This window comes from Manacus candei, unplaced genomic scaffold (genome assembly GCF_025592945.1).
Source record: "Manacus candei isolate 608988 ecotype Guabito, Panama unplaced genomic scaffold, ASM2559294v1 h1tg000158l, whole genome shotgun sequence".
Taxonomy (NCBI): domain Eukaryota; kingdom Metazoa; phylum Chordata; class Aves; order Passeriformes; family Pipridae; genus Manacus; species Manacus candei.
In genome coordinates this window covers 205,779-316,193 of record NW_026138206.1, presented here as the reverse complement: position 1 = coordinate 316,193, position 110,415 = coordinate 205,779, and the positions used below count along the sequence as shown (strand labels likewise).

At 57.8% G+C, this 110,415-nt stretch overlaps 6 protein-coding genes and 1 long non-coding RNA gene across 7 annotated transcripts; 3 read left to right on the top strand and 4 right to left on the bottom strand.

Annotated features, from left to right (window-relative positions):
• Nucleotides 1-6,055: 6,055 nt before the first annotated feature.
• On the bottom strand, nt 6,056-8,534 carry FZD2 (frizzled class receptor 2). Its single transcript, XM_051772697.1, has one exon. The coding sequence runs from the start codon at nt 7,813-7,815 to the stop codon at nt 6,142-6,144; it is 1,674 nt and encodes a 557-aa protein (XP_051628657.1). The 5' UTR covers nt 7,816-8,534; the 3' UTR covers nt 6,056-6,141.
• Nucleotides 8,535-22,022: 13,488 nt separating this feature from the next.
• LOC127463375 (1-acyl-sn-glycerol-3-phosphate acyltransferase alpha-like) lies at nt 22,023-28,217 on the bottom strand. The gene is made up of 6 exons (XM_051772700.1): nt 27,940-28,217; nt 24,886-25,019; nt 23,519-23,694; nt 23,286-23,381; nt 22,920-22,992; nt 22,023-22,752 (listed from the first exon to the last, which is right to left on the bottom strand). The coding sequence occupies exons 1-6, from the start codon at nt 28,119-28,121 to the stop codon at nt 22,565-22,567; spliced, it is 849 nt and encodes a 282-aa protein (XP_051628660.1). The 5' UTR covers nt 28,122-28,217; the 3' UTR covers nt 22,023-22,564.
• A 2,114-nt stretch (nt 28,218-30,331) lies between these two features.
• On the bottom strand, nt 30,332-34,771 carry PRR29 (proline rich 29). Its single transcript, XM_051772705.1, has 6 exons — nt 34,699-34,771; nt 34,137-34,262; nt 32,043-32,152; nt 31,081-31,256; nt 30,892-30,962; nt 30,332-30,727 (listed from the first exon to the last, which is right to left on the bottom strand). Exons 2-6 carry the CDS (start codon nt 34,246-34,248, stop codon nt 30,678-30,680), a joined length of 519 nt encoding a protein of 172 aa, XP_051628665.1. The 5' UTR covers nt 34,249-34,262; nt 34,699-34,771; the 3' UTR covers nt 30,332-30,677.
• A 6,776-nt stretch (nt 34,772-41,547) lies between these two features.
• On the top strand, nt 41,548-52,418 carry LOC127463380 (vasoactive intestinal polypeptide receptor 1-like). Its single transcript, XM_051772707.1, has 13 exons — nt 41,548-41,622; nt 43,430-43,544; nt 46,657-46,764; nt 47,623-47,732; nt 48,044-48,141; nt 48,647-48,779; nt 49,422-49,575; nt 50,073-50,133; nt 50,402-50,468; nt 50,578-50,669; nt 50,887-51,016; nt 51,309-51,350; nt 51,607-52,418. Exons 1-13 carry the CDS (start codon nt 41,557-41,559, stop codon nt 51,697-51,699), a joined length of 1,269 nt encoding a protein of 422 aa, XP_051628667.1. The 5' UTR covers nt 41,548-41,556; the 3' UTR covers nt 51,700-52,418.
• On the bottom strand, nt 48,720-57,656 carry LOC127463382 (uncharacterized). The gene is made up of 3 exons (XR_007900820.1): nt 57,461-57,656; nt 57,181-57,354; nt 48,720-48,871 (listed from the first exon to the last, which is right to left on the bottom strand). It is a non-coding gene; the product is annotated as an uncharacterized LOC127463382 (long non-coding RNA).
• Nucleotides 57,657-58,493: 837 nt separating this feature from the next.
• On the top strand, nt 58,494-102,503 carry SCN4A (sodium voltage-gated channel alpha subunit 4). Its single transcript, XM_051772706.1, has 26 exons — nt 58,494-58,636; nt 68,042-68,340; nt 68,628-68,748; nt 69,691-69,778; nt 70,424-70,552; nt 70,645-70,736; nt 72,376-72,705; nt 73,833-73,896; nt 74,719-74,860; nt 75,609-75,821; nt 77,787-77,951; nt 78,184-78,307; nt 79,000-79,238; nt 81,147-81,320; nt 81,653-82,009; nt 85,243-85,677; nt 90,274-90,403; nt 90,716-90,870; nt 92,260-92,433; nt 93,139-93,261; nt 93,504-93,782; nt 95,022-95,075; nt 96,686-96,823; nt 97,783-97,887; nt 98,618-98,888; nt 99,337-102,503. Exons 1-26 carry the CDS (start codon nt 58,603-58,605, stop codon nt 100,527-100,529), a joined length of 5,628 nt encoding a protein of 1,875 aa, XP_051628666.1. The 5' UTR covers nt 58,494-58,602; the 3' UTR covers nt 100,530-102,503.
• A 2,161-nt stretch (nt 102,504-104,664) lies between these two features.
• Nucleotides 104,665-109,998, top strand: CD79B (CD79b molecule). Its single transcript, XM_051772701.1, has 6 exons — nt 104,665-105,046; nt 107,161-107,202; nt 108,126-108,434; nt 108,944-109,062; nt 109,335-109,376; nt 109,720-109,998. The coding sequence occupies exons 1-6, from the start codon at nt 104,980-104,982 to the stop codon at nt 109,816-109,818; spliced, it is 678 nt and encodes a 225-aa protein (XP_051628661.1). The 5' UTR covers nt 104,665-104,979; the 3' UTR covers nt 109,819-109,998.
• Nucleotides 109,999-110,415: the final 417 nt, after the last annotated feature.

Below are 110,415 nucleotides of genomic sequence, written 5' to 3'. Positions count from 1 at the left end.
CAGGGACAGCCCTACAAACTGTAACCCCTCCTGGCCAGTACGTCAGCAGGGACCAGAGTGAACCCAAGGGCCGGTGCTCCCCAGCAGGGACCACCCTGGGGCTGGGCTGGGGACCCCCAGGGGCCCACCCAGTGTGGGGAGAGGGGGGGAGGGAACCCCACAGGCCCTGAGGGGCACCCACGGGGTGTGCATACATGTGTGTGTGTGTGCCTGGGGTGTTCCTGGCATGTACCTGGCTCACTAGTGGGGTGTTCCTGGTGTGTGCCTTGTGTGTGTCTGGCATGTTCCTGGTGAGTTCCTGGAGTGTTCCTGGGCTGCTCCTGGGCTGTGCCTGGCGTGTCCCTGGTGTGTAGTGTTTGCTCACGTCTGTGGAACAGTCACACACACACGTGTGCATGCGATGGGACACGTGAGTGTGCACATACGTGTGCATGTGAGAGCTGTGTGTGCGTGGAGGCACCTCCATCCTGGGGAACCCCTTGCACGCATCCCCCTTCCCTTTGACACCCCCCTTTCACACCCCCCTCGAGCACAAACACACCCCCAAGCACACCCCTCCCCTTTGCCCCCCCCTTGGACACCCGCTGCCCTTCACACCTCCCGTGCACACCCCGCTCTCCTCCTCACCCCCCTCGCGCACACGCTCTCTCCCTGCACATCCCTCTCCGCCTCGCACGACCCCCTTGCCCCCCCCATTCCTCCTCTCGCCCCCCCACCCCCGCTCCCGCCCCATAATCGGCTCCAGCTGCACAAACATTCCCGCACCCGGAGCCGCCGCCGCCTCCGGAGCCGCCCCCGCCCCCCGCCCGGATCCTCCCCCCGAGCCCTCCGGGGCCCCCTGCCCGGACCCTCCCCCAGACCCTCCCCCCGGCCGGGGCAGCCGTGCCGGACCCGCGTGGCCGTGGGGCAGCCCCAGGCAGGGCAGGGAGGGGGCTGGAGGGGAACCACGTCCATCCCACCTGTGTCCTTCCGTCCATCCATCCATGTCCCTCCATCCATCCGTGTCCATCCATCCCATGTCTACTCATCCTGTCCATGTCCATCCATCCCGTGTCCATCCATCCCCTGTCCATCTATCCCACCCATGTCCATCCATCCCCTGTCCATCTATCCCACCCATGTCCATCCATCCCCTGTCCATCTATCCCACCCATGTCCACCCATCCAGTGTCCATCCATCCCATCTGTGTCCATCCATCCCATATCCACCCATCCTATCCATGTCCACTCATCCCACACCCCATGTCCATCCAGCACATCTATGTCCCTCCATCCTGTGTCCCTCCATCCTGTGTCCATCCATCCCCCCATCCGTGTCCATCCATCCCTTGCCTGTTCCCCCTATGCTCTCTGGAGGGCACTGGAGGATGGTGGGATCCCACACTCACCCATCCCACGTTCTCCAGGAGGTGCACCAGGATGGAGATTGGTCCCCATGCCCACCCTATATCCATCCATCATTATTTTCCAGGAGGGGTGCTGAGATGGAGATTCCCACACCCGTGTGTCCTGTATTTCCAATGGAGGACACCGGGAATGACACAGATCATCACACCCACTCATCCCAAGCTCTCCAGGAGAACACCAAGACGCAGAAGTGGCCCCACATTCCCCACTCCCCCACCCTTTGGGTGGAGCCGGGGTCCCACACGGCTCCGGGGGGCAGAGGGGTGGGGATGGATCCCACTCCCATCCCGCGGCACCAGGGTGGGATGGTGGGATGGGGACAGGATCCTCCACCTGCCTCGGGAGCCGCAGCCCCCTGAGGGACCCCCGAGCCGCCAGGGCCCCTCCCGCTTCCCGGCAGCTCCGGCTCCTTTAAGAGCAGCGCGGCCGGAGCCCAATTTAGCCGACGGCCGCCTGTCCCCGCTGGCGCCCGGCCAGGGCTCGGCCTCGGCCGCGGCCAGATCCCGCTCCAGCGCCCGCCCCGGGGCTGGGGGGGCCGGGGGCACCCGGGGGGCCCGCTGCCACCTTTGGGTGCTGGGCCCCGTGGCCTCCGGTCCCTGCTGGCTCCGTCGCCCTGGAGGTGAAGGCACACGGAGGCAGGAGCAGGTTGGGGACAGCCAGGGATGTCCCCACGAGGCCCGGGGACCTGTCATGCCAAATGATCATGGGGACACCACAACGAGATGTCCCTTGTCACCTCCCTGCTCCCCATCACCTCCCTCTGCCACCCCCCGTGACACTGCTGGGGACCGGGACAAGAGGGGACAGAGGAAGGGGAAGGGACAGGGGAGATGGACCCCATTGTCACCTGGGGCTGAGAATGGGACAGTCCAGGGACAGGGGAGCCTGGGTCCATGGGGACAGAGCTGAGTGGGGGACAGGGTGGGTCCCTGGGGACACGGGACGGGACAATCCCAGGAGACAGGGTCCCTGGGGCATGAAGGACAGGACAGACAAAGGGACAGGGTACCTGGGGGATGAGGGACAGGACAGGCCACAGATATGGGGACAGGAGAGCTCATGGCCAGGGCAGCCCATGGTCCAGATTATAGGAAAGCCAGTGGCAAGCAACAGGAGTGACTATGGACTGCGGGACAGGAGCACTGGAACAACCAGTGCCTGGCACACACCACGAGCCATCCTTCTCCCAGTAAGACCAGTTCCTTCTCTAGCACTCCCTTCCCTGCACTGGTTTCACCCCGGGGCTGCCTCTGTGCTGGGACCAGCACCCCGCGGCTGACCCGACTGTGGCTGCTCCTGGGGTCACCCCCGTCCCCGTCCGCACCAGCACGAGCCCCGCGGGCACTGGTGGCACTGGTGTGATGAGTTGCGGGTGCTCTGGGGCCGGCCGGGCGGCGTTTGCGCGTTAATTGACCCCCGCGGCTCTGGCAGCTGTGAAAACAGAGCGGGGCTCATTAGGGGACATCAAAGGACCCCCAGCACGGCCGGGCGGGGACACGGCCCCACCCGCCACCGGCGTTTGCTGCCTCTTCACTTGGATTAAAAAGGGAAGAGGAGGATGGGAATCACCAGGCTGGGAGGGCTGGGGACAGCCCTGAGCAGAGAGGAGGTCCCTGTCCCTTGTTCCCTGTCCCCTCTCCCCTCTCCTTGGGGTTAGTGGGACTGGGGGGACCCGTTCTCTGGGTGACCTGTCCCCAGGGTGACTTGGACAGGGGTTATCCATCCCCAGGATTGGTTGGGTTTGGGATGATCTCTCCCCAGGGGTGACTTGTTCCTGGGGTGACCCGTTCCTGGGGTGACCCATCCTTAGGGTCACCCATTCCCAGGGTGACCTGTCCCCAGGGTTAGTTGTCCCTGGGGTGACTCATTCCCAGAGGGATCCATCCTTGGGGTGACCTGTCCCTGGTGTTTGCCTGATCCAGGGTGCCCCATCCCTGGGGTGACAGACCAGGGGGTGGAGGGGACACGCACTGACTGCTGCCTGCAGACACCCTCCAGCACCTCCCTACTTGGGCTGCAAACAGCCCCGAGAGCCAAAAACCTCCAAAACCCCCTCAGAAATTCGGAAAAGGCCACATGGCACAGGATCCGGCCCAATTCCAACTCCAATTCCAGCTCCACTGCAGGATCCCGTGGGGCCCAGATGGGGGGACAGGGACCCCCAGTGGGTCCCAGCAGTGCCCATGGGGTACCCTGAGAGCCCTCAGCACCCCTGGGGCTCAGGAGCAATCCCAGATCCCAGCTCTGTTTTCCAAAGCTGGGACATCCAAGCCTTTTAAAAAAAACCCCTCCTCTCCCAGCTCCTGCATTCCTGGGTGGAGAGTTTACATTCCCCCCCGTCCCCCGTGATCCCGATCCGCGCTTCGCCTCCGGAAAACAAGGCGGCCTTGGGGGGGAGATGCTTTTTGGGGAGCAGGACCTTCCAGCTGGATAAGAGACCCCCACGGGCAACACCCTAAAGCCAAAGCACCCAGTGCCAGGCTGGATACAGCCCAGGACCCCCATGGCAAGGGGGACCCCCCTGAGGTGGCACCACGAGGGCAGGGATTGAGGGGTGCAGGGGGGTCCCCCACCCCCTTGGCTGAGGCTGGTCCTGCCCATGGCACCACCAGCACAAAGACAGCAAAAATCACCCCATTTTAATTCCCTTTCCAGAGGCTCCGAAGAAGGGGGGGAGGGGGAGGGTGACAGGGGTGGCTGGGGTGTCCTGGGGGTGCCAAGGGGGTGCTGACAGGGGTCCCCACCAGCCCAGCCCGACCCTTAAACTGCTTCTCCAAACCACAGAGGAGGGGGAAAAAAAGCCCTGGATAAGTTTCTCCCCCTCTTCTCTCCCCCTTCCAAGTCATCGCTGGAAAATTAAACCGGATCCAAAGAGTTTTTCCTTTCCAAAATGTGCTGGAGAGGCACTGCCTTAACCCCTTCGGCTCCTTCCTCGCCCACACCGCAGGACTGGGATGTTTCAGGGGGTTTTGGGATCGTCCCGGGGCTTTGCTGGGGGAAGGGGAATGGCACAATCCCCCCACGATCCCTCTTTGTGCTCCAGGGATCCCCAAACCCTCTGGAATGCTGGAGGTGAGAAGCACTGAGGCTCCCTGGGGCCGGTTTTGGGGCACCCCCGGGGCCAGTGCTTCCCGGCCAGGTCTCCCTCTCCATTTTGGGAAGAGTATTTTTTTTCATTCCAACTAAATCCAGCTGATTAAATCCATCCTTTCCCCCCCCAGCTCCCCGCCTGGAGCTTGTCCCTCTCCAGCCGAAAATCCCAATGTCCCCCCTCCAGCATCCCCCAAATCCCGACAAACCGAACCCGAGTTGGGACCTGCTTCCTCCGGAGCCTCGGGATTGGGGGCCCACCCCAGCCAAACCCCTAATCCCAGAGAAAATGTGAGCTATTTCCTCCAGGAGGGGGGCACAGGAGAGGCCCCCCCTCCCACTGCAAACCGAAAATTCCTTATTTTTTTGGGTTAAAAAGCTCTTTTTTCCCTTGCAAGGCGCTTTGTTCCAGCTGGAGGGAGGCGCTGGCTCATCCCCACGGGGCAGTGGAACTGGGGGGCCCCACAGCATCCATAGGGACCCCTCTCAGTCCCCCAATTTAATCCTTAGGGCTGTTTTGGGGGGAAAAAAACCCAACAAAACGAAGCCCTCAGGAATAATCTGGTGGTTTTTTTGACTCGTTTCTATTTGGGAAGGATTGTTCAAAAAGGAATTTGGGAGGAAAACTCATCGGCCAAGTTGGGGGGGGCCCAGGAGGAGCCCCCGGGGGGAGCAGCCCCGGCCCAGGGTCTCGTGGGAGTGAACAAAGGGGTGGGGAAAGAAAAATCCACTTTTTTGGGGAGTTTCGAAAGGAGAGCGAGAAAAATGGGCTTTTTATTGGGTTTTTTTGCCTTTTTTTCCCCCTTTTTTTTCCAGGGGCCGCTGGAGCAGCAGCCGGGGGGGAGCTGGGATGGAGTGGGAAGGGGGGAGCAGGGGGCTGAGGGTCCTCTCCAGGCTCGGCAGCATTTTTTCCCTTTTTCTCCTCTTTTTTCTCTTTTTTCCCACCTCTTTTAAATTTTTTCCCCAGTTCCTTTTTCTCCCTTTTTTTTCTCCTTTTTCTCCCTTTTTTTCCTCCTTTTTCTCCCTTTTCTCCTCTCCTTTTTTTCACTCATTTTCCTCTTTTCCCTCTCCTTTTTTATCTTCTTTTTTTCTTATATCTCCTTTCCTGTTTTTTCTCCCTTTTCTCCTTCTTTCCTCCCTTTTCTCCCCCTTTTCCTCCCTTTTCTCCCCCTTTTTCCTTTTTTCTCCCTTTACACCTTTTTCTCCCCCTTTTCCTGCCTATTTTTCCCTCATTTTCTTTTTATTTCCTTTCCTCCTTTTTTTCTCCCCTTTCTCCTCCCCTTTCTACTTTTTTATTCTCCTTTTTTCTCCTCTTTCTTCCCCTTTTTTCTTCCTGTCCTCCTCATTTACCTCTTTTTTCACCCCTTCCTTTTCCTCCCTTTCCTGCTTCCCCCCCCTTTTTCTCCTATTCCCCCTCCCTTTTCTCCTCTTTCCTCCCCTCCATTTCCAAATTTTAAATAGAAATATATATAATTAAATTTACAAATGCTATTTACAGGTTTAATTACAAAAAAAAAAAAAAAATCAAAGAGAAAGAGAGACACCCCTTAGACGTTAATAAATCTAAAAATAAAAAATATATAATAATCCCCCCCTCCAAAAAACCCCCAAATTTCAGGCCGGATGGCGGCGGGGCCGGGGGGGTCACACCGTGGTCTCGCCCTGCTTGCTGTTGGTGAGCCGGGTGTAGAACTTCCTCCAGGAGTGCAGGGTTTTCCCTGACCATATCCAGAACCCGGAGGTGATGCCCACGATCAGAGTCATGAGATACTTGATCATGTAGACGGTGAAGTCGGGGGTCATGCGGGGGGTGAAGTGCAGCGGGCAGGGGATGGCCAAGCTCTTGCAGTTCTGGCTGATCCAGCTGCGCTCCCAGTGCTCCCGGAACGCCTGCTCGTAGAAGTAGCAGGCGATGACGATGGTGGCCGGGACGGTGTAGAGGACGCTGAAGACCCCGATGCGAACCATGAGCCGCTCCAGCTTCTCCGTCTTGGTCCCGCCGTGTTTCATGATGGTGCGGATGCGGAAGAGGGACACGAAGCCGGCCAGGAGGAAGGAGGTGCCGATGAAGAGGTAGACGAAGAGCGGGGCCAGCACGAAGCCCCGCAGAGGGTCGATGTTGTTGAGGCCCACGAAGCAGACGCCGCTCAGCAGGTCCCCGTCGATCTGCCCCATGGCCAGGATGGTGATGGTCTTGACGGCCGGCACGGCCCAGGCGGCCAAGTGGAAGTACTGGGAGTTGGCCTCGATGGCCTCGTGGCCCCACTTCATGCCGGCGGCCAGGAACCAGGTCAGGGAGAGGATGACCCACCAGATCGAGCTGGCCATGCTGAAGAAGTAGAGCATCATGAAGAGGATGGTGCAGCCCTCCTTCTTGGTGCCCTGCACCACCGTGCGGTACCCGTCCTCCTGGAAGCGCTCGTTGCAGACCACCCTCTCCTCCAGCACGAAGCCGGCGATGTAGGCCACCGACACCATGGTGTAGCACCCCGAGAGGAAGATGATGGGCCGCTCGGGGTAGCGGAAGCGCTGCATGTCCACCAGGTAGGTGGTGACGGTGAAGAAGGTGGAGGCGCAGCACAGGACGGACCAGATGAGGATCCAGATGCGGGCGAAGCGGATCTCGTCCTCGTTGAAGAACATGTGGCCGTCGGGCCGGGCGGGCTCGCAGGGCGCCGCGCAGTCCTTCTCCCCCAGGAACTTGTAGTTGAGGTAGCTGGGCACCTTCAGCGCCCGCGGGCAGTGGAAGGGGTGGTCGAGGGTGGCGTAGCGGGGGGCACCGGGGGTGCCCTGGCCGGCCAGCGGCGTGGCACTGGTGAGCAGCGCCGGCGAGCCGCCGTCCTCCGAGTGGTTCTGCCCCACGCAGATCTGCTCGGCGCCGTGCCGGGGGAAGTTCTCGCAGCGCAGCCGCTCCGGCCACTGGAAGCCGAACTTGTTCATGAGGGCCTCGCAGCCCTGGCGCGCCCGCTCGCAGATGGAGCGGCACGGCGGGATGGCCTGCTCCAGCACCGTGCACACCGGGGCGTACATGGAGCACAGGAAGAACTTCAGCTCCAGGGAGCACTGCACCTTCACCAGAGGGTAGAACTGGTGGACCTCCAGCCCCGCGTCCTCCTGGTTGGTGTGGCCCAGCAGGTTGGGCATGATGGTCTGGTTGTAGGCGATGTCGGTGCAGAGCGGGATGGAGATGGGCTGGCAGAAGCCGTGGTCGGGGATGGAGATGCCCTTCTCGCCGTGCAGCTGGGCCCGGCCCGGCGCCGGCACGCTCAGCCCCGCCAGCAGCCAGGCCAGGGCGGGCAGCACGCCGGGGGGGGCCATGGTGGTGCCCCGAGTCCCTGCGCCCCGAATTACTGTGCCCGGTGCCCAGCCGGACGGACCGTCCTCCTGTCCGGGTGTGCTGTGCCCGGGGCTGCCTGGATGGTCCCGGTGATCAGCTCTGCCGTGCCTGGTGTGCCTGGACGGCTCCCGGTGACCCCGGTGCTTCCTGGATGGCTCCCGGCGATCAGCTCTGCCGTGCCCGGTGCCGCCCGGATGACTCCCGGTGTCCGAATCCGCCGCGTCCAGACGGCTCCCGGTGCTCAGCTCTGCCGTGCCCGCCGCTGGCTGGACGCTCCCGGTGACTGGATACTCTCAGCTCCCGCCGGGATGACTCCCGGTGACGGGACCCGCCGTGCCCGGTGCTGCCCGGACGGCTGCCGGTTCCCGCTGCCCGCCTGCCCCGGGTTCCCGGCGGGACGGCTCGCGGTGTTCCGATCTACCGCTGCGTCTGCTCGGACCTGGCGCTCCCGGTGCTCGTCCCAGACACTCCCGCTGTTCGTCCCAGCCGCTCCCGGTGCTCCGCGGCGCTGCTCCCGCTGCCCGGACCTGGCGCTCCCGGAGCCGCGGGCGAGCGGCGGGTCGGGGAGAGGGGATGGCGGGGGGTTGCCGGGCGGTCCCGGGGGGTTGCCGGGCGGTCCCGGGGGGGTCCCGGGGGGGTGCCCGGGGCGCGGGGAGCGGAGCGGCCGCACCGGACGCTCCCGCCGCCTTTGTGAGGGGCAGCGCCGCGTCCCCGCGGGGCGGGGCCAACCCCCCGAGCCCCGCCCCCTCGCGGCCCCGCCCCGCCACCTAAGCCAGTCACATTCAAACCTGGCGGTGGCCACGCCCGCCGCCGCCCCTGGCCACGCCCCCCTCCCGTCCCGGGGGTCACCGGGGCCCCCCCGGCCCGAAAAGTTTTTCCGAGTCGGGAGAAGTTCCCCCCCCGCGCCGGGGTGGGGTCGGGCCGGGGCCGCGGTGAGAGGGTGCTCCCGTGTCCCCTGACGCCGCCCGTGTGCGCTGTGCCTCTCGTGTCCCCTGCCCTCCGCCTTCCGTGACACCCCCCGTGTCTTCTGACACCCTTCCCCCCGTGGCCCCTGTGTCCCCCCACCCGTGTCCCTTTCGTATTCCCTGCCCCCCGAGTCTTCCGCACCCCACCGTGTCTTCTGCACTCCCCCTTGTCCGCTGTGCCTCTCCTGTCCCCAGCCTCCCTGTCCCCAGCCCCAGTGTGGCCTCTGCCCCTCCGTGTCCCTTACACCCCCCCCGCGTGTCCCCCGACACTCCCCGTGTCCCCTGTGCCCCCTCCAGTGCCCCCCGCCCCCGTGTCTTCTACACCCTGCATGTTCCCTGTTCCCCACCGTGTCCTCTGTCCCCCCCCCCGTGTCCCCTGTGCCTCTCCTGTCTCCTCTTCTCCCTGCCGTGTCCCTGGATGTGCCCCATGTCCTCTGCAACCCCCCATTGTCCCCTGCGTCCCCCCTGTGTACCCTGCCACCCCCCCCCCGGGGTTCTCTGCACCCCTCTGTGTCCCCTGTGCCCCCCTGATGTCCTCTGCACTTCCCATGTCCCCTGACTCCCTGCTCCATGTCTCCCCCCACCCATGCGGCTGCTCCCCCCCAGCCCAAGACCCACATCACCCTGACGTGTTCTGGGGGGTCCCCCACTGTCCTCTGGTCCCACTTTAGGGTGCAGTGGGGCAGGATTAGCCCCTTGTCCCCCTGAAGCCCCCCCAAAAGCAGGGGTACCTTGGCCCAAACACTCCCTGTCCCCTGGTGTCACCCAGGTGGTGCCATCACCCTGTGGGGTGCCCACGGCCACTCTGGGGTGCTGCACCCCCACAGGGCCACTGCACAGTCAGGGATGTCCCCAAATCAGCCATGGGGATGGGGGACATCCCCCACCCTGCCCCCCACCACCGGCCCCACAGCTCCCACCCCAACCAGGGCCATGCTGAAGGGAACATCTGTCCCCAAAAACAGGGCAGAGGGAGAGAGCCATGGGGCTGAGATGCACTGGAAGGAGCTGGGACACACTTGGGGGCACTGGGACACACTGGGTGGAACTGGGACACACTTGGGGGCCCTGGGACATGCCAGAGGGGGACAGGAATACACCAGGGGGAACCAGGACACACTGGGAGGATCCAGGACAGGCTGGGGGGATCTGGGACACACTGGGGGATCCAAGACATGCTGGGGTGATCCAAGACTCACTGAGAGGGACCAGGACACATCGGGGGGTCAAGCACACACTGGGGGGCACTGGGACACACTGAGGGGACTGAGACACACTGGGAGAGACTGGAACACAACGGAGACCCTCATCGGGGAAAGAAACTGAGGGCAATCACCCCAAATTTCGGCAGCAGGATGGGGGGCTGCCCTTCCCAAGGCAGGGGCAGTCGGGGGGGTTGTGGTGGACAGCCCCCCGCCCCCGTCCCGCTCCGTTCTGGGGGGGCTTCTGGCTGCCCCCTTCCCTCCCTCCCTCCGCGTCCTCCCTCCCTTTCTCTCCCTTTCCTGTAACTTAAGCTTTTGTTGTGAGCAGGAGACCCGGGCTGCCGTGAAAAGAGGGGGCCCCACCGCCTTTCAGAGCGTAATTGAAACCATTGCGGCTCCTGGCCGAGGGGGAAGGGCAGGGGGGGCTCCAAAATCAAAGCCGGGGGGGGCGCAGGGGAACGGACGGAACACACGATGCTCCCGGCCCCCCTCCCCGCCGGGACGTGCCGGGTGTCACCGCGGCGGGGGCGGGACACGGGGGGCTCCCCGCGCCCGGGGAGGGGTCGGGGCTGGCGGAGGGTCCGCGTGGCCCCGGCGAGGCCGGGATGGGTGGGTTTGGGGTGGGAGCCAGGGTCGGGGGTGACTCCGGGGTGCTGCCTTTGGGGTTCCCGGGAGGGTGCTGGGTGAGTGCCCGGGGGTCCCGGGCGGGGGGGGCTGCAGGGAAGGGCCTGGCACGGTGCCGGCGGCGGGGGCTGAGCCCGGAGCGCGGCCAGCACTGCCTCCTGGCCCCATCCCGCTCCCAGTCCTGCTCCCAGTCCCACTCCCAATCCCGCTCTTTTGCTGCTCCCCCGGCTGCTCCAGCCACAGCTCCCCCCGGCCCCGTGGGTGCAGAGTCCAGCTTGGGTGACCCCACCGTGTCCCCAGGCCCGCCAGGGATGGGGACAGAGGGGAGCAGGGGTGTCTGAGCAGCCACGTTGATTTCGCTTCCTAAAAGCTCCGGATTTTGGCTTCTTTTCACAGGGAAAGGGCCCTTCTCATGTCCCCTCCCACCCCCGTGTCCCCTGCCCCCACCACGTCCCCAGTGCCTCTTGTGTCCCTTCCCCAGGGGGGTGGCAGGGGCTGTCCCCATGCTCCCTGTCCCAGTGGGTGCTGGTGGCACAGGAGAGGGGGCCCCAGAACCCACGAATGGTCCCACCCAGAGCGGGTGCTGAGCTCTCCTGAGGAGGGGGAAACCCGGAGCAGACCCTCCAGCCAGCCCTGGAAGGACCCCCTGGGTGGGCTGAGGGTGTCAGGGAGGCAGCCAGAGGGCTCCTGCCTGCTCAGGGGTGTCCCCTCACAGGGACATTCAGGGTGGCTCAGGGAATCCTTTGAGTCCCACTTGTCCCTGTCACCAAGCTCCCAGACTCGTTCCTGAGCCCTGCCAGGGCTGTGTCGGGTGGCAGAGTCCTGCCTCCTCCCCAAAAGATTGCCTGGGGGTCTGGGGTTGATGTCCTGGCTGGGGGGAACCTGTGAGGACAAGGACCCACCCTGGCACCCAGCGGGAGGGGGTGGGTGCTGCCAGCAGGCCAGACTGGGCTGTACTGGGAGTATGGGGCCAAACCCAGCTCCCCCCCAGCTCCCCATCACAAGGGCACTTAGGGGGTCCTCCCTGCACCCAGCAGGGCCAGGGAGGGGGGACACAGCTGTGAACTCCCAGGTCCTGCCCTTGGACCCCCTGGAAGCGCCCTCAGCCCAGCCACAGGCTGCTGTCCCCTGTCTGAGCCTCCTCCCCAGGAACAGGCACCCGGGGGAACCCTGGGGTGGCACCATGGCTGGCACTGGCCCCGTGCACGGCCCCACGCGTGGGCTGGTGGCCAGCACCGATCCTGAGGGCAATATTTTGGGGGGACACTGGCAGCACCACCTTGCACCACGTGTCCCTTGGGGCGGCGCGGAGGAGGGCGAAGCAGGGAGGAGCTGTGCCAGGCGGTGCCAGGGGGGTGGGGACCCCGGGGGTCCCCCAGGAGCGCAGAGGAGGGGAAGGGCCCCCGGCCCTGCCCTCGGCTTTGTTTCACACTTAAGAGCCTCTAATTAAAACCAGGCACAAAGGCCCTGGCTGGCTGCGGGCTCGAGGTGCCAGCGGGGACGGTGGTCTGTCACCAAGGGAACAGGGAGGACACACAGGGTCCCTGGCACAGGTCCCCCTGCACCCCAGGGCGTGAGCAGGCACACGTGTGCACACACATGCACACACACACACGTGAACACACAGCACCCACAGAGGGGTGATGTGTGGGGACGTGGCAGCAGGGCTGGGGGGGTCGGGGGTGCTGAGGGGGTCACAGTGTTGGGGACTCTGTGTGTGTGACAGCTCTGCTGGCACCTGGAGGTGTGTGTGTGTGCACCCCTGTGCCCAGCTGAGCTGCACACACGCTGTGCTGTGGGTTAGGGAGGGCAGGAACCAGTGCTCAGGCCTGGTTTGTACTGGTCTAAACTGGTCTAATGGTCTGCAATGGCTCCACGAGGTGGGAGGGGTCTGTGATCAGCACTGGTCAGGTGGGATGGGGCTGCCAGCTGAGTCCTGGGGTACCCATGGGGTGGGCTGTGGGGTGAGCTGTGCCCTGGGTACCCGTGGGGTGAGTTGGGGGTACCCACTGCTACCACCAAGCTCCGGAGTAGCAGTGGGGTGAACTGAGCCCTGGGGTACCTGTGGGGTGGAGTGTGGGGTGTCCCCAGCCCCAGGGTACCAAGCCAAGCCCTCAGGTACCCCTGGGGCGGGCTGTGGGGCGAGTTGAGCCCTGGGGCACTCCCGGCGTGGGCCATGGGGTGCCTGAGCCCCGGGGCAGCCTGGCAGGGAGTGGACACAGTGTTAGCCAAGCCCTGGTGCCCAGAGGGTCCCGGGGGGACTGGTGGGCAACCCTAAAAGCAGCTGTGAGGAGCTGGGGGGACGAGCCCCACCACAAACGGGTCCAACTGACGGGATCCCCCGGGGGTGGCACGTCCCCGGTGCCACGCGGTCCCCCCAGCCCCGCTCCTGGTGCCGGCGGGGCACAGAGCCCACCGAGGTGGGCGCGGGGGAAACCGGCTTAAGCACACCTTGACCTTGCTGGCAGGGGAGGGATCCCCTCGGCTTGTCCGACACATCCCCCGCCAGCGCTGGCATTGAGAGCGCGCGAGCCGCGCGAGGAGGGGCCGGCTTGAAAAGGCAGCTTAGGCATCTCCTGCTGCGAGAGATGGATTAGGGGCTTCGGGGAGGCCGGGGGACGGCACAGCCACCGCCGGGATATTGTTTGAACCCTTCCAGGGATGGGGCAGCCACAGCTTCTCTGGGCAACCGGTGCCAGGGCCTCCCCACCCTCACAGGGGAGGGTTTCTTCTGTATATCCAACCTAAATTTCCCCCCTTTCAGTTTAAACCCATTCCCCCTTGTCCTGCCACTCCAGTTCCTGATGAAGAGTCCCCCTCTGGCCCCTTCAGTTCTTGGAAGGTGCTGTGGGGTCTCCACACAACCTTCTCCTTTCCGGGCTGAACAGCCCCAGCTCTCCCAGCCTGCCTCCATAGGGGAGGTGCTCCAGTCCCCTTATCCACTTCATGGCCTCCTCTGGGCTGGCTCCAACCATTCCCCGTCCTTCCCATGCTGGGGGCAGCAGAGCTGGATGCCCTGTGCCAGCAGAGCTGGATGCCCTGTGGCAGCAGAGCTGGATGCCCCGGGGGCAGCAGAGCTGGATTCCCTGTGGCAGCAGAGCTGGATGCGCTGGGGCAGCAGAGCTGGATTCCCTGTGCCAGCAGAGCTGGATGCCCTGGGGCAGCAGAGCTGGATGCACTGTGGCAGCAGAGCTGGATGCTCTGGGGCAGCAGAGCTGGATGCACTGTGGCAGCAGAGCTGGATGCCTTGTGGCCAGCAGAGCTGGATGCCCCGGGGGCAGCAGAGCTGGATGCCCTGTTCCCGGCGGGGTCCCCCGGGGTCGGCAGCCCCGGCCCCCTGCGGGAGCCCCCGGCGCGGGCGCAGCTGTCGCTGTCAGGGCCGGCAGGGCTCGGGTATTTTTAGAGCCACCCAGGGACCGTTTCTGCCCGTGCAGAGGGTGACGGGCGTGTGGGGGTGGGGGGGGGACACAGGTTTCCCTTTTTACTCTGATTTAGGGCTGGAAACGCCCCGTTTGTGCTGCCCAGAGCTGGCAGTGGATCATATGGGGGGTGGGGGACCCTATACTGGGGGGTGGGGGGTGGTCTGGCCATCTCGGCCCTGCCCCTGTGCTGGGTTGGGGTCTGTGATCCCAAGGTGATGACGGTGCTGCCTCGCAGGGGCAGCCCAGGCCCCAGGGACTGCTCCTGGTGTGGGGGGTGGCCCCTGTGGTGGCAATGGAGCAGGGACTGGGTGCCCCCCTGGCCATCCCTCCCACCCCAGGAACAGCTGTGCCCCTTGGTGGGGACCCTGCCAGCACCGGGCATGTGACAGGAGGTGACAGAGCTGCTATTTATACCTGCCCCTCTCAGGGCTGGGTGTGGGGACACCAGAGAGCCCATGCCACGGGCCCAGGGTGGCTCTCAGGGTCCCCTGGGTGTCCTGCCTGTCCCACAGCACCATCCAAACCCCCTGTAGGGTGGGGGGGCTCATCATGGCCTGGAGGCCCCTCCACGGTGTCACACAGCCATTCCAACTGCCCCAGCCCACTGGGGACAGAGCCACCCCTGTGCCTGGGGGGGGGCACAGGACTGTGCTTCATGTCCCCACGCCCAGTGAGGACACTGAGCTGTCCCTGTGCCTGACAGTGGCACGAAGTTGTGCCCAAAAAGGACACTGAGCTGTCCCTGTGCCCAGTGGGACACTGAGCTGTGCCCAGCCCAGTACTGGGGGGCAGAGGGGGACAGGTGTGTCCCCCAGCAGCCACAGGTCCTAGTGGACATGTCCCCAGCAGCCACAGGCCGTTGGCATGGGGAGATGCCAAGGGTGGGGGGGCATTCATTCCCAGCCTCCCTCCTGCTCCTCCAGCAGTGGGGCAGGGGGGCACAGACCCCCAGAAAGCTGCTTTACATGAGAAGGGGCCTCCCTGGCCCACAGAGAGAGGTGTGGACTGAAGGTGTCAGGGGACATCCCAGGGAGGCAGCCAGAGGGCTCCTGTCTGCTCAGGGGTGTCCCCTCACAGGGACATTCAGGGTGGCTCAGGGAATCCTTTGATCCCACTTGTCCCTGTTACCAGGCTCCCAGACTTGTTCCTGAGCCCTGCCAGGGCTGTGTCGGATGACAGAGTCCTGCCTCCTCCCCAAAAGATTGCCTGGGGGTCTGGGGTTGATGTCCTGGCTGGGGGGAACTTGTGAGGAAAAGGACCCCCCTGCCCACACATGCACTGGGGGTCTGGGGTGCCCCAGCCTGGGGACACTGTGCCCCTCAGGCAGAGAAGCCCCAGGACTGATCCCCGAGCTCCCTGCTCACCCCTCGTGGCACCCAGGGAAACTGAGGCAGGGCTGAGAGGCCTTGGGCACCACTGAGGGCACCCAGCCCCAGGGTCACCCCTCCCCTCCAGCTCAGCACCCCTGAGGTGCCAGGCCCCCCTCACCCAAAGCTGAGGCAGGTAGGGCTGGTGCCCCCACCCCGGGGTGATGATGAGCACCAGCTTCTGCTCCTGACAGACCTGGGGGGACGTGGAGAAGGGGCATAAGCCACCAGCACACTGGGGTCCTGCAGGGGAGCTGTCACCCTCCCTAAGGCTGGGGGGCACTCATTCCCTGCTCTGGGGCTCATCCCACCCAGCTCAACACGGCCCCACCTCCCTGTTGGGCCTGTCCTGGCTCAGCACCCCATGGTGGGTGGGGGTTCAGGGAGTGGGTGGGGGTCCCACTGCCTGCCTGTGGGGCAGGAGCTCCCTGTCACGGGCACAGCCTTAGTACTGGGCCCAGGGTGGGCCACCTGGCACCCAGGGTTGGGCTTGGCTGGAGGACACTCCTGTCCCTCTGACCCCAGAGCTGCTCCACATGGCGTGGTTGGGCTTCCTGGGCAGGGGTCTGGGGTCCAATCCTGCCCACCTGGAAGCTTTGGGAGGACAAGGAGTGGACAGTCCCTTGCAAATACACCTCTGGAAGGAGAAAGGCTGCTCCCCACCCTGCTTAAGCTTCACCTCCCTCCATGGGGCCAAGTGCCAGGGCAGTCCTGGTGCCCAGTGGGGACAGCAGCAGGGACAGAGCATGGCCTGTGGAGGAGAGGCAGAGCCCTGGCAGCTCTGGGCTGGCAGCAGCCCCTCACCCAGGCAGGTGGGAGCGCTGACCTGACACGGGACAAGATGGACACTGGGGTTTTTGTGGGGAGCAGAGTAAAGCACAGACAGGCACTGGATCAACAGAACCTTCTTAGGGTAATGAGGAGGAAATTCAAGGAGGTTTCTGCCCAGCAAAAGCTCTCACAGCCACCCTGTGGTGCAGAGGCCCCAGCCCTCAGCCACGAGGTCCCCAGCACTGTTTGAGAGAGAGACAGCATGAGAATCATAGATTATGAAGGGATTGGGATGGACATTAAAGCTCACCCAGTTCCACTCCCCTCCCACTAGACCAGGTCGCTCAAGGCCTTATCCAACCTGGCCTTGGACACTTCCAGGGATGGGGCAGCCACAACCTCCCTTTCCTGGGAGGTTTTCCCTTCCAGACGGGATTTCCTGGGGACGTTTCTGCAGGGCTGCTGAGGTGGGGCAGCGGGATGAGCACAGGATTTTGTCCCAGCAAGTGAGAGGCAGATGTTCCATGCAGAAGCTCTGGCTCAGTGCAGGAACAGACCGAGCCTGGAGCCACCCTGGGAACACAAACCACTGAGTGCTGCAGGACTGCTGTTCCACCCAGGAGAGCAGTTAAGAGGCTGCAGTCGAGGAAGTATGGAAAAGAAAAAAATAACAGCCCTTTATGAAAAGATATATGTGTATTGGCAGAACAAAAGAACACGAAAGCACCTCAACAGTAATCCCGTACCCAGAAGTCCCCTTCCAAAAGGAAACAGGTCAAAGCTTCCCGTCCTTTGGCGCAATTCTCATCCCGGTTGGCAGAGGGTGCTGTTGGATCAGCGGAGGAGCAGCCGCAGGGATACGCGGGGTCAGCACTTTGGGCAGCCCAGCGCCCCGCAGTCCAACAGCCCTGGCTGTGCTGTGTCTGCTCTCCCAGCCACGCTGCCCTCCCAGCCCGCACCTCCCAGGAGCCTCCCTCTGTCTCCCGCACTGACCCCCAGGAACATCGGGGGCAGCTGCAAGGCAAGGAGAGGATGGTTAGAGGAGAAATTCAAAGCTCTCCTTGGGGTCTCCCCAGGGTAGGGACATCAATGGAGCCACGCATGGAGTACAGGGACTTATTTGTGGGATGCTGTGAACTTCCCACCCTTCAATATGCCTTGGGATGGATTTTGAGCCTGTGGGCACTTCTGTCTGGGATGAACTGAGGGCACTGCCAGCATGGCACGGAGAGGTGACATCTCCTAGTGCCTGAGCAAGAGTCCAGCATCATCTTAATCTCTTAACCTCCTCCAATTCCAGAGACCCCAGTGATTGCTCAGAGGTGCCAGAAACTGAGCCCACCTGTAATACTGGTGTCTGATCTGATGGATATCAGCAGCACATTCCCTGCTTCCCACTCCCATCCCTACCTGCCTATCTCAAAGCTCGCCTGGGTCCGTTCCCGTGCCACACGTGCATTCCTGCTTTCTCTTTCCTTATCCTGCTGCAGCCTGAACAGCACAGGGCATCCCTGCCCCCAGGGAGGGCAGCTACCGGGCAGAGCAGGCTGGGGCAGGATTCCCAAGGGGAAAGGCACTGGCTGCCTCCCACAGCTCTCCCATGGCTGGCTGGGGCTGTAGGAGGGCAGTGCAGAAGAGCCCTGTCACCTCCTCCCACCCCAACCCTCCTCCCACCTGCTGATTGATGGGAATCAAGGCTTCATCCAAAGAGACAACTCGAAACTTCACTGGAAAAGGGAAACAGAGATGGAGGAGTGAGTTCATCCTCAGGGAGGATGGAGATCCCCCCCAAGCCCTGCAGTGCCCCTCAAGCAGCACTGCCAGGGTGTCCTGGCATTGCCCTCTGTCAGTGCTGGGCATTCCAGTGCATCCCAGGATGAGCCCTCCTATTCCCACGCAGTGTAGGAGCAAGGCTGGGCCTCCTGCAGCCCTCTCCCACCAGGTCCTTCAGCCCAGAGCAGGGTGGTGCATCTTACCCCCATCACCTCACTGGCCAGGCTTGTAGACAGGTTTATCTGTCTATATGAAGATCCCAGGGTCCAGTGTTTTCAGCTTCACCTCCTTCTTCTCAGACACCTTCAGGGAATCTCCTTGGATTGAGATGTGCAGGTCTAGGTTTTCCTCCTTCCCACTGATGGGTTCTGGAGCCTGCAGGGGGAAACATCAGGCTGCAGGTGAGGATGAGCCATGGCCAGGGTGCTCTGCTCACTCTGGGTGACCCTGAGCTCTCCTCACCCACAGGGACACCTTCCCTGAGCCAGGGGCTGGGAAAAAATGTCCCCCCAACACCCTGCTCTGGTCTGCAGGTCTCCTACCAGGGGATTATTTTAGCCACTGGATAACTGGGCTGAGCCTGGAGTAGTTCTGTCTGCATGAGGGATGAGACTCTGCCAAAAGATGGGGAAGTCACATCTGCTCCCTGGGTCACAGCCCCAGCTCAGGGCAGCTGGTGCAAACTGCTCTGCCTGGAGGCACCGAGGAGCCCAGGATATCCCCAGGACATCCCCTCCCTGCTCAGGGCTGTTTTGGGGTGACACTCACAGCGAAGGTGAAGTTCAGGTGCATCTGAGGCTGCTGGACCTCCCTCTTCAGCAGGTGATGGGGTGGGTTCTGTGCACTCCCAGCTGCTTGATGGTCACCTGGCCCCAGAGCATGGCTGGGCTGGGGTGGTACATCACAGCTGGGGCTGTGACCACACACCTCCTGGCAAGGAGAAGTGATGACAAGAGGGGTGTGGGGGTGAGACAGAACCCAGCACAGACCCCATGGAGACCTCAAAGAGCCCCTGGACACACAGGAACCTGTGCTGGGGTGCAGCACCACCTCCCCCAGCCTCCCCACGCTGCCCCTGGGCTCCCCTTGGCTTCCCAGCTCAAAGCAAAGGGCACCTGCAACAACCACCCCAGGGCCACCAGCCCAGCAGCCCCCAGTGCCACGTCCTTGATGCTCATGGGCAGGGACAGCCCAGCAGCCTGAGCGTCCCTACCCTGGCCAACGACCCCCAACAAGGGAGCAGCTCCCTCCAGGAATTCCCAAGGAGCTGAGGCTAAAGCCATGCCAGCAGGCACAGACAGACAGACAGCCACAGAGGGGGCTGCAGGTGCCCCAGCCATGAGGGGCGGGATGAGGGAGAGGATGGGCAGGGCTGGAGACCTCGTGTCTCCAGCTGAAGTGGATGTCTAGGATGGCCACAGCCTCCTCCTGCAGGGCTTGGATCGCTCTGGACCTGTGTCTGCCCCTCTGCAGGCCCTGAAATGGGATCTTTGCTTCCCATCCAGTGAGCAAACAAGGACTGGCAGAGGGATCCACAGGCACCTGCAGATACAGCTCAGGCCATGTTTACCCACAGCTTCCTGGGTTCAAGGCTCTGCTGGATTTTTGCAGTATTGGGAAAGGTTCCTACAACCTGCAGAGGTTCAAACCCCGGGGGCAGGACTCACCTGAACACTGCTGTGCTGGGAAATGGTGCCAGGGTGGAGTGGGAACAAATGGAACAAAAATAGGCAGCACATCATGATGACATTGTATTATATGAGTTTGTGTATTGTATTGTATGAGCTTGTGGTGATTCCTCAGAAAGGGCAAGTTTACAGGTGTTTCAAACTTAACCAAACAGTAGCTGTTTGGGCTGATCACACATCTGAGGCTGGATTTTTGCCCCGTTTCCTCTGGTTTCATCAAATCTGGGTAGAGGAACAGGACAGTGCTGTGTTGTGGTGCTGACTCTGGCTGCTCTCATTCCTCTTTGCACCACTCTTGGGAGCTGGACACCAGCCAGGGCAGAGGCTGAGCTCCCTCCTTCTGTCCTGGTGGGGATTCCAGAAAGTTGAGGCAGCTCCACAACAGCCACGTGGTGTTCAGAGCACATCCCCTGCTCTGCAGGGTTTCCTCCCTGCTTTGCAGTTCCCTTCCTTTTGGGGATGTGGGCAGAGGCAGTGCTGTGGGAATCATGGAATGGTTTGGGTTGGAAGGGACCTTAAAGCTCATCTTATTCCATCCCCTGCCTTGGGCAGGGGCACCTTCCATGAGACCAGGTTGCTCCAAGCCTTGTCCACCATGGCCTTGGACACTTCCAAGGATGGGGCAACCACAGCTTCTCTGGACAAAACGTGCCATCACCCCACAGGAAGCCATGGAGGGGGCTGACCTCTTTCCATGGGATCTTAGATGACCATGGCTGCTGTCCCCATGCCTGCCCTGCTCAGGTATGGCTGGATACAGCCCTGTGCCCACCCCCCTGCCCTTTGGAGCAGCCCCACACAGTGTTGGTGTCTGGAGGAGGCTGGACCTGCCACCCCCAAGGGCAGGAGTTGGGAGCACGGCCCCAGGTCCACCCTGACCCCTCCCCAGGATGTGGCCATGGGTCAGTGCCCTGACAGGCATCCCAGGGGTGGTTCAACGTGACCAGGAGCTCGTGGCTCCTCCAGCACTGCTGAGGCCACCACTGACCCAAATGCCACATCCACACAGCTTCCAAATCCCTCCAGGGATGGGGACTCCACCACTGCCCTTGGCAGCTGTGCCAGGGCTGGACAACCAAGCAGCAGGGCAGGGTCACTGCAGACCCCATGTCTGGAGGGCCAGGGGAAGCAAGGTGCTCCCAGAGTCCCTGTGCTGAAGTGTCTTTCTCTCCCCAAGCTTTCACCTTCCCCTGACAGTGGAAAAGCCAGCAAGGTCTCTGCCTGGGACCTGGCTGTCCAGCTTGGACAATGCTTTGCCCAGAGAAGCTGTGGCTGCCCCTGGATCCCTGGAAGTGTCCAGGGCCAAGTTGGACAGGGCTTGGAGCAACCTGGGCTGGTGGAAGGTGTCCCTGCCTGCGGCAGGGGATGGGACTGGATGGGCTTGGAGGTCCCTTCCAACCCCAACCTGTCTGTGTTCCTATTAATGCATAACCCCTAAACCCAACCTTTGCTGGGCTCAAGGTTCTGAGCAGCCAAACCACACCCAAGGTGGTGGGCATGTGGTGGGACCACCAAGTCAGTTCAGACCCGACAGACTGAGCTGCACACTGGGACCCCTGGCAGGAAGGAAGGGATTAAAGGGGTTTTCTAGGACATGGGATGCTTCATGTGCACACTGCCCTTGACCATCTCCCTGTGACAGTTCCTAGTCTGGTGAGTTGTTGCTCGTGGGAAGCCTCTCTCCTGCTGCTGATGTTTTGGTATCTGTCTGGGCAGACGAGTGCCACAGATTTGCAGGATTTCCTCCATAATGAGCCAGCTGCTCCCAAGAGCAGGAATGGTGCCAATCCACAGTGCTGTGCCCTCGCTTGCCCGTGGCTTGCAGGTTTTAGCTGAAGATGGGAGGTGAAGCCTTGCCCACCCTGCTCCCAGCACAGGGGACAGCCCCCTCCCTGCAGTTGTCCCAGCCCTGCTGCAACACTGGGGTGGCTGGGACAGGAGCTGCTCAGCTGGGAAGGAGCCAAATGATGTCCAAATCCCTGCCTGACTGCGAGGAACAGCCAGGGAAGTTGGCAGCTGGTGGATGGGCCTGGCTATGCCACGGTCTGGAAGCCATGGGGAGACATCTTGAAGCCTCCTGATCCAGGTGGGCACAATCCAGGATCCTCTGGGTATTTGGGGTTTTAATAGATGCTCTTCCTGTGCACTTACTAAGGCAGGGAGAGCTCTACCTCCGGGTCAGATCAGTATCCCTCTCCCCCTGCCCTGTGCTCCTCACACCATCCAGCACCACACCCTGGGGATACGCTGTGGTGTCCACAGGGATGCTCCATGTGCACGGATGCAGGCCCCCAGCACGGTCCTAAGGAGAAGGATTCCCCCTCCCCATGCTCCCCCCAGCTCCTCAGACACAGGCAGGACACGAGCACACCCAGCACCAGCTACAGCCTGTTTAATCTTGCAGCCTTGGCTCACAACTCAGCGTCGAGGATGCTCTTCCCACATGGCAACATCCCCTGGACCTCGTGTCCCCCCAGGCCACATGCTGCACTCTGGACTCCTCCCCAGAGCTGGCTGTATCCCAACAGCATTTTAGGAGCCTCTGGAAGAAGAACCCAGCACGCCCTTGGGGGAAGTCAGGGGTGGAAAATGGTGCTGTGACCCCCCAGCCCTGCCTGGAGCACCCCCCCCTGCCCAGGGTGCAGGCAGGAGCCATCCCAGGGGACAGACACAGCTCCAGGTGTGGGGGACACAGGGGATGCACAGCCATAACCAGGGGTTTCGGGGTCACCTCACTCTGTTTTGGGGAGCTGCCTGGTCCCTGTCCTGCACTGCTCTGCTCCCCTTGCACCAGGGCACCGTCCTGCCGGGGCGGTGGCAGGGCTGGTGGACACATCCTCAGGGGACAAGGGGACAGCATGGCCCAGCCTCTGGCTGTGCCACCTCCCTTGTGTCCCCGAGGGACTTGCTCCCTCTGCCTAATAAGTGGTCCCAGTTGGGTCCTCCTGGCCCTGGGGGCTGCCCGTGCCCCCGCCCTGGGGGTTCCCAGACATCTGAGCCAGGGCATCGGCCATGGCCCCGCGCACAGCCTCGGTCAGCTCGGGGACATCCTCGGGGCTCAGGCCCCGTGTTTCCACCTTGGGCAGGATTCGGATGGTGCACGTGCCTGAGGGAGAAGGGAAAGGCCAGGAATGCTGTTAAAGGAATCACCAGGAACCACCTTCACCATCAGCTGCCTCCCCACACCTCAGTGTCCCACAGAGAGACCCCCCCGTGCCTCCTCACCACTGCCAGCCCTGCCTTCTGGCACGGGAATTCTTGTCCATCACTTACCAGAGGTGAACCTCTTCTCCTTGGAGCTGAAGAAGTCCCAGTATGGGGAGATTACAATGGGGAAGATGGGAACCTGTAGGACACGGAGGGTCAGGGGTGCCTTTCATACAGACCCCCTCCCCAGGTGGGACTCCAGCTCCTGCGGTGCCCCAGGCCTCAGCAGGTCCCTGTCCCACCCTGGGTCCTGCACAGCAGTGTCTGTCCCAGGGGACCAAAAAGACTTCCATCCCACTGTCCCAGAGTGCCCCCCCACCCTACTCCATCCAGGGCGAGCAGAAGGGGTGGATCATGGAATCATTTAGGTTGGAAAAGACCTCCAAGACCATTGAGTCCAACCCTTGACTGAACATAAGGACATTCCCTCACCTGAGCCTGCACAGCCAGGTGGAAAGCCCCACGCTTGAAGGGCAGCATGGATTTGTTCTGGTTCCTGGTGCCTTCGGGGAAAACCCACACTCGGAGCTGCACAGGACAGGGAGAGACACGAGACTGGACCACAGCCAGGGCCCCTGGGACCTCCTACCTCAGTCCTCCACTCACCCCCTTTAACCCCAGGGGTGTTTCCCCCCCCAGGCCCCCCTCCTGCCAGCCCCCCTCACGTTTTCACGCCACATGGTCCGGGCTGTCTGGGAGATGACATCGATGGCAGCGTCTCGTCTGTGGCGGTCGATGAAGATGATGCCACTGAGCCAACAGGCCCAGCCCACAGTGCCCATGTACAGCAGCTCCTTCTTGGCAATGGGCACGCAGCGCTCAGGAATGACCTCTGCCATGCCTGGAGGAGGGATGGCAGAGCTCTTAAAACACCTCCCCAACCCCGGATTATCTGAGGCAGAAGAATCAGCTTGGAAAATCCTTCACTGCTTGGAAATTTAACTCCCAGGTTGGACAAAGCAGCTGAATACCAGGAACGTATTTTGCAGTGCAGCCACCCCATCCCTGAGGGGTTGTCCTAGTTAGGACAGCTGAGACCAGTTCACCATGATATGGGTGTAACCCAAAACTGTGTATTCTATAGCCTTCCATGCCATTTCCCAGAAACTGTTGTCAATAGAGCATTTACACCCTCTGCCCAGAGCAGCCTGACTCCTCAGGCTATAAACTGGGTGTTCAGAGGCCTGTGAGATAGGAAGATGCTCCTGTCCTCACACCATTTTATGGAATTCCTTGCTCTGAGGGAAGGACTGAGCATTCCTACCTGAACTGGACAATATATAAACTTGGAGTTTTGGAACCTTTTTTACCACTCGTGGGATCCAGAGGAAGACTACAGCTCACCACTCTCAACCAGACTGCAATCACCACTCTGGTGCACCAGACTGCACCAGCACTCTCACCAACAGGTTTTCCCCTCACCTTTTCCTTTGGACTCAGGGGCCCAAAGAACACCACTCTGTTCATGCCCCAGGGTGCTGGGTTTTATATATTTGGGGTTTGTGGGTTAAAACCAATTGTTTGTCTGTATAATTGTACTTATTGTGTTATTTTATTAAATTGTTATTCTGACTTATAATCTCTCTTTTGAGTTGAGTTCATTTCCCCTGCTGGTTTACCTTTAAACCAGCACAGGGGTGATTACTGCAGAGAGGAACCCTCCAGAGGGGACAAATTAGATCAGTGGACAGACAGATTATTTAGTCATTTACACCCTAATATAGCACCAGGTTGGATTTTTTTTAAAACTTGATTTAAAGGACTTTAAGTCGTGCCCAATGGCTTCCAGAACAACCCAGCCCCATGGCTGTGGCGACCTGGCATCATCTCCTGTTGTCCCAGTCCTCTCTCTGCAGCACACCCCATCCCACCAGCTCTTCTGGGCTAAGCCCACCACACTTCCCTGCACAAATCCTGGGATTTGTGACCTCACTGGGACCCCCCAAAGCGAGCCTGGACCCCCCCCTCCCCCCCAGCACCCCAAAGGCTGCCCATGCAGTGATGGGCACACCCCCCTCTCCCTTGCACGTACCCACGAGGTCGAGGGAAGCTTGGTGGTTGCAAACTATCACATAGGGCTCCTCGATGTTGAGGTGCTCTGTGCCCCTCACCTGCAGCTTGATGCCACAGAAGCGTTTGAGGGGCAGGATCGCGGCGCGCAGGAGCCTGCGGAGAGAGCCCGTGTGGGGAGGGGATCTGCACAGCCCCAGGGAGCAGCAGGGGCCAGCCTGGCCTTGGCCTGCTGCTCTGGTGGGTCTGTGTCCAGTCTCGGGGATGCTTTGCTTTTCCCAGCAAAATTTATAGCTTGTATAACTCATAACTAACCCTCTACCCACCCCCAAGGGGAGGCCTCGGTGTCTCACTGCAGAGTCTGCCCTGCAGTTGCTGAGGAAGGACAGGGACCAGCACAAGCTGGTGGGAGAGGAAAAACAGGCTTTGTGGTGTCCAGAGATGATGGGGAAGGAAAAAGAGAAGAGGAGGAGAGGAGGGAGAGGGAGGGAGGGAGAGGGGAAGAGGGGGAAGAAGGGGGAGGGAGAGGAGAGGGAGATGGGATGGAATGATCACATCCCAGTGAGGACAGCTGCCTCTGGCCAGGTGAGCTTGACCTGGAGGCTCCCCCAGGTGCCCAGCTGGATCTGTGTGTGGGCTGGAAGCCCAGAGCCCAGCACTGCACATACCCAAAGCCAGAGGAGCTGGACCACAACCAAGAGGTGCTGAGATGCAGATGGATGAGCACTGGAGAGGGACGTGCAGAGGGACAGTTTTGAGACAGACAGGTCCACAGAGATGTGGATGACTCCAGGGCAGCACTGCAGGACCAAGATTTGTGATGCAGGTGGAGTAGGAGAGGGCAGGGAAGGGAAAACCAGACCAGATACACTCCTTAGAGGAAATCACAAATAGCTTCACCGGACCTGCAGTGTCGGGAAGAGGTGGAGGTTTCATTTGTGTGGCACCACACAGTGATGTCACATCCAGAGAGGGCTGGGCAGGAAGGGTAAGATTGGGATGGCAGTGAAAGGTGATGCTCAGTATGAGAATAATGAGTGGAATGGAGGGAGGAGGGAGCAACAGGGATTACAGCACCACAATGGAGGTAAAAAGCTGGGCACTGTCCAATCCTCAGCACAAAGAGTACCTGGGCACTGTCCAATCCTCAGCACAAAGAGCACCTGTGCCAGGGTCCACATACCTGGCAGTGACTGCTCCCAGGGAGCCCACGGGGAACAGGGAAAGGGCTCAGCACCAGGTAGCGGGGAGAAGGCTGGGAGGAGAGGGTAGAGGCAGGCAGAGAGGGAGCAGGAGGCACGATGCTTAGAGGGTATGTGGAATCAGAAGACCACCCAGCCCTGCAGGCTCAGAAATCCCGGTGTCTGCAGAGAAGCAGTGCCCCAAAGCCAGGAGTAATGACAGGAATGCGCTCCCAGCCGGAGGCTTTGGGATTTGGAGGAGAGGGAGCTGGGCGTGCTGCTCCGGTGGAGTTTGGTGTTGGTGGGACAAGATAAGGCAGAGTGAGTCACCCCCAGTTGGTGTTGGTGGGACAAGATAAGGCAGAGTGAGTCACCCCCATGTCACTCGGGGATTCGCCCTGAGCCGGAAGCGTTGGCAGCGGGGCTGGAGCAGCCCTGGATGGGGGGTGTGTGTGTGTGTGTGTGTGTGTGTGTGTGTGTTTGTGTGTGTGTGTGTGTGCACAGCATTCCTGCACATTCCTTGGCCATATTGACCACCATAACTGGTCTACTCTGGCCTCCAACCGGGAGCTCTGCAGACACACCATCTACAACGGAGCTGTTTCCTTTGAGAGCGCACACAGGGTCGCTCTCGAGGAGAAAAGACAATGCAGAAGGAATCGTGCCTTGCAGAATTTACCACCTAAGGAGTCCTTCTGCTGTGCCTTTTGTAACCAGACGTGTCTATCTCATATTGGCCTCTTTAGCCACCAGCGTGCTTGTAACAAACATGGGTAGGGCCCTTCCCAAATCCTCGTTCACGAAGCCTGGCCTGATGATGATGATGATGATGATGATGATGTGTGCACAGCATTCCTGCACAGAAAGGACCAGGCAGAGGGGCTGCACGACACACTGATAACATCAGACTTTTGACCACACTCCTGCTGAGGGCCACAGTCCATCAGCACAGATCCGTGATGGCTCGAGCTCAGCGAATACCTCAAGCTCGGGTATTTTTCACTCTGACATAATTATATCTCTGCTGGTATGTTATCATGGCCAGGAATCCAGCAACGGGATTGCAACACCCTTAAAAGCAACCAGATCTTCCTCTCGTGTTGCACAGCGACGTTATCTCGGCTGCCACCACCCCCGAGCACAGTGACAGCGTGAGGACACAACTCATGGGGCACGGCTGTGTCACTCCTGGCAGCTGATGGCACCGAGACACCCCAAAACCACAGAACCATGGAATGGTTTGGGCTGGAAGGAGCCTTAAAAACCAGCCATTGCCACCCTCTGCCATGGGCAGGGACACCTTCCACCAGCCCAGGTTGCTCCAAGCCCCATCCAACCTGGCCTTGGACTCTTCCAGGGATCCAGGGGCAGCCACAGCTTCTCTGGGCAACCTGTGCCAGGGCCTCACCAGCCTTTGCCAAAGCATCATCCCTGAGGCTCCCACAGGGCAAGACCTGGCTGCAGTGCCAGGGAGACAGCGCTGGATGTGTGTTTGCACCCTGCTAACGATGGTACCTCCAGTCTTTGCCAACCCCCCCTGTCACCCACCCAACTGATGACCCCAGTGTTGCCATCAAAAATGATCTGATTTACTCTCCTTCTTGCCCCAGGGACCTCAAGTCCCAACCCAGCTGACCACCTCCATCGTGGTGTAACCCTCCCTGGGCATGGCCAGCACCTCTCCACCACCCCACAAGGTGCAGAGTCACCTTCACTGCTACATGGACACGACCACAGCCCTCGCCACAGCCCCAGGGCCCAACCACCAGCTGTGACACAGCTCCGGGTACAGCCAGGGCAGGAGAGAGTGTGTCCACCAAACCACAGGAGCTCCTCCACCTCAGCCAAGCCCAGCCATCTCCACACCATCTCCACACTCCCAAGGCCGTACTCACTTCATGTTCTCCACGGAGCGTCCCCGAAGAGCCGCGAAGGGGGACAGGATGGTGGCCATGGCCACGAGCCAGCAGTGGAAAAAGGCCACCTTGCAGAAGTAGTGGAAGGTGGTGTTGTACCTGTACAGCAGCAGCCCTGCCAAGGGCAGGAGCAGCAGCCCATGGAGCAGGACCACCTCCATGGTGCTGCCCCTGGCCAGAGGGTGCTGGGGAGCTCAGCCCTCGTCCCCGGGAGGAGGGCGAGTGGCGCCGGGGACGCCGAGGAGCGTGGCAGGTGACTCAGGTGTCTCGGTGTGTGGGTGTTTGGGGCTGGTCCAGGGGAAGGTACTGTGTGTATCTCACCCTGTGCACAGGCCTGGGGATGGACCAGCTCCCATGGGATGCAGGGCACCCCACCGAGGGTGGAGAGTGGAGTGAGTCAGCGCCGGGACCCTGAGTCAGCCCCGGTGTCACCCTGGGTAAGTGCCCTCCCGGGCTATCAAAAGCCATTGCGGTGACTCCAAACTGATGTGATCAGATCTGTCACCCACAAAAGGGTTCATGATCTGGGAATCTCTCCTGTCCAACCCTGGGAAAGGGGGTCTCAGCTGGTAGGGACAGCAAGAGCTGGTCCTGGTCCATGCCCATCACCCCAGCAAGGCCTGTCACAGTTACCTGCTGGCACCGTGGCTGATCCCCAAACCTCACCCTGCAGAGTATCAGATTATTGGAAGATACCTCCCCAACTGGGACAACATCAGGCACATGGTGCCAGTGCTTCCCACCTCTCTTCTTCCCCCAGTTTGGGAAGAGGAGCCCCTGGGCCTTTTCCCATCTGCCACCAATGGCCCGGCAATGCCTCGGAGGGCTGAGCTCTGCTGCCCCCTGCTCCCACCCCAGGCTGGAGGAGATGCCAGCCCTTGTCCAGAGGAGATGCCAGCCCTCGCCCCAGTTGGCAGCCAGGGGCTGCATTGCATTGGATGTGTTCACAGGTACAATTAGCACCACAGGGCTGTAATTAGCCTCTCCTTCTGCTCTCTTGCCCTCGCACTGGGCACACAGGATCCAGGCCAGCTCTGGGCTGCCCTGTGGAAACTCCAGTCTTGCTTTCAGAAATCAAGTGCTTGTCACTGCTCAGATAACTGTGGCCTGGTCTCAGCCACCAGCAGCACCTCCCAGCCTGGTGGGTCCATGGCCCAAACCACAGAACCATAAAATCACAGAACCACAGGATGGTTTGGGTCGGAAGGGACTTTAAAAGTCATCTCATTCCAACCTCCTGCCATGGACAGGGACATCTTCCACTAGACCAGGTTGCAACTGGAGAGTGCCCCAGTTTGACCAGTGACCCAGAGAGGGCTCAGGGGTTACATCCACCATGGGTGTTGCAATCCCCATTGCTTCACCCTCCCATTTCTCTCATTATTCTCATATTAAAGCTAAGATTGGGTCATATTTGAGCCCACCCTTCCTGTCCACCCCATTCCAGGTGACTCCTCACCTCCTTCTTCCCTTTTTGTCTCTATCTGGAAACCTCCCTGCACCAGCCTGGTTTCCCACCAAACTCACCTTTGCTTTTGGATGTCTCCCTCCCCTTCTGCTCTGCCCAGCCAGTCCTGCCACCTCCCAAAGGGTTCCCAGCTGGAGGAGTTGGGCTTTCATGCTGCAACCCAACCTGACCCTCCTGCTCCACATTTGGGGCTTCTTGTCCAGCTTCAGCAGGAGCCAGGCTGGGGAAGATCTGCCTGTCCCAGAGCACAGGGAGGATAAAGTCTCCCTTCCACCCCAGAGGAGAGGCAGGGCAATCCTTGTGCCCAGTGGGGGCACCAGGAGGGGATTTAAGGTGCAGCTGCTCTTCTGCATCCTCTGAGCTCCAGAGGACCCCAGCCCTGAGGTCTCCTGCCAGGAACTCTTCTCTTGGGGATGGTGTCAGAAGCAGGGCTGTCACCCCAAAGTGGGGTTGGGGAGGTAGCAGAGGCAAGGAACATCTTCCAGCACCCAAAACACATCTCTCCCCACTTCCTCCAGCTTCCTGGTGAGCAGAGGGGACACTGAACCCTGGGAAACTCCACGATCTCCCTTTTTCAGGCTCCCCCACCACGAGTGAGCTGCAGGGCAGATCCAACTCTCCCTGCACTCACAAAATATTCTGAGTTGGAATATGATCCACAAGGATCATCGAGTCCAACTTTTAACCCTGCACAGGACATTCCCAAGAGTCACACCAGGAACATCCCACTCTGCTTCCCATCTCCAACCCCCAGTGCCCCCCACACCACACCAGCACCCACACCAGGCACTGATTTATCCCCCCTGGGTACAAGAGGCTCTGCACCCCCCTCACCCTCCAGCCTCGAGGGAGCCCCACATTCAGGCACAAAGCCATCAGCCCATGTAATTACAGATGCTTAATTAGTGACAGCAGGGAGCTTTCTTAACAAAGCAAATTAATTACAGGCAATGTGCTGCATTGAGATCTGAAGGGACTAATGAAGACTGGGACCATCTGGGCTGGGAACATCTCCCCTCTCCCCACCCACCAGGACACAGCACAGCCCCTGCAGTCCTCATGGACGCAGAGATTGGGATCAGGATGTCACCTGGGGTTGGGTGACAGGCTTTGTGACACCCCCCGCCTCGAGGTGGCTCAGGGGGAGGAAACCACCCTGAACTGATGGGTATCCTGAAGCACCCATCCAGGATCTTCTGGGACCACAGGCTGGGATGTGCCAGAGGAACCACGCTGGGAAGGAGGGAGCTCACAGCCTCTCCTGGAGCTCACAGCCTCTCTCCAGCACGCTGTAGTACTCTGTGGGGAAAGGGAGGAGCTGGAGGATGTGCAAGGGATGTCCCGCCCTGGGATCGGGTGGATACGGGGAGCAGGGAGGGCTCAGCCTCGGTGGGGGCTGCCTGGCTGATCAAAGCCAGGGAAGATGTTCCTCGTTGAGGGACATGGGGAGAACGTGTCCTTACCTGATGCTGGTGGGATGTTGGGTCCCACTGTCCCCGTGGCACTGGGGGGTGGAGGAGGGGGCACTGCACTGCTGGAGGGGAGCAAGGACAAGTGAGTGTTGCACTGATGTTCCCCCTCGTGTCCCAGCTTGGGCTGGAAGTCCTGTTCCACCGGGGACCAGGTGGCATAAAGCCCCCCTCGTTACTCACCCCTCATCCTCAGCCAAGGAGCCCAGGAACCGCACAGCCCCCCGACCCCGACCCCGCCCCGGCTCCAGCCACGGCGGGACGGGAACAGGACCCGGGTGGGGGATGTAGTGATGGTGGAAAACCACAGCCTCCTCCTCCTCCTCCTCCTCCTCGGTCTGCAAAGGCATCGCCAGTGCCTGTGGGGAGGAACAAAAGGCAGGGCCGTGCCAGCCCCTCGTGCCCCTGGGCCCCTGCTCCCGCAGCACCAGCCAGGCAGTTCCCACGGAGCCAGCTTGGCTGCCCCCAGGGTCCAGCTGGGTGGGCTCGGCCCCCCACAAAGCCCCACGGTCAGCCAGCGTGGGGACCCGGCTGCTGGGGACGGGGGGGGTGGCAGCCCCACAGAAGGGACCTCAAAACGCTGCTGGAAGAGCCCTTTTGATCCAGCCACAGCAGGGTCCAGTCGGGGCCAGCCCTGCACTGGCGGGCACTGGGAGGGCAGGGAGGAGGTGGATGCCTAGAGGTGCCAGCTGGCAGCGAGCACAGCAGCTGCCCAGAGCCCAGCTCCCACCCCCGTCCAGAAAGAACCATTGTTTCCCCCCGAGGAGATGAAATGTTTAATGTGATTTTAGTTCGAGGCGAACTTCAAAATGACAGCCCTTGCAGAGCCATCCTTGCCTGCTGAGCACACAGGGAGGGTCCTGGCTCTTCCCAGCTGGGCTAAACCACCTCCCAGCAGCCTGGATGGGACCTGTGCTGGCAGAGCTGGGGGTCAAACCAGCACAGAGAGCTCCAAAACCACAGTGGGCTGCAGAGCCTGCGCTGAGCTGGGCTGAGACCACCCAGCCTCTGCACCCGGAGGAGTCCCATGCTGTGCCAGAGGGGGACATGGTCATTCTGTTCTCCTGAGCAGCCCTGGAAAGGTCCCTTTGCCCACCTCTTTGCTCCCTTGGTCCCTTTGCCCATCCAGCACCCCTGGCCCTTACCTGGGCAGTGGCTGGGCCAAAGCCGAAGGACGTCAGTGCCGACACAGCCAGGCTGTTCATCAGCACCTGGTGCATTTGGGAGTTTTGAATCATCATCAACTCGATTAAATCTGCCAGAATGTGGAGGGTTCTGCGTCAGAGAGGGATCAGAGCAAGGGCAGGAGAAGCACAGCCATGGGATGGGGCGGCACCGAGGCTCGTCCTCGTTCCCAAGCAGCGGGAGCGAAGCCAGACTTCCCCCGCCCCAATCTGGAAGGCCCATGCGGCATTTAAAAATTCTTTTGCTCAGATGAAGCTTTAAAATAGCCATATTTCAGCCTTTTCTTCTTTGCAAATGTGATTAAACATCTGGTCTGGCTCGCTGGAGGCTGATTAGTGGTGCTGGAGGCATCAGACTTTCCACCCGCTCGGAGGAGAACTGCTCCGGCTCTGGCAGCGTGCCATGGCTTGGCAAAGCCTCTGCCTTGGCACCAGCTGGCAGAGCTGGTGTCCTTGGGGTGGCAGGGCATGGGAGCACACCCAGGTCAGCTCTGCTTTGTGCCATGTCACACACAGGATGCTCAGAACCCCCCGGAGGAGGCAGGAGCTGGGGCGGGACCACGGGGATGATCCCCAGGGCCCCCATCTCCATTCCTGGGAGCTGGCTCTGGGAGAAGAGCAGGTTGGGGATGTTTGGTGCCTCCCCAGCCCCTGCCTGGCTCCACACCAGGATCTGGGACCCAGAGCAGCAGTGCATGTGCAGATCAGCATCCCAGTCCCCTTGGCTGAGTTTCCCCTTGGCTGAGGTCAGTCTGACTGCAGAGGACACACAGAGTCTGGGTCTGCATCCCCAACCCATTTGATGCAGGTGGGAAATTCCCCTGGAAAATACCTGTAAAGCTGCCAGAGGGGCTCCCCCTGAGATCCTGCTGGCTTTGTGCACGAGGCCTGCCCAGGGAAGCTGTGGCTGCCCCATCCCTGGAAGTCTGGACAGGGCTCAGAGCAACCTGATCTGGTGGAAGGTGTCTCTGCCCATGGCAGAGGGTTGGAACTGGATGAGCTTCAAGGTGCCTTCCAAACCAAACCATTCTGGAATTCCATGATTCCATGACCTGTGAGTCCCTGTTAGTTGGAGTCTGGGTAAAAAAAAGGGTTTGGGTATCCCTGTGCCCCATGTGCCAGATCCCCAAATGCTTCAGAACTGCAGGGATGGGCTCCCAGGACACCCATGAGGTGAGTGGCCCTTCAGCAAGGAGCATCCCAGCACAGCCTGGGAGGTGGCTGGAGCTGGAGCTGGGAGGAAGGAGTGGGCCAGCAGCCAGGCATTGAACTAGGGGGGAAGGACATGAAGTTCTGGCAGCTCTGAATGGATCCCACCCACGCCCAGGGCTCTGAGGGGCTGGGCTGGGTCTCTGTTTTCTTTCCACACCAATTTTCAGCATCATCTTTCCTCCATGGATTTTTAAGGACAATTCAACCTTCCTCCTCCCCACAACGCTGCACAGCTTTGTCCATGGCCTGTACTCAGAGCCCACAAGCCCCCCTGTTTCTGCTCCCCCAGCCCTGGGTGGCACAAGGTTGGGTGAAATCCCTACAGACAGTTGCACATCCTGCCTGCACATCCTGCCTGCACATCCCACGGGCTGCCACATGTCCCAGCTTGTTCCCATTTGGTCCCATCTCACATGGCCATGGAGCCCCTGTCACCCTGGCTGTCCCTGGTGATGCTACCCATGCCCTCATGAAATGGGGCTTTGGACAAAAGAAGCAGATGAATTAAAAACAAACGAACAACAAAACCCAAACAAAACCAAAACCAAAACCCCAAACCCCAAACAAACAAACAAACAAAACCCCAACCCCCAAAAATGTTCCCTGGGAGCACCCCTGGTGTGGCCAAAGCCAGCCCAGACTTCAAGTTTGGTAAAACCCCCCAAAAGCCCCTCCCATGGGGCCAAGCAGCCGTCCAAGGGTGGTGTGGCTGTTCCTGAGAGGCTACAGAGGGTGGGCACAGCCCCCCTGCCTGCCCTGAGCTGAGAAAAGGCTGGAAAAAGAGAAGAGGACGAAGCTAAGCTGGGTTTAGCGCTGACCTCTGCGACCTCTCCCATCACGCACCTCCCCGGACGGGCGGGGGTCCCGCGGGGGGTCCAGGACAGCCCCGGGCCCTGGAAGCTGCTGCAGGATCATCACGGGCTGCGGGGACACCGGCACGGCTCCCTGGGGACATCGCAGGGATCGGAGCTGGAAGGGAGGAGGGGGAGGAAAACCCCAGGAACGTCCGCTCCGGGTTTAACTGAGTGCCCTGTCAGTGGGGCAACCGGGGAGGAGACGGGACGGGCTGGTGGCAGGGAGCAGGGAGCAGGGAGGGGAGCTGCTCCCCGGGGGAAGGGGGTGGGAGCGTCGGAGGAGGGGGTCACTCCCTCTGACCCCCCGTCTTTCCAGGGGCGCAGCCCTGCAAACGTGGGTGAACGGCACCCCTGGAGAGCCCCCCCCTTTGGGGATGGCCTTCCCGGCTCTGAAGGGAGCAGGGAGGCGTTTTGTACCTAGCAGCTTTGCTGCCCCACAGCCCTCAGTGCCCCCCCAAAATCCCGACCCCAGCCCCTCTCTCCTCCCGCCTCATTCCATTTCCCACCCCTATCCCATAAATCCAGAGGCAGAACTGCTCTCGGGGGCTTACACTGTGTGGGATGAAGTGGGTCCCTGCTGGGGGGTCCCCCCGGGCCCCGTGAGGGTCTCCTGCTGCCCCCCTTTCCATGGCTCAGGCGATGGGGGCAGCGGACCCGCAGCAGGATCGTTGCCACGGCTGCCGGGGAGAAACAAACCCGGAGGCTTGGCCGGGCAAGGAGTGTCCCTGGGCTGGTTTTCCCCGCAGCGTATCCCCAGGAAAGGTCCTTTCCAGCGCTGACAAAAGCACCCGGAGGGGCCGGGAGGCACCTGCAGCGTGTCCCCGTGGGGCTGAGCCGTGTCCCTGACCTGGGGGAGCCCCGGGGTGGGAGAGCAAACCCGGCGAGGTGTTTCTGCAGGGAATGGTGGGAGAGGGGTCTGGCTGAGTCTGGGGCAGGTTTGGGTGTCAGAATTGGCTCTTCCAGGATGTGCAGTGCCTGCTGTCTGATGGAGACACCCCTGCCCGTCTGTCCCTGTTGGTGGAGGGAGAAGATCCTTCCAAGCCACGGGATGTCCCCTCATAGGTCCTCAGAAACATCCCCCCGTGCACAACCAAGGCACAGTGGCCCAGGATGTCCCTCAGCCTCAGTCTGGTCCCCAAGATGTCCATGGCACAGTTCCAGGTGCCCTGGCTCTGTCTCCCAACCTTCTGGACCACTTCCCCAGGGATGCAATGACCAACCAGCACATCCCCCCATGGAAATCCCAGCAAGGCTTGGCGTGAGCACAGACCAGAGGCACCAGAGCGTGGCTCCAGCCTGCTGCTCTCCCCTGCCACCAGTCCCTCCCAGGATGCTACCAGGGGGATTTGTGTCCAGCAGACCACAACCAGCTCAGGTTTTCCATTTATCTCCCCGTTGCAGAGAACTCTGCACATCCCAGCTCATCCCAGGGAAATGCTGGGGCTGGGAATGGGGAGTCTGGGGGAAATATTTAATCCCCAGCAAACCCTTTGCAGTGAAAAACCACGTTTCCTCCTCCAAGAGCCCAACTGATCCCAACCCCGCCGGCCTCAGGTATCTCTCCCCCACCTCCACCAGCTGCATTTCCGTGGCTGCCCCTCTGGGGGATTATTTCCATGGATATTGCATCCAAAATCTGCCCTGCACCAGTAGCACAGATCTGGGAACTTTTCCCAGGAACTCAGCCTGCAGCCAGCCCTGCTCAGCAAGCAGGGACAGATCTCTCCAAAAACTCTTGTTCTGCCCCAGAATGGCACCGAGACCCCCCAAGTGCCAGGGGAGGAGCTCTCCAAGGGCCTCAGCCCCCAACCATTGGCTCCAGTCGGGCGATTTTCTGCTTGATTAGATTTTTCTCTGTGTTCTTAATTTTTCCAAACCCCTCTGGATTGTTTTTCTGCCTTTTGTTCTAACTCCCAAATTCCAATTATTTGCACATTTAATTACTGTGCTGATTCCTCCTCGTTTCTGGCAGAGCCTGATGAGCAGAGCCCGGCTGTCAGTCCTGCTCTTATCTGGGGGAGGGATTCAAGCACCAGGATGAGGGGAGAGGGTCTAAGGAAACCTTGTGCCAGAGGGGGACGTGAGGGGTGGCAGGAGACCTGCTTGGAATGTCCTCAGCCCTCCCATGGCAGTCTGAGCCCCTCTGGAAGTGTTATGGTCTGGCCTCCTGCATGGGAGAGGAGAAGGGGAAGGAGAAGGAGAAGGAGAAGGAGAAGGAGAAGGAGAAGGAGAAGGAGAAGGAGAAGGAGAAGGAGAAGGAGAAGGAGAAGGAGAAGGAGAAGGAGAAGGAGAAGGAGAAGGAGAAGGGGAAGGGGAAGGGGAAGGAGGAGAGGGAAAGAGGGAAAGAGAGAAAGAAAGGAAGAGAGGGAGGAAGGAAGGAAGGAAGGAGAAAGAGAGTGGAAGAGAAAAAAGAGACAAAGAAAGACAGAGAGAAAAAGAGAGAGAAAGAAAGAAAGAAAGAAAAAGAGAGAGAAAGAGAGGAAGAAATGAAGAAAAAGAGAAAGACAGAGAGGAAGAAAGAAAGAGAAAAAGAGAAAGAAAGAGAGAAAGAGAGAAAAAGAGAAAGAAAGAGAGAAAGAAAGAGAGAAAGAAAGAGAAAGAGAGGGAAAGAGAGGAAGAAATGAAGAAAAAGAAAGACAGAGAGGAAGAAAGAAAGAGAAAAAGAGAAAGAAAGAGAGAAAGAGAAAAAGAGAAAGAAAGAAAGAAAGAAAGAGAAAGAAAGAGAAAGAAAGAAAAAGAAAGAAACAGAAAGAAAGAAAAGAAAGACAAAGAAAGAAAAGAAAGAAAAAAGAAAGAAAGAGGAAAAGAAAAAAGAAAGAAAAAGAAAGAAAAGAAGGAAGGATGAGCAGGAGGATCAACAGCCAGATGGGTGCTGAGTGCCATGACAGGCACTGGCCAGGAAAGCAGAGTCTGGGCACAGGGAAATGCAAATGTGAGGCCTGTGGGCTGGGGACAAAGGCAGCTGTGGCTGTGCTGTCCCCAGGACACTGCCCAGAGACACCTTTTATAGGCAGAAATGATCCTCCAGCTGGAGGTACCAGCTCTGCTCACCAAGGAGGGGGGGTGGGGACCCTCATGAGCCAACTCACCTACACTGGGGAGAGGTGACAGCCCAGGGTCAGTTTATATTCCCCACCTTGGAGTGCTTGGTGATGGCACATCAGCCATCCACATGTACATCCCAGGAAAGCAGGGCCCAGGAGGGATCAGAGGAGTTTACAGTTCTGGTGGGATGGACCCCCCTGTCCCCAGTAAGAGCCACCTTGCCAAACCCAACCCCCAGGATGAGACTTGTGCCAAGAGACACCCTGAGGGTGCTCAGCAGATGATTTTGTTGGCAGCCCTCCCTCTGGAAGCTCTCAAGCCCTTCTCTTCCTGTAACTCTGGGATTTCATGTTCTGGAAACCCTCACCTAAACCTCAGACCCAGAGCTGGGATCTCAGCCCTGTGCCCTGGTTAGGCAGAGCTCGAGTTCCATCACAAGCTTTGCTTTGGACCAGGAATTTTGCCTTTCAGGACCAAGGCAGTGGCCCTGAAACAAGGTCAGGCTCCTGGGGACCAGGAGGGACAGGGACCCTCTGCCAACCCCTTGGCCATGAACGTGGGTGCTGCACCAGGTGCCTGGAGCAGGGCCAGCGGGATCCAACCCCTCTGTGCTCTCTCTGCACGGATCTCTGCTTGCAGAGCGAGCAGGAGACACTGAGCATGGACAAACTTTGCCAAATTAGCCAAGCAGGGGCAGCCAGGGCACGAGGGCTCAGCAGGATGGTGATGCATGGAGTCAGGATGAGCTGTGCTCTGATACGGCCCGGCAGCAATGCCACCCTGAGCTGCCCTCAATAACACATCCCTTGTGCCATTTCCCGTCCCTGGAAACAAACTGGAGCCAGAGAGATTCCCAAAATGAGGAAACACCGGCAGGAGTCAGCAGCCTTGCCTAAGACTGGTGGAAGATGAAGTAAACACCGCTGAGGCAACACATCCCCCTGTAATCCCTGCTGGCTCCAGAGGGGGATCAGAAACCAGTCCAAAACCAGTTTGTCATTGCACACCAGGACAAGCCCAGGATGTGGAGTGGCAGTTTGGCAGCTGCTGTCCCCTGTGCTGTCCCCCATCACACTGTCACTCACAGCCACTTGGGGACACATCTCTGGAGATGCTCTGTGGGTCCAGGACTGTGAGTGAATTTAAGCTTCTCATTTTGAAAGGTAACTACAAAAAATACCACTTTCCTTTTCTAGGAGGTCTCATGCTGCTGGTGCTTTGAGACCCATCATCCAGTCACTGTGGTCTCCTCTTCATCCAAATCACCCCTCACAGACCCCTTCCTGCCACAGAGCCCAAAACCAGGGAAGAGGTTGTTGGTGCAGGGTGGGGACACCCCACTTTGCTGTAAGGTGGGATGGAGGCAACACAACACAATTAGTAATTTCCAGCCCTTGGTAAATGAGCATTTGGCACTTGCAAAAAAAGATTCTTGTCAGTGACTTCCTTTGCTTTGGAAACGGCTGAGTCACCCCTAATTCCTGACACACACCAGCAGTGATTCCAGTGCTGGAGGAGGATTAATGGGAGCACCCCTGGCTGAAGGGCAGCCTCTGGGGAGATTCCCTGGGGATTTGGCAGGGACACAGTTGCTGCTGTGTGCCACCCACGGCCCTCCATGGCTGTGCTGCCACACCAAAGCCACGTGCCCGAGGCAAATCCTCCCATCCCGTCCCCTCTGGCCTCTCACCACCATCCCCCTCACCATCATATGGGTGGATACAACCACCCTATATGGGACCACTGGGTGCTGGTCCACTTGGGGATCCCAGAGGGGGCTGCAGGGTCCTGGACTGGCCAGGATTTGCAATCAAGTGAGTTCATCCTTGTTTATTTTCCACTTGCTGCTGCAAAAGGGAACAATGGCCCTAAAACCGGCAGGGCTGGGCAGGTCACCCCGCCCCAGGAAGGAGGTCAAGCCATCATTGTCTTGTCCCAGCTCTTCCTCGCTGGAGGAAGGGCAGGAGCAGCTCAGGAAGGTGTGGGTGGTTGGGCATGACCTGAGGGATCCCCATGGCTCTCCACTGGACAAATGCTTCCTGGGGAAAGGGGACAGCAACGCACATCCCACAGAGAGGTTTTACCAACCTCCCCTGGCTTTTCCCAGCACAGGGACCAGACCTGCCACTCCAAACCCGGGGAAAAACCCTCCAGTCCATTTGCCACCAGGTGGCACCAAATTAAGGGGCCTTGTGGGGACACATTGGGCCACCCCAAACCAGACCCCATCCCCCGTCACTCTCTGCCCAAGCCCGTGGGGCGAAGCCAACTGGGGCACAGGGTTATTTGCAGCAGGGGCTTTGTTTAATTTGGTTCTCGGCACCCCTCCCACGTGTTCATATGCTCTGGAAAAGTAAATGGTTACCTTTGGGTGTTTACATTCTAGCGGAACCATTAGCTGTTAATGAGCCTGGCCGGGGCTGGCAGCCTTTTGTGTCAACATAACTGCGGGCTGAGAGCAGAGTGGGCCACTCCTGAGGATGGCAAACGAGGCCTTCGAAATGTTCTTTTATCTGCATTTTTTTTTAGGGTTCTTTAATTTGCATGGCAAACCCTGTCGAGGTCTTTGAATGGCAGAGCAGCAGCAGCGTTGGTTCATTGGCTTCGTGTCTCCCGATGGAGGGAGCAGTTATTGGGAGCTGCTGCCTCGTTAAGAAAGGGTAATGATGTTGCATTGCTAAAATTAGCAGCAGAAGTGGTTCTCCCTCCTCCCACCCCAGTACTAAGTGCAGTGAAGCCCCCCCAACCCTCTGCCCTTCAGCACTGAGGCCCAAGGGGCATTTTCAGTCCCTTCTTTCACCATCACCCACACCCGAGTTGTGTCAGTGAGGAGGATTTTTGGTGGTCTGGGGGTGCAAGGCTGGTTCTTTAATCCCAAGAGATTATCACAGTGTCTTCCCTGCACTCCTGCGTTTCCTCCTCCTTCCTTCACCTCTCCTGCCCTCTCTGCTTTGTCAGTAGAATCATTAAAATGGTGATGTTTGAGTCAAAATTCCCCTTGCTGGAGGAGTTGGGGCTTTCTAGCAGGGAGAATTACATATATATATTTACTTTTCCTATATGCAATATATAAATTATATATATTTATATATTTTATATAGACTTTTATATTTTTTTTTATATAAGGAGAAGAGCTCAGGTGATGGTTGGGGGCCATATCTGGCCCCAAGGGCAGATGGGAGGGATACAGGGAGGCAGCACTGGGTGTTCTGTGCTCAGGGAGGTGTGTGTCCATGCCAGGCTGTTCCTGTTCCTGGGATCCCCCAGCACCCCCTTGCTCTGTTCTGGTTTGGCACTGAGGTTCCAGAACCCATCATCCACCAAACCACCAAACTCACAAGCTCAGCCAAAAGTCTCCATTGGGGCAGAGTTCAGGTTATTTTGCAGAGGTGTGGGCGGCTGCTGGACACCCAGTGCCCACCCTGGGCCTTTCTGGGCCTTTCTGGGCAGGGGGGTTGTTTTGGGGAGGGATTTGGAGGTGCTCCAGGAGGAGAGGCAGGAACTGAGCGAGCAGGCAGGGTGGTGAAGGGGACAGGGATGGGCAGCACTGCCTGTCACTGGGGCCAGCAGAGCCTCCTGCCACCCTGGGGGAGGGCTTGAAGGAGCCCCACTGGCTCCATGCCATGGGCACAGATGTGTCCAGGCAGGCACACGTGTGTCAGGGCATGTGTTTGCACACGTGTGTGCACAGCCCCAGGTCACAACATCTCCTGTGGGGTCCCCACCTTCCTCCACTCCCAGGTGTGGAGCTGCCCGGGGTGCAGCGTGACCCTCGGGGTGCCCCCTGCACCCCGTCCCGGCTGCACCCCCACTTCCCACAGCCTTTAGCCAGCAGTTTTCCAGCCCTGCAGCATCCCAGGAGCAGGTGAGAGGGGTCCCTGTGCCCACTGTGCATCCCCCTGGGCCCAGCTGGGAGCAGGTAGGGCGGTGCTTGGGGGCACAGCAGTGGCCAGGCTGGGCAGTGCCAGGCTGGGGGGTCCCTCCCGAGCTGCTCCTCTGTCCAACCCTCTGCGTGGGGAGGGGGAGCGGAGGGTGGAGCCTCCATATTCCAGATGCAGGAGCTGTGACATCCAGGCTCGCAGAGGAACAGAGCCCGTCGGCATTTGGGGACAGCCAGAGCCGGGGGGACACGGGCACTGGGGCAGGGCACAGGGGTGTGACCAAGGACCTGCTGCGGGAAAGGGTCCTGGAGGGAGACAGGAGCAGGACAGGGCTGGGAAGGGGCAGCGAAGAGGGGGTGAGGGGAGGAAGGTGCTGGGTCACCCCGGGAGGTGCCGGGGTCCCCACCCTCGGGGACATGCGGGGGGAGCGGGGCTGTCCCCGGCCCCTCGGGCTCTGAGCCGGGACACCCGCTGGTTCCGGCCATGGGGGGCCCGTGGCAGCCGCCCCCGAGGCTGCTGCTCCTGCTGCTCGTCCTGCCGCTGCTCCAGGTGAGTGTCCCTGGGCACGGCGGGGCCGCGGGGGCACAGGGGGGGCGGCGGGCACGGTGGTCCCCCCCGGGACAGCCACCCCAGGGGCGGACAGCCCTGAGAACAGAGCGCTGCCCTCCTGGCCAGGGAGGCATCTTCCCATCCCATCCCCGTCCCTCCGAGCCGGGGTGACGCCCTGCGAGCTGCCGGCACCCCCCACCTCCGCGGGGCTTTCGCAGCAGCTCCTGAGGGGGGATGTGCTGACCCCGGTGATCCTGGGACCCCCCCCATGGCTGGGACAGCGCTCGGGGACCAGCCAGGCCGCGGCTCCTGCGGGATTCAGCTCCAGGGGCTGCCCCAGGGGGGATGCCTCAGGTTCAGACCCTCCATCCCCACGTGGGTTCGGGGGGGACTTTGCTCGTGTTGTCCTGCACCCCTCGAGGAGCCCCAAACCCCGAGGGCCCGGGGGAGCACCCACAGGGATGCTGGAAGGTGAAGGGGGTAGGGATCATCTGTGGGTGCTCCCAATCCAGGGGCAGAGCCGTGGGGATGTTGGCACCAAACCCCCATGGAACTGGGGGGACATGGGGGGGGTTGTGCTGCTGGAGGGATCCACGGTGAATAACTCCCCCCTAGACTTGTCAGATTGCTCCGGGGGCAAAGGAAAGGGAAAGGGAAATAGGGGGAAAGGAAAGGGGAAAGGGAATGGAAAAAGAAAGGGGGAAAAAAAGAAAATGAAACAGGAAAGAAAAGGGAGTAAAGGAGGAAGGTTAGGTTAGGTTGGGTTAGGTTAGGTTAGGTTAGATTAGGTTAGGTTAGGTTAGGTTAGATTAGGTTAGGTTAGGTTAGGTTAGATTAGGTTAGGTTAGGTTAGGGGAGGGGAGGGAAGGGAAGGGAAGGGAAGGGAAGGGAAGGAAAGAGAAGGGAAGGGGAGGGAAGGGAAAGACAACAGTGCTTAGGGATGGGCATGGATGCATGGGAATGGGCACAGATGTATGAGAATGGGCACAGATACTTGGGAATGAACATGGAAGCTTCATGGCCTGCTCTCAGTTCAGCCTCAATCTCCTGGCTCTCCAGCTGGAATCAAAAGAGGCAAATCCCAAAAGCAGAGATTCCCAGGCAATCCAATCCCTGGACAAAGAGCCACTACATCCCTTGCACTTTTGGGACCTGTAGGGTCAGGACATACCCCTTGATGTTTCCTCACTTCTTTTAGCAAACCAGCTTTAAGGAAACTGCCTGTTTTCCAGCATCTCCCAAAGAGCTGGAGAGCAGGAGAAGGGTGAACTCCGACAGCGGTTGCTGATGCTTCCAATTAAAACACACCAGCCTGAACATGAGCAAACCCTGGGGAAGGATTATCCATGCCCTAAGAGGTGGTTTTCATATATCTCTAATTACATGGTTTCCTTGCTGAGGTTTGGAATGTGCTGGGCAGTGAGGTCGGGCTCTCCATCCATAAACTCGGCTCCACATGGGCCTGGTGTTGTGGTGGAGACGTGCCCTGAGGCATCACAAACTCTCAGAGGGAATTAGAAATAATTGCAGTGGTTCTCTGTGGTGTTTGCAAAGCAAACAGCAGAAAGTGCAGGAAATGTCAGGCTCCAGAGCACAGTTCCATAGCTCGGCTCTCCTGGGGCAGCTGCTGCAGAAATAGGGAATTTTGTCTGGAACTTGCCTGTTAATGCCCAACTGCCCACTGATCCAGTGGGAAGTGTCCCTGCCCATGGCAATGGGGCGGAACTGGATGGTCTTTGAGGTCCCCTCCAACCCAGACCATTCTGTTATTCCGTGATTCTGCTGCCTGCCCTTTCCCTTTCCCAAGGTGCAAGGGACACATCCCGACTGTTCCGTCGTCCTCTATTTCCAAAAGCAAGAAGAGGAATGTCTGGAGATTATCAGGAGTGAGAGCCAAGCTCCAGGAACCCCTGGGCAGGAAGGTGAGTGTGAGCACCCACCACGCACCGGGATCATCTCCCTGGGGATTTGCTGAGGGGTCTCTGGAGGGTGATCCGTGGTAGAGGGTGGAAAATCAGGTATCTTCAGGGAAGTGGAAAGCAGCACCAAGGGAAAGGATAAGGAAAATTCCTTGAGAGCCCTAAAAATGCTGCTGCAGGGAGAGAAGGAGGCTGAGACTGCAGTCAGGGGGGCTGAGGGACACAAACAACTGCAGGGACTCCATCCTGACAGATTTATGGAATCATGGAATGGTTTGGGTTGGAAGGGATTTTAAAGAACATCCAGTCCCACCCCTGCCATGGGCAGGGACACCTTCCACCAGCTCAGGTTGCTCCAAGCCCCGTCCAACCTGGCCTTGGACACTTCCAGGGATCCAGGGGCAGCCACAGCTTCTCTGGGCACCCTGTGCCAGGGCCTCCCCACCCTCACAGGGAGGAATTTAGGGCATAATGGCTCTTCCAGAGTGGTCTGTGCCCCTGGTAGAGCCTCCTGTCCCATCCACCTTCTCTGCACTGATGCCAGGCCACCAGCACCAGTGTCACATCGTGCCTGTCACCACTTCACATCTTCTTGCCTTCCTAATTCAGTTAGTTTTCATGCAAAGCGTGTTCTAAGCAACTTAATTTTTACATAGCTGGGACTTTTAAACAAATTAACTGATTGCAAAACAGTTTTGAAGAGCTGCCTTTTTGCCCGTTTTTTAAAATTGCGTTTCAGTTTCTGTCCAATAGCAGCAAACCCAATTTTCTGGGCAAAAATTATCACCTGGAGAATCAGAAATGCGTCACTCAACGGGTTTCATCTAAAACCAGTGTAAAAATTAAGCTTCTCAATAAATGTGTGTAAAGGTGCATAATTGCTTAAGTAACTGCAGAGTTGCAGTCTATCATCCAGCTTAGCAGAGAAAAGCCAAGTTGATTGGAAAAGGTCCATTTTGCAGCCCATTTTGTGCCAGCCTGGGGGAAGGAATCTCACTGTAGGAAAATAACCAAGGAGCATGAATGCATAATTAAAATCAGGATTTAATCCCGTGTTTCCTGCTCGAGTGCCACCTCTGCTGCCCACCTGAGCTGGATTTATCCCTTCCCCCTTGCTCGTGCCAGTGGGGAGGGTCCTGTGGACTCTGTGACACAAAGTGAGGATGCTGGGAAAGGCTCAGATCCCCTGGATGTGGTGGGAGGTGCTCCAAGGTCTCCCCAGAGCCTTCTCTTCTCCAGGCTGAACACCCCCAGCTCTCCCAGCCTTTCCTCATAGGAGGGCTCTTCCATTTCTTGGATCACTTCCATGGCCTCCTCTGGACTGTAGGTGCTGTAAGTTCCAGAGGGGGCCAGGAAGATGCTCCAAGGGCTGGAGCCCCTCTGCTCTGGAGCCAGGCTGGGAGAGCTGGGGGGGGTCACCTGGAGAAGACTCCAGGGAGACCTGAGAGCCCCTTGCAGGGCCTAAAGGGGCTCCAGGAGAGCTGGAGAGGGACTTGGGACAAGGGATGGAGAGACAGGACACAGGGAATGGCTTCCCACTGCCAGAGGGCAGGAATAGATGGGATATTGGGAAGGAATCCTTCCCTGGGAGGGTGGGCAGGCCCTGGCACAGGTTGCCCAGAGAAGCTGTGGCTGCCCCATCCCTGGAAGTGTCCAAGGCCAGGTTGGATGGGGCTTGGAGCAACCTGGGCTGGTGGAAGGTGTCCCTGCCCATGGCAGGGGGTGGGACTGGATGTTCTTTAAAATCCCTTCCAACCCAAACCATTCCATAATTCCGTGTCCCCCAGAACTGAAGTGACCACTCTCAGTGACAGTCCCAGTGGCCCTGCTCAGTTCACTGGTCCTGCAGAGCAAAAATGAAGTCATACCTTGCCATAGGAGTGACAGCCCTGCAAACCCCTCCCAGACTGGGCAGATTCCCACAGCCTGCTCTGCTGAAATCAGGGGAATTTAATTAGACTTGTCTGAATCCACATTCCCTGGCTGGGAATAGACCTGGCTCCAGGTTAGTAATGTATATTTGCAAGGTTAATAATGGAGATGTACAAGGAGGAGAGCTGTCGTGGAATGTGATGTCTGTGTCTCATCCTGGGGTGCTGCAGCACTAATTCTTCAAGGCCCTGAGTCTGCTTGGCCATGCTTATTTCCAAGGCAATCCGGGAGTCGTTTGAAGAGGAATTTAGTGCTGGAGACAGAAGCAAAACATGTTTAAGCTGATCACTGTTAGCAAGTCTTGCAGGGCTTTCTCCTGTCGTCTGGAAAGACATCCCGAGCTGAGCCTCCATGGCTGCTGGGTGCAGAAATACAGCATAAACCTGCATTATTTTATAACCCACAGGCAGTTCCCAGCCCATCCCACACCCTCATCCCCAGGATCTCCCCGCAGGAACTCCGGTCTGATGGGGTCCCAGGAAATGCCGGGTCCCGTCTCTCCGCGGGGCTAAAAGGAGATCTCAGCGCTGGGGAGGGGGGGTTTGTTCCCAGGACTGGAGCCAGAATGCTCCTGATTCCTGAGGGGGAACGGGGTGGCCCGGAGATCGGGTGACGGCTCCGCTCTCACCTTACACCCGCGGGGCTGTGTCTGCTGCGGGCTGTGCCGGGGGCTCCGTGTGTCCCCTGGGCTGTGCCGGGGGCTCCGTGTGTCCCCTGGGCTGTGCCGGGGGCTGTGTGTGTCCCCTGGGCTGTGCCGGGGGCTCCGTGTGTCCCCTGGACTGTGCTGTGAGGGCTGTGTGTGTCCCCTGGGCTGTGCTGGGGGCTCCGTGTGTCCCCTGGGCTGTGCCGGGGGCTGTGTGTGTCCCCTGGGTTGTGCTGTGAGGGCTCCGTGTGTCCCCTGGGCTGTGCCGGGGGCCAGAGGATTTCCATGTGTCCCCTGCGCTGTGCCAGGGACTGGGGGGGCTCCGTGTGTCCCCTGGGCTGCGCTGGGGGTTGTGTGTGTCCCCTGGGCTGCGCTGGGGGCTCCGTGTGTTCCCTGGGCTGTGCTGAGGGGCTCCGTGTGTCCCCTGGGCTGTGCCGGGGGCTCCGTGTGTCCCCTGGGCTGTGCTGGGGGTCGGGGGGCTCTGTGTGTCCCCCCGGCACGTCCCTTCTCCCCGGCACTGACCGTCCCATCCCTCCCCAGGCTGCCGGACCGAGTGGGATGGGCTGAGCTGCTGGTCGGCCGTGCCCGTCGGCCAGTCCCGAGCCATCGCCTGCCCCGACATCCTCCACGTCTTCAAGAAGTCCAAAGGTGCAGTGAATCCCCCCCGGACCGCTCATCCTATGGGATCGGGGGCTGAGCTGCACCCACCCACCCTGCCAGGGGCTTTTGTGACACCCCAGCCCTTCCCCTGCCATCTCACAGCTCCTGCCTCTCCGAAATATGTCCTTGGTATATCCTGCAGTCCAAGCAGGGGATGGGCAAAAGCAGAAATTCAGGTTGTTGCCACGCCAGGAAAGTCCTCAGATCCTTTCATCACTCAGTGCCCTGTGGGTAGAGCACTTGGGGACCTCATCCTCCAGCTGGGTGACAGCAGGACAGTCCCTTTGCTGCTCAGTGCCCTCCTTTCCCACACAGCAGCCAAACGCTCCTGACCTGCTCGGGATCACTCCAAGCCACATGGATGAAAAACGCAGTGTGGGATTGTGATGATTTCAAGGCCAGGTGTTCTCCCAGGGTGGGAATTGCTGCCAGGGGAGCTGCTGCCTCCATCCCCCTTGGAGACAGCAGGGTGTGAAGGAGAGCACTCAATCAGTCCCCCCAGCAGCTGAGCACTGGGCATAATTGGATAGGCAATGGAGAGTTGGTAAACGCATGCTTAGGGCTGGAACAGCTCAGGAGAGGTTTGATGAAGCCCTCACAGGATGAATAAGCACTTTTTTAGCCTAAACTCCCTCCCTCTGTGGGGATTCATGCCTGCTTTCACACCCTGCCCTAAGTTGCCCTCCAGGAGGGCAGCGATGTGAGCTGGGAGGGATGGGGCAGCCAGGCCACTCTGGCACCACACTGCTGTCCCTGCTGGGCTGCTGTCCCAGGCAGGATGTTTTGGGGGTGCTGAGGCAGAGGTGATACCTGTGGCTCTCATGAGGTCCCTTCTTGTTGCTGCAGTGCTGATCCAGAGGAACTGCACCGAGCTGGGATGGAGCTCCCCCAGCCCTCCCTACCACAGCACCTGCGAGCTGGAGGCCCTTGGCAGCAACAATGACACTGAGGCCAAGGCAAGGGGGTCCCCTGGGGGCTGTGGGGCACCCACTGCAGCATCACCCTGCCCACATCACCCTGCCCACATCACCCTGCCCACATCACCCTGCCCACATCACCCACCCCACATCGCCCTCCCCACACTGACCCACACTGTTGGGCAAAGAAACATGAAGATCCTCCCAGTATTGTCTCATTTGGCCTCATCCTTGTTGCTGGGGTGCCTGGAGGAACCTGGTCTGGGTCATCACCCTGTCACCTCCCTGCCATCACAGACCAGCACCTCCCAGTCCATGCTGCCTCACTCCACTGGTGCTTTCCTTTCCAGAAAGGCTATTTTGTCACCATGAAGGTGCTTTACACCTGTGGCTACTCCACGTCCCTGGCGGCCCTGTTCTTGGCCATCGGCATCTTCTCCTGCTTCAGGTAGGGCTCAGTCCTGGCTGCTCCTGGGCTGCAGCTGGAGCAACACAGGGTAAATCCTCAGCAGGGGATGCTGCCCTCGGCCTCTGCCCTCCCTGAGCAGCCAAGCTCCATCCCTGCCAGCAGGGACAATAGGGCAGCATGAGAGGAACAGCAGCACTGTCCTTCCCTGTCCTTCCCTGCTGACACACAGGCTTGAAACCCTCGGGTTGCCCTTTCAAGCTTTGCCTTTGCAGACCTCGCTGTGCTGCAGATTTGTGCCTTCTGGAGATGGTTGAGGATGTTCCCCAGCACACCTTGTCCCTGGGCAGCAGCTTCAAGCACAGCACAACACTGTTCTTCCTGATTTCAGAGCAGGGAAAACTCCAGGGCTCTGTACTTGACCATCACAAACACGTGGTCCCTGGGCTGGGCTCCAGCCAGGGAAGGGGATATTAGAGGAGAAGTTCCTCTGCCCCTTGGCTGTCTCTGCTGCTCCCTGGGTGCAGAACAGCTCTTCCTCCCATAGGAAGCTGCACTGCACGAGGAACTCCATCCACATCCACTTCTTCACCTCCTTTGTGCTGCGGGGGACTGCTGTGTTCATCAAGGACAGTGTCCTCTTCTCGGACGAGTCCATCGACCACTGCACCATGTCAACAGTAAGACACTGAGTCCCAGCCTGGGCAAGTTGCAGGGAGGGCAACGTGAGGTCATCTGGAAGAGTCTGAGTGGGTTTGGAATGGATTTAGCACTGCAAAGAGGAGAGAGAGAGAGAGAGAGAGAGGCTGTGAGCCGGGGGAGGACAGTCTGCCTTGGGAGGACTTCAGGAGGTTCACAACAACATTTCTGCATTGGCCTCGTGCAGGGATCATGGTCTGCCTTCAAAGCTCTCCCTGGTCTCAGGCAGTGCCCCAGCAGGGCTGAAGCTCAGCACAACCTCAGCAGCACCAGGTACATGCAAACACACCTGGCACTGCTGGATGCACAGATTTGGGGTTCTCAGTCAAAACAGAACCCCCTGTGTGCAGGTACCACCCTGTGGGCACCACGGACACAACCACAGACGTGGGTTTCTAAAGGTCCTCCAAAACCAGCCCGTGCTCACCTGCCCATGTTGCACAGGCAGAGCAGAACCTGCCCCGGGTGATGGGTGGGATTGGTGCAGAATCCCTGGAGCTGCACTGAAAGGCCATCACAGGTGTCCTTGAGGGATGGACAGGGAGGATGACCATCCTCTGTGCCCCCCAGGACAGGGTCTGGTGCCATCCAGCACTGAGCCTGCCCCCTCCTCATCCTGGCAGGTGAACTGCAAAGCAGCCATCGCCTTCTTCCAGTACTCGGTCCTGGCCAACTTCTACTGGCTGCTGGTGGAGGGCCTGTACCTGCAGACCCTGCTGCTGCTCACCTTCACCTCCGACAGGAGGTACATCTGCTGGTACATCCTCATCGGCTGGGGTGAGTGTGGGGCTGTCAATCCTGCAGGGCCCCACTGACGGGCCAGGGGCAGGAACCACCTCCAGGGGCTGCCTGCTCTGACCCCCCCAGCCATGGCTGCTCTCAGCACACCCCCCTCGCCCCCAAATCTCTCTGCATGGCCTTGTGCTTGCTGGGGCACCTGCCAGCTCCTGGAGCTGGCTGAGAAGCGTGACCTGACCCAGGACAGGTCCTCCCTTCTTCCCACGTCCACCTGGAGTTGGAAACACCGATCCCAGGTGCCCAGGTTGGATGTGAGAGCACATGTGGGAGCAGGAGGGTGGCCAGGAGGTGACACACAGACAGAAGCATCACCATCAGTGGGCACCATATCCATTTAAACCTGGAGAAGGTGGAAAGGTTGTCACCTTCCTGCCATATCCAGGGGCTCAGACCTGACCTAGACACGTGGGTTTGGGGACAAGGGAGGGAGGGGTGGTACAGGAGACTCCACATCCCTGCCTGTCCTGTCCTTGCAGGTGTCCCCATGGTGACAGTGGCTGTGTGGGTGGTCACCAGGCTGCAGTATGACAACCACGGGTAGGAGCAGACACCCCTCTTCCTTCTCCAGGCCAACTCAGCCACGTGTCCCCCATCCAAGTCCTGGGGGATGAACCTCTTGCATGGGAGGCTCAGGAGGGGAGAACTGGGCCAGGGCTTTATTTTAATGCTGTTCCTGTTTTCTAGTGGATTCCGTGGCAAGAGGTGCTGTGCAAAGGGGGCATGGGGCTGGTCAGAGGGGTGGCAGGGTGACACCTGGGCTACAAGGGCCCAAGTGGGTGGCAGAGCCACTTCTCCTCTCCTGTAGGTGCTGGGATGATTACACCAGCCTGTACTGGTGGGTGATCAAGGCTCCCATCCTCCTGGCCATATTTGTGAGTGTGTCCTCTGAGAATCCCAGCCCCAGAGCTGGGGGGTCCCGTATGGAGGGGGGGAGCTGAGCAGGGGGCCGTGCAGAGCCTGAGATGTGGCTTCCCATGGCAGGTGAACTTCCTCATCTTCCTCAATGTCACCAGGATGTTGGCACAGAAGATCCGGTCCCCAGACATCAGCAAAAACTACAAGCAGCAGTACATGTAAGGGCTACAAAGGGGGGCTTTCCTCACCCTGGTTTCTGGGGGTCCCAGGGCACCAGGGACCCCTCCCTGGAGGAGCACAGAGGAGGGACATCTGGGAGGCTCCAAGACCTGCCTCTCACGGAGAACCTGCTTGGGGTTAAAGCCAAGCCCTTGGGGAGGTCTCACGGGGCAGCAGGACCACCCAGGCTGCCCCTCATGCCACCACTCTCTGCAGGAGGCTGACCAAGTCCACGCTGCTGCTCATCCCTCTCTTCGGGGTGCACTACGTGGTGTTCGCTCTCTTCCCCGAGCACGTCGGCGTCGGTGCCCGGCTGTACTTCGAGCTGGTCCTCGGCTCCTACCAGGTGCAGGCTGGGGCAGATGGGGAGGCAAAGGCCCCCTGTACCCATCCCATCCCAAGATCACACCCCGGGAGCCCCTGGGATGTGCTGCTGGGGCTTCACACTTGAGAGAGGGCTGTGCCCTGGGCACCCCTCAAATGCCAGAGCTGTGTCCTGGTGAACAACTTGCACCGATCCCCTGCTGCCCGTGGGATGGGGTGAGAGCTGTGGGAGGATGGAAGTGCAGGCAGCAGATGAGCACAGAGGGGTCCAACCCCTTTCCTCGGGTGAAACTTGCTCTTCCTGTCCTTCCCAGGGCTTCCTGGTGGCTCTGCTGTACTGTTTCCTGAACGGGGAGGTGAGTGTGTCCCCCAGCACCCATCCCTGGGCTCCACAGCTGGCTGGGCACACAGAGGGTGCACAGAGACCCTCAAGGGTGCACCAAAGCCAGGCCTGTGTGCACACATGGGCATGATGGGGGGCCCCACCCTCCTGCACCCCAAATCCTGTAGAGCCCTTGGAGCAGCTCCTGCCCCTCTGCTGGGTGCTGGTGGCTGTCCCTGGGTGCTGGTGGCTGTCCCTGGGTGCCAGTGCCACCCCTGGTGTTGGTTCAGGTCCAGGCTGAGATCAAGAGGAACTGGGGCAAGTGGCAGTTGTCCATGGAGAGCAACGTCTTCAACCTGGTGACCCAGGACTTCACAGCGTGACGAGGACGGCGGCTGGGGGGAAACACCCCCTCGGGGGGGGGTGGTGGGAGTGGTGCAGCTCCGTGGCTACAGTCCCAGAAAGGCCAAAAAAAGGAAAGATTTTGGATGTTCTGGGTCTGGTATCCTCAGAGGGTGGTGTGAATGGCTGTAGGAAAGGCTCTGCCTGCTCAGGGGCTGGTGGCACTTTATGGCTCCGTGTGACAGTGACCCACTCAAAGCTCTCTTTGGGGTTTGGTCAGAATTTTAGGTAAAGCAAAGAAAACTTCTCCGCTCTTCTGCCCCAAGACCAGGCAGGAAGCAGAATTATCATTTCACGAAGGGCAGCTGGTGTTTTTCATTTGCACTGGAATGAAAAAAAAGTGGTCCTGACACTGAAGGCATTTTTTGATGGCTGTTCCCTCTCTTCCTTGGTGTACAAAACCATTTCCCTTATGGGAAGATGCCTAAACACAACCAGGAGCCTTTCTGAGGGTGGGAGAAGCAAATAGAGAGGCAAAACCCCCTACAAGAGTCCCCCAGTGGCCTCTTGACTCAGTTCCTCCCTGATTTCCACAATGTTCCCCTTTCTCCCATGCCTGTTGATTCAACGGGGGGATAAATTCCACCACTCCCTGGGCCTTTGCACTGAGGAATGGGACAGTTTGCAATCAGCAGGACTCACTGGCTTCACCAGGGACTCATTTTCCAGGGATAGCAAGTTTTGTGCCAATAAAATTTGTTCTGAGGTCCAGCACTGCTTTTCAGAGGGTTTATTTGCTCTCCAAACCCAGCCTTGGTGCTGGGGGTGCTGGAGGGTGGAAACCCTGCCCATAATGTAATGCCTGGTAATCCCTCATGGGGTGGGAATATCTGCCTTTTCCCTGCCTGCTGAAACAGCCAGGCTTTGGGCATGGCCATGGAGAGGGGACGGAGGAGGAAGGTGAGGAAGAGCACAAGGTGGTGGGTGCATCATGAGCTGTCCCGGAGTTTGTGGGGTGCCCTGGCCCCTCTGGGTCAGAGATGCCACCACCACACCATGGCCTGGCCCTGTTCCCCACCATGAACATCCTTCATCCTCCCAGACTGAGCTCCTGCCTTGGCAAACTTTGTCTCCAGGAGCAAGAGAGGCCCCAAATGCCCTTTCCCAAACCTGCTGGCCTCTCCCAGCCACATCGAGCTCCTGAGCCACCCGATCTCAGCAGAGCTTCTCACACTGCCTAGGTTGTCATTTCTCCATGTTGCCACATGTCCTTCCTTAAATAAAACCCACTTGCTGGCCCCTTTCCAGACTGCAGGATCTCCAGAGATCCCGTTTGGTCTCTCAAAGAGGCCTTGAGAGGGAAGCAGAGCTCCAGACCTGATTTGAGGTGAGATGGAAGATGTTCCACTAAACACCCCCCCTGAGCCAACAGCATGCTCTGCATCACCAGCCAGGAAACCTCCAGAGGAGCACAGCAGCTGTCAAATGAATGCCTGTCTGCAGCCAGGAAGGGACCACAAGTGAACAGACATCCCTGACCATCATTAGGAAGACAATGTTTCAGCAGGGATGAGGCAGCAGCAGCAGTGGATTGTGCCAGGGCTGGGGCTGCTCAGTGGGAACGTCCCAGTTGCCACAAAGCTTTGAAGAACACTGGGTTTGCACCTATTGACAGCTGCAAATGGGTTTTCTGGGTGATAAACCTGAAACTCCAACTGACCCGCTGGGGTTTGCTGGGCTTTGACCCCCCTGGTCTCCATGGAGCAGGACAGGAGCCCATGGTGAGTATGGCAGGGATGTGCCACCTCTGTGGGGACTGGACATCAAGCTTGGCCTGCAGGAAAGGTTTTCCAAAGCATTTGCTCTGTCACTGGTGTGGACCTTGCCCTGCAGCCACATAAGATCATAGAATCAGAGAATTATGGAATGGGTTGGGTTGGAAGGGACCTTAAAGGGACCATCTCATTCCACCCCCTGCCATGGGCAGGGACACCTTCCACCAGCCCAGGTTGCTCCAAGCCCTGTCCAACCTGGCCTTGGACACTTGCAGGGATCCAGGGGCAGCCACAGCTTCTCTGGGCAACCTGTGCCAGGGCCTCCCCACCCTCCCAGAGAAGATTTCTTCCCAAAGATCCCAACGATTTTAGAGGTCTTGACCAACCTAAACCATTCTGAACCTGTATTTGGGCAGACTGTGCCCGGGTAGAACGGGAGCAGGTTTTCCCCGTCCCTCCTCCAGCAGGGTCGGGGGTGTCACAGCCCGGCATCCCCATCCCCCAGCCTGTCCCGGAGGTGCTTTGTGTCCCCCTCAGGGCTGGAGGGGTGCCCGGGGAGGGGGGTGTTTTTCCTGGAGCCGGAGGGTGGCACTGCGGCCCCTGCACAGGCACCGACACCGGATCAGGGTGTCAGCGCTGGAGCGCGGTGTCCCCGCACGGGCACGGGCACGGGCACGGGCACAGCCGGGGGGGACCCGGCCCATCCCGGGGTGCCAACGCCCGGTGGCTCCAGCCTGCTGGAAGAACCCAGGGATTAAGGTAAGACAGCACACTGCTCTGGGGGAATGTGCATCCCAAGGCTTTGGAAAGAGCTGGGACCCCCCAGGATCGCTCCTGACAGCCCTGGTCAGGAGAGGGGATGGGAACAGGGCTGAGGGCTGGGAGCGCTGTGCCTCTGCCTGATGCTTCGTTCCCTGCCTGCACCCCCTGCTCCTCCCGGGACTGCCAGGCCACCCTGGCTGGGTGCAGAGGGTGCCCTGTGCTCCCATCCCCTCTTTCATCCCCACTCTGGGATGTTCCCAGCTCTGCAGCTTGGGGAATTCACCCTCCCCGTGCCCCGGCTCGCTGGGGCAGCTCGTTTCCTCCCTTTCTGTGCAGGCAGCTCCAACTCTGCCCAGCTCCTGCCTGCACAGACACCAGCAGAGGCTGGTCCCACAGAGTCCCGGGGATGCTGCCAGTCCCACGGTTCTGGCAGTGAAGGAGAGCTGGGGAGGGACTTGGGACAAGGCCCTGGAATGACAGGACAAGGGGGAATGGCTTCCTACTGACAGAGGGCAGGGTTAGATGGGATATAGGGAAGGAATCCTTCCCTGGGAGGGTGGGCAGGCCCTGGCACAGGTTGCCCAGAGAAGCTGTTGCTGCCCCTGGATCCCTGGAAGTGTCCAAGGCCAGGTTGGATGGGGCTTGGAGCAACCTGGGCTGGTGGAAGGTGTCCCTGCCCATGGCAAGGGAGTGGAATGAGATGGTCTTTAAGGTCTCTTCCAACCCAGGATTCTGGGATTCCATGATGCATCCAGCATCACAAGCCCAGGTACCTCAAACACTCCAGGGTCCATCAGGCTGGACCAAGCATTGCCCTTATCCCACCCTGTCACACCAAGAACCCATTTTTCCCACCCAAATTCATGTTGTGAGTACCTCTGGGTACCCCAAGCTCCCATTCCTGTGCAGGGGGACAGGAGCAGTGCCCTTGTGCCCCCTCAGTTCTGGGCTGAGCACCCTGCAGTGCCCCCAGAAGGGCAGGAGCCACATCCCAGAGTTTCCACACTCATGTGCCTCATTCCAGATTTCCCTGGGCTCTAGGCAAAGTAAAAACAGGCATGTGTAGCTATCACAGGCTTCCCAGTGGTGACAAGGCTGGGCTTGGGGCAGCTGCAGCTGCTGGAACCCCCCAGACTTCCTCTGAATTTCCTGCTGCAACCAACGGAGCAAGTGGAAAGTCCCCACAGTCACAGTAGGGACGTTCCCTGTCCCTTCTCTCCTCACCAGCCAAAACCACTGACCCCTGGATGTACAGGGGGTGTTCTTTTCTCATGGATAGGGGCTGATGCTTTGCTGCTGAGCTCCCAACAGGCTCCTGGTGCAATCTCTGCCTTGCAGCAATCCCCTGGGAGCTGACATGGGGCTCTTCACTCTCTCCTTCCCTTGCCTTTATCCACTCTGAGCCTGGCTGAGGCTCCAAGTCAGCAAGAAGAGCCCTGGGGTTGGTTTTTAGCTGAAGAAATCAAAGTTACACCTCCCAAAGCACACCTTTGGCATCTCCTGTGCAGAGCTAATTCTGCACCACCTCTCTCCCATAAGCCAACCCCAGGCTCCTGCACTGCCTCATTCACAGTCTGCAATAGAAAAGGAAAATTATTTTGAGAAGCAGAATTGAGCTAAAACTTCACTTCCCAGCACCCTGGGTGCTCAGGTCTGCAGTCTTGGCCCTGGTTTTATGGATTGTGTAGGATGCTGGTGATGACAAAGAGCCCCAGGGTGAGGGGCTGGAGGCAGGGAAGGGGATTGCTGTGGGAAATCACCAGGGAGGGATGCCAGGCTAGGGAGGAGAGGTGCTGCAGCTCCACTAAAGCCCACACCAACACTGGAAAGTCCCTATGGAGTGTTTTGGGACAGCAGAAGGGACAGAGACAGTGGTGTTGGAGAGATGATGAGCCCCTTTTGACCAGGCTGAGCGCTGGGGTGGTTGGTCCACCCTCAACACAGCCCTGAGCACCCCAAAAGGGGTGAGCCCTGCAAGCTGGGTCCCCCTCTGTGCTCTCCTCCTAACCCTGGGTGCCTACCAAGCACCCTGTGTACCCCCAGAACTGCTTGGGCATGTCAGGAGCACCCAAAAGCATCAGGAAGGGCATGAGGGGAGACAACCCCATGGCAAACCCCTATTTCTGTGTCACCCTGGTTCTGGTTCAGATCCCCGGGGGTCCCCATGGGCAGGATGAGCAGGGAGGGCACAGAGTGAGGTGTGTTGGTGTCCCAGCAGGGTGAGCCCGTGTGGCTCTGGCCATGCCGGCCACGGGATGCTCCCGGTGTGCAAAGGAACACGGTGCTGGTGCAAGAGGGTGGGTGTGGGGGGATGGAGAAAAAACTGCCGGCCACCCCTGGTGTGTAAGGAGGAGCCCCAGTCAGCGCTGGGTGCTGCACAATGGGAACACCGTTCCCAAAGAGCCACGGGCTTGGAGACAACACTGGCAGCGGGGTTGGCACCGACTGTCCCCCACCCCCCGCCCTCGCAGTTGTCCCGCTGCTCTGTCCAGTTGCCTGTCACTGCTGGGAGAGACCGGCGGGGAGGTGCTGGCCAGGGTCGCCTCCACCTCCCCTCCAGCCCCCCCACGTCCCATGTGGTGCCGAAGCCAGCCCAGAGCCACCTCCACCTCTGGGACACCGCGTTCCCGGCCGGGAGCATGGCCAGGGCAGGGGGGTCCCCTCGGGCAGGACCCCCCGAGCTGCGGGGGATGCGGCTGCGGGGGCTGCGGGCCCCGGGACCGGCGCGGGGGGGGGACACACGAACGCCACAGCTGAGACGGGCCGAGGCTACCTGAAGGACCCCGCATGTCCTCAGGTTTCACTCATGACCATCTGACAGCAGCGGCAGCTGCTCTGCCAACAGGCACTCGCGGAGCCAAAGCCTCCTCCAGGAGTCGAAGGGAGAAGGAAATTCTGGCCCCAAAAAGTCTCTTCCTTGGGATTTCGCTCTCTCTCCACCCGACAGTAAGTACTGGGTTAGGCCCTGGGCTGCTGCCCAGTCACCTGGGCAGGGTCTACGGGGTCTTGGATGTCCCCAGGTTTGCCATTCTCGCTGTGCCTGCAGTGTACAAGCAATGCCTGGGGTGTGCAGTCTTGGTGCTGGAGGTGGATGGGAGCAGGACACCCCCCAGAGTCACTGGGGTGGTATTTAGGGCTGTAGGCACCTGCTGGACCCCCCTGCATGGAAAACAACCCGTGAGAGGGGAGAAAGTCCCCTGAAAGGTGCAGGCAGGGCACGGGGAGGAGTGTGCCAGCAGCCAGGGGACCCTCAGTGGCCACTGACCTGTGCTGGGACGAGAGGGGACGGTCAGGGACGTGACGGGCGACTGGTTTCTGAGCCACCTTCCCACCCGAGCAAGGGAGCTACAGGCAGGGCTTAAAAGTCGCAAGTCTCCTTTCTCCTGGCTTCTCCTCCTGGAGGTCTAAATATAAACCCCGGCTTGGCCAAGCCAAGGTTGCAGGAAAGGTCTGCGGGTGCTTCTCAGTGTCTCCTTCTGGGAAGGCACCTGTCCCTGCAGAGCCACTGTCCCCCGTGGGGCAGCAGGGAGGGACCCCCGTGGGAGAAGGGGAGGAGATGGGACCCCTCTGCCGTGCTGGAATGGCAGTGGTGGGATGGCACAGGGGTGGGAGGCCTTTCACACGCGGGGGTCGCGGGGGCACAGGCACAGCCCAAAGCTTCGGGGTGCTGGGGAGGCAGGATGAGCCCAGTGTGGGGTTCAGGGCTCACATCCTCCTGCCATGGGAAGCAGAAAAACAGGCAGTGCCAGGGTGGGAGTCAGCTCATTTTTGGGTGCTGTATTCCCCCATGTGCCTTTGGCTGTGCCAGTTTCCAGCACTCGCTGCACGGGCGGGACCCACCGTGCACCTTGTGACGTTCTGGGGTTTATCCAGGGGCAATCACCCCCCTGGCCCCCATCCCTGACTGCTTCCTCACTCCCCACAGCCGGGGCTCAGCTGCAGAGTGAAGTTTGCAGACAAGCAGGAGCATTTCCTCCCCTGCCCACACTGCTGCTGATGGAGTTGTCAGGGATCAGCCTGGGAATGTGGCAGGCAAAGGATTGAACTTCAGGGAGGCAACAACTCCATAAAGCCCTGGGAACAGCAGGAAATCCCAGTCGGTCCGTCACACAGGAGACATCCTGAGTGGGTTGATGCCGTGAGGGCCGGAACTGCCTCCTCCAGCCCTTGCCAGGAAAATGCCTGATTGAAAATGGTTTTGGGGCCAAAAGAGTGTATTTCCAGGAACTGGTTAAATAGCACAAAGTCCTGCCTTGACTCTATAGTGCTAATATTTGAACAGAATGTTCTGTTTTCTGGTGTGGGCAGAAGGTCAGGACAGAAGGGCTCTGTGGAGCTTTTTGGTCAGCTCCAGCTTCATTTGGAGATTTGCTGGATTTGGGGTAGGAGAGCAAGCAGCAGCGGGTCATGAAGAGAAATCCATCATCGTTTCTGTTTCCAGGTTAGACTAATGAGGTCGTTTCTGTGCAGGGGAGGAAGGGGGAGAAAGTGGTGGATGCTTTGGGGAATTATGAGGGCAAAGATCCCAGCTGTAGCTGTGGAGATAGTGGGAAGGGTGCCCAGGCTCTGTGCCTGTCCAGCTGCCTCCTTCCTTGGTTACTCACGCAGCCCTTGGAATATCTCATCTTTGGGTCTTCATTCTCCATCTCCATGTGGATTTGAATGGCATCCCTTGGGAGCTGGAGGGCAAGAGTGGTGGTGTGGGGGTCAGCACCATGAGGGCTGTGACAGCTGCAGGTGCCCCGTGCTGGTCTTGATTTTCAGGGTGTCTGGTCCAAGGTATTGGGGTACAGAGGCTGCAATGGGAAAACAGGCATCCTTCAGCCCTGGGATGCTGCAGGGATATTGCAAATGCCACTGGAGCAGCAGGTCTGGGACCTGCTCCCAGTGCTGTGTTGGTGATCCCTGTGGGAGCCAGTGTCAATTCTGGCATCCCTTGGAGGTGCTGCGTCCCTACCCCCCCGTGCTCCCCGAGTGTGGGGGACCCCGGGGGGATAGCAGGTCATTCCAGCCCCACGCCATCCTCCCTTCCACCACGCTGTCCCCTCGCTGCCTTCGCGGCACAGCTCAGATCTTTTCCAAGCCTGACTCGAGAGCTGCCGGCAGGGAGGAGCAGGAGCTCGGGATGACACCCGAGTGCCGGCAGTGGGCAGTGGGCAAGCGCAGGGTCCCCTCTTTAACCCTTCCCCGCCTGCTCGAGCCTCCACCTCTGCCAACCCCCTCCCCAAAGATAAACCCAAATCGCCCTCCACCCCGGTGTCCCCTTGGCAGCGATCCCCTCCCGGGGGTCACAGGGATAGCGGGATGGCGGGAGGGGGGGATGGGGTGGCATCCCCCGCTCCGGGCAGGAGGGGGTTAGTGCGTTGCTGTAGGGTGTTGCAACCTCCTATTTCCATCTGCGGCCGGGGAGAGTATCCCAGGACTTCACAGCTCCCGGTCTGTGTGTGCCACTCCCGCCCCCAGCACAGCAGGTACCCTGGGGTGGGCTGTGGGCACACGGGCATCGAGTGCCACAGTCCCCGGCAACTCCAGGGCAGCAAAACTCAGGGAACTGTATGAAATTAATCTCCACGTGGCTTATGATGATGGTGGCACCTGCAGGGCTCGGGAGTTTCTCTGCAGGGCTCACAGTTTCGGGGGGGACAGTGGTTTATGTCCCAGGGGCACTGGTGCCCCCTCTGCACGTTGAGCATTAAGGATTTGACTCCCTGTCAAATCCTCCAGGGACAGGACAGGCTCAGCTGTGTCTTTCCAAGGAGCTGGGGCCAGGGAGCAGCACCTTGTTTGGCAGGTGCAGAGCAGTCGTGGTGGTGGGGACCCCGTGGAAGGTGCTGCTGCAATGGGCTGTGACACTCAGGGTTGTGCATCGTGTCCTTCTCCTCCCTGTAAATCCCCCAGCGCTGGCACAGCCCTCAGCTCACTGGTGTCCTTGTCCCAAGATGGAGTGGGTTGGCTGCTGCCAGGAAAGGGGCTGGAGAGTGCTAGGAGGTCTTCTCTTGGTTTGCTCAAGACAGGCAGCCTCCAGCAGGCAGAAAACAGCAGAGCAGCATCACTCCCTTAGCAAGGGAACTCATTCACCGTGTGCTTAAAAGCACAGTCATGGAATAACTGGGGTTGGAAGAGACCTTAAAGATCATCTTATTTCACTCCCCTGCCATGGGCAGGGACACCTTCCACTAGCCCAGGTTGCTCCAAGCCCCTTCCAACCTGGCCTTGGACACTTCCAGGGATCCAGGGGCAGCCACAGCTTCTCTGGGCAACCTGTGCCAGGGCCTCCCCACCCTCACAGGGAACAATTCCTTCCCAATATCCCATCTAAACCTACTCTCTGTCAGTGGGAAGCCATTCCCCCTTGCCCTGGCACTCCAGATCTGTGTCTAAAGTCCCTCTCCACCTCTTGAATTTGGCCCGGGCAGCCACACCATGGGTGTGTGACCTGTGGTAGCACAGGTCTGGTCTGGACCCCCCCGAGGGACTGTGGTGGCACGTGGGGAGCAGGAACCTGCTGCAGCATCTCAGTGCCCCTGTTCTGGCTGGGGAAAGGCACCTCCTGTTGTTGGGCTCGCTCTGGAATTCTTTTCCAAAGGCTTTCAGGCCATCCCTTCCGCTGGGGGCTAAGGGGGGGTTGCAGCAGCACAGCTTCACCCGGCGCCTCGGGATGACGGATGCTGTTGGGAGCATCCCACAGTCCTGCTGGCACACTTGGCTTCAGGCACAGGAACAAACCACACCCAGAGGAGGGTAAAAAGCCACGGTGGTGACAGGAGGCAGCACAGGGGACGTGTCACTGACGGCAGCCAGAGGTGCCTGAGCCACCCAGCCCACGGGGCTGCCCCGCCGAGCGCTTTACAACCCCAGGAAGTCAGAGGATAATGCTGAAAAATGAAAAACTAGGGTTTTTTTCTCATTCTCTAGCTCTTCTGAGCCAACTACTATTTGATAACAGAGTGGGAAAAGGCTTGGGGCGACTCCTGATTTCCTCATTTGTGTTGTTTTCTCCTTGTGAAAACTGAGCCCCCTCTGCTTTTACAGCCAAGCAGCCTAAAAATACAGTGAATTTCTAGAACTGCCACAGTGGTGGAGACCCAGCATCCCACAGCAGTGTTGTAGGAGCCATTTGTTTGCAGAAGAAAATTTTGGAGACTTCACTTATCTTTCCAGATGGTGTTTGTAACGTAGTCACAGCAAGGCACTAAGGGATGACAATTTATCCGGGGATGGTAAACATCAGACTCTTAAATGGCTCATTATCGTGTTACAGAAAGGGGTGTAAACTTGTTTATAAAATGGCTCGTTTTGTCTGGCACAACTGAGGGTGTTTATCTGAGTTACTGATCGAAATACATATAATCCTGAAAACAGTAATGTGGCTCCAGGCCCTGCTCAGCAGCCAGTAAATCCCCCACCTGCAGGACTTAGCATGAACCTCTCCACCCCCAGTGCTATTTGTGGACAGAAAAAAAAAACATTTTACATTAGATTTTTTCAGTTTCCCCACATTTCCCCCCCCCCAAACTTATGGAAATTACATTAGGAAATAAACAAATAAACACACCAGAGGACTTTTTCAAGCCATGACATCCCCTAGGACCACGCTGGAAGGTTTTTTTTTTCTTCAGCCATCAGACCTTATAGCCAAGTTTTTGTCACCCTGTACATTTGTGCTGTCCTGACCATACCAAGTGTCTGTGCCCTTGGCTGGGTTTCAAACAAATGCATGTTGTCCTGGCAGTGGCCTCCTAGTCCATGGGATTTGGGGTTTTTCAAACCTGTTTAATGTGTGTAGGGGTGGAGAGGGGACCCACTAAGGAGGGTTCATGGGTTGGGAGAGCAAGACCCAAGGCATGGCTCAGGGGTCTTGGAATCAAGGAATGGTTTGGGTTGAAAGGGACCTTAAAGACCATACCCTGCCATGGGCAGGGACACCTTCCACCAGCCCAGGTTGCTCCAAGCCCCTCCAACCTGGCCTTGGACACTTCCAGGGATGCAGGGGCAGCCACAGCTTCTCTGGGCAACCTGTGCCAGGGCCTCCCCACCCTCACAGGGAAGGATTCCTTCCCAATATCTCATCTGACCCTGCCCTCTGGCAGTGGGAAGCCATTCCCTGTGTCCTGTCCCTCCATCCCTTGTCCCCAGTCCCTCTCCAGCTCTCCTGGAGCCCCTTTAGGCCCTGCAAGGGGCTCTCAGGTCTCCCTGAAGCCTTCTCTTCTCCAGGTGACCCCCCCCAGCTCTCCCAGCCTGGCTCCAGAGCAGAGGGGCTCCAGCCCTTGGAGCATCTCTGGGGCCTCCCCTGGACTCTCTCCAGCAGCTCCACGTCCCTCTTACATTGGAGGCCCCAGAGTTGGATGCAGAATCCCCCCTCACCTGCTGCCCACACTGTTGGGGTTCAGCCCAGGACACAAGTGGCTTTTTGGGCTGCAAGTCTCCTCCTGGGCCGGTGGGGATGTGCAGCAGGGAGTGTTTGTGGCAGCCCTTGACACATGTCACCCATGGCTGAGCTGTGACTCATCCCCAGACCTCTCAGGGCCAGCTGGTCCCTGTTGCACTGTCCTGCCCCTTCCCAGGGTGTCCCCATGGGGATAAATAAACAGGATGCAGAGGGTTGGGTTATCCCATGTGCTTCAGCCTCTGGGTGCTGGGGGGGTGGCAGTGGTGCCTCCCAGCAGGGTATGGGCTGCAGGTAGCAAAGGAGGGGGTGCTGCAGGATTGGGCTTTGCTTGTGCTGGGATGGGTTTGGACTGTGTGTGGGTCTGGTTTCCTGAGCTGCTGGGTGCTGGCTCATCTCCCCTGGTGCTAACACAACTGCAAGAGTGTGGGCCAGCCCTGGGCTCACTTGGCACCATCTGTCCCCTGCTCATTTCCTTTGTCACACGAGCCCCTTGTTCCTCACTAATCCCTGCTCCAGGGCCCCCGTGCCGGGCACTGGGAGCACTTGGCTGAGCATCACCTGGCTCTGCTGGTTCTTGCTGAGTGAAGCTGATTTACACTTGCTGGTGGCCATTCTGATTGTCTTCTCACTTGGATTTATGTCCCTTTGGTCTCTCTGGTGTTTTTACAGTGTGACCTGTTATGTGGCTGAATCTTGCAGGGCAGGTTTAGGGGTAAACTTAACTTATAGCTCCTTGAGCTGTGTTTGAATGCTGCAGATGGTCAGGGGGTCCCACTGCTGCCTCCCAAGTCCTGGGTATCCGTAGGGCTGAGATCTCTCAGGGGCAACTTGTCTTCACTTGAAACACCCCCAGTTGTACCTGTCCTTGTTAACCCAGCCCTGAGTATGGTGGGGAAACAACTGCATCCCTCTGGACTGATTCCCCAGGAGACTCCAGGTTTGCAGATGCTCTCCCAGAGCAGAGGGAGGGGCAGAGCCCCAGGGCCAGGGTGACCCCAGCCACTCTTTGTCCCCCACCACCACGTGTCTGTATGCAACAGCCAAGAACATCCTTCCCCCTCTTCCTCAGCCCACGGGAGGTTATTTTCTGTGCAGGGATGAAGTGCCAGCTCTGGGTGAGGTGACTGTCCCAGCTGTCTTAGACAGGACCCTGCCACCCTCCCATCTGGGCTGGTTAAACAGAACCAGCACCTCTGGTACCTCCCAAACCACCCCTGTTATTTTGGAGGCTGATTCATTTACGTGTTGCCTCAGAGCACCAAAAATATCAGAGGAAACTGATTTTTTTTCCAAAAAATTCGTGCCCAGGGCAGCTCCTGTCTCTGGGCCTGAACTGCTTTTACCTATTGGAGAGGCAAAGAGTTTGATCTGGGTTATTTTTAGCAGCTGCTACAAATGTGCCAGGATGTGCCAGGCTGGGGCTGCTCACCCCATCCCCATGGCCAGGGGGGCTGGTCCCAGGGTGAGACACTTCTCGTGGGGTGGTGGGACCAGGCTGTCTGTGTCCCACCCCCTCGGTGTGGGAACTGGGGGAGACAGAGGGGCTGGGCTGAGCCCCTCACACAGCCTGTGTTTGGCTCTTGGCTCCTCTTTCTGGGAGCAACAATCGACCAGAGATGCTGGTGGCTGCAGGGCTGTGGTGTGTGGGAGCTGGGCATGGGCTTAAGTCCTGTGTTTGATCCCTGGAGTCACCCCACTATCTCTGTGTGGACACAAAGGGGTCAGAGCAGGACCAGGTGCTGCAAAAGACTCCGAAAAGCCAGGAAGCATTTTCATACTCAGGGCAACATCCCCTTTGAGGCCTCCCAGTATAGCCTTGTGGGATGGTGCCCACCCCCAGCACCTCCCTCCATGGCCCTGCTGGCACCTTCCCTTCCTTTCTGCTCCCCTTCCCAGATCCACAGCGCTGGCTCTGCCTCCTTTCTCGCCCCCTGTTCTCCCTCCTCTCCATCACCCGAGGACAGAGCTTTCCCCGTCTCGCTGACCCCTCCGCAGCCACGCCTGTCTCTGCTCCATCAGCCCCCGGCACGGCACGATGGCTTCGTCCCGGCGAGAGAAGAGCAGACAGGGGCAGGAGCAAAGCCGGGGCTGCTCCCTCCAGCTCCCCTCCTGCTCCCTCTCCCGCCGGGACAGGAATGAGCAGAGTCATGGGGCTGCAGAAACCTGAGCCCGGCGCTGATCGCTGGTGGCAGCTGGAGGCAGAGCCGGGCACGGCGAGGGGTTGGAGGCTCCGGGAAAAGCGTGGACCAGGCAGCACCCCCTGCACTGAAGGGCTGGACAGCAGCGTTGCTGCTGGAGGGGCTGGAGCCCCACTACACATCCCGTAGCACAGGCTTGTCCTAACAGCTCTGCAAAACCCTGTTCCCAGGGAAACAAGCTCCTGTGAGTCCTCAGAGCTGCCAGAAGGTGAGGTGGGAAGGACCCCCACGGGTGCTGTGGGTCCTGCTTGAGCGTGTCTGAGTGATGCTGCAGGGAGTCAGACTCAGTGATCCCGATGGGTCCCTTCCAGCTGGAGGTGTTCTGTGACCCCACACACCAGTGCATCCCTGCTGGGACTTGGGCTGACAGAGCCAGACACAGCTCCAGTTTCTGGCTTGAGCTTTGAGGCCACTGGTATCGAGGAGCAAATTTCTAGAGCTGCTCAAGTAGAGCATGAAATGGGTGTAAATCCAGAATAATTCCATGAGGAGCAGCAGTGGTGGCACCTGCTGCCCCACTGCCCAAGCACCATCCCAGCCCCTCACAGAGACACGTGGGGGCAAAAATTCTCTTCTTGCTGGCTTTGATGAGGTCTCACCTTTGGGTCCAGCAGGAGTAGGGGGAGATGGGCTGTGCCCTTCTATAGTGGCTGCTCTGGGCTCTGATTTGCATCAGTTTGGGCCACAAGCTGGGTTGGAGCTGGACTCTGCTTTGCAGTGATGTGACTCAGTCCATGCTATTAAAAAAACCTTGTACAGCAATGGCAAAAGCCTCCCTAGAACAGAACCACAGAATCCTTCGGGTTGGAAACCCCCTCTGAGATCATCCAGTCCAACCATTCCCCAGCACTGCCAAGGCCACCACTAACCCATGTCCCCAGGTGTCACATCTACATATACATCCCCCAGGGATGGGGACTCCACCACTGCCCTGGGCAGCTCTGCCAGGACTGGACAACCCTTTCTTGTAGAGAAATTTTCCCAATATCCAATCTAAACTTCCCCTGGCACAACTTGAGGCTACTTTCTCTCCTCCTGTCCCTTGTTCCCTGGGAGCAGAGCCCAACCCCCCCCCCCCCCTGGCTTTCCCCTCCTGTCAGGGAGTTGCAGAGAGTGAGAAAGTCCCTCCTGAGCCTCCTTTTCTCCAGACTGAGCCCCCCCAGCTCCCCTGTGCTCCAGACCACAGATTTAAATACAAAAATTGATGCTCTGTCCACTTGATTTTGTTTTTAAAAGTTGCCCTTTCTGAAAGGCCGCAGGTTGCTGCCATCCCTGCAGCAACTGCTTTTTGAATGAGCACCAAAGCCATGGTGCCAAAATTCAATTCAGCAGAGACAGCAAGGGACTGTGGTGGTTTCTAAAATGCAGTTACACTGCTCTTCTCAAAACCAAGACCTCCCTGTGTCATTGCTTTATCCTCTGGCTTTACCATCACCACAGGAACGTCACGATATCATTACACACCCAGAGTCTTTCTTCCCATCAGGGCTGTAAATGTCCAGTTCTCCCCAGCCACAAAGGGTTGAGGGTTTGCAGCTCTCAGCACGGCAGAGCTGGGCTCTGAGGAGTATTGATCCTAAAGCTTTTCAGGGTCAGGTGCTTGGCAGCATCACAGAAAGTTTTGGTTTGCCAGAGGGATGCTTGTTTTGGGGAGGGTGAGGCACAGAGGTCCAGTGATCCCAGTACCCCTACAAAGCAAGACTGAGCATTAAGGAATATTGGGCTCATCTCCAGCACAAGCTGGGGGTTATGGGTCAATATCAAGGCAAATCAAGGCAAACCAAGGTACAGGGGCTCAAAGCAAGAACCTTCCTGGTGCTGAGGAACTCTGTGTACCTCTCTCAGGGCATGGCAGACGCATCCTCTGGGTGCAGCCACCCCTCCCGTCCCCTCCCCTCCCCTCCCCTCCCCTCCCCTCCCCTCCCCTCCCCTCCCCTCCCCTCCCCTCCCCTCCCCTCCCCTCCCCTCCCCTCCCCTCTTTCCCCTTTCCAACCATTTTTGTTGTTCTGCTGCAGAGGAGCCATCCTTAGCTGTCCTGAACCACCCAGCCTGTTCCTGTCTGGGGATTCCTCCCGATCCCTGTAACATTAGAAAGTGCCATTATTGCTTTGCTTTTTGGCTCAAGGTAAGACTGTAACCCCTTCCTATCGGGAGCAGAGCCACCCAGCACTGCAGGTTCCTTGTGTTCCCCGTGGCTGGGTGCTGTGACATGGCCATGACCCTGCAGGACTCAGATCCTCTGGCTGAGGAACCTCTTCCTTTGGGCACCACACATCTCTCACTTGAGCAGGAGGGAAGCTGTTGCTGCCCTGCCAAGGGGAGGCAGCTGGAGCAGTGCCACTGCTGCCCAAGGTGTTTTGTTTTGTTGAACAGCCGTGCTCTAGGTTGTGAAATCTCATGTCTAACACATCCAGCTGGTGCCAGGGACACCAACTGCTCAGCTCATATGGTGCTCGGCTTCACAGGGCCTTCTGATCAGAGGTGGAATGGGATCTGGGAGGAGAAAAGCTCACTTGGTGCTCTAACCAACCCTAACCTCGCCCCAGCGGGTGAGGGAGGGGATTGTCCCACTCTGCTCTGCACTGGGGTGGCCTCCCCTGCAATACTGTGGCAGTTTTGGGCACTTTGTGTGTTCAGCTGGAGGAGACTGAGGGAAGACCTCACTACAGTTCCAGCTTCCTCAGGAGGGGCAGGCCCTGAGCTCTGCCCTGGGGGGATCAGGGATGGGACCCAGGGAATGGCCTGGAGCTGTGTCAGGGCAGGGTTAGGTTGGGTATTAGAAAGAGATTCTTCCCCCAGAGGGTGGTGGGCACTGCCCAGGCTCCCCAGGGCAGTGGGCACAGCCCCAAGGCTGCCAGAGCTCCAGGAGGGTTTGGATGATCCTCTGGGGCACAGGGGGTGACTCTTGGGGCTGGGCCTGTGCAGGGCTAAGGGTTGGACTCAATGATCCTTGTGGGTCCCTTCCAACTCAGCACATTCTGTGATCCTGAGGAGAAACACATGGGATGCTCTATCCATGAGTGATCCACACATAATAACCCTTCACGCCAGCCCAACATTCCTGTGACAAACCCACTCGGAAAAACCCCACCGAGATCCTCCATCACCTGGGCAGAAACACCCCCAAACCCATTCACAAAAACCCCACTGAGATCCTGCCACCCCCTGGGCACAAACCCCCCAAACCCACTCGCAAAAACCCCACCGAGATCCTGCCGCCCCCTGGGCACAAACCCCCCAAACCCCGCTGTCCCCCCAGGCTGGGCGCGGCCGGCCCGGAAGCAGAATGCGAGGATGGCCAGCCTGCCCTTCATCCCGGGCCCCGAGAACCTGCGCCCCTTCACCCCGGCCTCGCTGGCCGCCATCGAGCAGCGCATGGCCGAGGCCGAGGCGCTCCGGATAAAGAGGCAGCATGTGGAGATGCCCGAGGAAGAGGAGGTCAAGCCCAGCAGCGACCTGGAAGCCGGCAAGAACCTGCCCCTCATCTACGGCGACCCCCCCCCGGAGCTCATCGGGACCCCGCTGGAGGACCTGGACCCTTTCTACAAGGACAAGAAGGTGAGGGGCAAAGCTCAGCCCATGGGTGGGCTTGGTGTTAGGTGTAAGTCCCAAGGAAAAGACCAAAGCAGGGACCTTCTCTCCCTTTTACCATGCCCCAGGGTCTCCTCCTGATGATCCACAACCCCAGACTGTGGTTGCTCCTCCCTGTTCCTTGGGAAAGCCCCAAGCCTTTGGAGTTGCAAACACGCGTAGAGGTCTCTCGTCTAACAGCAGCTCTTGGTCTGTGGGTGTGTCAGGGGTGTGCAGAAGGGTTAACCCATCTCCTTCCCCTCTTTTCTCCACAGACATTCATAGTCCTCAACAAAGGGAAGTCCATCTTCCGCTTCTCAGCCACCCCTGCCCTCTACATGCTGGGGCCCTTCCACCCCATCCGCAGAGGAGCCATCAAAGTGCTCGTCCATTCATATCCTTATCTCTGGGATGCTGCTCTGCTGCTCAAACCCTGGTGCTCAGAGTGCAAACAGACCTGGGAGAGGGCTGAGAGAAGGGTTTCATGATGGTGTGGTGAGGAAACCTCTTGGGCTGCCCCCCAACGTGGCCAGGACCCACTGACCAGCCAACCAGTCCTTTAGGAGTGGGGGCTTGAAGGCTTTGGGCACCTTGGTGGCACCAAGAGCTCTGCCTTGGTTGGAGAAGGGAGGAATCTGTTTGGTTGAAGAAGGGAAGAAATCCAAGTGGTGGAGCTTCCTAGGAAGAGATTGAAGGTGTTTGAGGCCTGGAGAGACTCAGAAAGGAAGGGAAATGTTTATGGGTCAGGGGATCCTGTCCCACCTGGGAAGTGGGTGAGTTGGGGAGCTCAAAGGATTATTTGGGAGAGGGAAGGGAGAGGAACTGGGACACTGCAGTGCAGGGGAGGAGACAACTTGGGCAGTGCTGGGGCTTTTGGTGTGAGACAAGCAGAGATGGAAAGGCAGGAAAGGACCCCAAGAGCAGGAGGGGCGCTAGGGTGGGTGGGAAGTGATCCCAGCAGAGCTCTGGTGGCAGCAGGGGTTGGTGGCCAGGAGTGGGGTAGAAAAAGAGGAGGTGTTTGTGGCAGAGGGGTCAGAGAGGCAGGGAAAGCTGTATCCTGGGGTGATGGAGAGCAAGGAGCACAGGGGGCAAGAAGGGAGGCAGAGCCAGCACCAGGGAGCCAGGAAGGGGAGCAGAAAGGAAGGGAAGAGGCCAGGATCACACATGGGAGCAGAGGGTCCAAGGGAAAAGTGTGGGCACAGGAGGAGCAGGTCAGGGGGAGGGAGCAGGTCAGGTGGGAGCCAGGACAGGAGGAGCAGGGATGCTTGGCTTCATAACCGTAGGAAGGGGATGACTCAGGCAACAGCCACAGCATTTCTCCTTGACCAGGTTTTAAATTATTCAGCATGTTCATCATGATCACCATTTTAACCAACTGCGTGTTTATGACCATGAACAACCCCCCGCCGTGGTCCAAGAATGTGGAGTAAGTCCCTGTGACCTCCCCCGGCCATGGGGGCCACCCCAGCTTGACAGGACCAAGGCTGAGAGAGGGGTGTTGAGTTCCAGGCACCCTTCAGAGCAGGAGGGGTGTCACTGGAAAATGCTGGTGACCCTCTTGGTCTCAGGAGGAACCTATGCCAGGCATTGCAAAGAGTGTTTCAGAGCTACACAAAACAAGGTGGGGGTCCCATGACAGGAGTCCACTGTAGAGCAGATTGGGTTGGGTTGGGTCATCGGTGACATTCTGGAGAGGGTGAGCAGATCCACCTGTCCAAGGGTCATGGACAACCTGTCCCAGGTGAGAGGGGGATATCCAGCATTTCCTGCTGTGGTTCTGCACAGTCAGGTCTCAGTGGGGCTTTACAGAGAGCATGGTCGTGTTGGGACATCAGCAGGGATCAGAGGTGTTGCAGAATAGTCCCCAGAGGGATGGGTACCTCAAGATGTCCCAACTTACCTTATGAGGTGAGGTGAAAAGCTCACCCAGTGCTGAAGCACCCCAGAAACTCAGCAGCCCCCCAAACTCCACTCCCCAGGGTGGTCCCATTGTCAGGGGTGGACAAAACCTCATCCTGAGCTGGCCCTTGGACCTTGGGGAGCATCCCCCAAGTCACTGCTCCCGTTCCAGATACGCCTTCACTGGGATATACACCTTTGAGTCCCTCATCAAGATCCTGTCGAGAGGTTTCTGCATCGACGACTTCACATTCCTGCGCGACCCCTGGAACTGGCTGGACTTCATGGTCATCTCCATGGCGTGAGTTTGGTGGGACGGGGGATGACAGGAGGTGTGCACACTGCTGAGTGCCTGGCAGAGACCCTGAAGCCCTTTCCTCTCCTGTCCTGCAGCTACATCACTGAGTTTGTGGACCTGGGGAACATCTCTGCTCTCAGGACCTTCCGCGTCCTCCGCGCCTTGAAAACCATCACCGTCATACCAGGTGGGACTTAACGAAGGGCTCTCCCCTCTGTGTCCTCCCCTGAGCTCAGGTGTTCCCACCTTTCACAGCAATTCCTTGTTCTTTTGACAGCTCTAAGAGAAAACAGAGGAAATAAGGTATTCCATGCTCACAATTTTCCACAAAATTCAGCTTTTGGGTTGTTTGGCAGGAAAAGCCCCTGATGAGCCAGACATCATTTTTAGGGCTCCCTGGAGATGCCTTAAGGGGGTTTGTGCTCACAGTGGGTTTATGGGCTCAATAAACCAAATAGCTCAATTCTTGGAGCCACGAACTCAGTTTTGTCCCCACTGCTGAGCTTGCTTGGATTGAGATATTTAATGGCTATTGGTGCAAGAGCCACGTGGTGAGTGTTTAATATCACCCCAACCTCCTGCCTGTGGTGTGAGGAGACGTTACCAATTATCTCTGATGGCTGTTCCCCAAATCTGATACCACCCTGCTTTGGTACCAGCTGATGCAACCAGTGATCCCACAGAAGGGATCACTCAGACCCCTTGAAGAAGCACGAGACTGAAGTGGAACTGATAATCCCTTGTGGTGAATAAATTCTCGTGTCCCTGCAGCCTCCAGATCTTTAGGGTTCACGTTTGAACATTTTTTGCCTTCATCAAACAGGCTAAAAATTGTGTTTAGCAAAATGTAAACTGCTGCTTTTTTAGGGAATGACATCCCCCAGAGGCCCTGCAGAAATAGCAGTTGCAAAAATAAGCTGGTTTGAGAATGGCTGACCTTGGCCATTCCCCAGCCAGACAAACACTTGGAGAACAGGGTTTTACCTCAATAGTTTGGGGAGCAAGGAGCAGGCGTGATGAGAGGGCTGAAAATCATGTCTTTGGAGAACTGCCTCCACATGAGAAAGCTCTGTGCCCAGAGATGCTTTTAGGATCAATGTTGGGATGTCCCAGCATCACCCATCACCCGTGCAGACCTTGGGTGATGGGAACACCATCCTCCCTGGTAAAAGCCCACCAAGGATCCGTGGATGAGCCTCCTCTGTGGAGGAAGCAGCGATGCTGGGAGGGGGAGATGAGTTAATCCAGATGCTTAATGCACATGTCACTCTGTCACCTTCACTTGGACACACTGGGGATTCTCCAGCTTGAAGGATCAGGATGGAGGGTCTGGCTGGGTTTCTGACCACCCAAGGGACAGCAGCACATGTGCTGTTGGACCACAGAGGCTTTCCTGGAGCTGAGGGAGGTGCTCAGCATCATGCAGCTGGGCCAGCAAGAGCTTTTCCATGTGCCACTGTAGTGGTTTGGGCCAAAAAAGGCCAGATTGTGACATTTGGGGGAACAGAAAGTCCAAAGGCATTGACAGGCTGGGGTGAGCTTTGGCTCATGATGTCTCAAGGTTGGGATGGGGGAGCCTTGGCCAGCACCAGTCCAAGGGGGAGAGTTTTGGGGGAAGGGTTTTTACTGCTCAGCATTGTGTGGGGACAGAGGGACAGCTGGGATGTGACACGGGACACAGAGCTGGGGGTCTGAGCCCGTGGGAGGGGAACTTGGTGACGCCACATATCCCCACCAGACCCGGCAGCTTTCGGGAACGCCACAGCACGTTCCCCCAGGATTAGCAAAGGAGCAATTAGCTCAGTGGTGACACAACTTCTCCTCAGGGCTGAAGACGATCGTTGGGGCTCTGATCCAGTCGGTGAAGAAGCTCTCAGATGTCATGATCCTCACGGTTTTCTGCCTGAGCGTGTTCGCCCTGATCGGCCTCCAGCTCTTCATGGGCAACCTGCGCCAGAAGTGCGTGCGGTGGCCCCCTCCCAACATCACCTTCCTGGGGGACTTGGAGCTGGACAATGACACGTTGGTCAACTCAACATTTTACGACTTCGTGGATGACTTTGCCGGCAACTTCACCGGCAACTTCACCGGCAACTTCACCGGCAACTTCACCAGCAACAGCACCTTTGATTTCGAGGCCTACATCAGTGATGAAGGTAAGTAAATGCTCATGCAGCCCCTTCTCTCCACACCCATCACCCTGGTGGGCTCCTCTGTTTCCCTGCTCCTCCTGTGCCAGAACAAGATGGTTTGCTCACTTGGATGTTCCTGCCAGGGTGCTTTGCAAGGAGATGTGGCTGGTGGGTGAAACAGGTTGTGCACACACACAGGAGGCGCAGATGGGATCAAATCCACCTTGACAGGGAAAATGTGGTCCTCCTGGACAAGCTAAACTCCTCCAGAAATGTTTCACCACTGGAAAAACCAGTGTCTCCATCTCTCACTTGCTCGTGAGGGCACAATCTCCCACTGGAGTGGTCAAAGCAGGGAGACCAAACCCTGCAGGAGCAGATGGGGCTTCGGGTGGAAACAGAGAGGGAAGGATGCAGGAATGACATTTCTCACCCACTTTCACAGCTGCATCATAGCTGGGTCCTTCCCCAGGTCCACAGTGAGCATTGCAACACCACGACAGCCACAGGAGGGGAAGGAGGGAGAGGTGGGACCAGCACAGGTCCTCAGGCAGTCATCCAAAACTGCTACTTTCCTATCCCTTCTTTGAAAATTTGGTCCCAAAGTGTGGGATTTTGTTTGTTCTTTGGTTTTGAGTTTTTGGGTCTGCACTGGAGTTGTAGGGAGGAGCTTTAAGGAGCCCTGGTCTGTGAGCAGGGTGAGCTTCTCCACTGGGCAGGGGATGGGAGCAACAGGAGGAAGGCAAAAGCCATGGAGCAGTAGCAGTTTCACAAGGTTTTTCTGGGACTCCTGCAGTCCCCCATGCTCACTGTTCCTGGGGAATGTCCTGCTTTTCCCAGCAAAACAGGCCAGCCCTGATCCTTTGACCACATGTTAACCCACTTTCCCAGGAGCCCTGACCCTGGCCAGCTCCAAAGCTGTTCATGGGCTTGGGAGTCCTCTGATTAAACACTGCCATGAACTAGCACCAACACAAAGAGTCAAGTCAGAAGAAATACCCCAATGTCCAATGCTGGGATTCAGTGACATTCCCTGGGACTCAAGGAACTTCCCTGACAGCAAGTTGCTACCAAGAATTTGAAAATCAATAAAATTTATTTATGTATTTATTTATTTATTGTTATGTCTCGCTCTTTCCCCAACTCCAAAGCCAATTTCTACTTCCTGGAGGGAGCCCTCGACGCCCTGCTCTGCGGGAACAGCAGCGATGCCGGGTGAGTGCAGTCCCTGCTGGGGGCTGAGGGCCCCTCTGGACCCCTGGGAGGGGATGAGGGAGGTGGTGCAGCCAGTTTGGGATGGGACGGGTCTGGGAATGTTGCTCTGCAGGCAAGCAGTCTGGGAATCCCAATGGATCAGCCTGGGAGGGATATCAGTCTGGGCATCCCAATGGATCAGCCTGGGAGGGATATCAGTCTGGGCATCCCAATGGTATCAGCTTGAGGGGGGATATCAGTCTGGGCATCCCAATGGATCAGCTTGAGGGGGGATATCTGTTTGAGCATCCCAGTGGTATCAGCTTGAGCAGATATGGACCCAGGCATCCTGACTGTATCAGCTTGGAGGGGGTACCAGTCCAAGCATCCCAACTGCATCAGCTTGGGCGGGTATGGGTTGGAACATCCTGCTGGTATCAGTTTGGGGGAGTGTCAGTCTGGCCATCCTGACTGTATCAGCTTGGGGGGGGGTTGGTCCAGGTACCCTGGTGGTGTCAGCTCTGGGGAAGGTGGTATCAGTCCAGGCATCCAACTGTATCACATTTGGGGGGTATCACTCCGGGCATCCCAACTGTATCAGCTGGGGGGTTGTTGATGGGAGCACACTGATGGTATCAGCTTGAGGTGGTATCTCTCAGGGCATCCTGACTCTATCAGCTGTGGGGAAGGTGATATCAGTCCAGGCATCCAAACTGTATCAGCCTGGTGGGAAGGGTCCCCCCAGTGCATTTCCATGTCTCCAGGGCTGGAGGGTTTGGCTGTGGGTGCCAGAAGGGGCAGTTTGGGGGCTCACACCAGCTGCCCCCGTGGCTCCTTTGGCAGGAAGTGCCCCGAAGGGTACGAGTGCATGAAGGCAGGGAGGAACCCCAACTATGGCTACACCAGCTACGACACCTTCAGCTGGGCCTTCCTGGCCCTCTTCCGCCTCATGACACAGGACTACTGGGAGAACCTCTTCCAGCTGGTAGGCACCACATTTCTGTCCTTGTGCAAGAGCTCCTCTTGTTTCAGTGCTGCCCCTGGTCTGAGAAAAGTCATTGACTGGAAATTTGTGGGTCCTTGTCTTGTGGTTTATGGATCCGGAGGTGGTGCCTGGTCCCATCCCGTTCCCTGACCTGAGAGTGCAGTTTATTTTCCAGGGCAAAGCCCGGATGTGCTGCAGTGGTGCTGTCAGCTCTGTCATGGAAATCAGGGATTTATAAGGGTATTTATTGCAGCTCTGGCTTGAGCTGAGGGAGAGGGTAAGGAGGACAAGACATGTCACTTGTCCCCTGATTGAGTCACCCTCTAGGGAGACACCACAAAACCTGGTCCAGAGGTTGTTCAGGCTGTTCTATGTCCTCTGGAAAGGATTATACCCAGATCCAGAGTGAGAAAAGGACCACTTTGTCCCAAGGGTGAGACCTGAGAAGCTGGGGGCTGAGGGACATCAGCCCCTCCCAGCACAGCGAGTCACTGATGAAATACTGTCCCACCTCCACACGTGCTCACAGCCCTGGGAACAAGAGGGCTGTGCTGAGACTTATGGCTGCTTCCCACAATTCCTAACCCAGTGCTGCAGGGAGGTCCACTGGGCAATGACCAGCCCTTGGGGAAGCTGGGAGCAAAGTATTTTCCTCCTCCCACAAATGGGAGGGTGTCCCAGTGCAGGACATTTCCTTGGAATCATCGCCAAAGCGATGCCGTGACAGCCCTGCCTCCTCTTCCCACAGACACTGCGTGCAGCGGGGAAAACCTACATGATCTTCTTCGTGGTGGTCATATTTCTTGGCTCCTTCTACCTCATCAACCTCATCCTGGCAGTGGTGGCCATGGCTTACGCTGAACAGAACGATGCCACGCTGCTGGAGGAGCAGCAGAAGGAGGAGGAATTCCAGCAGCTCATGGAGCAGCTGAAGAAGCAACAAGAGGAGCAAGAAAAGATGGTTGGTGGGAAGTGTGGAGGCTGAAATCTCAGGAATGGGGGAGAAAAGGGAGCGTGGTGGTGCATCCATTTATGTAAAATCCAAGCATGAGGCCCATTTGGTTCATAGGAAGGGAAGATAATCACTGAGTAACTATTCTGAGGCTCACAGATGAATCAAAAAGTTGAGATACAATCCTGTGGGGTAAAAAAAAAAAGGCTGAAAATATTTAATTTCCACATCCAAATCCCAGGATGGGGAGCACTGGGAGGCAGCAGAGAGGAGCAGCATGGAGGGGGTGTGGTGTTTGAGAGGAGGAGGTGAGGGACAAGGCATGAATGTCACCAGAACTAACACTGAAGCTCCCTGGAGCACATCAGGAGCCTGGCAGGGAGCTCAGGCACAGAGTCATCAGGGTACAAGGGTGGTGCCCCAGGAAGATGGGGCAGCTGCAGCAAAGCTCAGTGTGTTTGCAAACCATTTGCTTCGGCCTGCAGACCGAAGAAAGGGCTTGAGAGACCCTGAGTCTCACTGGGGAAGTTCTGGTGCCCTCGTGGGAGCCAAGGAAACCTGGTATGGTGGAAGGTGTCCCTGCTCATTGCAGGAGGGTTGGAAATGAATGCTCTTTGAGGTCCCTTCTTCAAACCATTCTGAGATTCCATAAATGCCAGGTTGGAAGGGTCCTCCAGGATCATCTGTTCCAACCTCTCTTGGCAGAAGCATGACCTGGACAAGAGACATTTGCTCTGTTGTGATCCCAGGGTGTTACCTTAGCCCCTTTTTGGTCCTTGGGTGTGTTTTTTAGCACAATGTGCCTGTAAAAACATGGCCAAAAGCCTCTGTGATGTCTGGGACCATCTCTAATCATCATTTTGATCTATGTCAGCAACATCCACGGGAGCCATCCCTGCAAATCTGTTAGTTTGGGCAAAACACCAGCTCCCTTGCATGCAGAGAGACACAAAACAATGTCTGACTGTCTCTAGAGCTTATCTGTGCTGAGCCACAACATCCTCTGAGGAAGTGGCTTGTTTTTATCTGGCTGCTCCTGTTTGCAGGATGGGGCTGAGCAAGCCCTGCCCGAGGGACTCCAGGGTTGGGGGGTCAGGCTGAGCAAATTAACCGGGAGTTGGCCAGAGGGTTTATTAAGGGATGTTATTCCTTTCTAGGCCCATAGACAAATTAAAAAGACAGAGAGAATAAGGCTGAGTGTGAGGGTAAAGCACCTACGAGAAATGGGGGCTCGGATCTGTTCAATATGCCATGACTGAGTGGGGAAACTGTGTTGGATCTCAGCGATGTGCAGTGGGGATAGGGATGTTCCCAATCCTCTGTGGCATCCTTAGAGTGTAGTAAACTTCAGATGTTAATAGCAGTGTCAGAAAGAAAAAGAAAAAAAATAAAAATAAATAATTTGTTGTGCAATAATACAACACCTGGGGGGGGGGGGGAGTAATTAAATTTTGATCCAAACATTCACAAATTCAGTGCAAGTCCAAAAATCTTGGAGATCACACTTCAGAATTATCTTTGAAGATTTTTCCTCTTTCCCATTTGGAATGAAAACATGTTTCAAAGCATGTTGAATGAACATGAATGAAAGCATGTTTTCAAATTTTCCTGCAAGACAGAACTGAGAAAGTTTGCATAGTTTTGTCCTTATGAGTTATTCCTCTTGACCAAATTTGAACAGATTTAATTCATCAGTGCAAGTGAAAGGGAAAGGCTTGGAACTGCTGCTGAGCTACTGCAAAGAGGTGGAGAATTCCCGAGTGGTTTGGGTGGGAAGGGACCTTAAAGCCCATCCAGTCCCATGGGCAGGGACACCTTCCACTAGCCCAGGTTGCTCCAGGGCCCATCCAACCTGGCCTTGGACACTCCCAGGGGTGGAAGGGGTTTTCCCAAGCCCTCCCCAGCCTGGTGCCCGCTGTGGGATGGTCCCAGGGCCGTGGGCAGGGGGTGATGGGGCTGTGGGTTGTTGTGCAGTTGCAGGACCGGCGGTCCAGCAGTGGTTCCCTGCCCAGCACTGTGGCCGAGAAGGAGCAGAAGGAGCACGACTCAGACCTCAACAGTGACCAGGACAAGGCCAAGGACTGCAACGGGCAGGTGATCCCCAAGATCACCCTGCAGAGATCTGATACGGTGATTGATGTACGTGCTTGGCTCTCCCTCTGCCATCCCCTGAGGGTGCCCACCCTGACAAACCCCCCTGGACGGATGGGCCTGTGCCCAGCTCATTGTGGGTTGGGTCCTACGAGCCTGCAGCCCACCTGGGGTTCCCACCTTGCACCCCAAGGTCTCTCCACACCGTGCCCTTTTTTCTGCCTGCTGTCCTTCAGTGCATTAAACAGCTTCTCCCCTTCCATCCCTTCTCTCCTTCTAGTTCAACCCAACTTTTGAGCCAGAGAAACAGGACCACAACCACCTCACTGTGGGCAACCAAGATGGGCCAGGACTCGAGAAGAGGGTGGGAAGTGCCCTCAGTGTCATCTCCAACGCTGTAGAAGGTACATTTCCCCCAGCCTGGGTGAGGGCTGGGGGTGTCCTGTGGTGTGTTGGTGGGTTTGGGTTGGTGACAGTGGCTGTCCCAAATCCCCAGCCCCACGCAAGGGACGACTCTGGGCCTGAGGTCTCCATACAGGGTCAGGGCACTGCAGTGATGCCCAAGCAAGGCTTTTCATCCTAGCTCACCTGGATGATGCCTGGAGGCAATAATCCAATATCTCACACAAATTAGGGATTACAGTTGATTAGAGAAGTCTCCAGAGCCAATTTCCCAGGAGCTGCTGCCTCAGCTTCAGCAAAAAATGCCATGAACTCAGCAACAGCAGGCTCTGTCCTCCCTGAGAACAGGCACAAAACCCTCTGGCCACCCCAGAGGAGTTCCCTTGGATGTCCCTCCAATCTCAGTGTGGTAGGGACACCTCAAATCCCGCCCAGGGGCTGAGAGCAGGATTGGACCAACAGTTCCCTGACTGATCTACCTTTCCATCCCTCTCCAGCTGGGAGGGTCAAGTCTGCAATGTCGCTGTGCCTGGGCATGGGGGGGCTCCTCCTTTTGGGAGCCCCCATATTAAACTCATAGGTTTTCTAGGGCTGGTTCAGGGCCTCAGGAGAAGTCACTTCTAGAGGGCACTTGCCCACCAGGGTGAGGACAGGATAATCCTGCACTGACATCATCATCTTTTCCTGCCCTCAGAGCTGGAGGAAGCCCACCAGAAGTGCCCGCCCTGGTGGTACAAATTTGCCCACACCTTCCTGGTCTGGAACTGCTGTTTGCCGTGGGTGAAGTTGAAGGAGTTTGTCAAGATGGTGGTGATGGACCCCTTCGTGGACCTGGGCATCACCATCTGCATCGTGCTCAACACACTCTTCATGGCCATGGAGCATTACCCCATGACAGAGGAGTTTGAGAACGTGCTGTCTGTGGGCAACCTGGTAGGCAGCTCTGGGCAATCCATCCTTCCCATTTAGGGGCACAGCAGCCCCATCTCCCACCCCGTGGGCAGATCCCCCCCTCTGCTGCTCTTGTGATATTCAAACAGTGTGGATTCCTGCCTGAAAACACATCCCTGAGAAAGCACTGCAGGGGTCTGACCACAGCATCCCCGCTCAGGGCTGGACTCCAGGATGGTCCAGACAAGGGAATTGGTGTGGGGGGGGATCCATCATTCCCTGCTCTCCTCCTGCTGCAGCCTCTGCCTGCCTTGGTGCATCTCCAGTGTGGCCACAGCCTTGCAGAGCTCTCCTGAGCCATCCTCTACATCACAACCCAGGGTCAGGCACGAGCTGCTGCCAGCCCTGGCTGACACCACGCTGTCCTTGTGATGCTGGGTGGCCACGGGGCAGAGAGGGGGGAATTCCAGACTGTGGGAGCAAACCGGTCCCCACTGAGCAGGAAGAAACAACGCTGGCAGCACTAAAAATAATAATAATCAGGGCTTTTCCATGTGAAATCACTGCAAATCTGAGCTGTCCTGATTTTATAGGTGTATTTAACACCCAGCTGTGGCTGCTCCTGCTCTGAGCTCAGGGCAAGTGGCTTTGAGCTGCATGGAATCTGCTGGTGGGACAGGACCAGGAGGCCCCTGATAGCAGGGGGAAACGCATTAAGGGGTGGGAGAGCTCCCATCTCTTCTCCTCTCACCTTGCCCTGCTCCAGCACTTGCTGAGACCTCTCTGAGCACAGGCCCTGGAGGGACAGATGCCAGTGGCTGTGCCCAGGCGGGCAGGACGCCGTGCAGCACATTTCTGCTTTGTCTCTGATTTCAGGCAGGAAATACAAGGGGATTAATGGGCTGGTGCTCAAGGCACGGTCGCGCTGCAGGATGGCTCCAGCCCTTCCTTTGGGCCAGCAGCTTTCCTGGCTGGGCATGATTTGCTGGGAAAGGGCCAGGTAGGGATGGGAGCAGGAGAAGTAGCTCCCACTGAGATGTGGTTTCCCCCCAGATTTCCTGTCTGTGCCAGAATTAAAGCTGCAGTGCTGCTGCCCGTCCCATGCAGGCTGTAAAGGGCAGGAGCAGGGATCAGCTGGCCAGGAGCAGAACAGGGGGTGTTTGTGAGCTGGCATTCAAAGGGCACGTGGGGGCCATCCCTTGGGATACTGGAACAGGAACAGAATGGGGGCATTTGTGGGCTGGCAGTCAAAGGGCACACAAGGGCCATCCCGTGGGATGCTGGAGCATGAACAGAGCAGGGGACATTTGTGGGCTGGCATGCAAGGGCCATGTGAGGACCATCCTCTGGGATGCTGGAGCAGAAGCTGGGCTGCTGCAGCCTCTCCTCCCTGCCCAGTGGAGGCACAGACCTGTGTGTCCCAACACTATCCACATCCAGGCCAAATCTGTCCCCGGGCCCCTCTGCACGTGCTGTGTCATGGAATTGCACCGAGGATGGTAATTGTCACATCACTGAGCCCTCTCTGGAGTAACGTGATAATACACAGAGCTGTTGTAGTCCCAGGGAAGGAGTAATGTGTAAAATCCAGATCAGCTGTCACAAGGCTCAGGGAGGGACAGGGGCATCCCAGTAGCAGCCCAGTTCCCAGTGCTGGGTGTCTGTGATTCACCAGTTATTCAGAAGGGGTCCCTTTGCCAGTGAAACTTTTATTTTTAATTTCCAGCAGCTAACTCACACCTCTGTGTCCCTCCAGAAGCAATCAGTCACCAGTACTCCCAGTCTGGCTTTACCAGCCGCACTGGGCAGCAGCTGGGGAGCTTGTTCCCAGCTGGGACTGGACCTAAAGGGGCAAAATTCTTTGGGAATACACCAAAAAAGAGAGGTGCTGCCCACCCCAAGGCTCTGCACTGCTTTACAACCGAAGTGACAGGGTGCTGCTTCCCACAGGTCTTTACAGGGATCTTCACGGCGGAGATGGTCCTGAAGCTCATTGCTCTGGATCCCTACGAGTACTTCCAGCAGGGCTGGAACATCTTTGACAGCTTCATCGTCACCCTGAGCCTGGTGGAGCTGGGCTTGGCCAACGTGCAGGGGCTCTCCGTGCTCCGCTCCTTCCGCTTGGTACGTGCCGGGGAGGACTCTCAGTGCCTGGGGGTTGTGGCTGTGATTGGCACCCGGGCGGAGATGGCTTGTTCAGCCTCCTCTATAGTGGTCACCAACTAAAGATAACACTGAGAGTCAAGCTAAATATTTAGGAAAGTCAGAGCCTGTGCTCTTCCCAGAGTGTTTGACCCCTGCTGCCTTCATAAAACAGCCCCGAGGAGGTGCGATCGCAGCGTCACAGCCTTGCTGACAGCCTGTGGCAACGGCAGCCCCAAGCCAAACCAACACCCCCCAAGCCAAACCAACACCCCCCAAGCCAAACCAACACCTCCCCTCCTTGCTCCCCACAGCTGAGGGTCTTCAAGCTCGCCAAGTCCTGGCCCACCCTCAACATGCTCATCAAGATCATCGGCAACTCCGTGGGCGCCCTGGGGAACCTCACGCTGGTTCTGGCCATCATCGTCTTCATCTTCGCCGTGGTGGGGATGCAGCTCTTCGGGAAGAGCTACATTGAGTGCGTGTGCAAGATCTCCGTGGACTGCACCCTGCCCCGCTGGCACATGAACGACTTCTTCCACTCCTTCCTCATCGTCTTCCGCATCCTCTGCGGGGAGTGGATCGAGACCATGTGGGACTGCATGGAGGTGGCCGGCCAGACCATGTGCCTCATCGTCTTCATGATGGTCATGGTCATCGGGAACCTCGTGGTGAGTTCTTAGGGCTGGGGTGGAAGGTGGGGGGCAGGGGCAGAGGGTGTGGTGGGGTGGGGGCAGAGTCACAGAACCACAGAATCACAGGATCAGCCAGGTTGGAAAAGACCTCTGAGGTCATCGAGTCCAACCCATGACCCAACCCCACCTTGTCAACTAGACCAGAGCACTGATGCCACATCCAGTCTCTTCTTAGACACCTCCAGGGGCGGTGACTGCACCACCTCCCTGGGGAGCCCGTTCCAATCCCAATCACTCTTTCTTCCTACTGTCCAACCTAAACCTCCCCTGGCACGGCTTAGGACTGTCCAGCTCAGCTCATCTACAGGGCTGGTTGGAGCTGCACAGGAGCACTGGAACAGGGCTCTACCTCCCTCCCATGGGCCTGGTGGGACGTGCTGTGTGTCAGCCCTGTGTGAAACAGGGTGAGAAGCGATTTCTGAGGGACCTTCAGCTGAAACCAGATCAGGGACTGAAGGGGAAACTGAGGCACGGAAAACAACAACGGGCTTTAGGCAGAGCCAGGAGCAACTCTGGGACAAAAGAGGGCTCAGCTTCAAGCTGCCTTTCTTCTCCACTTGGCTTTTCAGGCTTTCCTCCCTGTTTCCCCCCCTCCTGCAGTGAGGGATGGAGGCAGTGCTCTATCCAGCACATCCCAAGGCTGGCCCTTTGCTTTCGGCAGCAGCCCCCCCGCCCAAGGCTCTTGCAGATCCCCAACATTCCCAGTCCTCACCTCAGTCCAGGAGGTGATACCCTGGACCCCTCTGCACCTCCTTCCATGGGTCCTGGTCCTCATCACCCCCTCCTGCCTACCTCCCTCCCCACTAATCCAAGCTGCTCACTGCCTGTCCTGCAGGTTTGCAAGTTCCAGGAGAGCATGAAATCCTTTCTAAACTTGGTAACCCTCTCGCTGGCAGCTTTGGAGCTTGTTTTCCAGCCTGCGTGGGCCCTGCTCTCCCTTCTTGAGGAGCAGGGCAGGGGAGGGAAGCGGCCGCCTGCCCGAGTCGCTCCTGTTACTTGCCGGGGTTGTGTAAGCCTTTTGGAATTTGCTTTGAAAAACTATCTGCCCGGGGAGCTGCTGATGCCTCCGTCCCCAGGGCGGCTGGCAAAGCCCTCCAGAGGGGTGAAAGGAGCCCCAGGGAGAAACACAGAGCACCCCATGGCTTGGGTCAGGGACTGGGCAGCCTGGAGTGTCCCACTTCCAGGACAGAAAGTTGGGATTTGGGTGCTGCTTGGTTTCCCTGGCTAATGAAAGGTATTTGAGGCTTTGAACTGGTCCCCAGAGCAGGACAGAGCTCGCCCCAGGGTGTCCTGGGGTCTGTGGGTAGTGCTGGACAGACGAAAGGAGCAGCCCTGTGCACTCCCTGAGCTGCCCATCACCCACCATTCAGCAATGGTTTGTGATGCCACCTTTGGAGGGGCACCCATTCATTTGGATTGTAATGCTGAATGAGGCTGAAAATCACCCATAAACAGCTGGAGCCTCTGCAGAACCATCTGCAGAGAGTGCAGGAGACTGGGAATCACAGCTGGGCCTGTGGAAACATTTCTTCTTCTGGAGCTTGTTTTTGGAATAGGACAGCCCATACACCCCTCCAAGACACTCTCCTGGAAAAGACAGGGGGGCAGTAGGATTTTCAGCTGGTGGGGCCAGCGACAGCCCTTCCAGAGGTGCAGGGGTTCCCCTCTCTGAACTGCACCCCAGCCCTGGCAGCTCCTGCAGGGAAACATGGAGCACAAACACGTAGAGAGCCGTCTCTGCCCCCTTCATCCCCTCTGCCAGGCTCTCCTGGCCCTGTCTCAGGTATTTCCAAGTCCTGGAGCCTGTCCCAAGTATGCCAGAGCCTCCCAAGTATCCCAGAGCAGGGAGGTGTGTGTTTCTCTCTGCTTCCCCTGCGGGAGGAATAAGGTGACGGGTTGGTCGTCCTTTACTGTTAATGACACTTTGAGCATTTCCTTTGGGGTTATTAAGGGAAAAGGGAGGAAGTCAGTCGGGTGACAAGGTAAGGGACTCCTGTCCAACAAAGCCAGAGCCAACGGCAGCTATTAGCTGTAATTGGTACTTAACGTAAGCATTAAACTGATGGGCCCGGGGGGATTTATTTAAAGACGAGGTTTAAGGCATATGGTATGAGCCATGTGAAAGCAGCAGTGACCTTGGATAGCAGCTAATTCCCGGCTCAGATACTCTGCTGGCACAACAGGGCACAAACATCAACAGCTGTGGGCTGGGCCCATCTCTGCTCCAGGCAGTGGGTGCCTGGCTGGGCGCTGGGGTGCCTGTCCCACTCCTCTTCCCATGGGCTGCTCCAGATTTCTGGCATGCAGTGAGTCAAACTGTGCCAGGGGAGGCTGTGGAGGGGCCCAGTCATGTTTTGGGCATGGTGAAGTAGGAGAGATCTAAAGGAAGCAGAAGAGCCCATGTTTGGAGCTGTACAGAACATTTGCATCCCCATGAGCTGAGATGAAATCCCACTTTCCATGGAGCAGAGCAGCTTCTGGGAGACAGGGATGGGGTGGGGGGGGCTCAGGCTCCTCTGTGGCACCGGGGTGTGGGAGACCCTCAGGAGCATGCTGGGCATCTGAACTGCCAGGGAAGAGGAGAGGAAGAGTTGCAGCAGGGAGGACAACGAGCAGGAGCTTTCTGCCTGGGGAGAGAAATGACATAACCATAGAATCAGAGAATCCCAGAATGGTTTGGGTTGGAAGGGAACTTAAAGATCTTCCCATTCCAACCCCCTACCATAGGCAGGGACACCTTCCACTATCCCAGGTTGCTCCAAGCCCCGTCCAAGCTGGCCTTGGACACTTCCAGGGATGGGGCTTCCCCACCAGAGCTGAGTTGCATCCCTGTGGGTGGTGGGGAGTCCCACATGGGGACCAGCCAGGCCAAGAGCTCCAAGACACCAAAGGGAGGGACACGGTGAAGCTGGTTTGAGAGGGGCTGAATGATTGGTATCACTTACAAATGGATCAGCAGGACCCAGGCAGCTGGGGGTGATGCTGAGGGCATCAGAGCCCAGGAGGAAGTGAGGAGGAGCATGTCCATGTCCTCTAGGAGATGAGGTTGGCACCTCTGCAGTCCCCAGAGCTGGGTGAGGGGAGGACAGAGCCCACGACACGCTCAGGGGTTTCTCCACAGCCCCTCTGGGTGGTCCCCGTGGAGCTGAGGCTGGTGCTGGATGTCAAGGCTGGTGTTTTTGGGGTTTTGTGTCCCCCCCCCCCTCCAGGTGCTGAACCTCTTCTTGGCTTTGCTGCTGAGCTCCTTCAGCGCCGACAGCCTGGCGGCGTCGGACGACGACGGCGAGCTGAACAACCTGCAGATCGCCATCGGCAGGATCAGCCGCGGCGTCGCCTTCGCCAAGGCCGCGCTCCTCACGCTGCTCCGGCGGCTCTGCAAGGGCAAGAAGGTGGCCCCGGAGGAGGAGCAGGAGCCCAGCAAGAGGGAAAACTCCGTGCTGAACCACGTGGACACCACCCAGGAGACCAAGTCGGGGGGGTACCTGGACGGGATCGCCGGCAAGGAGCATATCTTCATGGACGAGCTGGATCACATGAACTTCATCAACAACCCCAACCTGACGGTGCAGGTCCCCATCGCCTCGGAGGAGTCCGACCTCTACGAGGAGACCAGCACCCAGTCTGAGACCGAGGACACCACCAAGGTAAGGAAGGCAGGTGGAAAGGTCTCACCCCAAACCAGGGCTTGCCCCGTTCTTGCTATGCTGCTAAAAGAACGATGCTCGTTTGAGTTACTTTTAGCTTTTCCACAGTGTGTGGCAGGAGCCAAACTTGGGGTTTCCCAACCTGGCATTTCCCAGTGTAACCTGGAGTTGGGGGTCAGGTCCAAGCAGAGGTTTGGCCTGTTTGGGGTCAGATTATGGGGTTATTGCTAATGCCAGAGGGGCCCTCACACCCCCAGGGATGGTGCAGGGACCAGAGCGCTCAGTTTGGGGTTAAAGATGTTCCAGAGGAATCTGACGCCAGGAAATCTGCTGATGGCACTATCATTGGATCCACTGCTAATGCCTCCAGAAGCATCACCAGGGGGGGCATGAAACCAGATGGAGGAGCTTAGCAGGAGTGAACATGAAGCGATGCAGGTTGGATCCAAAGCTGATCAGACAGCTGAGATCAGCACTGAGGTGTGGGGGGAGCTGTCAGGGTTCATGGGATGCTGATCACCTCACTGGGAGGGTGGCAGGGGGACAAGAAACTCAGGAATAGTGGACACAGAAAGGAGGGTGATGGGCTGGTGGGAAATTGCTGCTCACCCCGAGGTCCTGGGGAAATGTGGGGAGGCTGAGGGTGCTGTGGTGGAGAGGAGCAGATAAATCAATCTGGAAAGGGGTTTCATAGGAATAAAAAGCAGTTCTGATGGGAGGTTTGTCATGACTGTCGATGGCAGGAGCTGGGGGGCCTGTGGGAAGCTCTGTCCCAACTAGTCCTGTTGTGTGCCAGGGTAGAAGGCAGCACAGTGCTGCTGAGCACCTGGATGTGACTGCACAGGGAGCCCAGGAAGAATGAACCAGAGTTCCCAAAGCCCTGGAGCCACTCGCCTCCCCCCTTCTGCAGGATCCTCCCAGCTCAGCACAGCGACAGCGGCTCTGCAAAAAGAGCAGACTATCCTGATTCTTTGTTTTTAGCTGGGAAAACAGTGCTTTCAGCAGCTGGGGCTGCAGGAGGGGACAGAAGGAAAGGTGGTGGCTGGCTGTGACCCACTGTGACCGTGCTGCTAAGCTGTACTCAGAGGGGACGTGTGCCTGGAGCACCTTGGTCAAAGCAATGGGCAAGGAGGGGTTGTGCTGTCATTCCCTTTATTGTTGCCAGCAGGAGGGCTGAGAGTTGGCATTTTCCCCCAAATTTTTCCTACTACAACTGCAGTCCCGTGGCACTAATCCCCTGCACACCCAGCCCGTGCCAGAGCACACTGCACAGAAGTGATGCCAATGCCAACCTGGCCAGCACAGGGGGACACACCCAGCCTGGGCTGTGAGGTCCCCAGGGACCTCAGTTCACTGCCACCATGATGTGCTTCCCTTAGGCCCTGGAAGGGGCTCTCAGGTCTCCCTGGAATCTTCTGCCTTTTAGCCAGGCAGAAAAGGGCCTGGGACTTTGGATTGACAGGGAGCTGAACAGGAGCCAGAGTGTGCCCAGGGGGACAAGAAGGCCAATGGATCCTGGCCTGGCTCAGGAACAGGGTGGCCAACAGGTCCAAGGAAGTGATTCTGCCCCTGGACTCAGCGCTGGTGAGGCCACCCCTGGAGTGCTGTGTCCAGTTCTGGGCCCTCAGCTCAGGAAGGACATGGAGGGGCTGGAGCAGGTGCAGAGGAGAGCAACGAGGCTGGGGAAGGGACTGGAGCACAAGTGCTGTGAGGAGAGGCTGAGGGAGCTGGGGGGGCTCAGCCTGGAGAAGAGGAGGCTCAGGGGAGACCTCCTCACTTTCTACAACTCCCTGACAGGAGGGGGGAGCCGGGGGGGGTCGGGCTCTTCTCCCAGGCAGTGATCAGTAAGACAAGAGGGCTGGGTCTTCAGCTGTGCCAGGGGAGGTTTAGTTTGGAGAGAGTGATCAGCCATTGCAAAGGGCTGCCCAGGGAGGGAGTGGAGTCACTGTCCCTGGAGGTGTTTAAGGTGAGACTGGATGTGGCATCAGTGCCATGGTCCAGGAACCACAGCAGGGTTGGATCAAGGCTTGGACTTGATGATCCAGGAGGTCTTTTCCAACCCAGCTGTTTCTATGATTCTCTTCTCCATGCTGAACACCCCCAGCTCTCCCAGGCCACGTATATATAAGGTGAAATGGTAATTAGAAATCAGGTTTAATTGGTGGGAGCCCTGAGCTGGCCCCGGGGAGGGTTGGTGCCGGCGGGGTGTGCTCACATGCCGGAGATCAGCTCCAGGTGGAGCCAAAGCCCAGCACACCGCCTGGCACCGAGGACAGCCCACCGTGAGGAGTGAAAACCGGGGGGTTTCTCTGCATGGGCTGCTCAGAAGATGCTGATAAATGCTCTCCTCCTTCCTGAGTAGCTCCTTCGCGAGGCAAAGGTGTTTTCAGGGTGAAACGAGAGCAGCAGGATCCTCGCAGCTGCTCTGCTCCAGCACTTTGGCAACTCATGGTTGTTTCCTCCTTTGCAGCTCAAAGCAGTGAGGAGGGGACAGGCTGGTCTGTGGATGTGCAGGATGAGTGCAGGGGCTCAGGGCTCCTTCTGGAGGCTTTTTCCCTGGGGGTCCCATCCTGCTGGGCAGGGTGATGTGTCCTGGGGTATGTTCTGGGCTGTGGTGCATCACAGGGATATTGTCAACAGAGCTGAGGGAGCTGGGGGGGCTCAGCCTGGAGAAAAGGAGGCTCAGGGGGGACCTTCTGGCTCTGCAACCCCCTGACAGGAGGGGGGAGCCGGGGGGGGGGGTCGGGCTCTGCTCCCAGGGAACAAGGGACAGGAGGAGAGGGAACGGCCTCAGGCTGTGCCAGGGGAGGGTCAGGTTGGATACTGGGAAAATTTCTCTGCAGAAAGGGTTGTCCAGCCCTGGCACAGCTGCCCAGGGAGGTGGTGGAGTCCCCATCCCTGGAGGGATTTAAAAGCCATGTGGCACTTGGGGACACGGGTCAGTGGTGGCCTTGGCAGTGCCAAGGGGTGGGTGGGTTCGATGATCTCAGAGGGTTTTTCCAACCTGAAGGACTTTAAGTGCTCTGAATTATGGGGGTCCCGGGGGTGTGCAGCACCTGAATGCCAATGCTCAAGGATGCCAAAAGCCCTGGATTTGGGTGGAAACCCCCAGCCAGGGTGGATGTGCTGTACCAGGTGTGTGATGGAAGTTGCTCTGCAAACCTGCTGGTTTGGGGGAGCGTGGGGGGGCTCAGAAGCCCCCAGGGATGGGTCCTGGGGGCTCTTGCCATGGGACCAGCACAGTTATCCCCATCCCCACCCGAAAGGACCTGCCCTGAGCACCAGCCACAGGGCTCCCAGGTTCCATGAGCTGTCCAAGTGCCCCTCTAGGGACACCTTTCCCCCCATCTCCAGGGTGGCTGCTCTGGTTTGTCCCCATCTCGTCCCTTTGAAGGATTGTCCTGGAGCAGATGGTCTCTGTGTGTCCTTCCCCGGGGTCACAGCCTGCCTGGCCCCACGCCGAGGCCTCCTAATCCCCTTGGCCCTCCTCTCCCCTCCTCCAGCCCCAGCAGAGGGTGGTCCCACTGATCCTGGAGAGCCACCAGCTGACAGCTCGTGCCACCCCCAGAGCCGTGTCCTGCTCCTCCGGGCAGTGTCCTGCGCCTTCCCAAAGGCTCCCCCAAAGCAACATCTTCTCATGGAGATGTGGCTGTGGCCGCTGGAGCTGCAGGCAATGACGGTGCCTCAGTTCACTCCAGGGGCTCTTCCCTGCTTTCTGGAGGATGGAGCAGCTCTTTTATGCACTTCCAAAAGCACGAGCAGCCTCGGGGGAGGATTTTCTCCTTCCCACGAAAACCGACACCATCCCGTGTTGGAGATACCTATCCAAGATCTTCTGGTTCCTGCTGCTCCCAGGTAGGACAGGCAGGGCTGGGGATCTACTTTGTATTCAAGTGCTGCAGAAGGTCTTCTCGGAAAGCCAAAAAAAAAAAAAAAACCACAGAGGAAAAAGAATCCCAGGGGCTTGCCAAGGTTTTCTCTTGTCATCAGCCCCTCCGGGCCTTGCTGAGTGGTGTCTGGGAAGTCAGCCAAGCTGAGCTGTGGAGCAGGATGGAGCTGGAGAGAGGTATTTGGGATGCAGGTTTTGAACTTGGGTGAACCTCAGGCAAAGGGCCCTTCGGCACGAGCCGAGCCGGCAGGATGTGAGAGGAGTGCCATGGTGGCTTCTTAGGTTTCTGTAGGTCTTATTGCACCAAAGGGGTTTGGCAGAGGAATTCCTCAATGGGGACATGCAGAGCAGGAGGAGGAGGTGAGAAAATCAGCCTGAGGTGATGGTACAAGTAGATGGGAGGTGGACCTGCTGTGCTGGGAGGAAGGCTGGGGTGAGGGGACCTTTTGCTCCTCTGAAGCTGGATGAAAAGTGAAGCTTGTGAAAGCTCAGGTACCAACAACCCTCCAAGGTTTGCAGCCCTGGACAATTCAACAGCTTCACTCTGGGCCTTGGGGCATCCTCCAAGCCATGGGGTCCTACCAGCCAGCTGTCCTGGTACTGCCAGGTCTCTCCGCGGGCAGGAGGAGGGTGGCTGGAGGCAGCCAAAGCCCAGGAGTGTCCCTCCTGCAGGGCAGCCCAGCCTGAATCCTCCTGTCCCTCTGCAGAACCCCCTGTGCAGCGACAATGCCTCGTCCCTGTGCAGCACCGTGGATTACAAACCCCCCGCCCCCGAGGAGGAGGAGGTGGCAGAAGTGGCCGAGGAGAGCAACGAGCCCGAGGAGTGTTTCACCGAAGGTGAGGGGCCAAGCAGGGCAGGAGACCCTGTGGAGAGGGGCAGGGGGGTGTGGAGGGGCCAGTGCCAACCAATTCTTGCAGCATAAGGACCCCCAGGCTCACTGAGCTCAGCCCAAACTCCAAATCCTCCTGTACTGCCCCAGAGACGATCCCCATGGGGCTCCCCTCTTCCACCCCACCTAAGCCCAGCAGGGTCCTGCTCCAGCCTCCACCACTGACGGTTTGAAATGCCAATAAAAACCATGGATAGTGTCTCTTTGGTGGAAACACCCTGGCCAGGAGGTGACCCCCAGCTCTGTGTCCCACCCCCAGCCTGCGTGAAGCGGTTTCCCTGCCTCTACGTGGACGTCACCAGCGAGAAAGGGAGGATATGGTGGAACATCCGGAAAACCTGCTTCCGCATCGTGGAGCACGACTGGTTCGAGACCTTCATCATCTTCATGATCCTCCTCAGCAGTGGGGCACTGGTAGGTCCCACCTTCTGCCTGGTCCCACTTGCTCTGCAGCAGCTTCCCAGCACGGGGGAGCACAGGGAGGTGGGCAGGACCCGGGCTCTGGGTGTGTCCTGGTTGTCTCCTGTGCCGTCACACAGCTGTGGGCAGATGTTGGATTGAAAAGCCTGTTTGGCTCAGGTCTGTCCAATGCACAGCCTTGCAAGGGGGTCTAAACATACTCTAAGAGTTGTGGTGTGGCAACTCCTCCCCAGCATCCAGGGGCTGTTGGTCCATGGGCTCGAGGGATGTGACTGCAGCTCCCACTCCAGTTACTGATGTCAGCCACAAACTACCTTCTGCACCTTCTATTCGGCCTCACGTGGGCACTTGGTGTGTTCAGCTGGAGAAGAGGAGACCGAGGGGAGACCTCAGTGCAGTTCCAGCTGCCTGGGCAGGGGCAGAGGAGGGGCAGGGACTGAGCTCTGCTCTGGGGGGACCAGGGACAGCACCCAGGGAATGGCTGGAGCTGTGTCAGGGGAGGGTTAAGTTGGGTATTAGAAAGAGATTCTTCCCCCAGAGGGTGGTTGGGCACTGCCCAGGCTCCCCAGGGCAGTGGGCACAGCCCCAAGGCTGCCAGAGCTCAAAGATTGTTTGGATGACACTGCCAGGCACAGGGTGTGACTCTTGGGGAAGGTCCTGTGCAGGGCCGGGAGCTGGACTCGATGATCCTTGTGGATCCCTTCCAACCCAGCATATTTTGTGATTCCGTGACCTGGATGTCCATTTAAATCCACCTCATTAATAAGCTGTGTGTCAGCCTGTTGGCCTTCTGAATTTTTGGGCTGGACATAACCCAGAGGCCCCTGGAAAGACCAACCTCTCTGCAGGTTTGGAGGCGAAGAGAGAAGGAGGGAGAACAGAGGGACTGAGGGGGGTTTTCAGACATACTTTACATGTCTGCATCGTGCTCTGAGGTGCAGTTTGGGGATGTCTGAGGTTGTAGCTGGTGCCAGAATTGACAGCTGTGCTAAACGAGCTGTGCAACACCTGGTCACCACACCCGTACCTCTGACACCTCACACACCACGGGGGTGGAGCAGTCACCCAAAGTCCTGAGGGCGTTTTCAAAGCATCCAAAGGTGTGGGTTGGTGTCCTGGCTTTTGACTTCAGATGGGTGGGAATCTGATGCAGCTGGGCTTTTTTGCTCCAAGCCAAACACCACCCCACAAAGCCAACAGGAACTTGCAAACAAGAGTTAGGCCCCAAGTTGATTTGGTACATGAATAAATGCCACCCATCATCGGGCTCTCAGCTTCCCACGCTTCCCCAGGCCCGAGGGAAGCAGGTGTGGATGTGGCTGCCCTGGGAAGCAGCGGGTCTGATGGCAGAATGACTGTCACATAGCTCCGTGCCTCTTGCAGGCGTTCGAGGACATCTACATCGAACAGCGGAAGGTGATCCGGACCATCCTGGAATACGCAGACAAGGTCTTCTCCTACATCTTCGTCATCGAGATGCTGCTCAAGTGGGTGGCCTATGGCTTCAAGGTGTACTTCACCAATGCCTGGTGCTGGCTGGATTTCCTCATCGTTGATGTACGTGATGAGCACCTCTAGGGCCGGAGCCAAGGGGTTTGGGGGCATTAGGGGGTTGCAGCAGGCTGTTGGAAATGAACCCACACTGTATTTGAAAGGATAATGGTGTGGCTGTGGAACAAGGGCTGAGAACATTTGTTAAAATAATGGTCTTCCACGGGATGGACCATTTCTTTCCCTGGTTGCAGAAACCCTTTCAAACCACCTCTGTTTTACACCAAAGCCAAGAACAGCCTGTGCTGTTCTACGAGATCCCAATAGGGATATGAAGGGACATGGGGTTTCCTAAATGCTCCGTGACAGAGCAAGCTGTTCTTCCTGTGCAGTATTTCTGTGTCCCCCATAAGCTACACCCTCACACTCAAGAGGTGGGGACATCCTGCCCCATCCCTGGAAGTGTCCAAGGCCAAGTTGGACACTGCTTGGAACAACCTGGTCTAGTGGAAGGTGTCCCTGCCCATGGCAGGGGCATGGAACTGAATGAGCTTTGAGGTCCCTTCCAACCCAAACCGTTCTGGGATTCTGTGATCCTTGAGGTGGCTGGTCACCACAGACCCCAAGGACTCAATGTCTGTGACCCAAACCTAGAGCATGGCCACCAGCCTGAGGAAGTGCTGGGGAGAGAGGGAAGGCAGGAGCTGGAGGACGTGGCTTAGTTGTGTTTCCACCTGAGATGCTGCTAATCCCTTGGGCTGCTCCTTCCAGGTTTCCCTGGTCAGCCTGACAGCAAACTGGATGGGATACTCCGAGCTGGGAGCCATCAAGTCCCTGCGGACACTGAGGGCTCTGAGGCCGCTGCGCGCCCTGTCCCGATTCGAAGGCATGAGGGTGAGTGACTGCCCTGTGTGCTGCTGGCTCTGACATGGACACGCAACACTGCACCCTTCAGCAGCCACCTGCACCAGGGACACGTCCCAGCTGGTTTTCAGGGGCCTCCAGACCAAAGGGATGATGCTTTGGTCCAGTCTGAGTGCACTTGGTGCTGCTGGGGCACGGGCACGTGAAGGTCCAGGTCATCACTGGCCTGATGCCCCAGCCGGGTTCCTCCAGGGTCTCTTCTCCCCTTGCAGGTGGTGGTGAACGCCTTGCTGGGCGCCATCCCCTCCATCATGAACGTGCTGCTGGTCTGCCTCATCTTCTGGCTGATATTCAGCATCATGGGGGTGAACCTCTTCGCGGGGAAGTACTACAGGTGTGTCAACACCACCACGGGGGAGCTCTTCGACATCAGCGTGGTGAACAACAAGAGCGACTGCATGGCCCTGCTCCACACCAACGAGGTCAGATGGGTCAACGTCAAGGTCAACTTCGACAACGTGGGCTTGGGATACCTCTCCTTGCTGCAGGTGGTACGTACCAAGGGCAGCTGCCACCATCCGAGGTGCAGGGCAGCGTGGTTGGCGTCAGGGCTGGAGTGGCATGCTGCCCTGATGCCCACATGGGGTCTGTGAGCTGCTTCTTAGCTCCAAAACTGGGTTTTAACACCAAAAAACCACTACAGAGCCAAGGAGGAAAGGGGCAGGGTAGAGGATGGGAGGGGAAGGTGTCAGCAGGGAGCTGCTGCAGAGGATCAATAGCCCCAAACCTGGAGCTGCAAAGGGACCCCTGCACAGCACAGGATGCAGGAGGGAGGAGGAGAGGCTCTCTCTTACCCCCCTCACCCATCTGGAAAGTCCAGTCTGCCGTAGCTGTGGGCTGTGGAACTTTTACACAGGGAGGGTGACGACTGGAAAAAGGGGGCACGTGTCCCCTGCAGGTGGTGGGCGAACGCAGCCGAGTTCCACAGAACTCACCCCAGCTGAGCCAGGCAGCAAAGGGGAACTGCTCAGCACAGTTTTAGCAAAAATAGAGCTGTGGGCTCCGTTATGGGCCGGGCTGGGGCTACTCCCATCAGATCCACTGGCAGCTGCAGAATCGGAGCATGAGCCAGGCTGATCAACCTGCTTTTAAATTCAGCTTCCTCTTCAGTCTTGTTGTTCCATCAGATTCAGGAAACAAGATGTTCAGACCTTTTGTTTAACAAATCAGCAGCAAAAGGCTGTAACAGACGCAGTGTAGTCCCCATAAAAGGTGCAGTGTAGACCCCCACCCTGCTGGGATGGAAATCCAGCTGATTATGGAAACAGTGGCACAGAAGTCAGGGCTGTGGAGGTGACAGAGCTTGGGAGCAGGAGGGAGCCAGGGTGCAGCTCTGCTGTTGGGAAAATGTACTTTGGTTTGGGGAGAAGAGTCAATAACTTCTTTTCCCAGCCTGGCTGGCAGCAGTGTTTTGGGAAACAGTGGTAATCTCAGCCCCAGAACAGCCCAAGCATGTGCATGGGCAAATCTCCCTATTTCTGCATTGGGACATTTTTCTTGTGGATTCAAGTCATGTCCCCCTCTCCTGCCAGTCCCATGGAGAAGCTGTAACTCCAGGCTGAGCAGGAGTGCCCAGAGCTAAACGCCAGACACGCACCCATCACACTCCCTCCCCTCCCAGCCCCAAATACCTCCCAGAAAATATGTTCACCAGTTTCAGAGAATCATAGAGTCATTTAGGTTGCAAAATACTCTCAGGTCATTGAATTCGACCATTCCTGTTCCCTCAGGCAACCTTCAAGGGCTGGATGGACATCATGTACGCTGCCGTGGACTCACGCGAGGTGAGGGGACACACAGGGAGGTCTCACAACCAGCACCAAGTGCCATCCCAGGGGTTGATTCCTCATAGCAGACTGGGAACAGGGTCCTGGAGCTGAGCTGCAGCTCAGCACAGGCTGGGATGGATCCTCAGCTGCAGCATCACCTCTGGCTCTGCCCTTTGGTGCTGGGGGCTGCCTGCATCCCACCCATGGCTTCAGCAGGGACATGGGCTACAGACTGGGGACACCCACAGAATTTATCATATCATGGAATCCCAGAATGGTTTGGGTTTGAAGGGATCTTTTAAGATGAGCTTTAGCTCATCCAGTCCCACCCCCTGCCATGGGCAGGGACAACTCCCACTATCCCAGGATGCTCCAAGCCCCATCCAACCTGGCCTTGGACATTCCAGGGATGGGGCAGCCACAACATCCCCCCTGCTGAGGTGCCCAGCCTCAAAAAGAGCAGCCAGCTGAGTCCCTGTGCCACCCATGTCACTGTCACCTGCATCCCAGCTGCAGCCTGGCCCCCACACCAGGTTCCCACCCCACTCAGATACAGCTGGGGCTGAGTCCACTCCTTTTGGCTTCAGTTCAGAGTCCAAAATCCCTGCTCAGCCTGGAGGGGTCATCCTTCACCCTGCTGTGAGCTGATGCCCTCCATGTCCCCTCCAGCTGGAAAAGCTTATCCCACCCTGTAGAAAGTGCCTGGCTTGCCTTGAGCAATAAATGGGTTATGAAAACAAAGCAGCCAACATTTAACCTCTGGGTTAAATGGGTTATTAAAAAAACCCAACCAGCTGTTCTGAAGAGTGTCATGCAAAGGCTCATCATCTACCATGATCCATCCCCAACAGTGTCCATGTGGACACACACTGCCATGAGTTGATGCAGCAGGAAAGGCTTCCTGCTGTTCTCTAACAAACCAGGGAGGGTCATCCCACACACCCACGGGCCCGAACTCATTGTTTTCATTGCCTTTTTTTAAGCACCAGAAACAGCAGCTCTGCTCACCCCAGGGGCAGCTGCTGGTGCTCAGCTTCCAGGGCCCTGTGCAAACAGAGCTCAGGCTCCTGCCTCCCAGAGCACCTGGGGCAAAGAGCTGGTTTGGGAGCAAACCCACCCTGTCCTGCCAAGAGCTTGCTTCGAAATGGGGGAAGCCAGTGAGGACAGCTTGGCACGTCTCCAGCCAAATGCAGAGCAGAACTAAGGGATGCCCCTTGAGATGAGTGTTGCCCAAGGCTGCCAGGCTGAGCCACCCCCATGTGCTGGCATGGCAAATTAACCCACTTTTTCCTTTCCCCTCTTGGCTGTACTTCAGCCCTTGGAATGCTGACTGTTGAGAGGAAACTCAGTTTTGCTCATCGATATCTCTGCACCTGGGCATCCTTTCCTATTCCACAGCCCGTGCTGTGGGATCAGGGGTCAGCATTTCCTTGTCCCACCAGATGGTGTCACATGGGTGTCCCTTCCTGTGGTTGCTCCCACAGGGATCACTCAACCCACAGGGCCAAAAGTTGTGGAGCAGCCACCCCACAGCTCTGTCCCAACACCACGACCCCTTCTCCGGGGTTTTGGGGACACATTTTTGGGAGAGGATTAACCTCACATCTCCCCTCTCTCTTGGACAGATTGAAGAGCAGCCACAGTATGAGATCAACATCTACATGTACATCTACTTCGTCATCTTCATCATCTTCGGCGCCTTCTTCACCCTCAACCTCTTCATCGGCGTCATCATCGACAACTTCAACCAGCAGAAGAAAAAGATGAGTATTTTCTGGGTCCTGCAGTGCTGTTCTGTCTGGGGTGCTGGTCCAGGATGGAGGGTGAGGGGACCAGAGCCACCACGCCCAGGGCTCAGATGGATCCCAGGACTCTCATCCATTAGTGGCCCCCTGCGCTGGACAAAGGGCACATAAGGCTTGGTGTCCTGGTCATAGCATTTACACAGGACTTAATTCATGGCTGCAGGGGGTGGAGGCAAATGGAAACTGCATTTTCTTTTTCCTGTGCTATCACTTTTCCCATCCTGTGACCATTTCTCATTAATTTTCTATGCATCAAGTTGGGGCTCAAGTCCTGCTTTTGAACAAGTGGCACAGGACTAACACCTCAGGGTGCTGGAGCAGGGAAGCAGGAGGAGGGAGGGCAGGATGTTGTTGGTGCTGAGTGAGGTCCCAGCAGGACCACTGAGCCAGTGCAGAGAGCAGTGCCTGGCAGGAGCTTGGTTGGAGACACTTGGTGGGCAGGGACATGGTCAGAGATGTTTGGTGGGCAGGGACATGGTCAGAGATGTTTGGTGGGCAGGGACATGGTCAGAGATGTTTGGTGGGCAGGGACATGGTCAGAGATGTTTGGTGGGCAGGGACATGGTCAGAGATGTTTGGTGGGCAGGGACATGGTCAGAGATGTTTGGTGGGCAGGGACATGGTCAGAGATGTTTGGTGGGCAGGGACATGGTCAGAGATGTTTGGTGGGCAGGGACATGGTCAGAGATGTTTGGTGGGCAGGGACATGGTCAGAGATGTTTGGTGGGCAGGAACATGGTCAGAGATGTTTGGTGGGCAGGAACATGGTCAGAGATGTTTGGTGGGCAGGGACATGGTCAGAGATGTTTGGTGGGCAGGAACATGGTCAGAGATGTTTGGTGGGCAGGAACATGGTCAGAGATGTTTGGTGGCGAGAGGTGAATTCCAGAGACTAACAGCAGCGATTCCCTCTATACTTTGGAGGCAAAGACATCTTCATGACAGAAGAGCAGAAGAAATACTACAATGCCATGAAGAAGCTCGGCTCCAAGAAACCCCAGAAGCCCATCCCCAGGCCGTCGGTAGGTTGGGTTAATCCCCCTGGGGTGGAACATGCAGGGAACACTTCAATCCATCAGCTGTCCCAAAGGGAATGAGAAGGATCTGGGGAAGATCATTTGCAGGGCAAGGAGCCACATCCTGGCTCCCTGTTGCTACTCTTCAGACAGGAGCTCGCTAAGAGCTTGGGGCTTCAGAAGAAGTTGACATCAGGCCACCTCCTTTGGGTCTGCCCTTCAGCCCTGGCTTTGCTGGCAAGGGCATTGAGGGCATGTCTTTTGCAGGGATTTGGGTTTTCTCCTAGCTCAGCTCCCAGCTCCTCTGTGGAAGAGAGCTGGGCTTGGGGAAAGCTCAGCTTTCAACCCCCCTGGAAGGGACACTGGTCCAGCCAATGCATTCACAGCTGAAATTTGGGGTTGGGTTTGGTAGCCTTGCACAACTGAGGCCTTTTCCATGTGTTTATTTGTGCCCTGTTAACTGTGGATATAACTAGAAAGTGACTGTTCTCCATGCCCACACCTCCTGATCATGGTGTTACCAATGGGCTCCATCCTGTGAGGTGCTGGGTATCCTCCCCCCATAACTTCTGGGGCTGTGAGACCTGTACCAGCCACAACCCTGAGGCTTTAAGTGCTCTTTTAAATGCGGTTCCTTCTTCTCTTTCTGTTTGTGTCTTTTATTTTGTGTGTGTCTATCCTGTGGTCCCACCTCACCTCTGGTGCTCCATCATCACCCCCGTGGCCCCTACGGCAGAACAAGTTCCAAGGGAAGGCGTTTGACTTCGTTACCAAGCAAGTGTTCGACATAACCATCATGATCCTGATTTGTCTTAACATGGTGACCATGATGGTGGAAACAGATGATCAAAGCGAGCTCAAAACATCTGTGCTCTACAAGATAAACCTGGTCTTCATCGTCATCTTCACCGGGGAGTGTGTGCTCAAGATGTTTGCCCTGCATTACCACTTCTTCACCGTTGGCTGGAACATCTTTGACTTTGTGGTGGTCATCCTCTCCATCCTAGGTGAGTCCTGCTGGTCCCTCCAGTTCCTCAGGGATCCCACTGGATAATGAAGAGTGGAAATGATCTCACCAATCCACAGCCACAAAGCTGCTACTGGCCCCCTCTTACACCCACGCTTTGAGCAGGGCCAAGCCAGCAGGACCCTGAGACAAGAGGGGTGTGAGGCCACCCCATGCCACCAGCTGGGTGAGGGGCTGGGGATGTCTCTTGCTCCTCCTTGGTGCTATTCCCCCTTCTCTCCATGCTGCTGAAATGGAGCAGCCAGTGTTTAACCCTTGTGTCAACCCTGTGCTCAGAGTTTATTTTTTTATATGTCCCCTCTGTCCCCAGAGGAGCAGAGTGTTGTGTACCATCAGGGGTGGCCTCACATCCCTGTGTCTGCCCAGCTCTGGCATATGATGGTGGCTGCAGAGCAGGGCAGACTCACCTCTCCTTCATCCCTTCCCAGGTATCGTCCTCTCCGACATCATAGAGAAGTACTTCGTGTCACCCACCCTCTTCAGGGTCATCAGGCTGGCCAGGATCGGCCGTGTCCTCCGGCTGATCCGAGGGGCAAAAGGCATCCGGACTCTCCTCTTTGCTCTGATGATGTCCCTGCCTGCCCTGTTCAACATCGGCCTCCTGCTTTTCCTCGTCATGTTCATCTACTCCATCTTCGGGATGTCCAACTTTGCCTACGTGAAGAAGGAGTCGGGGATCGATGACATCTTCAACTTCGAAACCTTCGGGAACAGCATCATCTGCCTCTTCCAGATCACCACTTCAGCAGGGTGGGACGGGCTCCTCAACCCAATCCTGAACAGCGGCCCCCCGGACTGCGACCCCGAGCTGGAAAACCCTGGAAGTTCGGTGAAAGGGAACTGTGGGAACCCCTCCATCGGCATCTTCTTCTTCTGCAGCTACATCATCATCTCCTTCCTCATCGTGGTGAACATGTACATCGCCATCATCCTGGAGAACTTCAACGTGGCCACGGAGGAGAGCAGCGAGCCCCTCTGCGAGGACGACTTCGAGATGTTTTATGAAACCTGGGAGAAGTTCGACCCGGACGCCACCCAATTCATCGCCTACAGCACCTTGTCTGACTTTGTGGACACCTTACAGGAGCCACTGAAGATTCCCAAGCCAAACAAGATCAAACTCATCACCATGGATCTCCCGATGGTTGCTGGGGACAAAATCCACTGCCTGGACATCCTCTTCGCCCTGACTAAGGAGGTGCTGGGAGACTCGGGAGAGATGGATGCCTTGAAGGCCAGCATGGAGGAGAAGTTCATGGCTGCAAACCCCTCGAAGGTTTCCTATGAGCCCATCACCACCACTCTGAAAAGGAAACACGAGGAAGTGTGTGCCACCAAGATCCAGAGGGCCTTCCGGAGGTACCTCCTGAGGCGCTCGGTGAAACAGGCGTCCTACATGTACAGGCAGAGCAAGGACGAGGACACCCTGGGTGAGGATGCGCCCGAGAAGGAGGGTCTGATTGCCACCAAAATGCAGGAGATCTACGGGAACAGTGGGACAGAGGTGGAGACAACCCCTGCCATTGGCCTCGAGCCCATTCCCAGCTCAGAGACGCGAGGTGCTCCTGAGGAAGCAAAAGCTTGGGAGAAGGAGCGCGTGGTGAAGGAGTCGCTGGTGTAACAGAAGGAGCTTCCACCTCTGGCCCAGCCTGAAGAGGCTTCATTTGTATCTCCTGCCCAAGAGCTCTTCCATGCACAGATCACCAGATCTTATATATTGAGCTAATTTCAGATGTTTCAAGCAGCCACCTTTCGAAGCAGGATCTCCTCCCGGGTTTTCCAGCTCACTGCACTTGCAAAGAGTTTAATTATTTTTCTTATGAGAACTGAATGTGAAAGCTGTTGTTGGTGAAAGAGAAACATGTTAGTTTTGAAATGATCTCATCACGGTAACGATGTTTTTCAGACATTAACAAAAGAGTATGTACATTTAAGGTAATTATTTATTAATGTTATTTCACAATTAAGAGATTTTCTTGTATATTATTCTTCCAGACTGCAGCCAAGCAACCAGTGAAAGATGAGCCAAGTGAAATAACATTAAGAATAATTACAGAAAACACAAGGTTTTGTGAACAAAAATCTCCAAAGTCTTAAAGTAGCACCTTTCTTTTGAACCTTTGAATAAGCTTGATGATTATTTTTTTTGTTACCTACAGAGAAAGTGCAATTATGTCTTAAAAATTGGTTTGCATAGCCAAAACAAAGCATCTGCAGAAATGTTCTCAGGGTTAAATATCAGGTTTTCGAGGTCTCTGAATACGCATTGAAACCATAAATCATTCAGGGCTCTGTGATACGAATGTAAACACTATTCATAGTCATGTTTTTTCTCTGTTTTCCTGTTTCATCCAGGTTTTGTGGCAGGAAAGCAATGGGCAAAGGTAGGGTTTGGAAAACCTCCTCCAAGAATCCCCAGTCTCTGTGACAAAACCTTCTAGGGTTTTTTCTAGCCCCTAGCCCTCTAGCAAGAGGAAATGTCCTGTTGGAGTGCTCTTGGTTGGCGTTCCCAATGTCCTCTTCGTTAGTGTTAATTAAGGAGATGAGCCCCCAGGGATTGGAGTAGGTGTTTGGATGAGCCTTTCCATGAGCTGCTTCAGTGGGGTCCCTTAAATCCCACACAGGCCCCGGGGGGCTCAATGCAATGAATGCTCCTACCAGGGTGTGAATCCCAAAATCCTCAAGCAGAGATTCCTTCCCTTGGCTGGGGCTCCAGAGAGGATCCTGTGGCACGTGCTGGGGTCTCTGTAGAGCTGGATGGGGCCATTCAGGTCCTCACCAGGAAATCTCTAGGTAGAGGAGTGTTTTCCCGTGGGGAAAAAGGGTTTTGCTGCTCTTTAAACAGGTGGGCAAAAAGAAAGAAAACCAAGAAAAATGGCACTGGCACAGGTTGCCCAGAGGAGCTGTGGATGCCCCATCCCTGGAAATGTTCAGTTCCAGGTTGGATGGAACTTGGAGCAACCTGGTCTAGTGGAAGGTGTCCTTGCCCATGGCAGGAGGCTGGAACTTTAGACTGAAGATGAGCTTTAAGGTCCTTCCAACCCAAACCGTTCCACGATTCTACGAAAAACACACAAAAGGCCCCGAGTTCACCTCTGACCACCTTCTGCCTTCAAAAGGGAAAAAAAAAATCCTCATGAGATCAAAAACAACCACGAACCAAAACCTCTTCCACTTAAAACAAGGGCTGCTTCTTGAAACCAAAGGGTCTGTCTTTTTTGTATGATTATAATTAATTTCTTTTCTCGGGCTGATTTGGGCGCTGAGCCGTTCCGGATGCCCCACGTTCAGGCTGGCCAGGAGCGGTGCTGAGCTTGCTTGTACCCACGTGTCATCCCATAGCCTTGTGCCTTCTTTTCTGTGTTGTTGCTCCCTGGAGCAGGAGCCTGAGCTGGTGTCAGCGGCGTTTCCGTGGGGAGCATCCCCGGCACGGCGGTTCCCAGCCCGGGCTGTGCTTCACAATCGATGCTGCTTGTACGTACGTGTCAGTCAGTGATGGGAAAAGTGCCACAGAGCAGGATTTGTGTGAGCTAAAGCCGTTTTACTTTGTACCTTTCTTAAAATAAACAACTGTAAATGATCTGTTATTACGATACCAAGTGCGTTGGGGTGTGTTAGAGGGGGGAAATGTTTTCCCTGAACTGGGAGGGGTGAACAGCCCCTCCCTTTGCTCCAGGCCTTGGCCTTGGACCTGCCATCCTCAGCAGAGCCTGGTGGTCTGATCCTGCACTAGAGACCCCCAGGCAGGTCCAACCCAGCCCCCAGAGCTTCTGCTCTGCTGACAAATCCATCCCCTGGAGCCCTCAGTGCTCACAGCGATGAACCCAACTCTGGGAGCTACAGGAGATGCTGCTGCAGGTTCCAAGGAGAGGGGTGGGCTTGGAGGAGGTGCAGACCCCCTGAGCTGCCCCATGGCAGGCTCTGTGGGGCCAACCCCCCCCAGCAGCCATGTGGGAGCAGGTCAGCATCATGGGGAGAAGGCAGTGATGGGCGAAGGAGGTTCCTGCGTCAGTGTGTGGCTGGAGGAGGAGACACCTCTGGGACTCGGTGACGTCCCCGAGGGACATGGCATGGCTGTGTTTTTGCTCTTGCTGGAACAGCTCGTCCCAGGGCTGGTGTAATTCAAGTTGGGAGCAGCGTGGTACCAACGCAGCCAGGGGGCTGGAGCGGGGAGGTGGCACAGCCCAGGAAAGGACAGAGGTGAAACCCAAACCCTGATGAATAGGGACGGGCTGGGGAAGGTGCAGCTGCCCAGCAGTGGCTCTGGACTGTGGGTTATGGAGTCAGGGTGGTCCAGGAGAAGAGGCATGAGGACACAGGACCCTCCCCACGGGACCACCAGGTCCCTCTGCATCCCTTGTCACATGTTACTGCAAACACAGGGGACTTCCAGGGGAGACCAAGCCCCTCCAGCCCAGGTCTGTGCCTGTTCCAGGGTGCCAAGGAGCCCCCGGGCAGTGCAGTGGGTGATTTGGCCACTGTCACTGCAAACCCTCTTTAGCTTGTGCCCTGCTCCTGGTTTTACCTTGCAGGGCTTTCCCAGGCGCTTCCAGCATCCCAGCTCCCCTCTCCAGCCCCAGAGCCTGCTAAAACCCCCTCCAGTGCCCACCAAGCACGTGGGCATCCCATTGCCTTTGCCCTGCTGGGATGTCATGACCAGGCTCTGCTCTTCCAGCAGGACCCGGGGGGTGGTGGCAGCAGGGACTGAGTGACACAGCCCCTTCTCCTGCAGTGCCAGGAGAAGGCACCCCTCCCATCGTCCCTTTTTCCCCCACGGAGCCAGTATTTCTCTAGAAAACTTTATTTCTCTTCTTTTCTGTCCCTTTGCACACAAGGTGAGGCTCGAGCTGGTTCCCAGCATCCGCCGGATGCTCGGGACTGGCAAAAAAACCACCAAACTTGCAGAAGATGAAGGTTTGGGGAGGCCCCAGGCAGTGGCACCCAGACTCTGGGGACCAACATGACTGGCAAAAGTACCCAAAGGTGTTTTTCACTTGAAGTCACAGCTCAGTGCTCACCTGCAGCCACTAAAGTGCTGCAGCTCAGGGGGCACAGCACGGAGGGAAACCATGTCATGCATCAAAATTCACCTTGGGGTGCCTCGCTGTGCTTCCCCAGAGTCTGTCTGTCTCCAAAGGATTCTTGGAGAAGGGTCTTGGTCATGGAAAATGGGGTGTGAAGCACCCACAACACCCAGGCATGGCTGGTGGCCAGGGAGGTGAGACCTTATTTTGGCCATCTCTTCCCCCCTTCTCTTCTCCCTGGAAGTGTTTAAAAAACCTGTGGATGTGGCACTTGACGACATGATTTAGTTGTGAACATGGGTTGACAGCTGGACTTGATATTGAAGGTCTTTTCCAACCTTAACAGTTCCATGATTTTATGACTCTGGATTTCACTTTTCCCTGGAAGGGCAGCTGCAGGGACTCTCTGGGGTGCAGTAATGGCAGTACATCCATAAGTACATCCACAATTAACTCCATAAACATCCTCTGTTCCTACCCCTGCTCCAACTCTTGGCAACTGGGCCAACATCAACCCCTGCCCACCACCTGAAGGGCCAAACACCCTGGAGGGGATCTTTGGAGCTTGGGGGAAGCACTGGAGGTCACCCCCATCCTCTGTCCCCCAGGGATGTGGCCAGGAAGAAGTCACATCCTGCTCCTTGGACTCATCCCCTGTGCTCATCCCAGGCTTGGCATCACCAAGTGCTTTGCAGCCAGGGCTCCTCTCCAGCTCTGCTGCAGATCCACAGCAGTCCTGGTCACCTCCATCAAATATCAGCACCACGGTGGGCACAGCCTGGGGACACGAGGATGGGCAGCGCCCGGGGACACGGGGCTGGACAGTGCCCAGGGCACAGGCACCTGCTGGCCCAGCGTCTGCACTGCATTCAAAACCAGCCCCGAGGGGAAAGTCCCCAGCAGGAGGATTTACATGAGCAGGAAAGGGGCCGTCTCGCGCAGCAGCACTTTGCCATTTTTAGGTCCCGGGGCCGGGCCGGCGGGAGCAGCCGCTGCGTTTTGCAGAAGCAAAGGCTGGATGTGTCTCCCTGCCCCGTGGGGTGAAACATGGCTGATCTGTGCATGAGGCTCTGGGTGCTCCAGGTGAACCTCTGGCTGCTGGCTCTGGTCACAGGTAGGCATCAAAGGGGGTTTGCACTTCAGAGCGAGGAACCGTGTGCCCAGGGGATGCACTGGCATGAACTCTGTGCCCAGGGGATGCACTGGCATGAACTCTGTGCCCAGGGGATGCACTGGCATGAACTCTGTGCCCAGGGGATGCACTGGCATGAACTGTGTGCCCAGGGGATGCACTGGCATGAACTCTGTGCCCAGGGGATGCACTGGCATGAACCGTGTGCCCAGGGGATGCACTGGCACGTGTCCCCTGCTTGGGGGCTTCACCCAGCTCTGCCTTTCACTGTGTCAGTTTTAAGCTTTGCTCTGGCCTCTCTCAGTCCTGCTCTGAGCTGGAAGCCTCCCAGGTGCAGCAGAGCCCGGGGGGGGGGACACACACAGGGCTCAGGACTCAATGCCCGCCTCAGGTTTTAGGTTTTGCTTCCCACTGGGGTGTGGAGACAGGGCACGTTCTTGGCTGGTCAGCTGGCTCTGGCAGGAGCCCAGCACCAAGTGGGTGCAGGGCCTGCCTGGCTGTGGTTGCAGGTGTCAGGAAAGAAGGGTTGTTGTGGTCTTTTTAACCATTTTTTGCTCTCAAAGACCTGAGGATGGGGCTGGCACATCATTGAGGCCATGGCCAAGCCACAGCCCTTTGCTCTGTGGGGTTCAGTGTCTGGGAGCAGAGGAGAAATGGGAGGGAAATGGCTTTTGGGGGAGATTTGTGGGCCCTGTGTGAACATCCCTGTGCTGTTCCCCTTGGCATCCCCATGGAGAAGCAGCAGATAATCCAGAACATGACTCCTGTCCCCTTCCAACGCCCCTTGCCTGCTGCAGGGACACCCACGAGAATCTGCAGCAGATCCCACACAGATTCCTTGGCAGGGGAAACTTGGGCCCATGGGAGGAAGGGCATTTAAAGTGTTTCTGTGTTGGCCACACAAGTCCAGTAGGGATTTGAGGTCGCAGGGTTTCAACGTGGCTCTCATGGTGACTTCAGGGGAGGAAAGGGGAAGCTCAGTCCACCTGTGGCTGCAACAGAACTCCTGGTTTGGAAGGGTGTGAAGGCCTTCAGGGTGAGGAGCCAGCCTGGTCTTCATTTAGAAACACCAACAGAACACGGAGAGCAAAGCCCTGAGTCTCACTGACTGGTGGCACCACAGGTGACAGGGACATGTACCCAGCACACAGCCTGGAAAAAATGAAATGGGGCTGGAAGGGAGAGTTCACCTGTAGAGATGTCAGTGCTGGAGGAGAACAGGGCAGCACCGACCTGGAAGGAGCTCTGGTACAGGCAGAGGGGCCCAGGACCAAGCCAGGATGTGCCTGGGGCAGGGGGGGTCTGCAACAAGGTGGCATAGGTTGGGGTGAAGCTTGGGCTGGGGAATTGAACCTCTCTTCTTCTTCTTTGTCTTCTTCTTCTTCTTCTGGGGGTGGTTTGCAGCTGCCCCAGCGTGCTGGGAGGTGGTGCAGCCCCCACCTCCATGCCGGCCTCTCCACGGCGAGGTCTGGCAAATCTTCACCAGAGGCAGAGTGGGCACTGAAGCGGGGCAGTAAACAGGGCTGGGGCTTCCTGCGCAGCTGCAGCAAGAGGAACCGAGGCACAGGGGCACTGGAGCTGTGGGCAGAGGCACCCATGGGGGCTGGGGGGTCCCCACCTCACCCCGCTTCCTGCGCTGCATCGCAGGCCCCACAGCTCCTGCCACAGCCCTGGTCCCGAGGGGCCGTGTGGTCACAGGGTCTGAGAACCCCCCTGGCCATCACAGGGCTCTGAATCCAGGGAAGTCCCAGCAGGGGAAGTGTTTCTGTTTGATTCAGAGTGTAAATAGAGAGGGTGAGTGTCTGGACCCTTCCAGAGAGGCATCAGCCTCGGGATCATTAATAGTGAAGGCGGTTTTCACTGGGGTGTCAACCCAAAAACAACTTGGAGAAGATTCAGGAGACAGGATGGAAACAGAAGGGTTTGTACCCAAATCTCCACTGCCCCATGTCCCCTGAGCAGGGCTCTGTTGATGCTCCCCAGCACTCCAGCCCATATGGAGTGGGCACGAAGGACCCATGGCTCCTGCCATTCCATGGGGGACACCCTCCCTGAGCTCCTGGCCACTATCTCAGGGCTCTTCTTCTGTCTTGCAGGTGGGATCTCAGCAGACAAGAACAACACCAGCAACAGCACAGGTATGGCTCAGACCCACTGGGCTCTTCCCCCGTGTGTGTCCCCAGGGTCCCTCCCACCCCCACTGGCCACGGTCCCTGCAGGCTGTGACCTCCTCCGTGGCACATCCCCAGCCCTGCACCTTCCTCTCCCTCCACAAAGCCAGATCTGTTTTGTCTTTCCTAAGCACCCACACATTTTCCCTCTGCATTTGCAGAGGATGTTGCACGAATAAGCCTTTCCTTGGCACCAGGCACTGGGCTCGTGCCACAGCACTTGTGCCACAGCACTTGTGCCATTCCCCCCCACGGGGCTCTAAGCATGAAATTTGCAACCCAAAGGAGCCCTCAAACTCACCACTCTGGGACCAAAACATGGCAAAAAAACAAAAACAAAACCAAAAAACCCAAAAAAACAAAATACAGCAAAATGCAAAAACTGTGGAAGTCTGAGAGAAGTCAGATGGGGAGATGGGGCTGTCTCAGCAATGCTCTGTGGTGCCAGCACTGGCTGTAATCTGGGAGCTGGGATTTACAAGATGTACACAGAGAGTGGTGGGAGCAGCACCACAGTATTGGAGTGAAGCCATTCCCACAGAAAACGGAGTTTCCATTAAAAGTGTGTTTCCACCAAAAGGCTCCAATTTCAGAGAATCACAGAATATCCTGAGCTGGGAGATGATCCTGGGTCCACAAGGATCATCAAGTCCAACTCCTGACCCTGCACACAACACCCCAAATCCCACCAGGAGCCTGGGAGCACTGCCCAAGCAATCCTCGAGCTCTGGCAGGTTTGGGGCCATGACCACTACCCCAGACAGAGATAATTCAAAACCAAAGCTGAATGCTCAAGAGCAGTATAATCCATGAAAGCGGGGAGCTCCTGATGTGGGAGATGCTGGGGGCTCTCGGGGGTGCCAGGTCTGTGACTGCTCCTGTCCCTGCAGGCAGTGTGTGCCCCACCGTGCACCAGCACCCACGGTACGTGGCCGTCAAGAAGAACATGCCCATCTACTTCATCTGCTACTCCGACAACCCCGGAATCATGCAGTGGTACAAGACAGCAGAGGACAGTGAGAACATCTGTGGGCTGGATAGTAACACCTCCCAGTACACCATCAACAGGACAGACTCCTTCATCAACCTCACCATCCTCAGTGTCACCTTTGAGGACAGTGCAATCTACGTGTGCGACAGAAAGAACGTCCTGGAGAAGAAGCACCTGCATGCGTGTGGGACACAGCTCCGAGTCTTGGGTGAGTGGGAGCTCCCAGGGAATGTTCTTTCTCCTTCTCCTCTCACCCTTCCACCTCCATGTGAACCCCACATCAGGCTCCTACACACCCACCTCTGCCTGTGCTGGTGGGACCCCTCAGATACAACCATGGGTTGTTGTTCCGTGGCACCACGTGGTTCCTCATTGCCAGCACCAAACAGCAGGACAACCCTCCCTGCTTTGCCCTGGCATGTCCATCCTGCAAAAATACACCCCAGGGACCACATTTCTCTAATAAATCAGATTTATCCTGCTCCTGGCCAGTGGTGGGTTCTGCCCAAATTGTCTCATCCCAGAGATGGTCCCTGATGCCAATCCTGGGGGCAGTTTACAGTGCTCTGGTCTCTCCCAGTCTGGAGGACATGTCACCCTGGTCCCTCCATCCACCTTTGCTGACACACCAACCTGTGGCCATGGTGAGCTCATCCCCAGTCCCTGGGAGCCTGGCACAGAGGTGAGATTGGGCTCTCCCCGTGATGTTGCTCCCAGGTCACAGCAGCCTCAAGCAGATGCAGAACAGGAACACCCTGAAAGATGCCATCATCATCATCCAGTCCATCCTGCTTGTCATCTTCATCAGCATCCCCATACTCCTCTTGCTGGATAAAGTAAGTGACAGTGTCTGCAGCAGTGGGGATGTCCCCAGCTGTGCCACTGTGGTGCTCACAGCAGTGTCCTCCATTCTGGGCAGGACAGTGAGGGGGCTGGGGATGGACCAGCACCGATTTTGGGGCTAAAGTGGGGAAACAAGCATCTAAAATGCTGTGTGGGACTACGTGGATTTGCCTGTGGAAGTGGTGGGACCTGACCTGGGGGACCAGGGCTGGGGACAGGGGATCCTGGTGGGGCTGACACCAACCTGTGACTCTCTTCTCCATAGGGTGAAGACAAGAAAGGCCCAGAGGAGGACCACACCTATGAGGTAATTAATTACAGAAGGACCTTTCTAACATCAACCTGGGCCTTGAAACAGGGAGTTGTGCCTTTGCTGGATGTCTGCTGGATGTCACCAGCCCCTGTAGCCTTCCTCCTTGGGAACCTTCCTCCCAAGTTCACATCAGCCAGAAAGAGCTGCTCGTAGAACCAAGCCAAGCTCAGAGCACAGCCAGCCATCTGTCTCCATCTTCTCCCTGCCAGAAGCTGCTCCAGTCTTGGGGAGAACAGCCTGGAAATGGATCCCCACTCGGAGGTCCTAAGGGGGGGATGTGCTGTAGATGGAACCATGGTCCTCCTGCCACGTTTCAACCTCCTTCTTATCTGTGCAGGGGCTGGAGGTGGAGCAGATGGCCACCTACGAGGACATCACTCCTTTCCGGGACGTGAAGGCCAAGTGGACAGTGGGGGAGCACCCGGGTGAAGAGTGAGGGGTCCTGCACCCACGGCCAGGCCGGCACCAACACCCTGCCAGGACCCTGCCAGGACCTGTGGGAGTGGATCCCCCAGACCACAGCTCTGCCAGGCACCTGGATCCCGGGCTGCAATCCTGGGATTGCAAACCACCCCCAGCAGCCCTGCCCGGGGCTGGGATCCTGCTGCCCTCGGGCACTCGCTTTGCTGGGCACACGAGGCTGCCCTGCCCCGGCTGTCGCTGTCCCTGTCCCACTGATGAACCCCTAAACTAGAAATGAACCCCTGTGTAGAAATTAGGAGCCACCTGTGATCCCCCCAGCAGCAAAATGGCCCCACAACCTGGGCAGACACACCACGCCTGGGCAGCCCCACACCCTGGGCAGACCCACACCCTGGGCAGACCCACACCCTGGGCAGCCCCACAGCCTGGGCAGCCCCACACCCTGGGCAGCCCCACACCCTGGGCAGCCCCACACCACAGGCAGGCCCACGGCCCAGCCCTGAGCTCCTGTGTGGTTAATGCAATGGAAGTACTGGGGAAAAGTGAGTGTCCTCCAGTCCCACCATCCCCGGGAAGGAGAGGACCAGGCATGACCCATCTCCAGCTGCAA

Coding starts and splice junctions, on each gene's coding strand:
- PRR29 (XM_051772705.1), bottom strand. CDS start 34,248: ATGTCCCCAGGGAGCCGTGCCGGTGTCCCCGCAGCCCGTGATGATCCT. Junction 30,963..31,080: donor TCCTTGGCTGAGGATGAGGG/GTGAGTAACGAG, acceptor GCTCCCCTCCAG/CAGTGCAGTGCCCCCTCCTC. Junction 30,728..30,891: donor CAACATCCCACCAGCATCAG/GTAAGGACACGT, acceptor CTTTCCCCACAG/AGTACTACAGCGTGCTGGAG.
- LOC127463375 (XM_051772700.1), bottom strand. CDS start 28,121: ATGGAGGTGGTCCTGCTCCATGGGCTGCTGCTCCTGCCCTTGGCAGGG. Junction 25,020..27,939: donor CGCTCCGTGGAGAACATGAA/GTGAGTACGGCC, acceptor CTCTCTCCGCAG/GCTCCTGCGCGCCGCGATCC. Junction 22,753..22,919: donor GGAGAAGAGGTTCACCTCTG/GTAAGTGATGGA, acceptor CTTCTCCCTCAG/GCACGTGCACCATCCGAATC.
- SCN4A (XM_051772706.1), top strand. CDS start 58,603: ATGAAGAGAAATCCATCATCGTTTCTGTTTCCAG. Junction 93,262..93,503: donor CCCGATTCGAAGGCATGAGG/GTGAGTGACTGC, acceptor CTCCCCTTGCAG/GTGGTGGTGAACGCCTTGCT. Junction 97,888..98,617: donor AGCCCATCCCCAGGCCGTCG/GTAGGTTGGGTT, acceptor CCCCTACGGCAG/AACAAGTTCCAAGGGAAGGC.
- FZD2 (XM_051772697.1), bottom strand. CDS start 7,815: ATGGCCCCCCCCGGCGTGCTGCCCGCCCTGGCCTGGCTGCTGGCGGGG.
- LOC127463380 (XM_051772707.1), top strand. CDS start 41,557: ATGGGGGGCCCGTGGCAGCCGCCCCCGAGGCTGCTGCTCCTGCTGCTC. Junction 50,134..50,401: donor CTGCAGTATGACAACCACGG/GTAGGAGCAGAC, acceptor CCTCTCCTGTAG/GTGCTGGGATGATTACACCA. Junction 51,351..51,606: donor ACTGTTTCCTGAACGGGGAG/GTGAGTGTGTCC, acceptor GTGTTGGTTCAG/GTCCAGGCTGAGATCAAGAG.
- CD79B (XM_051772701.1), top strand. CDS start 104,980: ATGGCTGATCTGTGCATGAGGCTCTGGGTGCTCCAGGTGAACCTCTGG. Junction 109,063..109,334: donor TACTCCTCTTGCTGGATAAA/GTAAGTGACAGT, acceptor TCTTCTCCATAG/GGTGAAGACAAGAAAGGCCC. Junction 109,377..109,719: donor AGGAGGACCACACCTATGAG/GTAATTAATTAC, acceptor TTATCTGTGCAG/GGGCTGGAGGTGGAGCAGAT.